At 36.4% G+C, this 144,179-nt stretch overlaps 3 protein-coding genes across 4 annotated transcripts; all 3 read right to left on the reverse strand.

Annotated features, from left to right (window-relative positions):
• Nucleotides 1–14,054: 14,054 nt before the first annotated feature.
• LOC125615031 (myosin-4) lies at nt 14,055–39,270 on the reverse strand. 2 transcript variants are annotated; one of them, XM_048798076.1, is made up of 40 exons: nt 39,249–39,270; nt 38,981–39,029; nt 36,394–36,636; nt 36,142–36,285; nt 35,609–35,765; nt 34,864–34,891; nt 34,652–34,766; nt 34,129–34,221; nt 33,923–33,986; nt 33,684–33,782; nt 33,457–33,560; nt 31,501–31,639; nt 30,532–30,650; nt 30,293–30,442; nt 29,589–29,759; nt 27,517–27,826; nt 26,652–26,725; nt 26,001–26,088; nt 25,802–25,919; nt 25,516–25,639; nt 25,289–25,425; nt 24,906–25,161; nt 23,757–23,999; nt 23,273–23,449; nt 22,919–23,064; nt 22,553–22,643; nt 22,074–22,463; nt 21,450–21,576; nt 20,894–21,012; nt 20,599–20,795; nt 19,301–19,484; nt 19,063–19,228; nt 18,844–18,968; nt 18,269–18,577; nt 17,493–17,696; nt 15,896–16,021; nt 15,640–15,810; nt 15,449–15,553; nt 15,249–15,344; nt 14,055–14,316 (listed from the first exon to the last, which is right to left on the reverse strand). In XM_048798076.1, exons 3-40 carry the CDS (start codon nt 36,595–36,597, stop codon nt 14,164–14,166), a joined length of 5,823 nt encoding a protein of 1,940 aa, XP_048654033.1. In that variant the 5' UTR covers nt 36,598–36,636; nt 38,981–39,029; nt 39,249–39,270; the 3' UTR covers nt 14,055–14,163. The 2 variants fall into 2 exon arrangements, with proteins under 2 accessions (XP_048654033.1, XP_048654035.1); XM_048798078.1 differs by lacking the exons at nt 38,981–39,029; nt 39,249–39,270 and having other exon boundaries at nt 14,164–14,316; nt 26,652–26,723; nt 27,521–27,826; ... (1 more) ...; nt 34,659–34,766; nt 36,394–36,597.
• A 14,552-nt stretch (nt 39,271–53,822) lies between these two features.
• Nucleotides 53,823–76,362, reverse strand: LOC107158043 (myosin-1). Its single transcript, XM_015504487.2, has 38 exons — nt 76,124–76,362; nt 75,872–76,015; nt 75,588–75,744; nt 74,493–74,520; nt 73,606–73,720; nt 73,415–73,507; nt 73,217–73,280; nt 72,453–72,551; nt 72,257–72,360; nt 71,997–72,135; nt 71,665–71,783; nt 71,427–71,576; nt 70,430–70,600; nt 69,674–69,986; nt 69,520–69,587; nt 68,329–68,416; nt 68,125–68,242; nt 67,713–67,836; nt 67,488–67,624; nt 67,134–67,389; nt 65,343–65,585; nt 65,086–65,262; nt 64,115–64,260; nt 63,942–64,032; nt 63,463–63,852; nt 62,576–62,702; nt 61,064–61,182; nt 60,721–60,917; nt 59,299–59,482; nt 58,855–59,020; nt 58,645–58,769; nt 57,901–58,209; nt 57,611–57,814; nt 57,056–57,181; nt 56,797–56,967; nt 56,414–56,518; nt 56,200–56,295; nt 53,823–54,081 (listed from the first exon to the last, which is right to left on the reverse strand). The coding sequence occupies exons 1-38, from the start codon at nt 76,325–76,327 to the stop codon at nt 53,929–53,931; spliced, it is 5,820 nt and encodes a 1,939-aa protein (XP_015359973.1). The 5' UTR covers nt 76,328–76,362; the 3' UTR covers nt 53,823–53,928.
• Nucleotides 76,363–80,577: 4,215 nt separating this feature from the next.
• On the reverse strand, nt 80,578–104,632 carry LOC107158041 (myosin-2). Its single transcript, XM_015504485.2, has 38 exons — nt 104,417–104,632; nt 104,174–104,317; nt 102,560–102,716; nt 101,327–101,354; nt 101,129–101,243; nt 100,938–101,030; nt 100,345–100,408; nt 100,121–100,219; nt 98,986–99,089; nt 98,328–98,466; nt 97,869–97,987; nt 97,630–97,779; nt 96,289–96,459; nt 95,891–96,200; nt 95,202–95,275; nt 94,185–94,272; nt 93,979–94,096; nt 92,743–92,866; nt 92,518–92,654; nt 90,893–91,148; nt 89,067–89,309; nt 88,810–88,986; nt 88,580–88,725; nt 88,406–88,496; nt 87,927–88,316; nt 87,182–87,308; nt 86,384–86,502; nt 86,061–86,257; nt 85,168–85,351; nt 84,925–85,090; nt 84,699–84,823; nt 84,239–84,547; nt 83,849–84,052; nt 83,198–83,323; nt 82,936–83,106; nt 82,749–82,853; nt 82,538–82,633; nt 80,578–80,939 (listed from the first exon to the last, which is right to left on the reverse strand). Exons 1-38 carry the CDS (start codon nt 104,618–104,620, stop codon nt 80,787–80,789), a joined length of 5,823 nt encoding a protein of 1,940 aa, XP_015359971.1. The 5' UTR covers nt 104,621–104,632; the 3' UTR covers nt 80,578–80,786.
• Nucleotides 104,633–144,179: the final 39,547 nt, after the last annotated feature.

Here is a 144,179-nt window from a genome sequence, read left to right on the forward strand (position 1 = left end):
TACTTGAGATTGAACCTAGAGGCACACTTATCATAAGCTACATCTGCAGACTTTTTTATTTTTGAGACAGGGTCTCACTTAGTTTCTCAGGTCAGCCTCCAACTTATGTTCCTCTGCCTCAGCTTTCCAAGTTGCCAGAGTTACTGGTGTACATCACTGTGCCTGGCTTCCATTAATTTGTTTTTAGACACTGTTTATTCAGATTTTCTGTCACACACAAACAATCCCTAACAAGATACAAGACATTTCAGAAAGTTACTGATTTTTCTGTGTCATCTTATATGGTCCCCTTACGAAACTCTTTTGTCACTTGTCGTAATTTATTTGATTCTCTTGAAATTTCAATATATTATATATAGATAATCACAATTTTGTTTTTTTTTCCTTCTAACTTATGTGTTATTTTTTCTTCTTTTATTTATTTGTGGAATTTAGGAAAATGTAGATTAGTATGAACATGTTACTAACATATTAATGTAGTAATATAGTATTACTATAGTACTGATACTGTGGTATTCATTTATCTATTTTATATAAGATAAGACATCCTTACCTGTTTTTGCCCTTTAAAAATTTATTTTATTTTTGAATGACATACTACTTGTGCCGTTTTATAAGGGAAATAATGTGATATTTTGATGTATATAGTGGATTATATGAAATGTTTCATTATGTGTGATATTTTCTGTATACTTTATATCTAGTTTTATGGTAATTTTGCTCATGAAAGTGAGTTAAATAGTACTATTTTTAGGTATATGCTCAGGAGAATAAAAAACATGTTTATACAAAAACTTGTACATGAAGTTCTTAGAAACATTATCATAATAGTCAAAAAGTGGAAAACAATTTTATATTCATTATTTGACAGATAGATAAACAAAATCTGTTTTATACAGTGGAACATTATTCAGCCATAAGAAGGGATGAAATGCTGGTAGATAATATAAAATGGATGAACCCAAAAGATATAATGCTAAGTGGAAGAAGCCAGATACAAAGTGCTCAAATCAAAAGATCCATCTCTCATGTTTCTATGTATATAAAATGTCCCAAATAGGCAAACACATAGAGACAGAAAGTGGACAAGTGATTGCCAGAGGGTGGGGAGTGATGGGGAGTGACTAAAAATGGACATGGAGTTTCTTTTTAGGATGATTTTTAAAGTATTCTGGAATTTCTGTAATAATTGAATAACTTTGTGAATCTACTAAAAATCACTTAATTTTATAATTTAAATAGTGAATTTTATGGCATGTGAATTGCATCTAAGAAGAATACATTGATTTTATCAGTTTTTCTTTATCTTTTGAGGTTATTGGTTTTTATCGCTAACCTGTTATTGTAGTGAAGTGTATGGTAGATTTTTCTCACCTTTGCTATCTTGGAACTCATGAAATAAACCTATTGATATGATAGAAATTCCCAGTTCTTTTCAGTCAACCAATTTTTATTGGGATTTTTCTTCCTGAGTTCATGCATGACAAAGTCAAAGTTTTCTTTTCCTGTGCTATCATTTTTGGGTTTTTATATCAGCATCATGTTAGTCTTGTAAAGGTAAATAAAGTGGTTTCCCATTTAGTATGTTTGGGGTGTGAATTGTCTGTTCCTGAAAGATTTGATAGAGTTTTTTTTGTGAAACTATATTGGCCTGTAAGCTTTTTGAAGCATAAATCTTTTGTTTTAGAGTTTCTACTTCTTTCTTGGCTCATTTGGATAACTTATAACATACTTTCCTGGAAAATTACTCATTTCATGTGAACTTTTAGATGTTTGATGCTTTAGTTGTAGATGCACACAATATCTTTATTTTTATTTATTTACTTTTATGTGGTGCTGAGGATCGAACCTAGGGCCTCACAGGTGCGAGGCAAGCGCTTTATCACTGAGCCCCAGCCCCAGCCCTTGTGCACCTTTTTATAATAACAATTAAAAAAATCCTTGTAGTCATCTTAGTCTTTTTTATTCTTTTTATTGTTTAATTTGTTATTTTAATTTTATTTTATTTTGCACCAGAGGTTGGACCCAGGGGTACTTAACCACTGAGCCACATCCTAGCCCTTTTTTATTTTTTATTTTGAGACAGGGTCCCTAAGTTGCTTAGGGCCTCACTAAGTTGTTGAGGCTGGCTTTGATCTTGCAACCCTCCTACCTCAGCTTCCCATATGTGCCAAAGTGTTGTCTTTTTAATTTACCATTATTGAATAACTTTGTTTTCTAACTTATTATTTTCTGCTTTCAATTTAAATATTTCCTTTATTCTGTTTTATTGGGCTTTCTTTCTTAATAATTAATTCAAATTTTTGATTTTCATTTTAATCCTAGAATTATTTAAATCACATTTGAATTTTAAACTTCCATATGTATAAAATTGGATGTTGGGAGGGATATCTGTTTTAGCTGTTAAAAATCTTTGTAGTAGGTAGGTGGGGGGTCGGGGGGGTACAGTTTATATCCTAGTAAGCCCACTAGGAATGAGGGATTTAGTTCTTGTGTTTGTGTTTGTGTGTGATATTATCTAGGTAAGAACATTATCAGCATCATACAAACCTCTTGTAATCCTTTTTATTATAATTCTGATTTCCCTTCCCTCCAAAGATAATTAGAAATCATAATCATTTCTCTACTTTTCTTTATAATTTTAATATTTAAATATGTATCCCTAAGTAATGTTATTTAGTTTTGCCTGCTTTTGAGCTTCATATGAATACATATTTTTTGTTTAGTATTTTTTTTAGTTGTTGATGGACCTTAATTTTATTCATTTATTTATATGAGATGCTGAGAATCTAACCCAGTGCCTCACACATGAGAGGCAATCACTCTACCACTGAGCCACAACCCCAGTCCTGAATACATCTTTATTTATTCTTTAGTATCTCTCTTCTTCTGACCCAAATTATTGGTGTGAGGATTTTCCCATGAAGTTTCTTGTAACTATATTTTCATTGCTGTACAGTACTATATTATATGACAATATGATCATTTATTAATTCATTCTACTATAGAACAATTTTTAAGTTTTCTTAGTTTGTTTTCTATAGTTTTTTTTTTTTTTTTTTGTACCAGGGATTGAACCCAGGGGCACTTAACCACTGAGCCACACCCTCAGTCCTTTTTCATTTTGTGATAGGGTTTCACTAAATTGATTAGGGTCTCGATAAATTGCTAAGGCTGGCTTTGAACTTGAAATACTCCTGCCTTATCCTCCCACTGGAATTACAGGCATGTGCCACATGCCCAGCTATGGTTTTAAATTTAATTTAATTACATTTATCTTTTACATGATAATTGTCACATGTATGATATTTTGTTTGCAAATTAGTGGAGATTTCTTTCATGGCTTTGTGTATGGGTAAGTTCCTTTTTCTTTTCTTAATATCTTTATTTAGATGGAATTTAGTCATCCAAGGGAGTTGGTGTAGTGGTGCATGCCTGTAAACTCAGCGACTTGGGAGTCCAAAGCAGGAAGATCACAAGTTTAAGACCAGGCTGGCCAATTTAGCAAGACCCTGTCTAAAAATAAAAAATAAAAAAAAAAGACTGGGGTCGGGGAGGCAGGCACGGTGGCACATGCCTGTAATCTCAGTGGCTTGGGAGGCTGAGGCAGGAATGTTGCTAGTTCAAAGCCAGCCTAAGTAAAAGTGAGGTGCTAAGCAACTCAGTGAGACCCTGTCTCTAAAATAGGGCTAGGAATGTGGCTCAATGGTGCAGTGCCCCTGAGTTAAATTCCTGGTACAAAAAAAAAAGACTGGGAATGTAGCTCAGAGATAGAGCATCTGTGATCTAATTGGCTGGTACTGAAATAAACAAACAAATAAAGGGAAAAAGTTATCCATTTCAAGAATACAGTGGAGTTTTAGCACATTTTTAATATAGTTGTATAACCTTCTTCACAACCCAGTTTTAGAACACTTTGATCTACCCAAAAAGTTCCCTTGTGCTTTTTTTTTTTCCAATCAGTTCCCACTTCAACCCCAAACCCCTGATCTTTTTGACTCCATAGTTTTTTGTCTTTTCTGGAAATTTCACATAAATAGAATTCTGCTGATGTGCTGCCTTTTGTGTCTGACTTCTTTACCTTAACATGTTTTTAAGTTTCATCCATGTTGTTGTTGTATGTATCAGTCATTTATCCTTTTCTTCCATTTTTCCTTTCCTCCCTCCTTCTTCCTTCCTTTATTCTTTCTTTTCTGAGTAGTAGTCCACTATGTACAAGTGCCACACTTGAATTCTTTAAATTTTTGATTTATACAAACAGATTTACTAGGTTTGTATAAATCAAAAGATAATTGCTAACCCCATAAAAATCTGTGACCATTATATCTTTCTGGTGAGTCGTATCTTCTAAAAATACAATATGAACTACCCTACTTCTTTTAGTACCATTTTTGCCTTGAATTCTACTTCATCTAATGTCAATGCTATATTTGCTTTTACTTTTGGGTAGCATATATATGAATTATCTTTTCCCCTACCATAGTTTTCAGTCTTTCTGAATTATTTTATTGCATCTAACTTTCTTAAAAATGTTTTTATTGGGCTTGGGTCGTGGCTCAGTGGTAGAGTGCTTGCCTGACATGTGTGAGACACAGGGTTCGATTCTCAGCACCACATATAAATAAATAAAATAAAGGTCCATCAACAACTAAAAAAATTTTTAAAAATGTTTTTATTAGTGCATTATAATCCTACAAAATAGGTTCATGTTAGCACAATCAAGCCTGCATGGAATATAATTTGCTTTGTTTTAGTTCCTAGTACTTCATCTTTCCCTCTCTTCCTCTTTCCCCATATTTCTGTAACTTTTAAAGACCAAGTAGCAATTAAAAAAAAATCTGTTGAGGGGAACAATCATAATTTCTTCTCACCTCATATATTTAGTGTAAGATATGTAAAGCATTTAGCATGTACCTGGCAACATCGATCATATTTACTAAATATTGTCTATTATCCCTGTGCTTAAAATAATGTAAAAGGCAGGGTTTATATCTTGTGAGTGAAGGGATATCATAGCAGTGTTTTAAATAAAGAACTGACCTTAAGATTTGTTTTAAACACAATCATGATAGCAGCATGAAAGATGGATTGGAGGAGTGAAACAGAGATGCAGAACCTCCTTAAGCAGTTGTCATGCTATTTTAGGAAAGAATCAAGGACCAGAACTAAGCCAATAGCTTTTGGAAAAGGAAGGAGAAGAATCAAGAGATACGTTGGAGACTTGACTGCCTTTGCTGTTGGTGAAATGAAAATAACTTTTTGTATTAAGGATCTAGTTAAATTGGTTATACAGTAAGATAATTAGAAATAAATGGAATTTCCTATGATTGCAGCTAATGTTTGTCATGGAAGGGAATTGACTTGGAAGTAACAAACAAGGGATAGAGCTATTTCCCTGGGTGGAGAATTGCAACAGTAGAATTCCTAGTAAAACAGAGCAAATTTTCAGAAATAAAAAGCTTTGCCACATCAAAACACATTTTAAAATATGAAATTTAAACAGTGTAAAATTAGTATGAAGACAGGTAGAATATAACACAGTCCAGAAATGGACTTTGTGTGTATAATAAGGTAATACATTGTAAAGATGGCATTTCATATTATTAGTAAAAGGACAGCAATTCAATGAACTGGGTTGAGACATAACCATTTGAAAGAAAAATTCAATTACTTCTTTGCCTGAAGCCATTGATAAAAGTAAGTTCTAGATGAACTCAAGTTTTATCCATGAAAACAAAACTAAACTATAAAAGTAACTGAAGAATATATGAGAGAGTATGTCTATGTCCTATGGGTAGGAGAGGTCTTTAATATGGCGAAAAGAGCAAATGTTCATAAGATCGAGTACATCAAGATTTAATATTTCTCAATGAGTTAAAAAACACTTCATAAACAAATCAAAAGATAAGTGGAAGGCTGGGAAAAAAACTACTAGCAACATATATCACAAAGAAGTTATATTCAGAAGTAAATCAAAAAAGAGATATGTGCAAATAGAAAAAATAAAAAAGATTTATAAGAATATAAATGGCCATAAACTTGAAAACATATTCAGCCTCAAGAGGTATAAGATCAAATAACAGAGCTAATGCCTTTTGCCCATCAGGTTCACAAAAAGAAAAGTTTTTGTTGATAGCAAATGGCAGTAGTGTGGGGAAATAAATACACTATGAGGAAGTGTGTAAAATTTCCAGGGCAATTTGTTGTAGCTTTGAAATTAAAAATCTCATCATTTCATTTCTCACCCTCTTTCCTACAGAAATACATAAATTAGGAAGGTATGTTCAAGACTGTGAAATTAGCATTCCTTCTAATAGCAAAATTTTGGAAACAGATTAAATGTCCATTCAGTTACTTTGTAGTTTAATTAGATGACCACCTGTTAAGTGATGGTGATCTGATGATGCAGTTAGTGGTTGGAACTTGGCACTCACTTTAATCTGAGATTTGGATCGGTGTAAGGCATTTTCCACTGGTTCTCTTTGAGATGTAATACTGAAACGCTTATTTCAAATAGCATTAAACAATGAAGTAAGGAGTTTTAGTGAGTAGTATATAAGAAAACTAAACTGCAAGGTATATTTGCTAATGCTGAAGTATCGTTATATTCTAACCCTTCTCCATCATACAGATATTTCTTACACAACTCTTGTGTGACAGTTCATTTCTTTTAAGTTTAAAGACTCTTCCGAGGTCTGGCATATATCCCTTGTCCTTGCTCTACTTGCTAGTATCCCCTTACAACTAAGTCCAGGGAAGCATTAAGTTACGATTTCTAATGATCCTTCTGCTCTAAGAGTCACTACCAGAAATTAGCTTGCAATTCCTAAGATTCTCTCTGCCATAAGAGTTCCTCTATTTTCTCTCTCCAGTGAGGAAAAGTACATGAATTACAACCACTTAAGACAGCTTTACTTTTTCTGTTATGAAACTCTGTAATTATCTTTTCTTCAACCAAAGGAAAACAACTTGACTTACATGTGACTCATGCCAAAGATGAATGTTTATTTAGATTCATCTATATTTTTGCATGTATCTGTTATTTATTTCTTTATATTGGTGAATAATATTCCATTATGAGAATATACTACATTTTGTTCATCTATTCTCTTGCTGATGGATATTTTTCTTATTTTTTTGTGGACACACCTTAATATTTTTGGCTAAATAACAAGGAGTGAAATTGTTAGATGAAAAGGTGGCTATATTTAATTTATGAGAAATGACGAAACGTTATTTTCTGAATGGGACCAGTTTATCATTTTTTATGTCATATTTAGTGCTTGTTATGTTCTGTTTAAGAATTTTTACCTAGGATCACAAAGTTTATCTCCCATGTTTTCTTCTTGGAAATTTGTAATTTGAGTATTTATATTCATCTTGGATTAATTATTATATATTACCTGTTATTTTTCCATATAGATATCTAATTGACCCAGCATAATTTTTACAAAAGCTTTTCTTGCCACATTGAATTACATCAGCAAATTAGTAAAAAGTCATTTGACTATATTTATAGTGGATCTATTGTCAAACTCTATATTCCTCTCTATTCTGTTACACTGTATGTATTTTTCTACCCTTATACTAGTACTACACTATCCTATTTACTGTTGGTTTATACTAAGTTTTAAGGTCTATTGAATAATTTCTACATTTTCAAAATTGCTTTGGTTACTTGAGATTTTTTATATTCCCATGTGCATTCTAATAACATCTTCATTTCTACTCCCCCAACCCCATGCCATCAAATCTGATGGGATTTTGAGTGGGGTACATTAAATCCAAAGATCAATTTGTGGAGAACAGACAGATTCACAATATTGAATTTTCCAGTCCAAGAGCAGAGTATATTAGTCTTTGCCTCTTTCTCTCTCTCTCTCTCTCTCTCTTCTTACCTACTTCTCCAACTTTTCTGTCTAATATATCTTCTTCATTTTCTTTCAGCAATGATTTTTAGTTTTTTTCTTAATTTTCTTTCAGCAATAGATTTTTTTATACTTTTTTAAGTTTATTCTTAGACTATCTTAGAAAATTTTGTGGGTTTTTTATGTAAATGGTGTTTATTTTAAAATTTCATTTTCCACTTGCCAATACAAATAGAATTTTAAAAATTTATTGACCTTGCAATTTTAGACATGCTCAATTTGGTTTGTTATAGATTTGTTTAAATGTTTTTATATATATTTTTGTCCTCTGCAAATAAAGATAGTAATACTTATTTTTTTCCATCTTTATACCTTTTATTTTATTTTCTTGACTTATTGCATTAGCTAGGACCTCTAGTGCAGTTAGAAGTGGGGAAAGTGGGCATCCTTGTTTTAGTCCTAATTTTAAGCAGAAAGTGTTTACTAGTTCAGCATTAAGCAGGTATTTTTTGTTTCTGCTTTTTTTGGTATATGACTCTTATTAGGTTGAGAAAATTCTCTTTTATTGATAATTTGCTGAGTTTTTATTTATTTTTTATTATGAGTGTTTGATATTGTAATGTGCTTTACTGCATCTGTTGAGGTGATCATATGATATCTTCTATTCTATGATGAGTTACTTGATTTTTGAATAGTAAATCTACCTTGCATTCCTATGATAAATCCATTTGGTCATGATTTATTATTATTAAATTGTCATCATTGTTGTTTTCATATATTGTTAGATATTTTTGGATTTGATTTGCCAAACTTTGTTAAGATATTTACATTTAATTTTTATATATAGTATATCTCTTAATGTTACAAACCCAAGACTACAGTATTAAACTTATTTTCCTAACTGTGGTCATTTTCTTAGCCCAATACAACTCTGTTCCCATATACCTCTTGTGTGCAAATATATTACACGTTTGACATTACTTATGTTATAGGTCCAATATATATTATGTATGTTATTTTACACAATTGCTTTGAAATAAAGTAAGAAAGAGAAATATGAATTTATGTTAGACTATTTAAATTACATAGTCACCTGTGATTTTTTTGTGGATATAAATTATCTGTTCTTCATTCAGTGTAATATTTTTTTAATATGATAAATGACTCCAATTGAAACCTGAATAATTTTTGCATCATGTACTTGGGCTTCGGATCTTATTTTTGTAACACTGCCCTGGAAAGAGAAAGAGGGTAGTTCTACCTTGTTACTTCCAGGTAGAGGTTAAGTCCAGATTCTCTTCTGCTGAATCTCAAGGGGGGTCTCCTTATTAATACTGGGTGTGGTGATCTTATTACCACTGGGCATCGATAAAAGAGATTACTTTATTTTAGGTGTCTTCTAACAGTGGAAAAGACAAGAGGTGTTGTACTACTCCCAGGTGGGAAAGAGTCAAGGATGCCCATGTTATTTCTACTGGTAGCACTGGTGAGAGCTCGTTACTGACTAGCAGGGGTAAAAATCCATCTTCTACTTGGCCTCCCTTGACACCCTTTTAGTGTGATTTTGAGCACTTCAGTATAGCTTCATAAAGGTGGAAGTATAGTTTTCCAGTCAGCTTTTGTTGGGGCCACATTTTTTTCTGTGTTGTTTGGTTTGCATAGAGCAGTTATTGATTAAAGTTTTCTATATTAGTACGTTGCCCATTTCTTTGACTTCTGCATAGAGATAAAGGATTTTGTATTTTATTTTAATTTTGTCTGTATTCATTAGCATTTCCATATTGTCTGCTGCTTCAGCTTCATGTCTTGGGCATGTAATGCAAAAAGAAAACCGAGGGAACTTACCACCACATTGTTCCTTGGGTCTTGAGGTACCTAGCTGGTCCATCTTCTTCTCTCCATCTTTCAAAGTCTCTTTTGTTAGTTTTATATATAATGTCCAAGGTCTTTATTTGTACCTAATGGGAAGATTAGGTAAAAGCACAACTACTATGTCTTCCTAGAAGTAAAAGACTCCCTACTGATTATTATTATTATTATTATTATTATTATTATTATTATTATTATTTGGTAGTTCTATCAGTTATTGAGAAAGAGATGCCATAATAATCTCTCATTTAAGGTTTATTTTAGGATAATGCATCTAAATTAACCTAGCATGGTACATAGCACAAATTGTTTTTACTAAGCTTTTTCATTCATTGCACAAATACTTTTTTGAACACCAGGCACGCTCTAACATTCCTCAGATACTCAACAGTGAACAAAACAAACTCTGTGCTATTGTAGAACTGATACTTTAGCAGAGGGGGACATATTTTAAAAACTTAATAACCAAGTGGTGATAAGTGCATAGACAGAAATAAAGCAAATCAAGGAGTTAAGAAGTATAATTGGTAGAGCAGGGCAGGGCAAAATAGTTATCTTTTGATACTGGGTAGTCATGGAATACAATAAGGTGCAATTTGACTAGAATCCTCCAGATATTATGGAAGTACTCAAATGGATATCCAGTTGAAGAGCAGAGACTCTTCCCCTGATTTGGTGAAATGATTAGATTGCTGATCTTATTTCTAAGGGACGAATGTCATCACAACCTTTCATGGGTCAAGGTAGGGTGGAAAATCCAGAACACTGTCTAACTTCCTAGAGGAAGAATTAGATGATCTTACTTAAGTCTGGTTCTATCGCTTATTTAGGTATACTGTACATTTTGTATCTCAGTTTCAAAAAGGATTCTGTCCATCTCACATGGTTGTGAGAATCCAGACTGACAAATTGCAAATGAAAGCATTTTTCAAATAAAACAAATGGTGCTGTAGATATAAAATGCTGCATTTATTATCACTGGTACTGACAGTGCTTGGAATCTGCTTGGAATCAAAAACATTTAGGTTATATTTTAGAGATTACTCAGTGCAACCTCTTCATTTGACAGATGAGGAAACTGAGGCTTAGAGTAGTCGTGGCTTAATTTCTAGGTGTTAATGTAGGGCTATACCCTATAGTTTGCAAAATTTTTTGTGAAAGATTTGGCGATTTTATATAAGGGTGTGATTTGCAGAATGTAATCCCTGAACTGTAGTGTAGTTATCACTTGGAAATTTGTTAGAAATGCAAATTCTCTGGGCCCAAGTCAGAACTTCTGAATCAGAAACTCTAGAGATGGGGCCCAGCAGTCTGTGTTTTAAAAAGCCCTCCAGGTGATTCTAATGCATGCTGAATTTGAGAAGCACTGATGGGGAGATTTCACTAATCCCTTGACTCTTTAATACTAACACCAGAAAACTTAATGCCCAGGCTCAGCCTTCAACAAAAATATGAGCAAGTGACCTTTATAGATGCGTTTTCTCTGTTTCCTCCATCCTGTTCCGCCTGAGAGCTACCTTCCCTGCAGGCACATCTCAAGAAACCTGTTTCTTTAGATGCTTTCATTGTTGATTAGCCAATAATCCCAGTTAGGGTATTAGTTGAAATTAGTGCAATTCAATTTATAAAGAAATTAATTAAAGTAAATATACTTCCAAGTCCCAAAAATTCAGTTTGTAATCACAAAAGATTTGGATAGAAGATAGAAGGAGAGTAATGTTTTCAAGTGGGGGTGATGTTGGGATTTTTTTCTTGTTATTTATATCTGATGGATTATTTGAACACTTGCGAATTGAATTACAAGAAAAAGATTGATGCTGGGCGTGATGGTGCACACCTGTAATATCAGGGGCTCAAGAAGCTGAGGAAGTAGGATTGCAAGATTGAGGTCATCATCAGCAATTTAGTGAGGCTTTAAGCAACTTAACAAGACCCTGTCTCAAAATATAAAGAAATAATAATTAAAAAAAAAAAGGATTGGGGATGTGGCTCAGTGGTAAAGTGCCCCTAGGTTCAATCTCTGGTGCAAAAAAAAAAAAAAAAAAAAAAAGTGGCGGGGGGAGGAAGGAAGGCAGGGAGGGATGGATGGATTCATGATATTTCCAAGTATCAGAATGGCAGTAGTCTCAGAATTGGCTTCTAGTAACCATGATCTTTAAATCCTCAGAACATAGAGAAAAAAAGAAACTGATCTTATTATAAGAGATTCTTATGAAGTTTTATTAGTGCCATGATACCTGGTTACCAAAGACACCAGAGCATGGTCATCTCTGCTTAGAGCTTAGTCATCTGTGTGCATACATTTTAAATAATTTTATAAGTAGAGAAAAAGTTCCTTATTTTTAATAACATTTCACAGTCTTCTTCCCAGTCTCAATTTCTTTCCATCATAGTGTTAGGGCTGTGATCAGGTAGAAATTAGACTTAAACTATCTCCATTACTCCTAAATTTTTTCATTCTTCCCCTTGTCTGCATCCTGTTTAGGCTCTCATATCCAGCATTAGTAGGTTAGAAACATTTCTTAATAGTAACTCATATCAATTAAAGAAAAAGCAAAGAATTCTATAAGCCATCTGAGATTGTTGTGCATGGCTTTGTTCTAGTAGATAAGAATATAAGTCTACAAATCCCTAATCTGTTAGGAAGATGAGGAAGAATATTAATCAGAATACCTGTGACACAGTATGCTTATTGTTTTAATCAGGGAACAAAGAATAATTGACCCATATATAATGGAATCCACTCTCAACTCTCTATAAAAGCAATTATTTAAATAGTTAGGAGACAGAATAAAAAAGCAGTTGCTCAGTGCTTCTGAGGTTAATAGGTTAACTCTACAGAGCTTAATTAAAATTTGATAATAAATGCCTACTCTAAGCAGGATATTTCATTAGTCTTTATGGCTTAGGTGAAATATTCCTCATAATTATTTTCTATCCCTCTGACATTCTCTTCTCCTGAAGCAAGCTCCTCATTACTAATTAGGATTTCCACACTGAGGAAGGAGATTTCTCAAAGCAGCCTCCTCATTAGAAAGGGATATCCACCATTGTAAAGTAATAACTTGGTATTCTACTATCTTATTTTTTGTATCTATATAATGAAGCCAAATTTGAAGTTCCAAGAAAATATCAAAAGAAAATCACTCTGGCAAGAGCTCTGATAAAATTTCAGTCATATTCTTTTATGAAAATAAGAAATCGAGTGTCCAAATTACAACTAAAAAAATATTTTTAAAAAATGTCTTAAAAAAGAAGTTGATTTCCTTTCTGGTTCCTCCTTAAAATATGTAATGTACAGAGAAAAGTCAAATTTCTTGATGAGCAGAATTGTCTGTAGAAAGTAGAAAGTCAACAGGAAGATTTATCTAAACTGTTCTGTCCATTTTTCTTGGAGGGGAAAATATTCAGAGGGAAAGAATTTCTCCCTAAAGGAAATAGACTCTGTAATTACAAAGTAACTGGAAGCTTTAAATTGCTCTTAAACTGTTTAGCCTCTTCAGAGTGTTCTTGGCTGTGGAGCCCATTCTTTACATGGTTTTAGAACCCTGCTTTCACTCATTATTATTATTTGCATCACCATTGCCTCTAATTTTAGAATCATCTTTTCTAACAGTCTTCCCAGGCCCTGTCTTTTTGTCCTACTCATATAGTCCTACATACCACTGCCAGAGTTGCATCGCCTCTCCTCATGAAATTTGGATTTGTTTCATGCACGTCCTAACTCCTGAGTATCGCATATGAAGCCACCCTTCACAGTCACATCTGGGCTCATCTACTACACTTTGCTGATGAAGCCTATGCTTAAATGGCTCTGAATTCTCATGTTTGTTTTGTCTTCTTAGAACGACGGTCCTCTTTTCTCTATCATCTATCTACTTATCTTTGAGTAATAAGCTTCTAGTCTCCTGAAGAGCTTTCTGGACTACGCAGGTTAGCAGCTCACTTAATCATTGCCACACTTGGTTTTTATATTTTTATGAGACTGTGTGTGCTGTATCATACTTGTTTGAATTGTTGTCCCCCTCACTGAACTGAGCTCCTCACAGATAGGGATGATCGTCATTTCCTCGGTGCCCATTTTATACCAGACGCATAACTTGATACTCTATAAGATTGGTTGAATGAATTAAGGGTACATGTATCACTCTGGCATACCCTCAGAGTACTTTAAGTCATTGGTCTTCTATTAAAGTTGGGTCACTGCCCATAATAATTTTTTCATCTCTGTGCACAGTAGTATCTCAACAAATGTTGAATAAATGAATTCGTTTTAATAACATTGTAAACCCTATAATTAACAGACAAATGCATGTTTAGATTTGCAAAATTCTCTGCAGATTTTATTTCACTGATATACAGAACAGTGACAAAGAATGTCACATTTTGTGCATTTTCTTTGGTCACCTTTTAGCAGTAGAATGAATTACTCTTCACTTATGACTTTTGTGTGAACTTCCCGGCTTTTCACCCTTAGTTTGTTGACCTGGGACTCTGCAATGTCAGCCCTTTCCTCAGCCTCCTCCAGCTCGTGCTGGATCTTGCGGAATTTGGCAAGGTTGACATTGGATTGTTCCTCCTGTGAATAGAATTGCATTTGAGAGAACAAGAAAGTTTGACATTTGCTGATTGTTACTGCTTTGTTACTAAAAGCAGCTACAGGGTTTGCTTCATTAATGCAAACACAAAAAATTCCGATATTTATGACACACTTATATGAGGACAGGGCATCATGAAAACTTGCCTATATACATAATTGTGCTTACAACCCCCCTCTTCACTGTCTTTCATTTGACTCTCCCTGGCAAAGTAAAATGCTACAATGACAACAGAGATATCAAAATAGTGGGGGGATCCGATTGAATCTTGATTCTGTAAAACAAAATTTTGAAAAATAGGTGTAGTGGTGTGGGTGCAGAGAAATTAAGGAAGATTTCAGAATTAACAAGATAAGACAAATTGAAAAGAAAAAAAAAAATTCCCTAGATGGATTTATCATGACTTTAAATAAGGCTTACAATTCAGATCCTCATTTGCATATGAATGCTGGAATTTGGATAGGAAGGGAAATTTGTTGGTCTCAGAAGAAATGAACCAGAAACTCCAAAGCTGTAGTAATTTGTGTCAAGTTTTTCTCATTTTATCTATTTACTTTTGGTGCTAGGGGTTTAACTCAGGGGTGCTTTTCCATTGTGCTACATCCTCAGATCTTTTTATTTTTATATTTTATTTTATTTTTATTTAGGGTCTTTCTAAATTGCTTAGGATCTCACTAAATTGTTGAAGCTGGTTTTGAACTTGCAGTCCTCCTGCCTAAGCCTCCTGAATTGCTGGGATTACAGACATGCACCACTGCACCCAACTTCATTTTAAATTAATACTTATTTTTCTACCAAATTTTGCATTCCCAATTTTGTGTTCTTTGCCATAAAGAAAGCTCCTCAAGTTCTAGAGACTTTAAGGCACGAGCTACACCCCTAAACCTTTCTCTTTCACTGTGGAGATACTCACAGCCTCTTCAGCTTGTCTCTTGTAAGCTTTAACTTTAGTTTGTAATTTGTCCACCAAGTCCTGCAGCCTGAGAACATTCTTTCGGTCCTCCTCAGTCTGAAAGAGTTAGTAAATAGATAGTGCCATTATTTGAAAACATCTTATTTTTAAAAATTTTTCTTGAAAGCCATAGCTCTGGAAAATATGAAAAGGCCAGTCACCTGGTAGGTGAGTTCTTTCACTCTCCTCTCATGTTTTCGAAGACCCTTGACAGCCTCAACATTGCGCTTCTGTTCGTTTTCAACTTCATTTTCAAGTTCCCTCACCTGGAAGAGAACAAAGGCACTTAACAGTTTGGCTGTAACTAGCTACATGAACAGGTTGGGAATCAAATGAACGTGTGGACACCCACCCTGGCCTCCAATTTCTGGATCTGCTTCTTGCCACCCTTTAGTGCCAGCTGTTCAGCCTCATCCAGGCGGTGTTGCAGGTCCTTCACTGTCTGCTCCATGTTCTTCTTCATCCGCTCCAGGTGGGCGCTGGTGTCCTGCTCCTTCTTTAGCTCCTCAGCCATCATGGCGGCCTGGTTAGTAGTAGAGTCAATTAAGAGCTGAGAGAGTGCAAGGGCATTCAAGTTTGAATGTGACAATGTGTTGTCCTCTGCTTACATCAGTGATGGCCTTCTTGGCCTTCTCTTCTGCATTTCGGGCTTCCTGGACAATGTCCTCCATTTCTCCCTGGATTTGGGAAATGTCTGTCTCCAGCTTCTTTTTGGTGTTGATTAGGCTGGTATTCTGTAGCAAATTAATAAGAGGAAAATCACATTAACTTATATGATACCACTTACATTATTGTTTGAACTAGCATACACAGACATAAGTTGCTAAACATCAGAAATATTCAGAATAAAAAAAATTAGAAGTCTAAATTTTTGCCTTTCCTTCTATCTACCTGTATCTCTGTTCATAAAACTTATCCTGACTTATTCTAGGTAAAATTTTTTTTCTAATACCAAACATATTCAACTGTTATCAGTGGCTGTCTGTAAACATAAAGTTAAACCCTCCAAATTTAATGTGCTATGTAGTATTTACACCACACAGCTGATGAAAAATGAATTATTAATTTTTAGCCATTCATATTGTTAGCTCCATATCACAAGTGCATAAATAGCATCATTATTGGTACAGAAATTGAATCAAGAATCTCTTTTGTTTTTGGAAAATTGATAGTATTTGAAATATCCAATCAATTCAAGGTACTCATAATGAGTAAGAAAAATGTTGCCTATTAACTTGACTTTAAAGTTATTTTTAGAATGCAGTTTTTTTGGGCTGGGGATGTGGCTCAGGCAGTATCGCACTTGCCTGGCATGCGTGCAGCCCAGGTTCGATCCTCAGCTACCACATACAAACAAGGATGTTGTGTCCGCCAAAAACTAAAAAATAAGTATCAAAAAATTCTCTCTCTCTCTCTCTCTTAAAAAAATAGAATGCAGTTTTAACTTTTCTGTAATGACTTTCTACATACTGCAACTTCATAAGTAAATAATATGTTTATTGTAAAAAAGAATAGAACATAAAAATTAGCCAAAAAGAGATGAAAAATAATTATTGTACTCTCACTAAAAAGAGATAACCATTCATAACACTTTTGTTAATCCTCTTGAATATTTTCTGTATATTTTTAACAAAAGAAGATCATGTGTCCATATCACTTTGAAGTTGCTCTTTCACTTATTATATTACGAACCTCTTTCCATTGCAATAAATGTGTGCTATAATTACTACATATTTGTCATTGTGAGGATATACCACCATTTATTTAATAAATCCACTATCAACAACCAATGCTAACTAGGAGGAATGATGACTGCCATGAATTTGAACTCAAGAACTTCTTTTTATATCCCATGAGATTAATTTTATGTGCATATGTAATGCACAAATAATATCTGATAGTTTAGTCTTTACTTTGTGTGCCTATTTGTTTACAGATTAGAGTTGTAAAAGACAAGATGATCACCAACACTGTTCATAGATTGGTACCTGTGTTTAATTATATAAGTTTAAAACTCTGGAATATTTCAAGTCAACATGAATATGCCAATCTATGAAAATTCTTGTAAACCAGCTAGATCTCAGTACTAGAAATTCAGGAATGGATCCATGCCAAGATAATTCCCTATTTCATAAACAAACTTATCCTCTCAAATTGTCTTTAGCTTCGGAAGCATGTCTGCTAAACAATAGTCCTGAACCTCACCTGAGTGTGCAGAAGTTGCACACGCTCACTAGCATCCAGAAGTTCTTGCTCTGCCACTCTCCTGCTCCTCTCAGTCTGCTCCAGGGATGCCCTGAGCTCTTCAATCTCAGCCTGCATCAGGTTAGCTCTGCGCTCAACCATTGCCAGTTGTTCTTTAAGGTCATCTTGCCCTCTGATGGCATCATCCAAATGTAGCTGAGTGTCCTATACAGAAAGAAAAAAAGACTCTTAGTCATGTTCCAATTAAAGTGGATACAAATTTAGGGTCATGAATATACTTGGATCTTAATAACTTAGAGCATTATTAGATAGGAACAATCTACAAGAACCTTTAATGACAAATTCTTGGAAGCCTAAGGTAGCACTCAAAAGACATATTATTTTCAATCCTGAATCATAAAAAGCACCATGGTAAATCTACAAAATTTGGAATCAGAAAAGTAACCTTAAAGATCAGCTAGTCTAATTGTGTTATTTTATATATATGAAATAAGCAAAGTCCAGATAAATGCACTAGCATATGGCTAAACTCTCTCATCACTCTCTCTGTCTCCCTAACCCTCACCACTTTGTCTTCTCTGCAAATAACAAAGCAAACTGTCCTGGGCCTTTCAGACAAAAAGTAGTTTTTTTTTCCCAGTGATGTGACTAGAAAGTTTAATTGATTACCATATCCTTTAGGTGATGTATTACCCATAATCCTCATAAGCTATTAAAATTGGAGTTTTGTAATGGCACCAGATTGTATGACCCCAGGTGTGTTTACCCCAATGTACCTTAAGTATGCCTTGTGTGTTCCTAAGATTCCTTATTGCCTCAGTAGCCTGGCGGTTGGCATGGTTCAGCTGGATTTCCATCTCGTTGAGGTCCCCCTCCATCTTCTTCTTGATCCTCAGTGCATCATTTCTGCTCCGGATCTCAGCGTCCAACGTGCTCTGCATTGACTCCACGACTCTGAGATGGTTTCTCTTTAGCTGATCAATTTCTTCATCTTTTTCAGCAATTTTTCGGTCAATCTCAGATTTCACCTGATTTAACTCAAGTTGAATGCGAAGAATTTTGCCTTCTTCATGCTCCAGAGAGGCCTTAAGAAAAATAACATTTAGGTTAACTAAAGAGCTTTTTTTCTTACCCCACATTATGATGATCTCTCTAAGGAGACATCTAAAAAAACTTTACAAACTTCCATAAATCTTAATTTTGACAATTAGTCTTTTTAATTACCAAGGTATTATTCAGCATTTTTCATTGAATTATATGCATTATCCTCTCAAGACTTGAAACATAATAGATCTCAGTTATATTATTTTTCAATGTATTTATAATACATAGGTGAGCAAATGAAATATACCTCTGCTTCCTCTAGGGCAGCCTGCAATTCACTCTTCTCTTGATCAATTTGTTTCTTTATTTTCTCCAGTTCATGGATATGTTTTCCACCCTCTGCAATCTGCTCAGTCAGGTCAGAAATCTCCTCTGTAGTTTAATAATAAAAGAGAAAAATTCAGTTGAGGAGAAAAACTGAGAAGATCTCTCCCATATTTGAAATAGAATGATTACAATGACTCACGTTGCAAGTTCTTATTTTCCCTCTTTAGTGTTTCAAGTTGATCCAGAGATTCCTCGTAGGCATTCTTCACCTTGAACAGCTCCATACTGAGAGAACGGGACTCCTTCTGGGAGGCCTCAAGTTCAGCCTGAGTTTCCTCATACTTCTGTTTCCATTCTGCCAGAACCTAGAAGTGCATCAATAGTTAGCTTCTGAAAACAAGAATTATGCTGATGTCCCCTTGGGAATGATGAGCCACCTTGTCAAAGTTCCTTTGCTTCTTATCGAGAGCTGCACAGGCAGCATTGGATCTTTCTACATCAATCATGAGGTCTTCCACTTCATTCTGGAGTCGCTGCTTTGTCTTCTCCAGGGAAGCACATTTGGAATTCACAGCCTCCACATGTTTCTCAGCATCCTGGAGACGCTGAGCCAGCTTCTTCCTGAAAAAATGGTCCATGTGAGTAACCAAGAGAAGAATCAAAGTGACCACAAGAAACTATAAATATGTTGACTAGGAAAGCATATTTTCTCCAACATTTTTTACCCCTATGTCCACAAGTTGTTAAGTTTTCTCAAGTAGCTTCTTAGTATCCATTTTATCTCTCCTAGAACTCTTTTATCTCCTGGGTTCGTCATCTCAGTTGCTACACATATTTATTAAGCCATTTTGAGAGACAGAGAGGATATGAATAAGCACTTAAGCTGAGTAAGCAGTGTGAAAAATGTGAGGATAAGGAAGAAATGGTAACATTCATCAAAGAATGTTAGCATTGAATAGAATTTTTAGACAGTTTCTAGTATGGTCCTCTTTACTATACAGATAAGGAAACTGATCCAGAGTGACATGTTCAAAGTAGTGTGATTAATCAGTAATTTTCTGGATTTGATGATGCCAGAAAATAAGTATTCTTCCATTAATACTTTTCTCAAATAGCCTTCAAAGTCATATTTACTGCTCCCTTTACCAGCTCCCCCAATTCATGACCTCTTCTAGTCATATACATTCTTATCTAGAATGCTTTCTCTGAAAGTGTGTGCCAGACCCTCTCATTTGGCTTAATTCTAACTACTGTGAGATAAATGAAATGTAGGAAGGCTTCCTTCACTAAGAGTATGATGATTTTTCCCTTCCATGAGTTTTATTCCACAAACAGTATATGTAATTCATGAATAAGTCCTTCCACACTGGTGGTTATGATAATCTTGTTCTGAACATTCAACACTCTAGCTAAGGAAAATCTGACCATTATTAATTATAATATTCATAATAATTTGCTAGATAATCTGCATTTTTCTTATTTTAAAGGAAATTAAATTTATACAGAGTAAGCTAATAACAACCCATTTTGGTGGAAAGAAATGTAATATGCTCTGTAACAGAAGCCTGAGGGGAGGTGGGGGCATACACCAAGCTATAAGGAGGAGGATGTGGTAGAATCTACCTCCCAATAATAAAATTCTTCACCTAGCTGCATGCCTGAAATATTCTCTTTGATTTTTTTTCACTATTTTTACTTTCATTTCTTTTTGCTGCCCTCACCAAAAAACCCTTACTTGGCCTCCTCCAGCTCCTCTGTGCGCTGGATGGCATCTGTCTCATATTTGGTCCTCCACTGGGAAACCTCACTGTTGGCCTTGGACATAGCCCTTTGAAGCTCAGCTTTGGCTTCCTGCTCCTCCTCATATTGTTCCCGAAGCAGGTCGCAGTCATGGCGGGCTGACTGAAGGGCATGGGCAAGGGCATTCTTGGCCTAGACCGAGCAAAAAAATGTATAGTATATTAAGTTCTATGTGTGTGTCATGTTGTACAGTTCAAGTGATTGAAAAAAAGCAAGTGGAGAATTCTCACCTTCGTTTCCTCTTCTAGCTGCCTCTTTAATTCCTCAATCTGTTGTGTAAATGCTTGCTTGCCTCGGGATAGCTGAGAAACCAAAGCGTCTTTCTCATCTAGCTGTCGTGAAAACTCACCTGTGGAAGACAACATGAGTGATTTGGCTTTGTTGTCGAGGCGAAGAATAATTTAAAGAATGGAATAACACGTGAACCTTTTTATTTCATATGATGAAAACAAACAAACAAAACCTCAAGACTTAATTTTAGTGATATTGAGAAGGTGATTTCTTGATTCCTCTAAGGTGTATGAGCTTTCTTTGACATTTTAGTATGTGGGATTTTTGAGTAATGCTGAGGCAACAAAAATCTCCTGAACCCAGGGAACTTAATTTTTTTCTCCAGTTATAGCTTAGAACCTCCGTGTTTTATCAATTCTTGGTAAAAAGGTGAAGGAGTAAATGGATGAAATAGCAAATGGGTGTCCATCATTCAAAGCATGATTTGTGTTTCAGGGATGGAGGCTTGCTTTCATTTTATATCTCTCCAAGAGCCAAGGATACCCATTTACTGACCTGATTCTGTGTGTAAACGTGCCTTCTGGGCTGACAACTCATTTATTAAGCGTTGCTGCTCCTCTTCCTTCGTTTTCACCTCACTAAGCTGGTCTTCCAGGGTGCGGCACATTTTCTCAAGGTTCCCCTGTGGTGGGAAATAGAAAATAAGACAATACATTTCTACTTAGAAAGCTGGGATTTGAAGATCCAAACTACTGTGGAAAGGGGCTGAATTGTATTTACTTTTCTATTAGAATCTTGTGAGGCAGGGGCTTAGAAGAAACAGTAGGTGAACATAATTTTGGTTAAACAAATGAACATATGATTGTCAAAATTAGATTATTTTCTTTTGGAAAGCATGAACATTATTTATATCCTACATCATGTAGAATATAACTTTTAGATGTCGTTTTTTGTAATTGCATCTTTCTTGATAATAGCTACAAAGTTTAAAGTGATTTCTACAAATAAGATATGAAACTAAAGTGATTCAGTTTAATACTATGATATCTATTAAGAAAAAAACTGAAATTCAGGTAACATCTAATATTTATGCAAATTGGCTACATATACACAGATGTAAAGTCAGCCATTTTGAATTATTGCAAATAAAGATTAAAAAGGTAACAAATTAAGAAAGACCTTGGCTTTGGAGACAGTTTCCATGTTTCCAGCAAGGTCATCGATCTCCATCTTCAGCTCACTCTTCTCTTTCTCCAGCTTCTGCTTGACCCGCTGCAGGTTGTCAATCTGCTCCCCAAGTTCAGCCACACTGTCTGCATGCTTCTTCCGAAGTGCAGCTGCAGTGGCTTCATGCTGCAGGGTGGCCTCCTCCAGGTCCCTGCGCATTTTCTGGAATTCAGCCTCCCGCTTCTTGTTCATCTCAATCTGGGCTGAAGTGGCTCCTCCAGCTTCTTCCAGCCGCTCACTGATCTCCTCCAGTTCCCGAGAGAGGTCAGAGCGCTGCTTCTCTGCTTTGGCCCTGGAAGCCCGCTCTGCCTCAATTTCCTCCTCCAGCTCCTCAATGCGGGCCTGGAAATGGTGAAAAATACAAACTCATTTTCTTGTGTCAGTCATTTATTTTTCTTGTTGAATTAAAGTGATGGAGATCGTGTACTTACCTGTAACTCCTTGATCTTCTTCTGCAGCTGCATACCAAGTGCCTGTTCATCTTCAATCTTGCTTTGCAGATTGCTCATTTCAAACTCTTTTCTAGTAGAAGAGCAGCACATTAGCTTGTAGGCAATTCTCTTACCAATCTTTATTTTTCCATGTATAATTAAACTTCTTTATACCACTAGTGTTGAGGAAGTAGGACAGTTTTACATATCTATAATGTGCCATTTTCATTTAATTAAAAAAAAATCAAAGATGCCATTATTCCTTTTTTTCTACATGCCATGAATTAATGTTTTGGAGACCTTTTAAACATACATTTCATATGCATTGATATACATTGAGCAGGTTAATTGCTGAACTAAACTTACTTTTTGAGTTTCTCATCAAGTTGCTGTTTATCATTTTCTATATCCATTGTGGATTCTTGGGCCAGTTTTAGGTCACCCTCCAATTTTCTCTTGGCTCTTTCTAAGTCCATGCGAAGTTTCTTTTCTTGTTCCAGAGATCCTTCAAGCTAAATTCATAATGGTATTATTAAGTTTGTTAGCACTTAACCCATGCCACTGACCTGATACTCAGGAAAATTTAAAAAGATAAAACGAATATCTTGAGAATTTTATTTACAAACCAGCAGTTAAAGGCTATGGACATCACTGATGGTTGCATGTCATAGTTGTTTATTTTATTCATCTGAAGGGGAAACATTTTATTTTCACACTTACATCATCCACTTGCTGTTCAAGCTTGGTTTTAGCTTTGGTCAGGGTGTTGACTTTGTCCTCCTCTGCCTGCAGGTCATCCAGGGTCTGCTGGTGGGCCTCTTGGAGGGCCTTCTTCTCCTTGGTCAGCTTAGCAATGTTTTCATCCAGGCCTGCCATCTCTTCTGTGAGGTTTTTCACCTATAGATTTGAACAGGTAATAGGAATGCTAATGACAATCTGTTGTCTTGAAAAGGATGGTAGTGTCTTAGGACAATGTTAGCCTGACAAGGAAAATAGAAACCAGAAGCTTAACCTAGGCTTATGTGGCTTAATACAATAGGAGATAAAGGCAAAGGCAAATACGATAGAGGTGGTGAAGACTAAAGAGAAGACATAATTGTGTTTTTCTTTCATACTCAATAATTTTAAAATTAAACTTTCAATTAAAATACATCAGTAACAAGTTAATGCTTGTAAGTACTCTAAAATAGATAACAATTTGTACCTTGTTCTCTGTGGCATGCTTCTCCTTTTCAACCTTGGCTAGTGTCAGCTCAAGGTCATCAATGTCTTTCTTCAGTTCTGAGCATTCATCTTCCAGTTTCCTCTTCTTGGCGGTCAGCTCAGCATTGATCTCTTCCTCATCCTCAGCTCTCTCAGTTAGCTCTTTGATTTTGGCTTCAAGCTGGATTTTGGTTTTAATCAACTGATCACATCTTTCCTCTGCATCAGCCAAGCCATCTGCTTCCTAAAGGAAGAAATTAAACATTTTCATTTGTCTAAGCTGTATCTACAAACACACAACAATTTATTAAAAGGTAGAAACTTCAGTGACTACCAATTTTGTCAACAGATATGCCAATAAAATTGTCAACTTTAAAAAAATTAGTAGACAAAATATTGTTAACATTGTTTTAACCAGTCTACTGGTTAATAGTAACACATTTCTTGCAAATATATGTGTGGAAGGTCAAATCAGGAAAACTATCCCTTTAATTAAAAAAAAAAATCTACAAAAATTGCTATTTTTGAAAAAGTCACTTATTCATTCCAGGATTATTTTTTCACATTTAAGGGCGAGGAGTTAACCCAGTCTTTTTTTTTTTTTTTCTGCCTAGAAGAAACAATGTAACTTATATTTTATGCACAAAAATATTTGCTAAGTAGAGAATGATATAAACTAAGAGATTAAACTCATAAAGAAAGGAACATGTCTAGGGATATTTTAGGACTTTCTTCACTGGTAACCAAATTATGTATAATATGTAGCACATGTGGCTTTGCATCTATTGCTTCTTTCGGTCCGAGTCTTAATATTTTTAAAGGATGAGCAATCATAACAAATGTTTCAATGGAAACCTTTTCATTTTTAAGGAAAAAAATTCTTGTTGGGCATGGTGGTACACTCCTGTCATCCTGGTGGCTTAGGAGGCTGAGGCAGGAGGATATCGAGTTCAAAGCCAGCCTCAGCAAAAGCAAGGCGCTGAGCAACTCAGTGAGACTGTCTCTAAATAAAATACAAAACAGGGCTGGGGATGTGGCTCAATGGTCTAGTGCCCCTGAATTCAATTCCTGGTACTCCCTACCCCAAAATAGAAAACAAACTCTTATACTTAGTCAGATATGGCTGAACTGTGCAATGCATAATACTCACAGATTGAACTTGGAGTTGTAAGTCATTTTTCTCTTGCATCAGAGCTACCATTTTCTCTTCCAGTTCTTTCCGTTTTGCCTCTGACTTTGCCAGCTCCTCCTTAGTCTTCTCAAATTCTTCCTTCATGTTGGCCATCTCCTTCTCTGTCTCTGCACTCTTGAGGAGGGGCTTGATCTTGAAATATAGCTTCATCCATGGCCAGTGCTTGACATTCATGAAAGCACGGACATTGTACTGGATGCAGAAGATGGATTCTCTGTTGAAAAGAAAAAACAGATGAAAATGGAGAAGAATGTGGAAAGTCAGCATCAGCAAAAGCAGTGACTTCACTGAATTCAGTTATAAGGTGTGGAAAAGGAAGAAACTTTTGCTTTGTCCCTCACCTCCTCTCCATCATCTTTCTGAACTCCACCCTCATCAGGTACCCTCTACAGATGGCTTGGGTGCGTGTGATGAGCTCAGCCAGCTTTTCATCTCGCATCTCCTCTAGAGTCCCCAGCAGGCCAGCTTTAAAGAAAACCTTGCCAAGGAAAAGTTAAATATTTGGTTTTCACTCCTGAGAAAGTCCAAAAGTGATGAAATTATGATAGAAATTTGGGTTGGGTGGTACCTTGGTATGACCGAATTTGTACTGGGTGTGATCGATGTCAATAGACCCTAGAAGTTTCTCAGAAGCCTTCTTGCTGTCAATGAACTGACCCTCTGGGATAGCACTTGCATTTAGAACTTTGTATCTGTCAAAATAAAAGCAATATAAAAAGGTGGTTTTTCTTCATTAAAAAAAAACACTCAGTAGGTAGCATTGAAAACATGGATAGATTAAGTTTTGGAGAACAAAATGTCATTTAAAAACCAAACATTTCTTCATGTAACACTTGAGAAGATGAGACACAAACCTCTGTTTGAAGTCTGCATAAATGATTCTGCTTGGGAATCCTTTCCTACAGATGCGGATGCCTTCCAGCACACCATTACACCTCAGCTGGTGCAGGACAAGTTCATGCTCCATGGCACCTAAGAAAGGGTATATTTTCAATATAATAGTCTAAATAGAATTCACATTGGAGTCTTGTTTTGATATCAGAAGTGTCTTACCAGGAGTTTTGGTTTCATTGGGGATGATGCACCGTACAAAGTGGGGGTGAGTGCTCCTGAGATTGGTCATCAGCTTATTTAAATTCTCCTATAAAACCATATGAAAATTTTTAAAGTAATTGTAGATGAATCTATATGAGAGTCCCTGGTCAATGCTCTGTAATTCATTTAACCTCCATTTCACATTCTAATAAGCTGTTTCTAATTAATCATGATCACCAAGAATGATCATCCATATGGAATATACATAGGAAATTCCTGATTATACAAAATCAGTCAGTTTCAGTTTTTCTCAAGCACTGCTGGACAGACAAAATTTATATGGAGACTTTGATCATATGGAGCAGGTGTAATTGAATATAATGGATGCTTTTAGGAGAATGTTTGATTTCATATGAAATTTTTTAATACCAGATCTCTTAGATTTGGGGCTTAGGGAAAATGACTCATTTATTAGAATGTTTGATGTGAAGAGGTACACAATATGTCTTCTTTTTGTTAAATTTTTCCTGAGGTATTTCTCAGATTTTTTTCTTTAGTACACCACTACTTTTTTCATTTTTACCTTAAGATAACTTTTTAGAAGTTCCTGTTATAATAATTTCATTTTTTAATAAAAGTATTACTCTGGAATTCATGCTTATACTGTACCCTGAAAAGAGCTGACACTGTCTGGAAAGAAGAACCCTTCTTCTTGCCACCTTTCTTTCCACCACCGCCACCCTCTGAAAAATAAAATAAAAAATTATTTGCAATAGTCTTTGAAGTACAATCCACAGACATTACATTGCCAAAATCCCCTATGGAATTTAAATTTGCACTTATTCCTTTTATTTCCATGTCTCTCCTCCTTCAATTGTAGACTAAGAAGATACAATCATTGACTCACATTATAGGCACTCAGGGGAAAAAAAGATGTGAGTTAAAAAGTTAGATATGTAAAGGGGGTGGGACTCCCTGACTCTAAATCAGCAATGCCTGTCCAGAAGGAGGTAGCCAGGAGACAGAATAGGAAGGCCTTGTTAATGCACACATTCCCCCAGGACAGGCAAGTTGCCTGTTGGTGAGCCTCTGCTTATCTGCAGGGAAGTCTTATTTTCTATTTGCCTGTGCTTACATGTTGTTACTTGCACATCTGGTCTTGTGGTACTTAAGAGAACAAAACCTTAATTCCCCAAGTGCTAGGACTGACAAAGGATTTCCTTATCTCCAATTTAGCTGGATCCTTAAAGGAACATTACTGTAAAAGTGGTAAAAGTGAGTTGTATAATTCTGAGCAAGTCACTTAACCTATCTGTGTCTCTGTTTTCCCATTGATAAAATGAGGCTGTAGACTAAATGATCCATAGTGCTAATGTGAGTTCTGCAAGTCTTAACTGTGAACTACAGTTATTAAATATTCTTCCTTTCATTAGACCCATATTGGCTAGTATTTTCATGTTAGATTTTCCTATGTGTTCTGAAATGGTGTGTTTCTATTTTGTGACTCTTAGAACATATAATATTGAAAAATTACCTGCTTCAGCACCCTGTCCCCCAGCAAAGAGGAAAGCCAAAGTCTTCAGTCCAGACTTCTGGTACAGCCCGACCACAGTCTCATTCAGGGGGTCCTTGTTCTTGTCCAGCCAGCCAATAATGTTATAGTCCACAGTGCCTGCATAGTGCACCAGCGAGAAGTGGGCCTCGGCCTTGCCCTTGGCAGGCTTGGGCTTCTGGAAGTTGTTGCATTTTCCAAGGTGCTGTTCATAAAGCTTGTTCTTGAAGGAGGTGTCTGTTGCCTTGGGGAACATGCACTCCTCTTCTAGGATGGAGAAGATGCCCATGGGCTAACAATAGAAAAAAAAAAAAAAGGATGTTAATGATGAATCCCCGAGAGAAAGTTGTGTTCCAGAAGTTAATGCAGTTGGTGGAAACATAAAAATATAATGTTTCAAAGACTTGGAATGACATGTTAAATAGGCATGATCCTATTTTAATGATGCTTCTCAATTGCCAAAATGTGTAACAATCATTATGTGTCAAAGGATGTAAGGTAAATATATTTACTAGAAAGAATGAGTTAAAAAAAAATCTTATATGTGCCATTTGGCAAACTTCATGTTAAGTATATAAAATTAAATTCTACAAGTATCATTTAAAAATAATTCTTATTTCATACTGTCTTTTCTACTGGCAGTGGAACTTCCTTTACCCCAAATCTAGACATGACAAATGTATGAAGAGAAAAGATTATGTCGATGACTAAAAATGAACTAATGACTAGAAAAATGCATCTTGTTTTATATCATTAAAATTATGTACTTTAAACTATGTCCTCCACCACAATGGAGTTAAGTAATGGTAATTTGGTTTTGCTTTCTAAGCAGTTTGACGCTTTTCAGTAGTAAATTTGATATGAAAGACTGAAAGTAAATTCACTTTGATGATATCACAAATTCACAAATTATTTCCCAAAAACCATTTTGATGAAGCAGAAACTCAAATACTAGAGAAGAAAATAAGTGCCTTTCTGTACAGTTCTCATGAATAATGGAGATTTTATGTCACTAAATTAACATTTTTTTTAAAACTGTGCAGTTCTAGTCTGCTTTTATGTGCTTCTTTTTTCACATTTCTGTGAATTTTGAACTGAGTATTTGAAGGTTTCCTGGAGAGCAATTTCATTTTTTTTCTTCCTTTACACTGCTTAGGGTAGAGTTCACACATATACTTCATTGGTATCAGTAGGGAGCTAAATGATGAACTCAATTGTTTTGAAAGTGTTTAAAAATTGCTTGATAATTTTTTTTGCTCAATAAGTTTTAATATATCCAAATCTGATATAACTATTGTTATACCCACTTAATAATTTGGAATTCAGAGCTTATTTCTAGGTGAGGTCGTTTAGAAGTCTGGTGTTTATTCAGTAGTCATTTTGAGTAGAGAGTAAATTGATGACTTCAACAGTTGAAGGGCTAATTATCCGACATTTGATATATTTTTTTTTTTGTATTGGGATTGAACCCAAGGACACTTAACCACTGAGTCACATCCCAAGTCCTTTTCTATATTTTATTTAGAGATAGGGTCTCACTGAGTTGCTCAGGGGCTCACCAAGCTGCTGAGGCTTTGACTTTGAACTTGCGATCTTCCTGCCTCAGCCTCCTGAGCAACTGGAATTATAGACATGCACCACTGCACCTGGCTTAAGAAATCTTGATATATCTTGCCTTATTATACATGAGGGATAATATAAGCATAATACACTGTCATGGGTACACCAGTGTTAATTACAGTACTCAGAGGACTAACTGTAATTTTATTCCTTTCTCCTATAATTATAAAATCATGTAGGAATAAAAGTGAAGGAGAAGAAGTTTATAGAGTTTTAAATGTGAACCTGTGTGTATTATTGTCATTTTTCTATAAACTACTGTACTTTATTGATTAATAATGAATCACTTGTCACACATCTCACAACTGTTAAGACTGCACAACTGTGTCATGGGAACAGCATTGCTTGTTCTTTGAGAATTGGGATTGTAATTAAACATAGGTAGGTGGGCAATTTGTTTTTCTTGTTTTGAAGACTTAAAAAGTCATGCCAACCTTCTCGATAAGCTCAATACAGGCAGCCAGGTCCATCCCAAAATCAATGAACTCCCACTCAATGCCTTCCTTCTTGTACTCCTCCTGCTCCAGCACAAACATGTGGTGGTTGAAGAACTGTTGCAGTTTCTCATTGGTGAAGTTGATGCACAGCTGCTCCAAGGTGTTGAACTATAGGAAGGGATAAATATAGGAAATTAGTCATAACTTAAGTATTTGTATCTACAGTGTAGTTACTAATATTTTCTTCTGAATTTAAAGTATTTTGGTCAATTACATTATAAACCTTCATATTATTTTCTTAAAGTATGATATAATTCTTAACAAAGAATTGACTCCTCAGACACTTTCCAAGTGACTGCATGAAATCATGCATACTAGGCAAAATGCTGTTACATGGGGATGCTACTCCCTTTGAATAATTTTAAAAAGTATTTTTATACTCCTCTGATTTGGTCCAGGATAGATTTTGAATATTTTAACCCTTCATGGACTATATTTCAAGACTTCTAGATGTGAAAGAATAGAATTCTTTTTCTAGTCTTACCTATTTACTTAAATTCACATTTCTTCAAAGACTCTTTTCAGCAAGAATTATAGTTTGTACTTTTTGTAAAGTACATTTATAATTTTGAATTCTTTAATAAGATTGGTCAAATTATTAATGATTTGCATTTGGTGATTTTTGTCAATTCACTACTCACATCAAAAATCTCAAAGCCAGCAATGTCCAAGACCCCAATGAAATACTGTCTGGGCTGCTTGGTGTCCAGTTGCTGGTTGATGCGGGTGACCATCCACAAGAACATCTTCTCATAGATAGCTTTGGCCAGAGCACCCACTGCGTTGTATACCTTCAAGAAGAGTTGTGATGTTAGTTTTTTGAACTGAACACAATAATGAATTCTTGAGTCTCCTGTGGTTCAAGTGAAATCATATTTACCTGCTGCACAGTCTGGCCTTTGGTGACATATTCATTGCCAACCTTGACTCTGGGGTAGCAGAGGGCTTTGAGCAGGTCAGCAGAGTTCAGACTCTGGAGATAGGCAGCTTTGTCAGCAACTGCATGAACAAAGTGAAGATGGTGAAACCAAACATGGCTTACACAATTTAAGAAGTGAAGGATGATGATGGTGAAAAAAAAAAAGAATTTTGCTTAGATAGTAATATGTGCAAATGTCGTGAAATCTATTCATTTATTTATATGGTTTCAAAATCATTGCCACTGTTCATGTTCATTTGTTATTTTTGTAAGAATACATTGGAGCTTGAGGAATCAGATAATCTATGTAATATTTAAAATATGGCAAAATTATATCACACATAGAAATAATTTTAAAAACCTAACCTAGTAGTGACAAGGAAATTCAGATCTCAATTTTTCCCCCAGTGCATGTGGGCAAACATTATTCACTAAATAAAACATCTTTTAACCAAGTAGTTTACAAAAAGTCAATGAATCCTCTGATGTATGGATGCGAACACACAATTAGATCAGTTGGGAGGGAAGAGTAGAATTTCATTGGTTTGCACAAAGGGGAGTGAAGGGACAGGAATGAATTGGACATTACTTTCCCATGTTCATACATGAATACACGACCAGTGTAGCTCCACAACAGGTTCAACCACAAGAATGGGAAATTATACTTCGTGTATGTATGATATGTCAAAATACACTCTTTTGTCATGTATATCTAAAAGTAACAAATAAAAAAATTAAAAAACTTTTAAAAAGTCAGTGAAGAATGAATTTTGGACAGAAATTACAAACATCAGACACTGTGTCATTTCCCTTTCCATATAATTTTGCCTCTCATGAGATAGGTCAAAGAAAGTAAAAAACATGGACTCTGTCTCTGCAAAGCTCCTGACATGTGTACTTTCAAATGAAAGCTATCCACAGCAGTGGTACCTTCAGTGCCATCTGGCTCAGCTTGCTCTTCCCTTTGCTTTTGCTTGAATTTCATGTTCCCATAGTGCATCACAGCCCCAGTGAGCTTGTAAATGGCCACCTTTTCATCAGAAGTGAAACCCAGGATGTCCACAGCGCTCTGTTGGAAGAGTTGAATTTACTCACCTTCCAATTATCACTATGCTGGTGTACTCAGGCCACTGAGGGTCTGCCTACATACTTTTTCTTCATTATGCCTTGACTTGTATTTCACTAACACTTTGCCTATACTTCAGAAGGCACTCATTTTCTTAACTCTTTGATCCACATAGCAACACCAACAGGCATGTATCAGTCTTTCTGTTTGAGTTATGTGAACTGTAAGGATGTTGTATGACTTCTCTACACTCACTCAACTAGACTCAGACCCATAACCACTGATGCCAAGACCAGGGCATTCACCATCTATTTCAGCCTGCCCTTGCTGCACAGGCACATGCTTCTTATGGTTTTGGTTCTTGTTTCTCATCTCCAGGCTCCTAAATCTCTTTTGCTTCTTCTTCTCCTATATTTTCCTAAATTAATATGCGATCACTGTCTATCTTCCCATCCTAATGGGCATGGATGATTCAATTAGAAAGAGGATATGAAAACAACAATTGTGCCAAGTATTTCTCCATATGTCTCTCTGATATAAAGTCATAGCTCAACTGATCATGAGATGCTTGGCAGTGAAATTAATCTGGTTGTTCACTATTCATGCAGGGAAGAGACATTTATGAAAAGAAGTTTCTCATTTCAGTGAATTTTTTTTTTCTTATCACATTTGATTACCATGCTAGGCTTTGCAAAGATTTATAAATGTGGGCAGAGATTAGAGAAGGTCGAGGAAAGTATGTTTATGTACCATTCTTATTTTCCAAGACTCTTTCACAGAATTAGTGTCTTCCAGTTCTAACTCAGTAGTATTGCATGTCCATGGGGCACACCGATAACCCAGGTTCAGAGAGGCTAAGTAACTTTCTCATGTCCTTACACGCACGAATAGGGACCATCCAGAAGTCCTAGAATAAGACTGTTACATTTTTTTAACTTCCTAAACTAGTGGGTATTTTTCAACTCCCTATCACTTTTGGACATATGAACATAATAAGTTATAGATAAGGAATAAAGTCTGACATTTATAAGATAAAGGCACACAAGTAGATTTTAAACTTTTTGAAAGAAGGTATTTTCATAAGCAACTGTCAACCTTATTTGGGGGGTGTTGGGATGTTAAAGTTTAAAAATGTTGCAATCAAAAGTTATCCAGAAATTCAAAGGAAAATACAAAATATGTATAAAATTTATATGTAAAGAAAATAAGCCCCAAAGTAATAATCCTTAGAAAAAAGATGTGGAGAAAGAAGGAATTTATAGTTTCAAAAATAAATAGCAAGGCTCAAAGAGTCCCCCAAAGAATATTTTTGAGATAGACAACCCATATTTTTCTAATGCTACATAAGGAAGGCAAGGGACTGTACTGTTAGGCCACAGACATTTATTCAAAACAAAGTTTTGTGTTTACATCTGTGACTAGAAATTCCATGTTTTGTTATTTTAAAACATGAAAATATTGTAGCTCTTCCCCAGATTCTTGGGTAAAGGATCTGGTATAAAATAGAAAAACAACAACAACAACAACAATGTTGTGGTAGAAATATTGACCAAAAATGATAAGAAAGAATTAAAAAAAAACAATTAAGTAAGGGGTATCAAAGAACTAACGTTTATCACAGGCATTTAAAGCTTTTTTAACAAGTGTGGAAGGACATTGAAATATACTGTAATTTTCTTCAAGAGGCAAGAAAGCCTAAAAGATAGTAGTATTGCCTAGTCATAGATTTTCTGCTAATGCTTTTCACCCTAATATAGGAAGGAGAATGATATATACTGGAATATTACTTTGCTTTTTCCTACTTTCTTCCAATTACTTACATCTGTGGCCATCAACTCTTCCTGGTCATCAATACTGGGCACAGTAATTTCACCTTGACTGACAAAGGTGAAGTCATATGGGTTGGTGGTGATCAGCAACATTTCTGAACACAGGGAAAAGAACCATATACAGAAAGAGTTACTTTGGTCATCAAAAACATTTCAAAGGGATGTTATAGACAAGCTGTTATTCTTCTTTGGTAGAAATAAATCAAGATGTGCCTTACCAATAAGCTCTGGTTTCTTATTGGACATAATTTGATAGAATATGTGATAGCTTCTTTCAGCCTTCAGCTGGAAAGTGACTCGGGACTTCTCTAGCAGATCTGGAAAGTCAGATTAAGAAAATTTAAAATAAAGAGCCACAGTGAAAAATTAAGCATTGAAAATTTTACACAACATACATAAAAAGAGTTTCCACACCCACCCCTCAAAGATTCTCAATCAATAGTATTTATTGACTTACATGTTTCAATATCTGCAGAAGCCAGTTTGCCTGTGGCACCAAAATGGATCCTGATAAATTTACCCTTAAGAAGGCAAAGGAGCACTGATTAAAAGGCAGAAACTTTTTGTTAGCCATGGACCAAATAAATGAAAGAAATATCGACACTGCAGGTACAGAATGCCAGTGCCGATTCTCACACGGAAAAGGAAGATCAAAAAACTCACAAAGCGAGAGGAGTTGTCATTCCTCACGGTCTTGGCATTGCCAAAGGCCTCCAGTAGGGGGTTGGCACTGATGATTTGATCTTCAAGGGTCCCCTTAAGAAAGATGAATAAGATGGATAAAGAAATTTAGGAAAGCTGAGATGCAATGTACTAAAATAACTTCCCTTTGACCTCCTTCCCTTTCACCTTGCCCCTTCATAGCATTCTGAAATTTGAGGTAAGGTTTTGTAAAGAGAGTGGAATGGATGACAAATCCAGGAATGAGATGTTCCAATGATGTGGCCTTGATTTCTGTGTCTCTCAGGCCCATCTTTTGCTCCTACTAAATGTTTGTAGGAACTCTTGCCTAATTAAGCTGCTGATTCATTGCTTTGCTCATCTCATTCTCACAAGCCCATTCAAGATTTATTTTCCAAATTCTGGTATCCAATACAGTTTATCACTGTGGTTTTGGAGTACTATGATCACATCTTTAAAAACCTGTTTGTTCTTTCTTTCTTTCTCAGATGATTATCATACCTACCTGCATTTTGCCAGTAGGTGCCTCCTCCTTCTTCTTCTCCCCAGTAACTGCAATTGTTGCAAAGTACTGGATGACACGTTTCGTGTTCACAGTCTTCCCTGCACCAGATTCTCCACTGTCAAGACCAAATAGAAGGAAATCAGAATGTAAGGTGGTAATAACCACTACAAAGATCAGAACTCAACAGAAAGAAAGGCATGATATCTACTTACGTAATCAGGATTGACTGATTCTCACGATCTGTGAAAGAGAAACCAAAGATTGTGTAAAATTAATGAACGAACAAGAAAAAATAACACACTTACCACCTAGATGAACACAGTACCTGTAAACTCCAAGTTGCCTTTTAAAATTTTCCATTGGCAAAATAAGAACTATATAAATGTATGCTTTACTTTTACAAGTCTTTTCAAAATAAGTGGCAAAGATATGTTCATTAATCCATTAACACTCCCATTGCCATAATGTGATAGTTATGGAATGCATTATTTCACCATTTTATTCATCAGAATAATCAGCCAATGTCAGATGAATAACTATTTCATGTGCCATTCAGTCACCTGGTTCATAGTTTAAAATTCTCTTTACATTAATGTCTAATCCACATTTTCTTATAATGCTTGTGATAACTTGTCACTATGAAACTTCAAAGCTTACTTTTTAGAAGAGAGAGTGTATTAGCTATAATTAAAAGGCAGAGCTGATACCTCCATTTGGTTAATTTTGATCTATAATTAGTTTTAGTTAATTTGGATTTCAGTGTAGAAATATAAGCATTTTTTTCTACATTTTTGAAACCAGTGCATATTATTCTAAATCCATTTTTACCACTGTTGTTATTGATATTATCATGTTTGTATTGAATGTTTTATTCTTAAAGTATTGGCCAGATATTTTCTTTGTTAACAGTTCACAAATATTTTCCAATACCTATAGAATTGTGATGGATTCACTCACCAGTCAGCATGAACTGATAGGCGTTGTCAGAGATGGAGAAGATGTGGGGCGGGGCCTCCTGGCGCTTTTTGCCTCTGTAGGCAGCCACCACCTCAGGGTTATACACTGGCAGCCACTTGTAGGGGTTGACAGTGACACAGAATAGGCCTGAGTAGGTCTGTGGGAAAGGATAGGGCTGCTTAGTCAGCAATTACCTCATGATTGTACATTGGAAATACTGCTTAAGGGCTAGGGGAGAGAGACCTAAGAACTGGGTTGGTTCTCAAGAAGCTTAATGGTTTGGGTTCATTTGTTGCTTCTCTCTGTCATTGCTATTGCACAGATTGCTTTAGTTTTCCAACTAATGCAGTTGAGCAGATGGCTTCCCAACACGTACAATTTCAAATCAATCAGAAGTTACACTAACCAAATGAGTGGTCTTAAGAGAATATTGCAATAGAATGGCAAAATCTGAAAATGAAGTCCTCAATTTGAATCAACAAACACATCAAGTATGTGGAGTTGGTGAGAATGATGTCACAGGGGACACTCACGTAGATCATCCAGGCTGCATAACGCTCTTTGAGGTTGTACAGCACAGCAGGCTCGTGCAGGTGGGTCATCATGGCCATGTCCTCGATCTTGTCATATTTGGGAGGGTTCATGGGAAAGACTTGGTCATCTTTCACTGTTACAGTCTACCCAGTAAAACAGGAGAAACCAGATGAGAAAATAATGGTCAGCTAACCTAACCCCAAATAAGGCGTAATTCAAACAGTCTAATCAACTGCAGATATTTTACTCACAGCTCCAGCTTCGGTCTTTGCTGTCACCTTCCCCGCTTCCCTGCTCTGCACTATTGCTTTTACAAAGGACTCCTTAGGGTCCACCACAAAGACTGATGTCTTGGCATCGAAAGGTTTGTTCTGGGCTTCAATGCGCTCCTTTTCAGACTTTCGGAGGTAAGGAGCAGCTTCCCCAAACACGGCCATCTCAGCGTCGGTACTCATGGCTGCAGGTTATCGATGGCAGCTCAGGGCAAGGTGCACCTGGAGGAAAAAACAGAATGAGGTGACTACTGAGGGCCGGAGTGGGAGCTAATTGCACTTTAACATGCTGCATTTCCACACTTGTTTTCTGCCTCTGCCTTTGAGATTACTGCTGTCTACTCTGTCAAGGTGCTGAGATCAACTCATGAAGGTGAAAGCCCTATGTTGGCAGCTTAATTTTTGTGACAATAACATTTTAAGCCTCCCTTCTTTCCTCTGTATGTGAACCTTAGTTGAGAAATATGTAGGGTTGATATTCAACCAGCAGCATTTGTTATGTTCCTGTGTGTTCGGAATCTTTTCTTTTCTACTTGCTCTTTTTCCTTTCCTTTTTTCAACCACTCTTTTTTTTTTCTTTTTAACATTGTGATGATACAGAGAAGTGGTATAAACATCTAAATGAAATTATTTTAAAAGCTCAAAGATTTAGGCATACTTTCCTCCTTCCCCAAATTACTAAACTTGAATGTAAAAGTTAAATTTGGATGTTAAAATGTTCATCTTTTCTTTCAGGACATAAGTCCAGGTTTAAGATACCTACTAAACATAAATATTCTGATGGTTAACTGACAGGTATTAGGTATGTAAAGGGAAAAATAAGTCCAATGAAAGCTAAAAATCCAATAGATGATTTTGTCTTAAATCAAAATTAAGCCTCTTTTATCAGCTTTTATTTTGTGTGAAAGTCAGTAACTTTAAAATGTTCTTGGAGAAAAACAACATCTAAATTTTTACTAAAACTTAACAGTGGTTGTGTATTTTCCATTTGTATTTTTTTTTTAGTTTTTCACTAGATTTTAGCATATCAGTTTCTTTAAATCTAATTCTTATTACTTTAGGTTACATATTTGTCTCTTTCCCTCTCTTTTTTTAAAAAACAAAATAAATCTTTTAGAAATTGATAGCCAGTATACAGTTTCAAGTCAGAATGAACTTAATTTTTTCCCACTAATAAATTATGAGAATATAAAATAAATCACTTTGTTCTGACTAGATTCAAAGAAAGGGACCTCTGTTAAGTGGAAGAGGAGATGGTTTATAGGGAGATGTGCATTGGTTGCCAATGTCAACAATGATAACAACAATAATACCTTCAACATTCTGTAGGCTTTGCAGAAAGAGGCTTAGTCTTCTGTGTCATCAACATTAAACTTCCTCTCGACTTAGAATGTTAGATATGGAATTTGCCACAAACTCTGTCTCAAAATCAATCATTTCTACAAAGTCTCCAGGTGATTCAGTGAAATTTAAATGTGTTTCCAGGGGACAGATACTGGAACATTTAATTTTTTTTCTTCAGAGGAGAAATGTAATTGTATTACATCAAGTGTCTGTGTTTGTTTTTACATTAAATAATTTTGAATTTATAATATAATACCATCCAGAAATTACTGTGGTACAGTCTATCTATGAAACAGAGGGAAGATGTAATCTTTCTATCTCATATCTTAGATCAGTTGTGGTCACAAGCCCCCAAGGAGCCTCATGTTTGTTGTAGGGAATCCTTGAATCCACACAGTTATAACTGCCTTAAATTTAAGCAAGCAATGATTCCACATCAACATGTTTTTAAATTTTTAAATGAATATGGCTATTATATTAAATAGAAACTCATTTAAAATCATTGTTAAATGCATACTAGGTTTTCATCATTATTTATATTCTTAACATAATACTAAAAGTACATGTCTCAACTTGAATATTTGGGAAGATCATTAGATGTTGTCATTCTGTACAGGGATCCTTAATACCACTGATTGGGATCATATAGAGCAAGAATTGGAAGGACCTTAGCAGAATTCAAACTCTTCATTTTACTGATGAGGAAACTAAAGCTCAGAAAGGTGAAGAGTCATTCAGTGTCACAGAGGTGGTAAGTGGCAATGATGAGATATAAGAGCTGTTCTCCTAAACCTGAGTTCATTGTTAATTCCACTGCAATACACCGTGTTGGAAGATATATAAAAGATAACTGGCTTGAGCCCAGGCAACTAGAAAAGCCTGGATTGGCACCTCGAGATTTTGACTGCAAGTTGACACATTTTTTATTTTACCATGTGACCTGTATAATTGGTTAAATGGGAGTAGTAATTCACATTAAATAGTGCATATGATGGATTCATTCTTTCTAAAGTTACAACAAAATGTAAAAGAACAGTTTAATTAAATTTTGTTTGGACTAATGGCCTGAAAAGTCAAAATTTTATGAGAGGTCATTTTCAAGAGCAGCTGCTCTTGTGTCCTATATCCAATTCTAATCTAGGAAGTTAAATGGTAGCTCATTAAGATGTAGCAATATAAAGATCCCTTTGTCCTTTAGAGTGTAATAATAAATTCCTCTTACCTCTTATGTTACCAGATGAAGAAGGTGGCAGGCTCAAAGCAGACAACTACTGTTGAAAGAAAAAACAGAGAATGCAGGATTTTGTTTTGTTTTGTTTTGTTTTGTTTGTTTGTGTTTAATCACAAAACTCAGTAACTATATTGTGCGCAATGTCATCCTTAGAGATATGTAAAGAAAAATTTGGATTGGGAAATAGTAGTCTTTTCCCTTAAATGAAAAATCAATATCAGGAATGTAAAATTAACCATGTTCTTTCACATATACATACCTTTAAGAATTTTGAGGAAGGACAGGACAGAGGCATCTCAGCTCCACTTTTATAGAGGCCGTTCTGCAAACACAGCAGCTACCTCAGCTGTCCTAGTTGGGAACCTACTTGGCAAAACCTTTTTTGGCAATCTGTTTGCACAATATTCACTGACTGTGGCTGTGAATGGATATAATTAGAAATATTTCTTGACACCTATAAATAATTTGACGGAGGATGATCTAGGGTTCTTTTTAGGCATTTGATAGGGGATGGGGATTCAGGGCTTCTGAGACTGTTTCTCCAGCTTGGCTGTTGCATCATTCATCACAGAATTTAAAGCCAGGTCCCCGCTCACTCTCCTGCCTGTAAAATTGGTCCAACAGTATGGCTCGACATGAGGAGTTTAGGACTAATTGATTTGTTAGTGCTTCGAGCCATTAAGGAGTCTTAAATGATTTTGGATCTGACACTATGATTGGAAGCAGTGAGTGATGGATATTAAGAGAGAAAATTCCTAGCCAAGGTCTGGATTTTAGAAAGACTGGTGATAGATTCTTTTAAAGTCTGAAAGTCTACACATGAAGTAGAAAGTGAATTCTTAGATTAGGCAGTGGTGATACACCAGTGAGGGAGGCCTGGGGGATTTAGAATAGATATAAACACTTCTGTACCTTTTCTGGAAGACTTACCATGGATATTTCCAGCTCGTTTGTTTTCACTGAAGGGATAACTGGATGCGGTGTGAAGTTCCATGCGTGTTTCTACTGCATAATGGAGGGAGACCCAAACATGCATTCCTAGGTCATGGGCAAACCCTCTTGACTAAATGTAGCTCTAATGAGGTGGGTACTGCATATTTTTATTTGGTTGGGGGAAGAACATGCTCTCCACAAAACTTCCTGTGGACTGAGAGAATGGGTGGATCATCACATATGCCCACAATACTCATAAATTGGGTTTGATAGTTTTGACAGTCTTGCTGAATATGACAGGAAATCTACATACTCTTAAGTGTGTCCCTGAGGTCTGGCATGATATCATCTGCTAGCTTAAATTACTGATTAATGAGATCACTGATTTTATAGTCTTATTGACTTAGGATTTCTCTTTAACACATTGATAGATTGAATCTTTTATGTTCTTTAAGTTTCTTTTGATACAATATTGTGAAAGAGGTGGTCAGCCTATTTTTTTTTAAATCTTCATGGAAATGACTCACATAAATCTATTGACTTCCCTAAAGAAAATTGTTTAGATTTTTGCTAAGATTTTCATAATTCATTTATTTTTACTTCTTTTGGAACTTGATATATAGTCATAGACATGACTGTTTACTAAATATACTACATTTGTACTGAAAGATGAAAGAGGAATATTTGAATGAGACCAAGACCCAAAGGGTGAATTACAGAAATATAGCTAACAAGGATTCTCTACCTGAAAGTCAGATCTTTGATGAGATGCACATAGACCAATCGTTCAGATCTTAAAAGTCTGAAACAAGACAATGACGTTCTAGTGGCAACTAGTGTGGACCACCAGGAGCTTATCAGAGAACCTTGCAGAGCTTTAGATGAAAGAAGAGAAGTAACACTGAATGAGGAAGGAGACAATTCCCTTATATTTGCTTCTCTTAGGGTTGTCTAAGTAGAAAATACAGGAAATGAGTAATAAGCTTTCTTGTATTTGTGTGGTACTTTATGATTAGATATGAGAGGGAAGAACAACATTCATCGAGATTAGGAGAGTTATTATGAATACTATATTTAAGCAGTCTGTATAAAAGTTTCTCTCTGGCATTTCCCCCCTATTGTCCTCACAAATTAGGAAATACAGGTTTCTGTGATCTTGAACTTCTTTTTCTATCAAAAGTATAAATCTGGTAGAAATATAATATACTTTAATATTACATGATTGTATGAATTGAATGATATTATATATATTTTAGATTACTATAATATGTATGGGATTTTATATATAATCTTATTTTATTCATACACACATTTATGTGTAAATTGCTTAGACAGTATCACCAGGGGGCGCCAAGGTAAGCACTTCTTAATAATTGTGAAAGATCACAATGGAATGCTACTTCTCCCCTTCTCCCAAGGAGTTAAAGTGATAGTAAAAGGCTGAAGTTAGGTGATGGTTGGGAAATATCCAAGGAACAAGATTATTTTGGTTGTTTGTTACTTTTTTATTTATATAATTTTTGTTAAGAAATTAAAATTGGGATGCAGGCAGGAGATATTCATGTTCTAACTTCTATGATGTCCAGCAACACAGAATATCAATAAAACCCCTGACATTCAATGAACCAAACTGCTCTTTTATTTTAAATTTCTCTGAGTTCCAAAGAGTCATCACTATTGAAAAGATATTGTAGATTCATTTTCAAGTCAACTATTTGTTGTGTTCTACGTATCTCTCCTTACATCTTGTGGGGAAGTTATTCACTCATTTGTCTTTTAAAACATATTTATCAACTGTCCACTGTGTGTCAGGTACTGTTGTAGCATAGGGCATACTGGCAAAGTTCATGCCCTCCTGGCAATAATAGTCAATGGGGGTGGACATATATAAATGAATGAATAAGTAAATTTATAGTATATCAGAGAGTATTAAGCACTAAAAGGGAAAAAAAGTAGAGTAAGAGGGAAAGGAAATGAAATTACACTGAGTGGAAGATCTGAGGACTTCTATATTAAGGTGGCAGTTGAGCAGAAGTTTCATAGAAGTGAAGGAGCAAGCCACATGGAAGTCTAGAAGAATATTTAAGATAGAGGGAATAGGAAGTGCAGAGGTCCAGAAATAAGAATACACTCAATATGTTCAACTTGTGACAATATGAGTGAAATTGGATGACATGATGTTAAGTGAAATAAACCAGGAATAGATAGACAAATAATTCATGTTATCATTTTTATAGTGGAATCTAAAAATGTTGAACTCATAGAAGCACAGAATACAATGGTGTTTTCCAAGGGCTGAGAGGTGGGCGTGGAGCTTGAATAAATATTAGTCAAAGGATATGAAATTTCAGTTAAGAGGAATAAGTTCAAGAGATTTATTATACAACATGGCTGCTAGTTAATAACAATGTGTTATATATTTTGAAGTTACCAAAAGAGTAAATTTTAAGTATTCTTACCACAAAAAAAGGTAACATATATGTTAGTTAGCTTGATTTAGCCATTTCAAAATGTATGAATATTTTAAAACATCATGTTGTACCCCATGATCTACTACTAAGCAGTTAGTAGCAAAAGATGAAGTGGAGGACCAGATTAATGTAGGACCTTATGGGATAATGTAGGGACTTGGGCTTTTAATCTGAGTGATGTGGGGAGCCAGTGAAGTTTTAGGAAAGGAGCAATGTAATCTGAAGGTTAAAAAGAACCACTCTGATCTTGGTGTTGAGTGTAGATTGTAGGGAGCAAGGATAGGCCCAGGGTAGGTAGCAGGGTTAGGGAAGGTAGATATTGCAACAGTGCTTATGGAATGTAATGATGGCTTGGACCATGTTTCAGTTACTGTGACATGTAACCACATATCTCAAATATACTGACTAAAAACCATCATTTTATTATGTACCTGGATTCTGTGAGTTAGGAATTTGGAATCTGAATAAAACAAAAACCACAGCAATCCTGGTTCTGGAATATCTGAGGATCCTGAAAACCCAAAACCTAGGAGTGATTAAACAGCTAGCAGCAAATACTTTGTCCCTTAAGAAAGGTCAGAGAAAAAAAAATTGTTGAGAAGGGAAGCCAATAAATGAAGTGGTATCTGGAGGCAGATAAGGAATCAAGATGGTAGAGACCAGACATATTGTTGAAAGAAGAGTGAGACAAGGTGTGTTATTATTAATGACAAGGATCCTATAGTTAGATTTAATTGAAGACATGAGATAGGGAGGGCAAATTGTGGAAGACAAGGCAAAAGGGATGGAATTCAGAGGCCAAATGGAAGAATTGGACTGTAATGAGGGCAGGGACATTTTGTGTTTTAGAAAAGAAGACTGAGAGCGAAGGCAAGACTCAGGATAGTAGGCAGATTTGATGGAAAGAGGATGCATGAGTCCCTATTTGCTTGCTTCTGTTTTCTCCTTGAAGTATGGGGTAAGATCATTGATGGAGTGGATGTAGTGTATACACAGAGAGAAGATGTAAAGCGTTCATTTTGCAGAGAAAGATGTGTCCCACACCTGTCCAAAATACTGAGTCAAAATCATGAAGTTATAGTGAAATCAGTTTGGCAAAGTTGTGTTTTTCTCAATCAATTTTAATTGCTTAGGTATGGGCACAGAAAAGGGGAATAGTTGGGTTTTAACAGAGGTACAATTTTGTTAGCCAAATGCAATATAACTAAGACAAAGTGATAATTATATATTGGACCATGAAGTTTTAAGGAGGTGAGAATAAAGAGAATGGGCATATAAGAAAAATGAGGAAATCCTGGAGGTCAATCGATAGAAGTTCTTGATGTTGTCAAAGAACCACAATTTAGGAAATTTTGAGTCTGCAAGCTGTAAGAAGAGGAAGTATTGGATAGAGAATGATTAACATAAATGCCACTCCGTTGTGGTGTGTAATTCCTACATTCTGTTGTATTTGATTTGCTATTTTGTTAAGGATTTAAAAAATCTGTGTTCATGAGAGATATTGATATGTAGTTTTCTTTTCTCTTGTAATGTCTTTTACTTGGGTTTTGGTATAGGGTCATGCTCATAGAATGAGTTAGAAAATGTTCTCTCTGCTTCCGTTTTCTTGAAGATATCTTGAAGAATCCGTATAATTTCTTTATTAAATGTTTGGAAGAATTTACCAGTGAAATATTGTGAGCCTGATTTTTTATTAGAAAATGATTAATCATTTTTTAATTCCTTTAATAGATATAGGCCTATTCAATGAGACTCTGAAGAACGAAATAGAGTGGTTGAACTAATGTATCTTTAATCTAGAAAAGAAATCTGGAAAATTGCTGCTGTCTCTGTTGACAGCTGACATCTCCTACAGTATTGAAACTAGAAGTAGGAGAATACATGATCTTCCCAATGGCAGGATATCAAAAAGAGGTGACTATAAAGACATAAGAGGCAGCTGTGATGGAAAATAAATATTTTTCATTTTTAATCTACAAATTCTTTGTGGGTACTTTGTATTTCTATAAATTTGCTGTTTAAACATAGCCTCTTGATTTTGAAGGCACTGAAACTAAAAGATAGGAAAAATAAAAATTTTCTTAAATATATGTTGTGGTTGTGGAAAATTCAGAGGAAAAATTTGAATAAATACAGCTGTTTTTCTTTAAGCAAGTAAAACAAACATTGGCCTAGAATCTGGACTTGCCTTGAGTAACAGGAGAGGTCAGACAGGATGCAGTAATCAAAGAGGAGAAGTAAGGTGGGCTGCAATAACTGAAGGTAAAACATGAGACAGTATGGAATAATTGACAGGAGAGAAAAGAGCATTTCACTTGAGTGAAACAGAGAAATCAAGATGCAGTGATTGAGGATGAATGATAAGAAAAGATGTGAGAGAGAGAGGGGCAGGGGAGGGGGAGAGGAGGAGACAATGTAAAAAACAAGAAGAAGAGGTAACACAGGATGAGCTAAATGAACATGAGAGGCAGGACAGGATGGGATAACTGAACTACAGAGATAAAAGAGGATATGATGAATGAGCAGGCAAGATACGACAGGATAAAAATGAATGAGAGAGATAAGGTGAAATGGAATAAATGTAGGGAAATATAAGACAGAATAGAAAACTGAACATGGGAGATAAGACTGGATACAATAAATAAAACTGAGAGATAAGATAATAATGCAATATCAGAACTGTAAAGTTAAGACAGGAAGCAGTTACTGAATGGAAGAGATAATCAGGATGGAGTAATTAAACCAGAAAGATAAGACAGGAGAAAATATCAGGTAATTGTTCTAGAAAGGTTTTTCTTTCTATAGGGAAGAATAAACAAGATCCCAAACCTGTATTCATGTAGTTTACACTTTAATGAGGGAAAAAATGATTTATTGTAGTTATGGTAAGTGATAGGTGAAGAGAACAGATCACAGGGAAACCTGAGCTATTCTGAAGGGTCTAGGAATATGTTTAGATGTATAGTATACAGTTGTAAGGTAGAGTTAATTAAGGATTAAGAAGTGTCCATTTGACTTAACAGCAAAGAAATCAGTGAGGATCATAATGAAATCCATTTAAGGGGAGTGGAAGGAACAAAAACCGGATTATAGTGAGATGAAGAGTTGGGGGGGGATGAGGAAAATATACATACTGTCTATATACTTCATACTTATTGGAGTATGTAGTTACTGAAAATTATACTTCTTAAAGAAGTGTAATTTAAAATGAGGTATGGAGGAAGAACAGGCCTTAGCTAATCAAAATATGGAGGTAAGAGGTGAAGCAGAGATCTTGAGGCTGAGGGACTATCACATGCTATGTCTCTGATTCATATAACTGAAAGGAGGCCAAGTGCAGCTCAAACAAAATAGAGGAAAGAGGAGAGTTTCACAAGGTGAAGCTTATAGAGTGAGCAAGGGTCATCTTTGGAATTTTGGCTAGAGAATGTTTTTAGTTTTTTCTGGCTGTAGCTAAGAATGTCTTAGGTGTGGGATGGAAGCATAGGTATGTGAGAGACCAGACAATGATGGTAGTTTGGATGAGAAAGATAGCAGAAAAAATAAGAGAGAAGTTGGTGGTTTTGAAAGATGTTTAGGAGTAGTAAGAAAGGAACTTAATGATGGACTGGATATGGGGGAATAAAGAATATGTAGATGACAAGGCAGATTCTAGATTTTTGGCTTGAGCAACTGAGTGGATAGTGTTGCCATCCACTATGATAGGAAACAGGATCAGAATATACATAGATTTTGAGAAAAGTAGGGGAAGTCACCAATTGAAAATGAACTGATAAAGGAGAAAGAAAAGAATGGAGAGTCAGGGAAGGGCAGAGTTCTGGAAATCAAGAAAAAAAAAAAACATTTCCAAAAAGAAAGATGGTCAGATTATAATATGCAGGGGGAAGTTAATTAAAGATCAAGAAATGTCCATTTTATTTAGCAACAAAGAAATCAGAGGATCATAGTGAGATCCATTTAAGGGGAGTAGAGGGAGAAAAAACAGATTATAGTGAGAGAAGAGTTGGGTGATGAGGAAATGGAGACAGTATGTGTATATGTTTATATATAGTTATAAAGGAAAGTCAAGAAAAAGATAATAGCTGGAGAAAATAAGATCAAGGGAGAGTTTAATAAAGGATCTAGTTAGGATGGGAGAGATCAGAAATGTAAATGAAAGAGAAAGATACTCCATTGTATGACTTTCCAAGAAGGTTGGAAGGGATGAGATTTAATGCCAAGCAGAAGAGGTGGCCCTAAAATAGAGATAGTTGCCTCCTCACTGGAAAGAAGTTTGCTTGGTAAAAATGTGAGGCCATTTCCATTTGAGTACTTATATCTTTCTCTTAAATTTTAACAAAGTTAATTTACAAATAAAAAATTGCATATATTCAAAGTATACAGCATGATTATCTGCTATATATACATATCATTCTCTAATGATTAACACAATCAGGTTAACACATTTATCACCACATATATGGCACACTAGATTTATTTATCTCGTAAGTGAAAGTTTATATCCTTTGACTAACATCTCCTCATTTCTTCCAAATCTCAGCTCCTGGCAACCACCATTATGCTCTCTGCTTCTATGAGTTGGACTTTTTTAGATTCCACGTTAAGTGAAATCACGTGATATTTGTCTTTATGGGTCTGTCTTGTTTTACTTAGAATAATGTCCTCTATGTTTAACCATGTTGTTACAAATAATAGGATCTCCTTTTTAATAATATTCAATTGGGTGTGTTCACACTTTCTTTATTAACTTATTCTTTAATGGACATGGGTTATTTTAATATCTTGTCCATTGTGAGTTATTCTGCAGTAAACATGGGGGTGCAAATATATGTTCAAGATACTGATTTTATTTCTTTTGGATATATACCCTGAAGTGATATTACTGAATTGTGTAGTAGTAGTGTTTTTAATTTTTTGAGGAATCTCAATATTGTTTTCAATAATGAGTATACCAATTTATATTCCTACCAACTGTGTACAAGGATTCCCTTTTCTTCACATCCTTGTAAACACGTGTTTCTTCTTGTCTTTTTTATAATAACCATCTTAACATTCATGAAGTGATCTCTCATTGTGATTTAATTTGCGTTTTCTGAATAATAATGGTGTTGAGCACTATTTTATATACCTGGTGGCCATTTCTATGTATGCACTGTGGAATGATCAAATCAAACTAGTTAGCACATTCATTAATTACCTCAAGTTTTTGTCATTTCTTTGTGGTGAAAAAATTCCTTTCTTTTAGCTGTTTTGAAACATGTAACAAATTGTTATTAACTGTAGTCACCATTTTCCTATCTAAATGAAATGTTGTACCTTTTGTCAAAGGTCTCCCTTTTCTCTGTCTACTCCACCTCTCACCAGCCTTTGGTAACTACCACTCTACTCTCTGCTTCTATGAGTTCTATTTTTTTTTTATTTCACACATAAATTACATATGGTGTTTTTTTCTCTGTGCCTGACTTATTTCATTTAACACAATATCCTCCAGGTTCCTCTATGTTGTCACAAATGTGTCTGTTCAGATTTTCTATTTTTTTTTTTTCATGATTAAGTCTTGGGAAGTTGTATATGTTTAGGAAATTACCTGTTTCTCCTGGATTATTCAGTTTGTGTATAATTGCTCATAGAAGTCCTTTTTTTATTTCTGTGATATCCTTCATTTATAATTTTAAGTATTTGAGTCCTTTTATTCTTTGGTTAATCCAGCTAAAGATTTGTCAGTGTTGTTTATATTTTCCAAAAATAAAAGCTCTTAGTTTTGTCAATCTATTCTATTGTCTTTCTAGCTCTTTCATTTATTTTTCTCTAATCTTTATTATTTCCTTATTTATTATGACTTTGGGCTAACTCATTGAGGTGTAGCATATATGAAATCATTTATTTTTTCTAATTATAAATATTTGTTGCTATAAATTGCCCTTTTAGAACTGCTTTTACTGCATCCCATGTTTTTTATGTTATGTTTTCATTATCATTTCATTATCAAGACACTCTTTAAAATTTTCTTCTTGGACACATTGGTTATTCTGGAATGTGTTGTTTAATATTCCACATATTTGTGAATTTTTCAAAATTCCCTAGTATTTATTTCTAGTTTCTTACCATTTGGGTTGGAAATGAAACAGTAAGTTTATACTGCCATATGCTTTCATTCTGTTATTTAGAGTCCTTTAATTTCAACCTGAAGAATTCTCTTTAGCACTTCCTGTATGGTAGCTAGCTTGTATAGTGATTAACTCTCTGAGCTTTTGTAGGTCTGGAAATGCCTTTCTCTCTTCTTCATTTCTGAAGGATGTCATTGCTGGTTTCTATTGTGAGATCCAGTATTAGCCTTATGTATGTTCCCTTGTGTGTCAAATGACGTTTGTCTTGCTTCTTTCACAGTCATTGCCTTATCTTTAACTTTTGGCAATCTGCTTATAATATATTTTGAAGTATTACTCTTTGGTCTAATATTTCTTGGGATCCTTCAAGAATTTGGATGTCCATATGCTTTCCAGGATTTGAAAAAAATTCAGCCATTATTTCTTTTTTTTTTTATTGGTTGCTCAAAACATTACAATGATCTTGACATATCATATATCATACATTTGATTCACATGGGGTATGAATTCTTATTTTTACCACGTGTACAGATTGTAGGATCACATTGGTTATACAGCCACGTTTATACATACTGCCATACTAGTGTCTGTTGTATTCTGCTGCCTTTCCTATCCCCTTCCTATCCCCCCTCCCCTCCCCTCCCATCATCTCTCTCTACCCCATCTACTGTAACTCATTTCTATCTCTCTCTTTTTTTCCCCCTTTTCCCTCACATCCTCTTATATGTAATTTTGTATAACGATGAGGGTCTCCTTCCATCTTCCGTGCAGCCATCATTTCTTTAAATAAGCTTTTGGTTCCACTTTCTCTCTACTTCTAGCATTCTCATAATTCATGTGTTTGTATGCTTGGTGGTCTTCCATAGTATCTATGTCATCTTCGTTCTTTTTTCTTTTCACTCCTCAGTAAATAATTTTAAATGACAAACCTTTGAGTTCACTAATTCTTTTGTATGATTGAGTTTGCTGTTGAAGTTCTCCCATGAATTTTTCAATTCTGTCACTGTACTGTTCATCTCCAGTGTTTCTATTTTGTTCTTTTTCATGGTTTCTACTTTTTTTGTTGACTTCTCGTTTTGTTTATATATTATTTTCCTAATTTTGTGTAGTCATTTATCTCTGTTTTCCTGCATCTCATTGAATTCCTATAAAAATTACTTTGAATTCTTTTTCAGACAATTCATTCATCTGTATTTGGGGAAGGGGGTCATTACTGAAGCTTTATTAGTTTCTTTTTGTGGTTATATTATTCTTTGTTATCTTTGTACCTTCACATTGGTATCTATGCATATTAAGGGGCAAATACATCTTCCAGTCTTTTTTTTTTTTTTTTTTTTAAAGAGAGAGTGGGAGAGGAGAGAGAGAGAGAGAATTTTTTTAATATTTATTTTTTAGTTCTCGGAGGACACAACATCTTTGTTTGTATGTGGTGCTGAGGATCGAACCCGGGCAGCACGCATGCCAGGCGAGCGCACTACCGCTTGAGCCACATCCCCAGCCCACATCTTCCAGTCTTTGTAGATGCACTTCAGCAAGTAAAAACCTTCACCTGTTGGGCCTCCCAAGTTCATGGGGTTACCTCTGGGTTTGTGGTTGAGTGGGGTTGGAACTGATAACAAGACTGCATTAAGGTCTGCAGTGGGATCTGTGGTTGGAGAGTCTGTTATGAGGGTTTCAAGCAGCATGGGTCTATCTAGTCCCTGGATAGACTGATTGCCTCTGGGATCCTTGGTAAGCCAGGCTAGTACTGGGATGAAGGTCTACTGCAGGGTTCACAAATAATGGGCCTGTTACCAGGTATGTGGACAAATATGGCTTTCTTTGAGTTCTTGTAAGTACTCCTGCTGGGTCACTGTGAGGTTCCCTGAACATTCAGTGCTGGCTCTGGATAGTGGTTAAGAAGGGCTAGAACTGAGTTACAGGCTACTTTGGATTCTACAACAGAGCTTGAGGTCTTCAGACATCTATAGATGAGTCACTGGATAGGCAGGACAACTCTTAGACTACAGCTGAGAGCTAATGAAGCCAAATTGCAGTTCTATTTAAGGATCCATGAGATTGGTGAGTCTATCCCTCCTGAGTCCTTTGGCAGATGGTTCTGGTAGCAGTGTCACAGCCACATGGGACCATATACCAGTTCACAAGTCTGCAGCTGGGACCATGATCAGTGAGTCTGCTTCCTGAATGTGAGTCTGGCTTCTCAAAACCCCCTCCCAAGTCTTGGGTTAACCAGGGTTTCACATTCTCCTACCTGAGTCCCACAGCTCTCAGAAAGACACTTTTATCCATAGATGGCTGCAGAATTATTATTGCTGTGGGGAGATAAGACTGGGGGACTTTCTATTCCACCAACTTGCTGATCTGTTTTTCTTTTAGGCAGGATGTGAGATCATTTGCTGAGACCAAAAGGGGAATAAGTTTTAAAGAGAGTGGAGAAAAATTAAAATAGAAATAAAAAGAGTGACTAAGATACTTGATTATATAACTTTATCCCTGAGAAACCAGTAGGTTTAATAAGTGGGAATAAATGGGAACCAATAATTGTACAATTTCCACTTAGGTGAGACAAGAGGGTAGAGAGTGACAAAGAAATTTAAGGATTTATCAAGAAAGTGGCCATAAAGCTAGGCTATGAATTTTTGCTTAATTGGAAAGAAAAAGAAAATAAGGGTTGATAAATATAGAAGAAGCAAGAGAGTCCAATTCTGTTGGAGGTGCCAGCGGAGTTGAAGAAGTTTTATGTTGGGAGTAGTCCAAAAAGAAAGCTAGAAAATCAGGACAGAGATATTTATTTTTGTGACTTTGGAGGTTGGGCAGTTTTGAGGATATTTTATAGAGAACTATTGAGGGTGAGATAGAGTAGAAGAGAAGGTGATGGAGGTGGGAGTCAGTGCATTGGATGAATCATGCATGTGGACATTGAAATCTCCTAGGAATGTGCTAAGCGTTGGGTGGAGAGGGGAGGCAGGTGCTAAAATCTTTAATGAATAAAAATTCAGTAGATAGCAAAAATAATTATGTGGAAGAGCTAACTAGCATAAACCTCAAAGAAGGAAGATCTTTCTACCAGAGGATAAGCAGTAGTGGGATTGAGAGAGAGGTTATTTCTGATAAGAACTGAGGAGTTCTTAAAACATGAGAGGATAATGGTCACTCCTAAGAGGTAAGCATTGTAATCAGGGGAGGCAGATTTCAATTTAAACCAAGGGCTTGGGTAGGTGTTCTCAGGGACACAGGGATCTTGTGTTTTCCACGAAGGTCAATAATAAGAGAAGATACAGCTAAGAATTGCTACCATAATCAGGTCCTTCTCTTCCTGCCTCTTTACCTAACATTTGTCCATTTATATATCCATTGTACTCATTAAGTCAACAACTAAATGAAATGGCAATGTGGAATTGTAATTTTTAGGTAGAAACCTTTGGTAGAAAATAGGATATTAAAAACTGTCAAAAAATTGATTTGTAAATTATTTTAAAATCTAGCTCAAGATATAGCATTCCAGGGCTAGGGATATAGCTCAGTTGGTAGAGTGGTTGCCTTGCATGCACGAGGACCTGGGTTCAATCCCCAGCATCATGAAAAAAAAAAGATATAGCATTATAATAATTAGTTGACTTCAGTGATTAACAGAAATGATATGAAGCACATAACAACCAGAGGGGAATTTTCCATAGGAGAGGAGGTCTGAATAGTTTAACCTACTGGATGGTAATATAAAAAATATTTAATTATATATGGTTCCTTTCAATAGGTTATTATTCTCACAAGACCTTTGTTATATTTCTAATAGGTATCATACCTGTAATTTTTATATTATCTATTAAAGTTGACAAAAATAGAAGGCCTGTGCTAACCATAGCACATATAAACCTGTAGTAGTTACAATAATGATGATAATAATTGTCATTGAACTCTAGAAAAGCACAATATCAAACTCTAAATATAATGAGAGTATGGGACTGAATTTCAAAAATACATGCTTTATATATTACATTTATATGTTAATTAACCTGTTGCTATCAAAACTACTAGGAAAAAACTTATAAAATATAGAAATTTCTAAAGAGAACAATTAATATTAGGAACATTCATTCTTATTCCCTCTTTACTATTCTAACATGATAACTAGGGAGAAGATGCAATAAAACAATTGAACATCTGTAGTTAACAAAACCCCTCAAGTCTAGTGTATTTAAAGAGAACCAGTAAATATTCAGAGCATGGTCCCTCTCCAGGAATCCTAATTTTAGCTTAATAATTCATGTAGTTATAGTGAGGACTTTTAAATATTTTAACAGTACTTAATACTGTCATGGTGATAATTACTGGGCTTGGCATAACCACTCTCTATCATGTTTTACTTAAGCACTTTTCCATAAACTTTAAGCAAAATATTTTTTTTCTTTTCTTGGTGTATAAAAAAATAATTGACTAAAATTTCAGCTCATGCCAGTCAGAATGGCAGCTATCAAGAATACAAACAACAATAAGTGTTGGCAAGGATGTCTGGGGAAAGGCACACTCATACATTGCTGGTGGGACTGCAAATTGGTGCAACCACTCTGGAAAGCAGTATCGAGATTCCTTAGAAAATCTGGAATGGAACTACCATTTGACCCAGCTATCCTACTCCTAGTCTATACCCAAAGGACTTAAAAACCAGCATATTATAGTAATGCAGCCACATCAATGTTTATAGCAGGTCATTTCATAATTTCTAAACTGGAGGCAACCTAGATGCCCTTCAATAGATGAATGGATAAAGAAAACTGTCATATATATATACACACACACACACATACACAAATGGAATATTACTCTGCATTAAAAGAGAATAAATATGGCATCTGCAGGTAAATGGATGAAGTTGGAGAATATCATGCTAAGCTAAGGAAGCCAATCCCCCAAAAAACCACAGGCCAAATGTTCTCTCTGATAAGTGGATACTGCTCCATAATAGGGGGTGGAGCATGGGAAAAAAATGGAGGAAATTTGATTGGGCAAAGTGGAGGAAGGGGAGGGGAGGGGGTATGGAAGCAGGAAAGATGGTAGGATGAGATGGACATTATTACCCTAGGCATATGTATGACTGCACATGTGGTGTAACGCTACATTGCGTACAATCAGAGAAAGGAAAATTTGTGCTGCACTTGTGTATAATGCATCAAAATGCATTCTACTGTTATACATACCTAATTAGAATAAATAAATAAATTTTAAAAAATAGGTCACAAAAAAAGATAATTGACAGGAAGTAAAAAGAGAGAGAGAGAGAGAGAGAGAGAGAGAGAGAGAGAGAGAGAGAGACTGACTCACAAGTTCTTGGCAGATAAATTTTTTATCTCCAAAAGTAATAAGTACAAAACAGAGTGACAAAGATTTTCACATTTTGTGCCTCTTTGGTCACTTTCACCATTTGGATGAATTACTCTTCACTTATGATTTTTGTGTGAACTTCCCGGCTCTTCACCCGTAGTTTGTTGACCTGGGACTCAGCAATGTCAGCCCGTTCCTCGGCCTCCTCCAGCTCGTGCTGGATCTTGCGATATTTCGAAAGGTTGACATTGGATTGTTCCTCCTGTGAATGGGAATGCATTTATGAGGAAGAAATGTTCAAATTTCTAGATTTTTAGGTCAATGTGATTTGAACTTCTTTTTACTTAAAAGTGATTCACTAGTAAAATTTTTAAAGAAATCTAGAGAAATGCTTTTTATTTTTTTTGTTGTATTAGTTACTTTTATGCTCCTAAACTCAGATAATATGGAAAGGCAAATGATATTTTTTCTCTGAACTTTAAGAAAAGCTAAACATGTTAGAACTATAACTAAATATGCCAGGTTTTCAATCTTTTTCTTTCTTTCTTTTTCCCCAGGATCTTGAGAATGGAACACCAAACCTTTTAAAAAGATTTAATAGATTGCACGAAGGCAATCTATTTTAAACCAAAATACTAGTCTTGAATATAAATTGTTGCCACTTAATTAGGTTTACAAATTAAACAAGTATATAATTTCCTAAAAAAGTCTGAGTGGTCTCTGATTATGCTTAAGTATATAGCAGAGAATTTGAGAAGACCACTTCTAGTTTATTCTCCATAATTCATTGTTTTTCTAAAAGTCTCTTTAAGAATCCTCCCCAGATGTGACATTCAGATTTGGAACATTCATAAAACTTAGAATCACTAAATAGCATACCTTAAAAAAAAAAAACCACAACACCTCAATCATCCTTTTACAGATGAGGAAAGAGGAACTAAAAATTAAGCAATTTGTCCAAGGTATGAGTGTGAATGTGCACACGTGGGTCTTTCTTTATTCTCTCTCCCTTCCTGTCTCCCCACCACACACACTTCCCCACCCTCTCTCTTCTCTCAGACATTAGAGGCCAGGGAAAAAAATAAAAACAATCAACAACCAGAAGAACTCATTTGTGATATATAGATATGTATATTTGTATTTAGGAAATTGGCATTATTTAATTATTATTTTAGATTAATTATGGGATGGGAAAATGAGAGAAGGTGGAGCCCCAAGAATCTACTGGTTTGAACATAACTGAGACCTCTGAGCTCCAGACTCTTACATTCAACTCTATAGTTGGCATGACTTGAATATATAATGGCATTTCACATTTAATGTATCTAAAACAGAATTCATGTTTCCTTCTTGCCCTGCAAATCTGGTTTTCCCTAGTTCCTCATTTTGGCCATTGTTAACGCTATCCACCTGGTTACTTATACTGTAAACTTGATGAGTTCCCTCGATTGCCCTTCTTTCACCATCACAAGTGCAACATGTTACCATATCTTGTGTTGTGTTTCCTCCAGAACATATTTTGAATCTTTCTACTTCTTTCTTTCTGCTCTATTACTATATTATCCAAGCCACAAAACCACCTGGAAAACCTCCTGATATGTCTCCCTGTGCCCACTGATGTTACTCAAGGATATATGGCATTCTCCACATATTCTTCAAAAAAATATAAATCAAGTCATGACTGACCCAGGTGAAAACCAGTACCCCACTGTACTTAGAATAAAATCCAGATGTCTTGCTATGGTCTGGAAGACACTGTGATCTGCCTTCTGCCTAGTTCTCCAGCCCCCTCTAAGGCTGCTCTCTCCCTTATCTTTCTGCTTCTTGAATCAAACTCTTTTACATTCAAAAGAGTTTGATGTGTGGTGGTGCACACCTGTAATCCCAGCGGCTTGAGGCAGGAGGATTGCGAGTTCAAAGCCAGCCTCAGCAAAAGTGAGGCACTAAGCAACTCAGTTAGACCCTGTCTCTAAATAAAATATAAAATAGGGCTGGGGATGTGACTCAGTGGCTGAGTGCTCCTGAGTTCAATCCCTGGTACAAAAAAAAAAAAAAAAGTTTTGCATTTGCTCTTTCCCCTTCCTAGAAATGTTCTGTGCGTATGTGTATGGGTCCTTGCATATACTTGGAATAGAACTTGGGGCCTCCCATGTGTCAAGCCCACACTCCACCACTGAGTTACATATTCCATAGAACATTTTCTCTGACTTGTCAAATGTTTGGTTTCATCTCATTGTCAGGCCTTCACTCAATCATTTTTCTTTGATTTTTTTTCCCTCATTTTACTCATCCTTTATTTTATCCTTTGACTAAATCAGCCTGGTAACATCTGAGAACTAGAGGCTGCCCAGTCACTCTTGCCCAGGGCTTCTAAACTCACCGCTTCCTCAGCTTGTCTCTTGTACGCTTTCACCTTTGCTTGTAGTTTGTCTACAAGGTCCTGGAGTCTGAGAACATTCTTGCGGTCTTCCTCAGTCTGAAATAATATTTTAAGGAGTGAATTTCTTGAAAGTATCAATATCATCACCTTTTGTTGTACACAGTTTTTAATCTATTGTAGTTGGGTAAGAACCGAGATAGGCCATTTTCCTTACTTGGTAAGTGAGTTCCTTCACTCTTCTCTCATGTTTGCGCAGGCCCTTGACAGCCTCAACATTGCGTTTCTGTTCATTTTCAACTTCTCCTTCAAGTTCACGTACCTGAAAGAAAGTGGACATTAAAAAAAAAAAGAAAAGAAAAACTTACTATCATCCATATACTCAATGAATTTCTACTTCTTCAAATGATCCACATATTTCTTTTATCACCTTCATATGCAGATTTTGATGTCCTCATCCAACTGCCCCATTATGAGCTCTCAGACTGTAGGGAATAGCTCTCCTTTATCTTAGGATGCCCTCATCATCTAGCAATACTAGTTATTCAGAGTTATAAGCTGGTTGGGAATGTGATAGGAATACATGTTGAAAAGACCTACCCTGGCTTCAAGTTTCTGAATCTGCTTCTTGCCACCCTTCAGTGCCAGTTGCTCAGCCTCATCCAGCCGGTGCTGCAGGTCCTTCACTGTCTGTTCCAGATTCTTCTTCATCCGCTCCAGATGGGCGCTGGTGTCCTGCTCCTTCTTCAGCTCCTCAGCCATCATGGCGGCCTGGTTAGTAGTAAAACAGAATCAGTTAATAGCTGAGAGAGCACAGTGGGATTCAAGTTTACCCACCAATGTGTTGTCCTCTGCTCACATCAGTGATGGCCTTCTTGGCCTTCTCTTCTGCATTGCGGGCTTCCTGGACAATGTCCTCCATCTCTCCCTGGATTTGGGAAATGTCTGTCTCCAGTTTCTTCTTGGTGTTGATCAGGCTAGTGTTCTGGTTAAAATATCAAATTTAGAAATATTAAGTACATGAGAGCAAAATTAGCATGTCCAATGCTCTAATGAACTCTTAGTTAACTAGTATCCTTTGTTGTTCCATAAAGGATCTGATATATTTTTAAAAGATAATTTTTAAATATATTTTTAAAAGATAATTCTGTATGTCTTAGTTCAGATTAGCAAAAATATTGTTATGCAAAAATATTGAAAGTTTTAAACTTAATTCTCCATAACACATTATGAATGAATTTCTAAGTAGCACTAAGATCTGAGCAAGAATTTCATCTTCATTCCTTTATTTTTTGTTTGGTGGTGCTGGGGATGGAATCAAGGGCCTTATGCATGCTAGACAAGTGCTCTACCACTGGGCTATACCCTAAGCCCCTCCTTTGTACTTTATTTACCATTCTAGTATTATAATCACCTGGGTGTGGAGGAGCTGGACACGCTCACTGGCATCCAGGAGCTCCTGTTCTGCGATTTTCCTGCTCCTCTCGGTCTGCTCCAGTGTGGCCCGCAGCTCCTCAATCTCAGCCTGAAGCAGGTTGGCTCTGCGCTCAACCATGGCCAGCTGTTCCTTCAGGTCCTCCTGGCCCCGGAGAGCATCATCCAGGTGCAGCTGGGTATCCTGTGCAATGAGAGATCATTGAGATATCATGTTCTCAGGCTGCAGTCATTCCAATTGTCCTAGGACCATCTTTTGAAGCCATTTACCTTGAGTATGCCTTGAGTGTTCCTATAGTTCCTCAGGGCCTCAGCAGCCATGCGGTTGGCATGGTTCAGCTGGATTTCCATTTCATTGAGGTCTCCCTCCATCTTCTTCTTGATCCTGATGGCATCATTCCTGCTCCTGATCTCAGCATCCAGTGTGCTCTGCATTGACTCCACGACTCTAATGTGGTTTCTCTTCAGCTGGTCAATTTCCTCATCCTTCTCAGCAATTTTCCTGTCAATTTCAGACTTGACTTGGTTCAGTTCAAGCTGGATGCGCAGGATCTTTCCCTCTTCATGTTCAAGAGATGCCTTAAAGTCCGCAAAAAGTAACATTAGCAGGGGTATAGAAGTGTGTAATATTCTAGAAATAGGAATTAGTTTCCTATATTTGTGCTGCCATGATACATCTTTATTCCATTGTTCAAGAAATGTCTACAAATGTGTTATTGTTTTGTATGCCTCTATCTCCACAGCTAGATCATGCCCTTGAGTGCAGGACCATTACTTAACTTACTTATCTTTGTTTTCTCATTCTCTAGCACAGTTCTTAATGTATAGTTATTTTATTCTTATACATATTTAATTCTTCATCTTCATCTTTATAGTACACAGAGTAAAAATCATTTTTCATTTCTCATGATTCAATAATCCTTGCATTCACTAGACCTTAATTCCTCTTGTAATTGTTTTAGAGTGTAAAAGAAATGAATTAACTCCTTTTAGAGCGTAAAATAAAATGTCTACCTCTGCCTCCTCTAAAGCAGCCTGAAGTTCAGTCTTTTCTTGCTCAATTTGCTTCTTTATTTTTTCCAGTTCATGGATACGTTTCCCTCCTTCTGCAATCTGTTCAGTGAGATCAGAAATCTCCTCTGTTGGTGAACAAATAGAGAATTTCGTTGAGAGGGGAAACATTCTTTCAAATCTTTTATTAAAGAACAGGTAAAATATGCTCACGTTGCAAATTCTTATTTTCCCGCTTCAAGGTTTCAAGTTGGTCTAAGGATTCCTCATAAGCATTCTTAATCTTGAACAGTTCTGTGCTGAGGGAACGGGACTCCTTTTGAGAAGCTTCCAGTTCAGCATGAGTTTCTTCATACTTCTGTTTCCATTCTGCCAGGATCTAAAGGGCAAGAAATGGTCCAGAAACTTAGGGAGAAAGTTTGATGGAATGAAAGCCATCTATTCTGGCAGCTCCCAGCCAGAGTTGAAGTGATCTGGGACTGAAAACTAATTGTGACCGAGAAGAATAGGAAGCACAGGAACATCTCCTTCACACCCACCTACCAGAGAAGCAAGCTACTGAGAACAACCCTCAGGTGGTTTGAATGAGGCACACGGAAGGTCACAGGCTCTGGTTAATCATGTGTTGAATATGGAAGCAGAGATGGGATAGAATACCTTATCGAAGTTCCTTTGCTTCTTGTCCAGGGCTGCACAGGCAGCATTTGTTCTCTCCACATCAATCATGAGGTCCTCCACCTCATTCTGCAGCCGCTGCTTTGTCTTCTCCAGGGAAGCACATTTGGCATTCACAGCTTCCACGTGTTCCTCAGCATCCTGCAGACGCTGAGCCAGCTTCTTCCTAAACAGTGAAATACAAATGATAGAAGTGAATCACTATTGATAGTGATTCACTACCAACAGATTTGGGTGTTTCAAGTGGGGACAAGTGAGCAACTCCCATGGGCAGACCTCTTTAACACTTCACTTCTCAGGCTTGGTTTGTGCTTCCACTTCTATATTAACCCATTGCTACTACCCTACAACAAATACTGAAAACTTTCAAATTTCAATTTTGTTGGACACAGAGTTTGCCATTAAGGCTATCCATGACAAGTCTGAGGCATCTTCAAGGTAGCTGGTTTATTCTTCCTTTGTAGAATATTCACATCTACCTTGAATTAATGTTATTCATGCCTGCCTCTACTTAATTTTAATCCCAAGCAGGTGGAGTCTGTATCATACCAATCTTTGTATTCTTGTGAGCTGTCATATATATTAAGGACTCAAGTGTTGGGTATATTGAATTCAAATGAAATACACTCGATTTTGTATGTTTAATTATATCCCTTATTTTTTACTGGCTTTTTATTAATCCACTAATTAAAAGAAGCTTTCCCAACTCAATATATATTTTGCTTTGAAAACTCATCTCAGAATCTCTCCTAAGCATTTACCAAAACATTCATTCCAGAAGAAAAAATGACTCAATGTCATCTTAAACTTTTGTCAAATCTGTTGGTCCTTTCTTGTCCATATTCTTCTTACTACAATTTAGTTTTTAATTATTTTGAATATTTACTCCTTTTTAAATACTATATTTTCTTTCTTATTATAGAATTTTCTTATACATTTTGGTCTTTAACAACATATCTCTACTTTTCCCCTACAAAAAATAAATGTACATATAATCACATTTTTACATCTAAAAAGAAAGAACTGAGCTTTAAAGTTTTACACCCATTACCCTGGACCAATTATTCCATTAGTGGTTGAGAGGGAAGAGAATTGGCAGAATGCAAGTAACTTGTATTCAATTAGTCCCTGTGTAGGTGAAATGAGGTCCAAAGTTCCCCCTTTAAAAATGAATTATTCAGCTTCCTCTTGTCTTTTATCCTTTTCTCTTCCAAATCGCTACTGTCATTTCTTTCCCTATCCAAGGGCGCTTGTATTTCTTGCTTAGGGTTGTATTTATGTTTTTTCCCCTACTTTTTTAGTTTTGGTGGGAGGGAGCAGGGATCCTCTTTGCCCATTTAGAACTCATAACAGATGTACTTTGTTAACAGAAGTATTTCCATTTTAATTAAATCTAGAACATACTTGGCCTCCTCCAGCTCCTCTGTGCGCTGGATGGCATCAGTCTCATATTTAGTCCTCCACTGAGCAACCTCACTGTTGGCCTTGGACATGGCCCTCTGCAGCTCAGCCTTGGCTTCCTGCTCCTCTTCATACTGTTCCCGAAGCAGGTCACAGTCATGACGGGAGGACTGGAGAGCGTGAGCCAGGGCACTCTTTGCCTGAGAATATACAGATTGGCAACCTAATTTTATATCTTTAAAGTAGTGTTTATTCCCCAAGCTCCTATAGATCACCAGTAGAAAAATTGTGAAAGTAAGTTAAAAACAACCAAAAAACAACTATACTGATGACAAGTAGGATTTACCTTTACTTCCTCTTCAAGCTGCCTTTTCAGTTCCTCAATCTGCTGTGTGAATGCTTGTTTGCCCCTTGAGAGTTGAGAAACTAATGAGTCCTTTTCATCCAGCTGACGTGAATATTCACCTGTGAACACCAAGATCCAGAAAACTCAACCTGACTTACATGCTGGAGAGACTGAATACAAAAAACACCAATATCTGCTTCAACCCTGATGAGCAAATCTATGGAAAAATAAGAAGTATGGAGACCTTCAAAGTATATTACATGCTTATGAACAACCCCAAAGATTTCAGATGACATTTAAGATTATATGATCACAGTAGAAAGTGATGAAGAAACCTGTGAAAAGAAATGTAAATCAAACCAAGGAAACATTCAGTGCTTTTTACCTGAGGCAGTGGTGTTGGTTTTCTGACCACTGAACGTTTATTGAAACAAACAAACAAAAATTATTCTATGAAATGTAGGAGGCTCTAAACAATTGATTCTATAAGTAGAAGTGATTCTCAAAAGAAAAGTTTGGAAGCATTTTTATATTAATAAATGATTAGTGGTCCTCCTAAGCCCAGGATGAGTTAGTTCTGAATAACTAATCAGTTCCTAAATGAAATGGCATTTAAATTTGTCTTCAATTCTTTAAGTGCTGTAATTCAGAATATACACTAGATTATGTTAGAAGAGGAGGAAAACCTTCAGCACCATTTTTTTTAACCTAGTTACTTGGAAAACATCTCATTTGACTTTAATAAGAATCACAAGTTTTATTTCTTTCATAGTATTGACTTACTAATAAGCAATTAATTATTACTAGGAATAAACATGTATAAGAATGAAAAAAACACAAGGAGCTTTTTGACTCTTTGAGAATATAGTTTTTATTTTCAGGAAATGTACTTCCTGCCTTTATAACTAAAAACTTTACTTTGAATCTTGTTATAAAAAACATTTAAGACGGGCATGATAGTCCCCGCAGCTTGGGAGGCTGAGGCAGGAGGATCACAAGTTCAATGCCAGCCTTAGCAAAAGTGAGGCGATAAGCAACTCAGTGAGACCCTGTCTCTAAATAAAATACAAAATAGGACTGAGGATGTGGCTCATCGGCTCATCGGAAAACAAACAAGTAGTTTGTGAAAGCATTTTGAAAAGGTGATATTTGATATTTGGTATTTGATAACTTTTTGATATTTGGTATTTGGTATTTTGGTATTTGATATTTGGTATTTGATAACTTTTTGATATTTGGTATTTGATAACTTTTTGATATTTGGTATTTGATATTTGGTATTTGATAACTTTTTGATTAAAACCAAATCTGCTTTAAAATGTTCCCGAACCAAAGGACCTGAAATGATTGAACCATCAATTGATTCATCAATCTATGAAAGAAAGCAGCTACATGCCAGTGGTCAATAATTTGTTCATGTTAGTAAATACCTCCAGGAGCAGTAATATATGATCTAGAGTAACATAGCCAGGGTAAATCTGCATTCTAGATAAGCAACAGTAAATGGCCCACCTGATTCTGTTTGCAAGCGTGCCCTCTGTGCCGTCAGCTCATTGATCAGCCTCTGTTGCTCCTCTTCCTTAGTCTTGAGCTCACTGACTTGATCTTCTAATGTACGGCACATCTTTTCAAGGTTTCCCTGCATTCAAAAAGTAGTAGAAGGCATCTCAAGCAAGTATTTGCCCCCAAGAAAATTTCAGTAATCTGAAACTTACGTAGCTGCAATAATCATTTACTTTGAGAATAAACTATTGTTATAAACAAATAAAACAACAAGGACCTTAGATGGAGGAGATGGAGGAGAAGGAGGAGGAGGAGGAGGAGGAGGGGAAACATTGCTTTGAGAATTTAACATCTTGAGTTGGGGTTGTGGCTCACTGGTAGAGCACTTGCCTAGCACATGTGAGGCACAGGGTTGGATCCTTAGTACCACATAAAAATAAATAAAATAAAGGTATTATGTCCATCTACAACCAAAAAAGTATTTAAAAATTTTAAAAAAGAATTTAACATCTTTAGTAAATTGTATTCACTGATATGAGATTAATAACAACAAAGTCAGCTCATGAGATGTTTGTGAATAGCAAATTATATTGTGTCTAAGGGGAAAATAAAAGCTCAGTAATCAATATGAAGGGTTTTAAAAATCTCAAGTTGGATGTATTTTTTTTTTATTTGAAATAGGCTAAGTTTTCAGCCTCCATATTATTTGGGTATGTCTACTGTTGAGTAAAGAGTGAGCAAGCTGGGGTTAATTCCCTACTCCAAGTGCCCCAGCTTGTATTACTCGAGTCTCTTCTTGCCAGTTATTGAAAGTTTCACACCCAAGTCTCTTCTTGCCAATTATTGAAAGTTTCTGTCCTACAAAAACCTCCTTGAGACTTAAATCATAATTATACCTTGGATTTGGAGATTGTCTCCATGTTACTAGCAAGGTCATCAATCTCCATCTTCATCTCACTCTTTTCTTTCTCTAGCTTCTGCTTGACCCGCTGCAGGTTGTCAATCTGCTCCCCAAGTTCAGCCACACTGTCTGCATGCTTCTTCCTCAGGGTGGCAGCTGTGGCTTCATGTTGCAGGGTGGCCTCCTCCAGGTCCCTGCGCATTTTCTGGAATTCAGCCTCCCGCTTCTTGTTCATCTCAATCTGGGCTGAAGTGGCTCCTCCAGCTTCTTCCAGCCGCTCACTGATCTCCTCCAGTTCCCGAGAGAGGTCAGAGCGCTGCTTCTCTGCTTTGGCCCTGGAAGCCCGCTCTGCCTCAATTTCCTCCTCCAGCTCCTCAATGCGAGCCTGGAAATGGTGGAAAATACAAACTCAGTTTCTTGTGCCAGTCATTTATTTTTCTTGTTGAATTAAAGTGATGGAGATCATGTACTTACCTGTAACTCCTTGATCTTCTTCTGCAGCTGCATACCAAGTGCCTGTTCATCTTCAATCTTGCTTTGCAGATTGCTCATTTCAAACTCTTTCCTATTAGAAGAACACTTTATGTCAATCACAGAAATACTAATAGTAATTTCAGCTCCTGAAACTTTTGTCACTTGCTTCTTACTTTTTAAGCTTTTCATCTAGTTGTTGCTTGTCGTTTTCTATATCCATTGTGGATTCTTGGGCCAATTTTAGGTCTCCCTCCAGTTTTCTCTTTGCCCTTTCTAGGTCCATCCGGATTTTCTTTTCTTGTTCCAAAGAGCCTTCAAGCTAAAAGTTAGTAATATATGAATATAGTTCCTAGAATACATCACTTTTGTCTCAGGTTGAACTTTTAAATATTAATTCATATCTTATCAGCAAATTATTTTGGTTGTTATATGAATTAGGAAAATTATCCCATCAATTCCATGCTTGTTGATATTTACCTAGTCCAAGGATTCAGCATTTAAAAGGTGAAATGTGCTGAACTATACAACAGACTACTAGTGAGACATCATGTCTTCTGTATCTCTCTCCCCATTCGAATCCCTTGTAATCAATACCTCACCACATGGGATGGAGACCATGACAATATATTTCAAACAGTGATTCTTGTTAATGTTTCCCTTACTCATACCTTTTCAATTGGTTCTTTATTAGATATCAGATCACACTTAAAGCCAAATTTATCTTCCAAATTCTTTATTTAGAGTTCCCTTTGTTCTTAATAGTCTAAACTTTAATGACCATTATTTCTTCTTTACTGTGTTCCCTGCTTAGAATACAATCCTGTTCCTTATCCTCCCATAGTCATTAGCCTTTAAATCTTAGCCAAATATCTGTTTTTGTTTGTACAGATTTTCTTGATGAACATACTAACCTTTCTTCCCCTTAACTCTTTTTAACCATATTATATGTTACTCATAGCTAAGTATCGTTACTGACTTTGTAAAATTACTTGTGTGTATATCTTGGCCCTTGCAGTGAGGATTATGTTCTATACTTCTTATTCATAGGAAGCACTTGGTGAGTACTCATTGAATCATAAGAATGAAAATTCATGTGTGCTTAGTTATAAAATGAAAAATTATTTTTACATGCTGCTAGGCTTACATCATCCACTTGCTGTTCAAGCTTAATTTTAGCTTTGGTCAGGGTGTTGACTTTGTCCTCCTCTGCCTGCAGGTCATCCAGGGTCTGCTGGTGGGCCTCTTGGAGGGCCTTCTTCTCCTTGGTCAGCTTAGCAATGGTTTCATCCAGGCCTGCCATCTCTTCTGTGAGGTTTTTCACCTATAGGGGTTAAGAAAGAGGTGACCTCTGCTACTGACTGAGAAGAACCTGGATACAGTACAACAGAGTATGTTTCATACCTTGTTCTCTGTGGCATGCTTCTCCTTTTCAACCTTGGCCAGTGTCAACTCAAGGTCATCAATGTCTTTCTTCAGTTCTGAGCATTCATCTTCCAGTTTCCTCTTCTTGGCAGTCAGCTCAGCGTTGATCTCTTCCTCATCCTCAGCTCTCTCGGTCACCTCTTTGATCTTGGCCTCAAGCTGGATTTTGGTTTTGATCAGCTGGTCACATCTTTCCTCTGCATCAGCCAAGCTATCTGCTTCCTATGGAGAGACAATAGACACTTTTAGATTTGGGTTTCTTAGATAAACCCAAATAAGCAAATTATGTTTTAAGGCATTGCATTGTTTTTTAGCTTTTCACCATTAAGAAAACACTAATTGGCCATTAATTATTAATTGGAGATTAAAAAGAAATTTAAATCATGGTTCCTGATTAAATTTTGATACTGTTATATTTGCTATGACATATGTTTAATGTGGGGCATATAATTTCAGATCAGTTTTCTTTGTTTAATGTTTATTTTAAGAAACTTTAGAATATGAAGAACCAGTAAACAAAAGGCTTGAGTATTTAGGAAGTAGCTGAGAGGAAAGGGTGATAACAGAAAAGTGACTTAAAGAGAAGATTTGTCCTCCAGTGACAGAATAGTTTGGAATTAAAGAGAACACATGGAAGAACGAAGGAGAAGGGGACATGTTAAAAGGTGATATTTGGTAAGTAATAGGTGTGCTGCTCAAGAGAAAAAAGAAGAGTTTAAAAATAAAATCTGTGACATCATGGAAAATATTTCTTGCTCAAAGTTGTATCCCTAGTATTTTTAATACATAAAATATTTACTGAATTGGTATTTGATGGAGTATTGTTGAAAAGAGGTCATACTGTACCCAAAGAAGAAGAGAATACATGAATCACACTTACATATTCCCTTTAATTATCTCTTGATTCTTGAAAGTATGATGACCCTCTTCTCAATTTAGAAAATTCTAGTTTATTCAAAGTGCAAGAAAATTATAGACCAACCTAGTTGTTTTGTAATTCATCTTTCTTTCAATTTTTAAACTATGTGTAGAAAATCTATAGACCCAAGGGCCCAATAGATTCCTCTTCTGAATTCAGAGAACTGGGGTGTAAACTTTAATGTTTCTCTTATTGATTTTGATGCCAGTTTGGGGCCTAATAGTAGATTAGACAATGGCCCTTCATCAAATATTTTTCCTCAAGCCTCTGAATATTTATTGGGTCTTTAGAAAGAGACTATCAGCTCTGTGTCTCATGCTTTGTATAAAAATTGACATTATCTCTAGAAAGCCTTGCCATTATCCTTGATACACTCCTACTCTTTCAGGCAGTAAAAAGTTTCTAAAAATAAAACTGAGCAGAAAGTTTGTAGGGGACAGGAGATATAAAAGCTCAGAACACTGTTTTCAAGTTCATGTGTTTTCATTACAAATTCTCTTCATTGACTATATTGGTCAATTTTTCTGTTTTTATTTGCATTTTTTTCAGTAGGGAAAATTTTAGGTAGCCAAGATTTTATTTCCTATCCAGGATTCTTCCAGGAAGGACAACTAGAGGAAAGGAAAGATTTTTTTTGTTTGTTTATTTTTGCTTCCTGAACAACAAGGAATCCTACCACATTGATTTTTAGCAATGTTGTACATGAAATCTTATAGAACATTCAAAGAAATTGTGAGTTAGAAAAGACTGATAACAAGTCACTCTGCTATGTGGAATCTAGATCTTTCCTTAGTGATCACTGAACTGAAATTTTAGCATGATATTGGGGGAAAATGAGTTCTGATACTCACAGATTGAACCTGGAGTTGCAGGTCGTTTTTCTCTTGCATCAGAGCAACCATTTTTTCTTCTAGTTCTTTTCTTTTGGCCTCAGCCTTTGCGAGGCTTTCTTTAGTTTTTTCAAATTCTTCTTTCATGTTGGCCATCTCCTTCTCTGTCTCTGCACTCTTGAGAAGGGGCTTGATCTTGAAATATAGCTTCATCCAGGGCCAGTGCTTGACATTCATGAAAGCACGGACATTGTACTGGATACAGAAGATAGACTCTCTATGATAGGAAAAGAAATGTTCAAAATTAGATTATAACATGAATCAGAATTTAAAATGCTAGGATGATAGGTTAGGTAACATTATTTTTGCTAATACCGTCTCTCCACCATCTTCTGGTATTCCACTCTTGCCAAGAACCCTCTGCACATGGCCTGGGTGCGGGTAATCAGTTGGGCCAGCTTGTCATCTCGCATCTCCTCTAGGAGCCCCAGAAGACCAGCTTTGAAAAAGACCTGTGTGGGGGCAGTGTTCCAGATTAGAAATGTTGCATAAAATTCAAAAGAACAGGAATAGTATCAGATTGGATTTAGAGAATGTTACCTTAGTGTGACCAAATTTATACTGGGTGTGGTCAATGTCAATGGACCCAAGGAGCTTCTCAGAAGCCTTCTTGCTATCAATGAATTGTCCTTCAGGGATAGCACTTGCATTCAATACCTTGTATCTGTTTAATCCAAATAAATAAATAATATCAAATATATGATAGCTGTTGTCACCAACAAGAAATCTTCCTAGCAAAGGAACAACATAGCCATTGGGTGGTCTAACTTAAACAAGAAATCGTATCTACTTTTATATCTATTCTCTGTATATTCAAAGGATTTTATACTTTTTATATGTCCATAAATAGTCTTAGTTTTTCTCTTCTATTCAATTTTAATAGAAGGCAAAAAGGATTCTTCATTGAAAAATTAAAGAAATTTCTTAAATTATTCACATGAAAACATCTGACCTCTGTTTGAAGTCTGCATAGACGATTCTGCTTGGGAATCCTTTCCTACAGATGCGGATGCCTTCCAGCACACCATTACACCTCAGCTGGTGCAAGACAAGTTCATGCTCCATGGCACCTAAAAGAAAGAATGCATGTGCCATATCTCATGGACTACAGCAAACATGTTGGAGCTTGTCTGGATAGATATTGGAAATCTCTTACCAGGAGTTTTGGTTTCATTGGGGATGATGCACCTTACAAAGTGGGGGTGAGTACTCCTCAGATTGGTCATCAGCTTATTTAAATTCTCCTGTAGAGTCATGAATATTTGATTTTAAAATGCAGTGTTTTGTACCTTTATATATATAGACATAATGATCCCATTCTTGGCATTGGTTCAGTTCTAATGAATAGTGTTTAGAGTTTTCAAAAGAGTTATCTCTGGAATTTCCACTTCCCAACATGTGATCTGATTTGGTATTTTTGTACATTATATATGTTACCTATTAGCTTTTGAAGTGGTTGTTCAATGCTGTTGAATTTTCTAGCTTATGCTGTAAATTTAGTATGACATTTTAAACATATGGAAATATACTCCACCTAGTCTTCTGCCTAGATATATGGTCTGGTTTTAATAATAATTCATTGTCTTCCTCCAGCTCTCCCATTTCTCTCTTTACCCAGCTTTCAGTTTTGTCTACCTCTCTATCACATGTTTATTCCTTTATCATATATTATGTTGTAGATACAGAGTTGTGTCCCCCTATTGGTTCTGTAGAAAGTAGCCTTTTTAATATCTCATTCTGGGAATTGACAGAAAACCAAAGGCCATGTTACCCAGGGTAAAAAGTTTTCCATTCTATAGAAATCCTCCAGTTGGAATAACAGAGCTTCAGTTATTTGGGATGGAATTGCCAAAAGAAGAGTAAAGTTTCCCTAAAGAGCCATTTCTTATCATGTCTGTTTTATTTTATTTCTTTCTTTTGACTCACCCTCCAGTTCCCACCACTATTCATCTGTCTTTGGCTTTCAAAATCTATTCATTTCAGTGCTATCCTAATATAAGCTTAAGTACCTGAATCACTTGGAGGCTCCCAGAGGCTCAAGCAAGTCTCATGCTACACTAAATCCTATTCCCTTGGGGACCTTCCCAAACCCCAAAGTTGAATTTTGCCACCTGATATTTTTGTCATTCGCTTGCATCACTTCTTGGCTCTCCTTTCTTATTTATTGAGGCTTCTCTTCCAAACTATCCAGATGCTCCCTAAAACTCAGTTCTACCACTGTTGACTGACCAGCTTCCCTGAGTCATACTCAGTTCTAAAATTCTTGCAAGATTTATATCCCTTTCTCCACACAGAAGAGTAAAATTTAATGTCCTATATTCAGTTAGAGAGAAAATGAAGTTTTTACCCTGAAGAGAGCAGACACGGTCTGGAAAGAAGAACCCTTCTTCTTGCCAGCTTTCTTTCCACCAGCCTCTGTGGGGCAAAGAAAGCACAAGCAATCATAATACACATTTTCTTTGCTTATGTTTTATGTAAAAGATTGACTTATTGAAAATTACCTGCTTCAGCAGCAGCTGCAGCTCCAGAAAAGAGATAAGCTAGAGTTTTCATTGAAGACTTCAGATACAACCCAACCACGGTCTCATTCAGGGGGTCCTTGTTCTTGTCCAGCCAGCCAGCAATGTTGTAGTCCACAGTACCAGCATAATGGATCAGGGAGAAGTGAGCCTCAGCCTTGCCTTTGACCACCTTAGGCTTCTGGAAGTTGGCAGACTTTCCAAGATGCTGCTCATACAGCTTGTTCTTAAAGGAGGTGTCTGTTGCCTTGGGGAACATGCACTCCTCTTCTAGGATGGAGAAGATGCCCATGGGCTGGGAGAATGAAAAGAAACAAATGCCGCATGAATTCTGTGTGCTTAGAGAAACAACATGGGACATTAATAATCCATTTGACTAATTCATTCTTTAATTCCACAGAGTTAATGAACTCTTATCTCTTTGGTCAGATGTCACTAATTTAACAAATATTTATTGAGTGTCTATGAAGAATAAGGTGTTATATCAGGTTTTGGAACATGACAGAATAAGAGAGATGAGGGCTGTGCTTTGGGGGAGTTTATGTCTTTATGCCAAGGGCCTTAGAACAATATTTGTCCAAGCATGACTTGAAAATTAGCTTTATCAGAATCCAATAAAAATATTTTATCATGGTACAAATAAAAATATTTTATCATAGAACATACCAAGTTTTTATGAGTTTCTTTTACACACTGTACAGTGGTATAATCTGTGGTCTGAAAAAAAAGCAAACGAACCTTCTCGATGAGCTCAATGCAGGCAGCCAGGTCCATCCCAAAGTCAATGAACTCCCACTCGATGCCTTCCTTCTTGTACTCCTCCTGCTCCAGCACGAACATGTGGTGGTTGAAGAACTGTTGCAGTTTCTCGTTGGTGAAGTTGATGCACAGCTGCTCCAGGCTGTTGAACTAAGTAAGTGGAAAAAACAAATTAAAGTTAAATTTATAACAAAAGTTTTATCTTTGAAAGGGGCTTTCTCAGTTGAGTAGGCTGACTTCCCTCTTAGGGTGATAGGTTTTGTCCTCCTGTGGTAAGCCCTGACTGAAATTTCATCCAGTTTCTATCAGTCCACATATAGAAAAAGTTTAGAAATGTGTCCTCTAGATGAGATAGTACCTTAGAAAATACTGATGTCAGGTAGAGGACAAAGAGTAGCCTTATTTCCTATGCTATGTAGTATTCTTTCCTAGGCAGACAAATTTGAATTTATTTACGATGCCATTTCCATTCTCTATACCTTGGTATTTAAACATCACTTCCCTTAATTAGTCAGATAGGAATCTTAAAGTCTTTCTTTGAATTTTTTCATTGTGTTTCTACCATCTCTTTGATGCCATCTTTGCCTTCACCATCTTCTCAATCACAATCATCTTAAACACTATGTGCTTGGGACTGTCTAGTAGCTTTAAATTCAGAAATCATGTTACTGGCAAAAAGATCTCAGAAATGAATGTATTATCTGAAATGCAAGATGCTTTACCTATGGGTCTTCACTGAAATTGCTCAGTGATCAATTAAATACCATTCCCCTTATCACATAGTTAGGAATTGCAGAGTTGGAGTTTAAATTTAGTTCTGTATTATTTCAAAGTTTTTGCTCTTTTATGATCTTTTGAACCTTTTTCATGTGTGAATTAAGTTTATAGTGCAGATATTTTTTATAGATCTTTTCCATGTATGACTACAGCAACAAAATTTGTAAACTTTTCTGCTACAAACTTTCTGCTAACTCACATCAAAGATTTCAAAGCCAGCGATGTCCAAGACCCCAATGAAGTACTGCCTGGGCTGCTTGGTGTCCAACTGCTGGTTGATGCGGGTGACCATCCATAAGAACATCTTCTCATAGACAGCTTTAGCGAGAGCACCCACTGCATTGTACACCTTCACAAACAGTAATGTTTGTTAATATTATCAAAAACATGTCACGGAGGCCTGGGATGGGTGTGATTCATTGAGATCATGCACTTACCTGTTGCACAGTCTGGCCTTTGGTGACATATTCATTGCCGACCTTGACCCTGGGGTAGCAGAGGGCTTTGAGCAGGTCAGCAGAGTTCAGACTCTGGAGATAGGCTGCCTTGTCAGCAACTGCAGAAACATAATTCAGGTACCAAATATGACCTACTCTTGGGCCCCACAATTCATAGGGAGAGAGTAGTGAGTATATTGTATTATAAAAGGTCTGTGTGAGGGTAAATTTGTATATGTTCATCCAAAGATCATCTGTAAAGGAGACAAGTTTGGATTCAGCTTTTTGCCCTATATTCTTTCATTAAACTCAGATGGAGGTTGGTTTGGTACCTTCAGTGCCATCTGGCTCAGCTTGTTCCTCACGCTGCTTTTGCTTGAATTTCATGTTCCCATAATGCATGACAGCCCCTGTGAGCTTATAGATGGATACTCTTTCCTCAGAAGTGAAACCCAGAATGTCAATGGCACTCTACCAGGAGAGATGAAAGGATAAAAGTTAGAAAGACACTAACTTATTTAGGAGAATTTTATTCTTAACCACACCTACAGTGGGCTATTATTGTCATTCTTATACATAATGTGTAACTTACATCTGTGGCCATCAACTCTTCTTGATCATCTATGCTGGGCACTGTGATCTCCCCCTGACTGACGAAGGCATAGTCATATGGGTTGGTAGTGATCAGGAGCATTTCTGAGCACACAGAATTGAGGATATAAGTTTTATTTTAGATAATATTAGTACAACAATTAACTTCTAGGCTATATATTTAAGTTTTTTCTTACCAATTAGATCTGGCTTCTTATTAGACATGATTTGATAAAAAATATGGTAGCTTCTTTCTGCCTTTAGCTGAAAAGTAACTCTGGACTTTTCTAGAAGATCTGCAATGGATAATAAACATTGAATTTGGGGAAAATTAAAAAGTGCTCAGGAGTGATTTTTAGAGCTTGAGGTCATCAGTTAAATCTTATTGGCCCCTTAAGATTTCAGCTGAGTGTTCCCATGAGGTACCACATACAATGTCTCTACAAATACCACTGCAGTTTCTCCTATCATCTCCAGAAAGGCAGTGATACATACTTGGCAGAAGACATCATTCACTTCTCATACAGAAGAACCTTGACATTTGGAATGAACTGAGTCTCAAGACTGCTCCTTCCCCAAGGTCTCTTGTCATTCTGTGCCAGAGGGGCTACTAAGAGCAGTAGTAATCAAGGCTCAGATGAGGAAAAAATAACCTGTCTTCCACCCATAGGCAATTCGTTTACCCTTAATGTTACTTTTTTTCCTGGCAAAATCTGAAAATAGTTTGATAACAGGATACTTTAGACAATCCCATTAGTTCCCAATGATTTCAACAGAATCATTAGCTCATGCCTGGAGTGGGTAAAGTACATGTGGGCTCAAGATAAGACTGGCACTAATCACAGGCATGTTTGGCAGAAGACTAGGGTTTTATAGGCTTTACTCTCAGCAGGAGCTGCAGTGTTCTTCCAAATCATCATTTATCATTCTTGAATTCTGTTTAGAAGGTCCTGTTACTCACATGTTTCAATATCAGCAGAAGCCAGTTTCCCTGTAGTGCCAAAGTGGATCCTGATGAATTTACCCTTGTAAGTTAAAAAAAGATGATGTTATATACTAAACTTGGAGGTAGACAAGAGAAATGTGTTTGAAATAAATTAAATATGCTTCCTCTGGTATCTAAAGACAGAGAATACCCTTCTATGACCAAAAGACTTACAAAGCGAGAGGAGTTGTCATTCCTCACGGTCTTGGCATTGCCAAAGGCCTCCAGTAGGGGGTTGGCACTGATGATTTGATCTTCCAGAGTCCCCTGCAAAGGAGAGAGCAGTTCTTGCATCTGGGGCTCAAGAATTTCATACCTGAGAGCCCTAACAGAGCCTGGATTCTGACCATGGCAGCCAGACCCACCTGCATTTTTCCAGAGGTTGCCTCCTCCTTCTTCTTCTCCCCAGTAACTGCAATTGTTGCAAAGTACTGGATGACACGCTTGGTGTTCACAGTCTTCCCTGCACCAGATTCTCCACTGTCCACAAGGACCAACATACATGAGAAAATATGCATTGTGACAAATGAAATAATTTCTACCATTAGCATTTACTACCTTATGCATCTAGATGTTTTTATATGTTTCTGTCAGAGAATCTTCTAGATATTTTTGCAGCCTACAAATAGCTCATATTATTTCTCTTGCTTTGCACTGACAAATAGAGAAATCCATTCATTATTCATTTTAACACATATTGCTTGAGTGCTTAAAAATGTTCCTTATTCATTTCTAGGTGTTTAGATCTGGTTATGAGGGATACACAAAGCAGCCACTCAACAACTACATAGTAAATAAAACATTAAGTAAAAAACTGTATGGAATGTGCATGTGTTCTTCAGCTTCCTTAGACTACAGATGAAGTGAAAGTTATATCTTTGAAGAGACAGATTTTCCCTAAGTAGGACTTGCAAATGTGTCACTGGTATATTTCCAAACAACTCTTCCTCCCATAAGGCTGTGGGCTCTTCTCTGCCCTGTATTAGGATCTAGTCAAGATCATAGAAGGTAATTTATATATCCAACTTCCAGGGAAGTCCTGTGGGATTTTCAGGACTAAACTAGCAAATGAGATAATTTGGAACATTTTTATTTTACATTTGGACTCAGTCTACATCCTACAATAAAGCTAAACTGATATCTAGTTTCTTACTGATCCTGCCATTGCTTTAGTATGAGGGTATTCACTATTTTTTTGTCATTTTTCTAGTGAGAAAAAAATACCAATAAGTCTCAGAATAGGAATACGTACGTGATTAAGATAGACTGATTTTCCCGATCTAAAAGAAAAATAGCAATCAGCATATGTATTAGTTACATAAATAAAATTTTCTATAGGGAAACATGGCATGTGAGTATATAAGTGTCATATTTTCAATGGTATTTCCAAAATGTTATTGTCATGTTATACATGATATTACTCTTAAGCCAATTAAGTTGGGAAAGAGAAACATAAAATGTTGTCATATCTTAGATTCTTTAAGTCAATACAAGAAGTATATCCTGTTGATTTAATATTAAGAGCCCCATAACCCAAAGCCAGACACTACCAGAGTTGCCATCTGTAGATTTCAATGGCCTGCTGTCTATTGATTAATGCATCATACTGAAAAATTCATTTTATATTATGGGTTTGAACTATGATCTGACAGGCTGAAATAGCATTCTTCAAGCCAGTGTTGAGATTTAGTTTCTAAATGGGTCAATTGGCCTCACAAAGAAAAACTTTTTTTTTCCCCTTATGGCACAGATTAGAACCTTAATATGATTGGCCTTCCCAAAAGTGTACCATTGTGTTAAAGAAAGATCAGGTGAGAAGGGGTGTCTCAATCAAAAAGAAATCTTTTTATGAGGGAATAGAACAACTTCTGTGTGTATGCATGTGACCCCAAAACATCATCTTCATTCAAGGAGAGGCTATCACCCCTGAGATATACTCTGATGGCTTTTAAAAGATAATTAATACTTCTAAAAGTATATAATTGATAATCAACAATAAAAAAGGGAATAAAAGGATTTAAAATGTATTTTGCTTTTCTATTCAGACAGGATATGATTCAGATATTACTTAGACTTGCTCTTGTTATTTAAATATATAAAATCTGTTAGTTTCTAAGCAAGAAGCCTATAAACAAATGAAACAGGGATGAAGCATTAGCAAGTTCTGGTAAATTCATGGGAATAGATAGTTGAGATTTAGTCCCAGTGTTGATAGCATATACCTCTCTGGGCTTTGGTCACCTCTTCTTAACAACCAGAGGATTGGGTTGGATTATTTCTAAATGTCTTCTTAACACTAACATTTTGTGATAAAATAATTTACATGAAAACCAATCGAGCCACTCACCAGTCAGCATGAACTGATAGGCATTGTCAGAGATAGAGAAGATGTGGGGCGGGGCCTCCTGGCGCTTTTTGCCTCGGTAGGCTGTTACCACCTCTGCATTATACACTGGCAACCACTTGTAGGGGTTGACAGTGACACAGAATAGGCCTGAGTAGGTCTGCACCAAAAAAGTAAAGAAAATACATATTTTAAAGAAGTATAATTATTTGTCAAGAACTTTAATCATTTATTCTTTAAAAAAATATATATTAGCTCCCTATAAGTAGAAGGCCATAAGAACTCACGTAGATCATCCAGGCTGCATAACGCTCTTTGAGGTTGTACAGCACAGCAGGCTCGTGCAGGTGGGTCATCATGGCCATGTCCTCGATCTTGTCATATTTGGGAGGGTTCATGGGAAAGACTTGGTCATCTTTCACTGTTACAGTCTACCCAGTAAAACAGGAGAAACCAGATGAGAAAATAATGGTCAGCTAACCTAACCCCAAATAAGGCGTAGTTCAAACAGTCTAATCAACTGCAGATGTTTTACTCACAGCTCCAGCTTCGGTCTTTGCTGTCACCTTCCCCCCTTCCCTGCTCTGCACTACTGCTTTTACAAAGGACTCCTTAGGGTCCGCCACAAAGACTGATGTCTTGGCATCGAAAGGTTTGTTCTGGGCTTCAATGCGCTCCTTTTCAGACTTTCGGAGGTAAGGAGCAGCCTCCCCAAAAATGGCCATCTCAGAGTCGGAACTCATGGCTGCAGGTTATTGATGGCAGCCCAATTAAGGACCCTGCCTCCTGGCAAAGGAAGAAAGGAAATTATAGAAATTCATAAACTAGACCATTAGATTCATCACATTTTAAAAGAGTTTTTTTGTTTGTTTTAAATTCACTGACCGTGGGGTGCTTAGCACTGCATTGGGTATCACCACCTCCCTGGCTTGGTTGTAGGTGGAATATCAGTCTCCTTGTTCTGCGCCAGTGCTGACAGCTACTCAATCATGCATTTGGAAAGAGACGGTTGTTTCTGGCTCACCTACTGGGAGATCTATCCTGACTGCTGTCTGTGTTTCATTTGTTATATATTGATATTTATAAGCTGCCTATCACTGGTTTATGCAGAACCCAAAGCCAAGATGACAGCAGGATGCTGTGGGGTCTTTCAGGCATGATTTTTATTTTCCCTATTGGATTATAAGCAATTTGCAGGCAGGGAGCATTCTTCTCTTTATACATCCTTTGTACCTCTAAAAATACATGCTGGATGCAGAGAAGGGCTCAGGGCTGGCTTTCTGAGGTAAAAGAATGAGAAGTATATGTTGCAAAATTTTAGGAACTATTTTGTACATAGTAAAAATGTTATTATTATAAAGTTGGGAGTTACAAAGATTAATATATAAGAAAGTGGAATTGTGAAGAGCTATGCTTCACATTGTTCTGTTGGGGAAAAAAATTATTATACATCAATTTATCTTGTCCCCTTAATTCTGACAAACCCAGCTTCTTCATCAGTCTTTAGTATTTTCTCAGATTTATTATAAAATATATTACACATGTTTTCTTACCTTATTACTAATATTCTCGTAAAAATTTTACAAACGTTTCCCTTTCAAATTCATCTTTTGCTGCTTTAACTAACATTAATAAATACTGTCCTTGATCATCATATATATTTTGTAATAACAAAGATACCTTTTCCAGGAAAGCTCACTTGAATAAACTATTTCACATTTTTTTCATTCAAATTATAATGACTCAGCTAACACATTAAAATGATTTTTCTTGCTGAAAACCATTTTAATACTATATTTTTTAAAATTTCCATTTTACACATTGTGAAACAACATGGAGTTAAGCAGCTTTTCCAAGGCAAGGATTTAGACCATTCTGTGCATCCATTTAGATATTATCTCAGTTTTTATATCATATAGTTCTGAGTAAAAACTGTAGCATGGAAAGTTCACATTTTCCCTATAAATGAATACCCCTCTGAAGTATTGCATTGCATGTTATAATCATTTAAAAGACAAACTACAATGCTAGAAATAGAAAAAAAAACTCTACATGAAACTCTCAAAGACTGAAAAAACATTTTCATATATTGCAAAGGATCTGAGTTAATTAGAAATGATTTATAAAGTCCCCCTTAGAGTTTTTCAAAAGAAGCATGATCAGTCGTGAAACTGAAACACTTTCATTTTTTAGCACCCACTCCATGCCCCATCCAAACCATTGCAGAAAATCTTTTGCACTCTGTGAGGAATGGGGGGGGGGGCTCTTACCTTTAGATATGCAACCTTGAACTGGGTCAGAACTGTAAGAAAAAGAATAAAATTCTTCTGATTAAATTCTAATAATTACTAATAATATTATTATAATTCTTAATTTGGAACCAGGAAGTTACTGGGAAGACTACAACATCTAATTAAAATTGCTGTGGGGTAGGTTGATGCTTCACTGGCAAGGCTGCCAGGGACAGTGGGAACCAGGATGTGTGGCATGTATGCAAGCAGCCAGCATCCCTTCACGTCCTCCAGACACAGCTCTGTCCTCACACACTCTTACCTTGAAGCTTTATGAGGAAAGACATGTCAACTCATTCCAAGAGTACTTTTATAGGCTCAAATATGGAAAACATGTAACCTCCTCCTCTTTCTTAAAACATATTTGGCAAAACATGTTTTTGGCAAAGAAGGTCTCCAAGCCTAATTCCCCTCATATTAAAGATGTCTGGATATAATTAGAAATATTTCCTCTCACATTGGGTTAAGTATATGAACCAATCTCCTATAAATAATTTGAGTTGTTAGCAATCTGAAAGTGATCTGCCCTTGGAATAATGTAAGGTGTTGTTTCAAAGACAGCCAAGTTCTGGAATGCCTGGACTTTGTTGCCTACTGCTCTTCTATTTCACTGAGCAGCCTGAGTAAAGTCTTTTCAACTGCCTTATAATTGTAATATTAGACCAGGGAGGAAAGTTTCTGCTCTTTAGCAGAATATCAGAAGGAGTTTGCTGGTTCCTCCCAAGAAGACTTTTTTTTTTTTGCAATGCATTGTGCTTTTCCAATTATGTCTCAGAACTTATTTTAAAACTTGCTTCACAAGGAGCAGCCAAAGATAGACAGCTTCTTTTGTTTCCTCCAGTCATTCACCTTTTATTCATCGTGAAATCATTCCATTCCCACTTCAGACTTGTTCCAAAATTGAACTGCCTTACTGAGCAGAAATGTCCTGTTTTTCTCATATTTAAAAATGCAAATTGTTTGTTAAATCCTTTTTCCTCTATGAAACTGAACATAGGAAAAATATTTAAAATGAAGCATTTCTCCCTGTAAATATGAGTGTGTATAAATTCTTTTCCATCAGATACCTAAAATATATATTTAACATTTTGCTTGAAAATAATATCTTGACATTGCTTTCTATTTTAACTTTTGATTTTAAAACATGTTTGTTTTATTGTCTCTGTGACTTTGCATCTCTGTCAACATTGTTTGACTGGTCCTGAGACCCACTGTATCCCGTTTGCACCCATATCTGTACTATTGTCCTTATACTAAAATTGTTGTAATGGAAGTAGGTGGATTGCCTTGTGAAAAAGATTTCTGGAGATGCTGGTAGTAATCCTCATTTTATTTTATTATTTTAAGATACCATCTAGTCATTTTACTAATAAAGCAATTGAAATTCAAAAAATAGAAGAAACTTTCCACAAATCACACAGCAGTCCAGACCCCAGTCATCTGACTTGCAGTCCCAAACACTTCCTGGTGAAATTCTTCTATCTGGAGTCAATTAAAGCCATCAGGAAGAGTCTTGCAAAGGATGTGGGTCCAAGAGGGGCTTTTGTAGTCAACTGTTAACTCGCTTTGTTACTACAGGTACATCATTTTGTTTTCTTAAATGTCTGTTTCTTTATTAGGCATCTGTAAAATGTAGGTAATAATTCTCAGGAAGAGAGAACATTTTAATAATGCTCTCAGTAGGATTTGATGGGAATTTTAGACAGACTTTTGTTCTACTTTAGAAAAACTATTCAGTAAATGGAAAGCAAGACTTTATTTATTTATTTATTTATTTATTTTTTTGGGTAATTACTGCCAAGTTAAGAGGCACTTCAGCATTCACAGGTGATATAGGAACAAAGTGAAAAAGGGACGGATACAGTAAGAAGAGCAATCCCACACCCTTCCTAAATCTGGTGTTACAGCATGAATCCAACTTACCTGTTAAATTGCCTCCACGGGTCTAATTTAAATCATTCTCACATGGTGCCATTGAAGCCAAGATATTCTTGCTTTCTATTTTTACAGGAAGTTAGCATTTAGCTTTTCTTTCATACTGTCCAGGAAGTTTATATTTTTGGCTTATGTATCTCAGCTGTATCTAGTTTAAAAATCTTAATCTTCCAAGAATTTTTCTCTCAGTAATTTAGATAGCTACCATGTCTACTTTTTGTACCAAATTCATGTTCATCACTATGTGTGTATACATTTTATTGATATTCTTGTTGTTGATTTTGATTCTTTACATGATTATCTAGGAGGCCATGAAGTCTGGAAATATTATAATATATAAAGTAATAATCTCTATGGCTCCAGTCTTGATTGCTACCCTGTGTCTTTCGTAGGGAGAAAGGTCACATCTCATTCATCATATCAAACCGTACCCACACTATGTGCACAGCATATTAGTATTAATATTGGAAATCTTCATGTACCAACTAATTAATACTTTTCATTTGTGTTCTTTATCAGTTATTAAGCAAGGAGAATTAATGATGTGGTTCAGTCTGAATTGCCCATGTGAAAATACAGCTAGTGCCATTCTTTGCGTAGACCTGAAAAATTAGAGGAAGCAGGAACTTTCTAGGATTTTACTATACCCCAAATATCAGGAAAGGTTAGAAAGAAAAATTATATCCAGATTTCTGTTCACCAGAACTGGCTTCTCTGATAAGTGACAGCTTCATAGTTTTCAAGTATTATCATAGTGGCAGGTTAAATGTGATTGCTCAAGAGGCTTGAGATTATTTAAACTTTCACATCATTTTAGGAGAGAAAACAAACAAAGCCTAAGGATATGGTTTGCAAAATATTCTGTACTTTTTATTTCCTTCACAATAGGGTAGAATAGACAAAATTACAGAGGAAAATGACCAAAGACTTCACATTTTGTGCCTCTCTTCAGTCATTCCATTGCATCCGGACTTGATCACTCTTCACTTATAATTTTTGTATGAACTTCCCGACTCTTTACCCGCAATTTGTTGACCTGAGACTCTGCAATGTCAGCCCTTTCCTCTGCTTCCTCCAATTCATGCTGGATCTTGCGGAATTTAGATAGATTTGTGTTGGATTGTTCCTCCTGAGAATAAAAATGGAATTGTAAGAAGCCCTAGACTAAAGACTTAAGGGATGAAAGGATTTGGCATCTATAGATAAGCAGAATCTTACCATCTCCTAGATTTTGCTTATCATTGAAATTAATATTGTGATTTAACTGGGGCTTGGTGCCTCATAAATAATCACATCCTTAATTTTTAAACCAAAGCATATTAAAAGATGTGTACCACAAATAGAACAATAAAAAATGTTAAGATCAGAGGAGAAGGAAAGAATATTAAAGTCAAAGTTGTTAATACTTGATGTTAGATGATGACTGTTCCCTAAAATTAAGTATTCTTTATCATATTAAGGATGAATTTAATAATAGTTTTTAAAATTGAAATAAATGATGTATTTTACTATGAATGTTTTGGCACAATACATTCACTTTTTTCTTCCTGCTTTGGATGTAAAAATTGTACTGACAGACTCCCTAATATAAAGTAATCCTTACATTGTAGGAACTAAGCCTATTTAAATACCAATAGAAATTTTCTTTAATAAAGTAAGGGTCTTACAACTTAGTAATTTACCCATGCTACAACTACACTCATGAATAAAATGGCCTGTATTTTCTTCCCCCTGTTCTCTCTTGGACAGGTTCTGGTATGAGGGTTATGCAGGCTTCTTAACATGAATTAGAAAGCTCTCTGTCTTTTCCCATGATCTTGAACAGCTTACATAGCTGGGGGATTATTTGTCCCTTGAAATTTTGAAAGACCTGTCCAGTCCTGGGTCCATTTTCAGAAGTAATTCTGAAATAACTTATCCAGCCAAATTGGTAATGTATATTCTCCTAGAAAAATCATAAATTTCCTCAGGATTTCAATTTTTTTGGTAGGTTTACATAGTAATTACACCAAAATTTTTTTATGTCCATGGTTTATTTCTTTTCTTATTTATAATGTTGTGAGTTTATATTTTCTCTCACTTTCCCCTTGATTAAACTACTCAAAAGTATATCAATTCCCCAAAGTTATTAGATATAACTAAAATAGTCAAATTAGAAAATATTACACTCTAGTTAATCAATTTATCAATTTCTACCTTTTTTAATAGTGCTTCTTATTTCCATTGTTTTGTTATTCATAATTTCTGGATTACACTGTCCACTTATTAATTTATTTTTATTTTTGACTCATAATGAAAGCACATACAATGAAGTAACTTTCAGTCAATAGCTTTGACTTCATTATGTAGGTTTGTAAAAGTAGCATCTTCCTTGTAGTTTTATTTATAATTAATTATTCAGTAATTATGATTTTTATTTTAAATTTATCCAAAGAAATATAAAGGAAAGTTTCTTCTTTAGCATTTAAATATAGGGATTTTTGTTTATATTTTCTCATCACTTGGCAATTTTAGCAGACAATGACCAGAGATTATGGCCTGTGTTATTTCTGCTTTTAAATTTTTGTTTCTTTGTTAAGTGAAAGTTAACTTTTAAAACCAAGCTTTTGATATTACAAATGATAAGAAATAAAACTACAAAAATGAACAGGATAATGAATGTAAATACCTATTAGCTTTTCTTAACCCAAGGACTTCATTCTTCCCTTCTACTTTAAAGATACTTACAGCCTCTTCTGCTTGTCTCTTGTAAGATTTCACTTTTGCCTGAAGTTTATCTACCAAATCCTGAAGCCTGAGAATATTTTTCCGATCTTCTTCCGTCTGAAAGATCATAAAAACCATAGGACCTTATTTCTAAAGCGCTATTGTATCATTGTATATGAGCATTTCACATTGATTTGGAAGAATGCTTAGGTGATAAAAGTTAATGCTGTACCTGGTAAGTGAGTTCCTTCACTCGCCTCTCATGTTTGCGCAGACCTTTGACAGCTTCAACATTACGCTTTTGCTCGCTCTCAACCTCCCCTTCCAGCTCACGCACCTGCAAATAGGTAGGCTCTTAGAAAGAACTTTAATCAAATCAGGCACTGGAAGCAGAAGGAAATAGATATTGGGAGACCCACCCTGGCCTCCAGCTTCTGGATCTGCTTCTTGCCACCCTTCAATGCCAGCTGCTCAGCCTCATCCAGACGGAGCTGCAGGTCCTTCACTGTCTGCTCCATGTTCTTCTTCATCCGCTCCAGGTGGGCGCTGGTGTCCTGCTCCTTCTTCAGCTCCTCAGCCATCATGGCAGCCTGGTTAGCAAATAAACCAAAAAAATCAAGAAAATTATTTCTGTAGGCAGTCGTACTGCTAAATTAATGGAGAACTATGCCTGCTACTCACATCAGTTATTGCCTTCTTGGCCTTCTCTTCTGCATTGCGGGCTTCCTGGATGATGTCCTCCATCTCTCCTTGCATTTGGGAAATATCTGTTTCCAGCTTCTTCTTGGTGTTGATCAGGCTAGTGTTCTATTTTAAAATAACATATACATCTTATTATGCTATTAAAGTACCATTTTTTGAAAAAAAATTAGGTTAAAAACTACAAGAAATGCTTTCAGTATTAAGGAATCTTGTTATGTAGTGCAAATAAATAAAATAGAAATGTTATAGAATATTGAACATCTTCAAGAACATACTTCATAAGCAGACAAAATAGCTGTATAATATTAAAATTATCATTTGCCAGTGACACCATTCACAGGGATAAAATAATAATGTTCACAAGATTCAATTTCTGCACAATAAAATGTCAATATTAATAAGAAGAGTCAGTAAAACTTAAAAAATAATAGACAATGAGTTAGCCTTAGATTATTATAGGAAGTGAGTCAATAATATTTGTTTAACATAAAATAGTGGAAGTTTTCTCAATAATACAGTAAAAAAACTGATGAAAGTATAAAACCTGGCCGTCACATAAAAAATTCAGGCCTGTATATTCTGGGCATGTAAACATCAACCAACAGGGGAGTTCTTTGTTCTAAATCCCACCTGGGTGTGGAGGAGCTGGACACGCTCACTGGCATCCAGGAGCTCCTGTTCTGCGATTTTCCTGCTCCTCTCGGTCTGCTCCAGTGTGGCCCGCAGCTCCTCAATCTCAGCCTGAAGCAGGTTGGCTCTGCGCTCAACCATGGCCAGCTGTTCCTTCAGGTCCTCCTGGCCCCGGAGAGCATCATCCAGGTGCAGCTGGGTATCCTGTGCAATGAGAGATCATTGAGATATCATGTTCTCAGGCTGCAGTCATTCCAATTGTCCTGGAATCATCTTTTTGTTTTTTGGCAGCGCTGGGGATTGAACCCAGGGTCTGTGCATGCAAGACAAGCACTCTACCAACTGAGCTATATCCCCAGCCCCCCGGGTCCATCTTTTGAAGCCATTTACCTTGAGTATGCCTTGAGTGTTCCTATAGTTCCTCAGGGCCTCAGCAGCCATGCGGTTGGCATGGTTCAGCTGGATTTCCATTTCATTGAGGTCTCCCTCCATCTTCTTCTTGATCCTGATGGCATCATTCCTGCTCCTGATCTCAGCATCCAGTGTGCTCTGCATTGACTCCACGATTCTAATGTGGTTTCTCTTCAGCTGGTCAATTTCCTCATCCTTCTCAGCAATTTTCCTGTCAATTTCAGACTTGACTTGGTTCAGTTCAAGCTGGATGCGCAGGATTTTCCCCTCTTCATGTTCAAGAGATGCCTTAAAGACCGCAAAAGATGACATTAGCAAGAAGCATTTTGAAGTTTTTCTGCAAGGCATTAATTTTATTCTGTCTATCTTTTTACAACCTACAAAGATGTATTTAATTTTTTCTGATTTGTTTGTGTATAAGATACAATTCAATCTGTACCTCAGCTTCTTCTAAAGCAGCCTGAAGTTCACACTTCTCTTGTTCTACTTGTTTCTTTATTTTCTCCAGTTCATGGATACGTTTTCCTCCCTCTGCAATCTGCTCCGTGAGGTCAGAAATCTCCTCTGTTGTTTGGGTAAAAGACAGGTAAGGACTTGGTCAAACACATGCATGAGAGAGAGATTCCTCCAAGTCATGAATATTATTGAAAGTGAAAGGGACTCACGCTGCAAGTTTTTGTTCTCTCGCTTCAGGGTTTCTAGCTGATCCAAGGATTCCTCATAGGCATTCTTCATCTTGAACAGCTCAGTACCAAGGGAGCGGGCCTCCTTCTGGGATGCTTCCAGCTCAGCATGTGTTTCCTCATATTTTTGCTTCCATTCAGCCAGGATCTGAAAAATCCAGAGTGGTTACCTGCTGTATAGGGCAGAAAAAAGTGACAGAGAGCAGTGAATGCTACAGACATCACCTTATCAAAGTTCCTTTGCTTCTTGTCTAGGGCTGCACAGGCAGCATTGGTCCTCTCCACATCAAGCATGAGGTCCTCAACCTCATTCTGCAGCCTCTGCTTTGTCTTCTCCAAGGATGCACATTTGGCATTCACAGCTTCCACGTGTTCCTCAGCAGCCTGTAACCTCTGAGCCAGCTTCTTCCTGAAAAATTATATAAAATTTTAGGGAGAAATAAACATAATAACAATCACGAATTGTTAGCATACTGAAGCATATTGGAAACTTCACACTAACGTGATCTATTAGTTCAATCAACAAACATCAGCAAGCTTTTTTTATAAACCAGTCATTGAGACAACAATGAATAAGACAAAAATGTTCCCTGCCATAAAGCTTACAAACTAGTGGGAGAGATAAACAATAAGCAAGTCAGAAAAATCCATGACCACACTTTCAGATATAAGTATGACAAAGAGAAGTAAAGTAGGGTACTGACAAAGAGAAGTAAAGTAGGGTACATTATGGGCAACTACTTCAGGTATTCAGGAAAGGCCTCCCTTGGGAGATAACATCTGAGTCAAGTCACAACATCTGAAAGAAGTCACAATGAGCTAGAGGGAGACCAGTATGGAAAGTATTCTAAACAGAGGGAACTGCACAAAACCCTAAAGCAGCGATGAGCTTGGTGTGCTTGGCATATGGCTTAAGCTCTGTAATTAGTAATCATTTGCCATTTTTGATTTCTTAACTGGATTTTAGTCTTGTGCAGTAGGGACTACTGTTTGCTCCATTCATGAATCATTCTCAGGACTTGGTAGTGACTGGCAAATAGAAACTAGTTAATTAAGCATTGTCAAACTAATTCACTGTGCCAAGTTTTCAGCACATTCTTTCAGTGCTGTGCACATACTTAGCCTCCTCCAGCTCCTCTGTGCGCTGGATGGCATCGGTCTCATACTTGGTCCTCCACTGGGCAACCTCACTGTTGGCCTTGGACAGCGCCCTCTGCAGCTCCGCCTTGGATTCTTGCTCCTCCTCATACTGCTCCCGCAGCAGGTCACAGTCATGGCGGGAGGACTGCAGGGCGTGGGCCAGGGCATTCTTGGCCTGTGGAGATAGTTATGCCTTCATTTTATTGGATGTTTAATTGTTTAATTTTTAAGTTTCAATTCAAAACCGTCTAAAAGTTGGTATAACTGTATCTGTTTATGGTCAACTCAGAATAATTGTTACCTTTACTTCTTCTTCAAGCTGCCTCTTTAATTCCTCAATCTGTTGAGTAAATGCTTGTTTTCCCCTTGATAACTGAGACACCAGAGCTTCTTTTTCATCAAGCTGGCGTGAAAATTCACCTAGACAAAGAAATAGCACATTGTTTTTTAAATGAAGAAAATATTCTGCAAACCCATGTTAAAAATAAATTTTATCCTTATCCCCCCAAAATGAATACTCAGATTATTGAATTCTATATTGGCATCTTCATAGTCAACGCTAAATTTGGGTATTTATGGTGGAACTTCCATATCAATCCATATGAATAAATATAGCTCAAATTTTTTGTCCTCTCCATAACTAATTATTTTAGCCTTTTATATGTTGCAAAACCTTTTGAAGGCTGTCAAAAAGGGAGATAAAATGTCCAATTCTACATAGTTCCACTTCCATAGACTTTTGAGAGATAGGCCTATCCATTGCCCTAGTCGTTAATTTAATGTTGATACAAATTTTTTTAAAAAAATGTGTCTTGACAAAGAAGTCCTGAACCCATGCTGGAATGACCTCTATTCCAACATCCCCTTTGTGAAAAATAAATATTCAAGGCCTTTCTGGAGCAGAGCTTAGTTTAGTTATATGAAAATATTTATTCCAGAGTTGTCCCCAAATGACCTTGCATTTAGATGAAGAGTCTGAGCCTTTCAATGAATCACACATGATCTCAGTTGCTTTTATTAGACTGCCACCAAATCATTTGTTCTTAACCATATCATCATCACCACCACTCTTAGGCACCAAACAAGAGGGGAGGTTTACCAGATTCAGTCTGCAGGCGTCCCCTCTGGGTTGTCAGGTCATTGATGAGCCGCTGCTGCTCTTCTTCTTTGGATTTCAGTTCACTCACTTGGTCCTCTAGAGTGCGGCACATTTTCTCTAGGTTTCCCTACAGGATAAAAAGCGAAAGAAGGAAGTGGAGACCCTTCAAGATAGTGATCTTTGCAGCAGCTAAGAATTCTCCCCAAATGAAATATCTAATAATTGTTTTGATTCATAAGTCAAATTATCTAATATGCACTGTGATATAGAAGAATTTAATTATTTTTATTTTACAAAAGCTAGTCATGAAGCTATGTGCAGTATTAATATAAAAGTTAAATAGTAGGTTTCAATTTTAAGATTCCACAAGAATTATATGGTACATACTCTAAAGGCATATTAAAAACTACTGCATTGCCTTTGTATACACTGAAACCTTGCTATTGGATAATCGAAAACATGGGAGAGTTGTACTCTCAAGTTGGGGGACTGAAGAACACGAATGACCTATTTTCCAAAGCTAGCACTGTTATTATAAATGGGGTGATACTCTGCTGTGCTTTGGTTTTCTGTTTATTTATATGTTAAATGAAAATAATTAAAAAGGCTTTATTTATTTTATGCTTACCTTCTTGGATAACTGCAAATAATAAATGACTTAATGTGTATAATGTGTCCTTTTTGAACTATGATGTGTCCATATGGGTTAGTGTCATTAATGTCAGTTTTCCCATATCTGTTGTACCTTAGCTTTAGAGATGGTCTCTACATTACTAGCAAGGTCATCAATCTCCATCTTCATCTCACTCTTCTCTTTCTCCAGCTTCTGCTTGACCCGCTGCAGGTTGTCAATCTGTTCCCCAAGTTCAGCCACACTGTCTGCATGCTTCTTCCTCAGGGTGGCAGCTGTGGCTTCATGTTGCAGGGTGGCCTCCTCCAGGTCCCTGCGCATTTTCTGGAATTCAGCCTCCCGCTTCTTGTTCATCTCAATCTGGGCTGAAGTGGCTCCTCCAGCTTCTTCCAGCCGCTCACTGATCTCCTCCAGTTCCCGAGAGAGGTCAGAGCGCTGCTTCTCTGCTTTGGCCCTGGAAGCCCGCTCTGCCTCAATTTCCTCCTCCAGCTCCTCAATGCGAGCCTGGAAATGGTGGAAAATACAAACTCAGTTTCTTGTGCCAGTCATTTATTTTTCTTGTTGAATTAAAGTGATGGAGATCATGTACTTACCTGTAACTCCTTGATCTTCTTCTGCAATTGAATACCAAGTGCCTGTTCATCTTCAATCTTGCTTTGCAGATTGCTCATTTCAAACTCTTTCCTTTTGGAAAAGCAGCAAATGGCAATAATTTAGTTCATACCCAGCAGTGGAAGCAAATTCCTGAGCTATTCTTTCATACTTACTTTTTGAGCTTTTCATCAAGTTGCTGTTTCTCATTTTCAATGTCCATTATAGACTCTTGGGCCAACTTCAAGTCACCTTCAAGTTTCCTCTTAGCCCTTTCTAGGTCCATACGAAGTTTCTTTTCTTGCTCCAAGGACCCTTCAAGCTAAATATAAATTATGTTGAGTAGGAACTAGGAATTCCCAGTTTCCTTTAGAAGAAATAATTTCCTTGATAATGCTGGACTTACATCATCCACTTGCTGTTCAAGCTTAATTTTAGCTTTGGTCAGGGTGTTGACTTTGTCCTCCTCTGCCTGCAGGTCATCCAGGGTCTGCTGGTGGGCCTCTTGGAGGGCCTTCTTCTCCTTGGTCAGCTTAGCAATGGTTTCATCCAGGCCTGCCATCTCTTCTGTGAGGTTTTTCACCTATAGGGGTTAAGAAAGAGGTGACCTCTGCTACTGACTGAGAAGAACCTGGATACAGTACAACAGAGTATGTTTCATACCTTGTTCTCTGTGGCATGCTTCTCCTTTTCAACCTTGGCCAGTGTCAACTCAAGGTCATCAATGTCTTTCTTCAGTTCTGAGCATTCATCTTCCAGTTTCCTCTTCTTGGCAGTCAGCTCAGCGTTGATCTCTTCCTCATCCTCAGCTCTCTCGGTCACCTCTTTGATCTTGGCCTCAAGCTGGATTTTGGTTTTGATCAGCTGGTCACATCTTTCCTCTGCATCAGCCAACCCTTCAGCTTCCTTGAAATTACAATTGAGAAGAAAGAATAAAATACTTTACACTGATAAAAGTATAAATGTTTACAGTTTTTTTTCTTGGATTTCCTGTATTCACTTGTTTATGTCTTCACAGATTTTGTTTCATGACCACTTACTAAAGAGCAGTACATTTTCATATGTAGAAAAACCAAAAAGTATTGGTAGTTGACCTGTTCCTTTAGAAGAGTGTATTCCACAATAGATTAGAAAACCTCTCTCTCAAAGGCTACCGTTAATGTAGAAAGCAATTAATGACATCAGAGAACAAAGAAGTTGGGCCAAGTTTGGCTTAATAAAAGAATTGGTATTTGAGTTAAGTCTTGAGAGATGGATAGTATTTGGGTTTGCAGAAATCAAGTTATTAGGAAGAAAATCATGGTGGGGGATGGGGAAGCATTCCTGCCAGAAAATTTCCACCTGCAACTGCTATTGAAATACATTTCTTTGTAGTACTGAAAGATGACCCTGGTTATGATGCTTTAAATTCAAGTTGAGGCAAAAAGTAATCAAAAAATTCCTGGCAACCCACTGTTTCCAATTAATGGGAACAGAGCAGGCAGAAAATGAGAGAAACATGAAATTTATATTCACCAGTGATCCTCCATATCAACTTTTGAATACACAGAAGAATATATTCTCTGTATAGATATGTAGTGAATGTAGTGGTGTAGAACAGATTCTGAGTAAATCTTTGGGGAGAACAGAAAAAAATTTGGAATAGATTTGAAGGGGGTAGAGGCAATAAAGAAAAAAAAATGCAAGGGGAGGCTCTTTTTTCCTACTGTAATCTTGAAGGAGTTATTATACTGCCCAAACTTGACAGCAGAGACTAACCTTACCAGAAAAAAAATATATGATTTTGTGATGAGTAAATTATACCAGACCAATTCAATTCTTTCTAAATGAAAAACAGTCCTATAAATTACATTTCCAAGTTGATGGAAGCAGTTCTAAAATGATTGGCCCAAGAGCGAGCAGTGAGTAGCTTGGACAGAATAGGAGAGAACTGTAAGTAGGCAGAGCAATTTAGATACTGATGAAGCAATCTAGGTGTGGATGTAATAGGGTACTGACTATGGCGATAGATTGTAAAGAGTGGATAAGAATTTTTTATATCAATAATTAACAATAATTCAATAAAATTTGGTGTTGAATGCTGCCATTTTCCAGCTGTCAATATTGTAATTTAAGACTCATGGACATTAAAAAAGTGTTCAAGGAAGCTTCAGGAAAAAAAATCTCCCTCTGTGATGTCCTCCCCTTAATATTTTATCTGGGATTACTTCATGTTAAAATCACTTTCAAGGACTTTCTTCAAAAGGAAAAGACATAAATCCTGGAGTTTAATAAAATTGTAGAATGAAAGATGATGCACATTTCTACCTAATTGTTGTGGTGCTGTATGGAAGGGATTCAACAGGCAATGAAGGGATACATGGAGGGCTTCAACTTTCTCTCTCCAATGCTTGTCTGCTCTGCTGACTATCCAGCCCATTGCCCATAATGGTCAGAGTTCTAGCACCTGCATTCTGATTAGCAATACCCAACATGCTACCCCAACTTACAGACTGAACTTGGAGCTGCAAGTCATTTTTTTCTTTTAGCAGTGACACCATCTTTTCTTCTAATTCCTTCCTTTTTGCCTCTGACTTGGCAAGTTCATCTTTGGTTTTCTGGAATTCTTCCTTCATGGTGGCCATCTCCTTCTCAGTTTCTGCACTCTTTAGCAGAGGTTTGATCTTAAAGAACAGTTTCATCCAGGGCCAGTGCTTGACATTCATGAAGGATCGTATGTTGTATTGGATACAGAAGATGGACTCCCTAAAATTCAATGGCTGCAAATTAGGTATTGTGTGGATGATGAAATGAGATGAAATTTAGGCAGCAAGAGTTGGAGGTTCTGTCCCCACTCTAATCCTCACCTTCTTTGAAATGCACAGATTAAGCAAGTGATATTTTGGGGGTGATAGTTGAGGATTTGCCATTCCTCTACTCATTCCTCTACCTCATTGCTTCTCAAACTTCGGAATGAATAAAAATGACCTGACGGGATTGATAAAACACTGATTCCTGAACTCCACCTCCAAAGAGTCAGATTCAGAGGATTTGGGGTGGGACCTGAAATTGTGCACTTTTAACAGGTTAACAAGGGATGGTGATAATGCAAATCAAGGACTACACTTTGAGAAGTACTGCTGTGCCTCAGTGCCTCTCAAACATTCTTACTAAAATACCATAAGGGAAGCAGGAGGTGAACACGACCTTTAAAGATTGTGGGGTATCTGATTAAAGATGCTAGAATTTATTTGACAATCTCTAGTATTATATTTTAATGTGGTGTGAATTTTGCATTAACTCTATAATATCACATTTGCTTTAATTTAGGTTATTTGAATAAATTATTTACCCTCATATATAGACAATTATTTACATATGTGTGTGTGTGTGTGTGTGTATTTAGGACCCAAATTTATTATTTTTAGTAAAATAGAATGCCACAGAAGTTTAAGCATAATTTCAAATAGTAAAAATAAAATTTGTTTTATGTAAATTGTTTATATATTTACACATATGTGTGGATATACATAGAATGGCAACGTAAAATGCATATATCACTATAGGTCCTGGTCATGTATATCCTGCAGCCTGAGAAGCCTAGCACTATAGTCTTTGAATTCTGTCCCTTCAACAAATTAGATCACCAGGAAGCCATATCCCTTGATGACATTGTATTAATTTACTACAACAAGTCTTTCATAGACAAATGCCCTTAATATTTTAAATCATGATAGTTCAATAATAGAAATGATCAGATGGAGGAAGGATAATACAGGATTATATCCTGTATAAAACCATTCTTGAAAATGCTATACATTTCAATGTCCTCTCTTTAATCATCTGCCTAATAAATCATATTAGAACCAAGTGCTACAGTAAAAAATTGTCTCTGCTTTCTCACTGATGTATTTTCTCTTGTTAGATGAAAACTATGAACACTTCATGCTTCTCAGTTTTTTACCCAAACACTCAGAATATATTTCATGGTGATGATCCTTTAAGTTTTCCTTCATTTCTCTATGGGACTCTTACCATTCCTTCAGTGTCCTCAGCACAGTTGAGTCTTAACTGTAAGTCACCTCAAGGGTGTTTTTGAGGATGAAAGACATGAATAAACAGTACATTTTCATACCGTCTCTCCACCATCTTCTGGTACTCCACTCTTGCCAAGAACCCTCTGCACATGGCCTGGGTGCGGGTAATCAGTTGGGCCAGCTTGTCATCTCGCATCTCCTCTAGGAGCCCCAGAAGACCAGCTTTGAAAAAGACCTGTGTGGGGGCAGTGTTCCAGATTAGAAATGTTGCATAAAATTCAAAAGAACAGGAATAGTATCAGATTGGATTTAGAGAATGTTACCTTAGTGTGACCAAATTTATACTGGGTGTGGTCAATGTCAATGGACGCAAGGAGCTTCTCAGAAGCCTTCTTGCTGTCGATATACTGTCCTTCAGGGATAGCACTTGCGTTTAGTACCTTATATCTGTAAAGCAAATGCAGTTTAAAAAAATAAAATAATGCTTGGTTTACTAATAAAACAAATAATATCTAAATATTAAATGATTTATTTAAAAATAAAAGTTCTTAAAAATATTATTCTTTGTTCAAAGAGGGATGACATTGCTTACATGGATGGTCAACCTATTGGCTATCAAGTTGTACTCCATTTTACCATCTCTTAAAGAGTTGCAATTTTCTTTTCTGCCTCATCAGACCCTGTTCTCAGAAAAGAACTTTATAATCTTGTTCACATTAAGCTATAGATGACCTATAAAATATAATGTTATCCCTGCTTGATGAATTTGCTATTTAAAATCCTGAGTCCAAGAGTGCTTTTTATTGAAAAATCTGGTAGAAGATACTTCAGGTATGGAGAACTGCCCTAAACACTTAAAATCAAACTTAGGGGTGCATCGAGTCTTGAGCACTGAAGCTCTCTGTCCAACTCCACCAGGCCTAGACTTAGGAGAGACCTGCTCCCTGCAGTTGCCACCCAAGCTTATTCTTGGATTTACAAGACAGGCTTATCTAGGAAGGAGAAAAAGGATCTAAGGAATTGTGACATGTCCCCTCTGTTTCTGCAAAACACTTGGAAGCTTATGTATGAGAGAAAAATGAAGATAGATACAATTAAAGGAAGCAACAGAACAGGAATTATTTGAAGTTGTACATGCATGGGAGAGTTACCAACTCAGCCACTTATTAAATGTCTGGCTTTGGGCAAATAACTTATCTCTCTAAACCTCAGGTTATTCATCTATAAAATGAAGTCATGTTAGTGCCTACCTATACTATATTTTTATAATGATTAAATTAGATAATCCAAACATACTAAGTATTCAAAAAGATAGTTCTCAAAACTAAATTGAAATTAATGCACACACATCTGTAAACTAGTTGGGAGCTTGGTAAATTCAATGAAAATTCTACACAGTGGTTAAAATATAATATACCTATTAAATACCTTAAAGGTATTTTTGAGGTGTACACGTTTTTCTTTTTTGGCTAATTAAAATTTTTTCACTAAATTGTTCTGCTTGTACTAAATTTATTTGTATAAAACTTCAAGATATGCCATAATTAGGACAGTCTGACCTCTGCTTGAAATCTGCATAAAGGATTCTGCTTGGGAATCCTTTCCTACAGATGCGGATGCCTTCCAGCACACCATTACACCTCAGCTGGTGCAGGACAAGTTCATGCTCCATGGCACCTAAAAAATACATATATATTTCACTGCAGAGTTCTGAATAAGGGGGTGTGGCAATCATGTCTTCTTCTTTCATTCTAGAACTTCTTACCTGGAGTTTTAGTTTCATTGGGAATGATACACCTTACAAAATGAGGGTGGGTGCTCCTGAGGTTGGTCATCAGTTTGTTCAAATTCTCCTGTAAAACCAGGAAAAATCCTGTCATCTCAGACTGTGGACATGGTAATGAACAGTTGGCAGTGTTTATAAAGCCAGTCTTTATGGCTGGGTTAAATGACCTGAATGGACTGTTTTCATTTAAAGGAATAACTCAAATGTTTCTCCTGAGATTAGTTTCTTCCTCAGTACATTTTTCTGAATTTAGGTTGGCAGGAGTTACTCACAGCAACCAAATGTGCTTCTTTTCAGTTTATACCAGCACTGTCCTTCTTTCTACCTACATTCTTGGCCACCCACAGACACTTACAAGGCCACTGCTACCCATACTAGATGATCACACTCTCTTCTACTAAACTCTATAGTTCTTCAAAACAAAAATGCAAGCCTGCACACAATTGAACTTTTTCTCATAAATATAGCTCCCTCTTTCCAGCTCTGTAAAATTTTAGGACATAAGATTATCTATAAGTAAGCTTATCTACCAGTTATAATTGAGAATTAATTTAAGAGCAAGGACACCATGTGAGCTTTGTTGTAGGTTATCTGCTAGATGTCATTAGTCTTGCCAATGTCTGTTAGTCTCTCTGTGTACATGTCATTGTTCCTTGTCAGACTCACTAGATTATGAATATAGAGCATTAAGTTTTATGAAATTTCCTATCACATATTCTTCACTATTTGACTTAGCATGAAAGGTGAGATAACCATTTCTGAGTAATTTAAATCCTTTCTCTCCAAATTTAAATCAATAGAAGTCATTAGCTAATGTCAGTTCTTTCCTAATGTCTCTTGAAAAGAAGATCTTATGTTTCTGAAAACGAATTTATGGGCTAGGGGTTTAGCTCAGTGTCTAGCACATGCAAGGCCCTGCATTCATTCCCTAGTACCAGAAAAAAAATTCCCAAAGTAACTGGGAAATGTAATTTCCCAGAACAATTTCTTCCTTACCCTGAAAAGGGCAGACACAGTCTGGAAAGAGGAGCCCTTCTTCTTGCCACCTTTCTTGGCAGCTCCACTTGCCTCTGGAGAAAAAGAAGTATCATTTCAATGTGGTTCTGAATCAACAGGGCTATCCTTGCCAATTTGCAGATGTCTGTGCTTTTCTGTGTTCATCAAATGGAGCATTTCCTCACTCTCTTGGTGCCTCTGTTTGAATTGTATTTTTAACTAAGTTTGCATCCACTTTTCTGTGATTCATTCTTCATTGGGAAATAATGTGAAGGCCATTCCCTTTATCATATAGAAATGGACACCCCGATATTTGGACATTTAGGATATACTAACTTCAGAAATCATCAATAAAGCAAGTATAGAGAGGCAGAAGTTGGTAACTACATTATCTTAAATATCTCCAGATATTCAGTGTAGTGGAAGAAGCAGAAGCAATCATAGAAGCTGAGGCTTTTCATTGGTTGAGAGTATGATAGTTCCTCCTCTCTCACTCTTTGCAAGTAGGACCCCTATTTGTAGTGACTCGAGCCACACATGTATAATTATAGACCAGCCTGCCTACTCAATGCTTAGGGGAATAATGGGTTTGGCCAGCAAACATTCTGCCAGGACTATGAGTTTTCCAGCCTCAATCTAACATCACATTTTGTAATATCTACAGAAAATGTTAGACTTTTGGGCATTACCTGCTTCAGCAGTTTGAGCCCCAGAGAAGAGGAAAGCTAGAGTTTTCAATGAAGACTTCTGGTACAGTCCAACCACAGTCTCATTCAGGGGGTCCTTGTTCTTGTCCAGCCAGCCAGTGATGTTGTAGTCCACAGTACCAGCATAATGGATCAGGGAGAAGTGAGCCTCAGCCTTGCCTTTGACCACCTTAGGCTTCTGGAAGTTGGCAGACTTTCCAAGATGCTGCTCATACAGCTTGTTCTTGAAGGAGGTGTCTGTTGCCTTGGGAAACATGCACTCTTCTTCCAGGATGGAGAAGATGCCCATAGGCTGAATTTAAGACGAGGTAAAAGGCATGTGGGTAAATGTGAAAAGCAGATACATGGGCAGTAGAGACCAAGTAGACAGAGGAGGTTACCTTCTCAATGAGCTCAATGCAGGCAGCCAGGTCCATCCCAAAGTCAATGAAGGTCCACTCGATGCCTTCCTTCTTGTACTCCTCCTGCTCCAGCACGAACATGTGGTGGTTGAAGAACTGTTGCAGTTTCTCATTGGTGAAGTTGATGCACAGCTGCTCCAGGCTGTTGAACTAAATAAATAGATGTGTTTACTTCTCTCTTAAAAAATTGAGCATTTAAAAAAATACAGTATTTTTAAATTTAAAACTTTTTGTCCAATAGCCTTTAGATGACAGATGTGAAAATCACTGGACCAAAGAGATTACTTTGAAATAAAAAGTAAAATGTATGGAAGGTTTGAAGATGTGTGGAATCTACTATTTCTCCTACTACCATTTTATAGAAAATCCTATTAGTATTATTTTCCCCTGCATTTGCTAAAGTTTACTCAGGTGTTTTATTGAGTTCCTACTTAATCATCCCATATTTATTCCCATTATCTTCTACATCTTTTAGAGGGCTCCTAGTTTTCAGTGGACTTATGAGCCAACTTGCAACCCCTGAGAAATTATCTAGGAGTCTACATTATGAGGAATTCACTTTGGTCAGCACTTCAAGTGAGCAATAATTACCACTTCTATTCTTTAATATGAAATGAAAAAAAATCATAATACCAAAAATCACGTGCAGTATGAGAACATACACTTATATTTTAAAACTCCACCAAAATGTTAACATTAACATTAACTAGATATAAAGTCCAATTATGTGGAATATTTTCCCTTGATTTTTTTATATTTTATGTAATGTCCAAATCTTACTTTAATAATTAGGAAGAAGATAAACTTCTTAAAAACTATAAGCAGGAAAAATGTATCTCATGATCAAATATGAACTTTTATTTCATGATATCACATTAATGAGCATTAAAAGCTAATTTCATTTATGAATACTGAATCTAAATTATAAAATTTTTCTCAGCTTTTATTATCTGTTTAAGTATTTCCAAATGATTCCTCCACTATATTTTCAGAGCATACTTAATCACAAGGTTTACTTTGATATTTTCACATTAGCTTCATTTTGTTTTGTGGGATTTTTAGAATCCTCCTCCCTCCACAACACCAGATTAATTCATAACTCCCTTTGGATCACTTAGCAATTCAGGTCGTCATTAAGCATTTTGTTTCTCATAGAAGTGGAATTGCCACTACAATAAATGATTTGTAGCTGCCAAATAAATCTAAGTCTTAATATAACTGACAGTTGTAAGAAAAGGTCATGATATTCATAAAATCTTTCTTGTTACTATTCCCATGTCCTACTATAAAAATCTCTTCACCAGCCAGCTACATACTCACATCAAAAATCTCAAAGCCAGCAATGTCCAAGACCCCAATGAAGTACTGTCTGGGTTGCTTGGTGTCCAGTTGCTGGTTGATGCGGGCGACCATCCACAGGAACATTTTCTCATACACTGCTTTGGCCAGAGCACCCACTGCGTTGGTCACCTTGAAAGACAAAGACAGAGCTCTCAAAGTTATGTAAGGGCTATAAAAATGTTCTTTGTCCTGGTGATGAATTTGAATTATGTACCTACCTGCTCTACAGTCTGGCCTTTGGTAACATACTCATTGCCGACCTTGACCCTGGGGTAGCAGAGGGCTTTGAGCAGATCAGCAGAATTCAGACCCTGGAGATAGGCTGCCTTGTCAGCAACTAAAAGGAAAACAAGGTAGAACAATTTTATTATGGCCCAAAGATACCCACTTCCTTAAATTTTTTAAGCTACGTGTGTTTTGTACAGTTTTTTATGTATCACTTTTTGAAATTTCTTGTCCATTTTTTCATTAAGTTAAAGACGTTGGTAATGGGTAGTTTGCCCTAAAGAAATTTGGAAATGATAGAAACTATCTAATGCCCATGTTTCACACAATATATTATTTTGGTATAAATTAACACTCAATTCTTAAAAGTGAATTTGTCTTCTCTAGGAAAACTCACAGGAAACAGGTTAAAAATGTGAGTCAAACAAATATGACATCAACTCGGCTGATACCTTCAGTGCCATCTGGCTCAGCTTGCTCTTCACGCTGCTTTTGCTTGAATTTCATGTTCCCATAATGCATCACGCCCCCCGTGAGCTTATAAATAGATACCTTTTCTTCATTAGTGAAGCCCAAAATATCAATAGCACTCTGTCAAATAATCAATAATGTAACTGTTAGGTTATAGTCCACACACTTGCTATTTATAGTTCACATTCCCACTCCTGACTTATTGGTCAAACTGAAACTACCAGTATGAATAGGGGGCAAGAAATTCCTTAGATTGGGCATAAAAGGTTTGGTCAACCAAAAACCAGCACAGAGCAATCTAATTTTAGGTGTGTATCATCTGAGGGTTCAAAAAGTAAACTTAGGGAACAAGGATAGTAAATTTAAGGCCCTTGTTATTTTGAGAGGTGGTTTGGTCCATAGAAAATAGATATAAAAATAGTTAAATTGCTTAAATCCCAAAATAATAAATTTTTAGACTATTAAGGTAAATTAAAATGTTGTAGAGGCAGATCTTAACATTTTCATAGACTCCAGGAGGCATGCATATGCTCCTAACACTTCAGTCTTTGCTATTTCCATGGGATACTAAATATTTATCTAAATGGACCATTGCTCTGACCCAATGTAGTAATTCCAGTTTTTGTGTGTTCTACTTACATCTGTGGCCATCAGCTCTTCCTGGTCATCAATGCTGGCTACACTGATTTCCCCTTGACTGACAAATGGGTAATCATATGGGTTTGTGGTAATCAGAAGCATTTCTAAATACATAGAAAAGAGCAAAGATAAGCATAATAATCTTCTTCATCAAAGCAAGAGATTTCTAGACAAATTCTAAGATCACTTTATGATGCTTGGTTAAAAGATGCTTGATGGGCAGTGAAGGGACTCTTAAAGGATATTTAACACCATCTCAAATCCCTTAAAGTTGTTGTCAGGGTATCTCCTATCATTCCCTATTTTTAAACACCATTATAATCCAAAAATCATTACATATGAAAAAAGTTGTATCTATAAGTAGTAATAACAGTGTTGACTATTTACAGTTTAATTTTGAAAACAACCTAAATATCATTAAAAGGTATGATATGATTAAGTAAATTATGCTTATTTCTAGAGTGGAACACTATGCAACCATTAAAAGTAATAATGTGAATCTATATTTATTGACATAGAGAAAACCATGATAGGTTCAGCAAAAAATTACAAAAGGGAATGTAACTATTATTTCAGTTATGTAAGTTGTATGTGTGTATCCATGTTATGATTTATGTATTGAAAATGACTAGAATAATATTTTAGTACTATAGTGATAGAAATTGGAAGTGTTATTTCAGTTTTCCTTTTTCTTTCTTATGAGTTCTTTTAGTGAGCACATACACATTTTAACAAAGTTACAAGCTGTTTATGCCATGCTGAGAATCCAACCCAGGTCCTTGCATATAGTAGGGAAGCATTCTACCATGGAGTTATACCCTTAGCCTGCAAAGTTCTTTTAAAAATTAAATAACAAGTTGGGTGGAGTGGCACATGCTTTTTATCCAGCTAGCTACTCAGGATACTGAGGCAAAAGAACCACAAATCTGAGGCCAGCCTGGGTAAATTGGTGAGATCCTATCTCAAAATAAAAACATAAAAAGGGCTGGGGATGTAGCTCAGTGGCAGAATGTTCTGGGTTCAATCCTAGTATCACAAAAATTAAAATAAAGTATGTATAAATTCAACAAAATTCAGACATAAATTCAGAGGTAATATTATAGGAATTTTGAAAAGGAAATATGATATTTCTTACCAATTAGTTCTGGTTTCTTGTTTGATGTGATCTGATAAAAAATATGGTAACTTCTTTCAGCCTTAAGCTGAAAGGTAACTCTAGACTTCTCTAACAGATCTAGAAGAAAACAAACAATACACGGGTAAAGTATAAAAATTCCTGTGATTTACAAATTTGATTTTTGGTTAATTTTATAGCTCATGAGGAACAGAAATTATTTTTGAGGATATTTGAGCACTTACATGTTTCAATATCAGCTGAAGCCAGTTTTCCTGTAGTGCCAAAGTGGATTCTGATGAATTTACCCTTGAAAGGAAAACTAATATTATTCCCTTATTTTTCAATAATATCAAATCTTTGCAAACTCCAAAACACTTGAGATGGTAAGGCTTTAATACTAAATCAATTTAGAGACGATTTGTGTCTAGAACTAAAAAAACAAACAAACAAACAAAAAAAAACCCTCCTATTTTGTAAATGAAAGAATTTTCTTTTATTTTAAAATTTGTACATTTGATACATATGCTAGGTGATACGTTAGTTTGATTTCATACTGTATAAATATATTAAAACATCATTGTCTGCCTCATAAAGGTAATCAATTATCATCAATTGAAAATAAATGAAAAATTTAATTGTGAATAATAATATAATGACAGATAAGAATGAACTCAGAAAAGGGCACATATCTTTTAAGACAGGATTTTTGATCCATGTTCAGAAGAAAAAAGTCAGTGTAATATAATGTTAATAAAAGATTCAAAGAATGTATTCACAAGCATCCCATCAATTTTGACCTGTGAACAGAGCCAATCATAGCGTCCAAGAGACTTACAAAGCGAGAGGAGTTGTCATTCCTCACGGTCTTGGCATTGCCAAAGGCCTCCAGTAGGGGGTTGGCACTGATGATTTGATCTTCCAGAGTCCCCTGCAAAGGAGAGCGCAGTCCTCACATCTGAGGCTTAGGAATTTCTTACCTGAGAACCCTAACAGAGCCTGGATTCTGATCCTGACAATCAGACCCACCTGCATTTTGCCAGAGGTTGCCTCCTCCTTCTTCTTCTCCCCAGTAACTGCAATTGTTGCAAAGTACTGGATGACACGTTTCGTGTTCACAGTCTTCCCTGCACCAGATTCTCCACTGTCAAATCACAACAAAATCAAATGAGGTCCCAAAGCTAGCAGCTATCACATTCATGAAAAGAAAGCATAAAATCTACTTACGTGATCAGGATTGACTGATTCTCCCGGTCTACAAAAGAGAAAATGTGGACATTTAGTACTGTTTTCTTATACATTTGTAAATGACAAAATAAAATGGAATTAACTTAATATTTTTAAGCCTGGGTTTTGCAATCCTTTGGGCTTTGTGGGTACTGGGTCTACCATCTTTCTAGTACCTCTCTTTTCTACTCTCTCCCCTGCTTTTGCACACATGCACCCATTTAAAATTAACACTGCCACTTTTATCTGTCTTATGTTCAAGTCTTTCAAGAAATATTTCATTTGAGGAGAAGATTCTGGGATGAAAGAAAATGTTTGAAAGCCAGAGTATAATTGATAATCACATGGCTCTATTTTCCTGAAACGTCAGACTTTCTTTTTAATACTCTACCATTAAATAAATAACAAAAGCGGACTTGACATTATGATTTGAGTATTGATGACAACTTTAGTTAGTTACATATTTTTTGTGGATGAAAGAAGTAATGAAAAATGGATGTTGGAGATATTTTTAGCATGTGGAAAAGTAAGAAAAATAGTAAAAGGAGGTTGCTGTGAAAGTACTCATGGGTTTAGTCATATTTTTCAGGGGAGGATAAAAGTTTGTTTCGATGTTTTATTCTAACAAGGAATTCTTCAAGCTCTTTCCAGAGGAGTGCTGGTACTTACAATAAGTCTATCTGAGACAATATTGTAAAAAACAGATTAACATAACTGTCTTAATACCTTATATACTTTAAAATTTTAGGACTGTTCAAATTGGCACCGGGGAAAGAGAAATAGCATTTGTAGCATGTTTAATTTATGTTCATTGGTCACAATTTATATTATTGAGAATAAAACCCTAGAGGCAAGGTTTACTCTCCTGTTTTTTGGCTTAGGATAAGTGGAGATCCAAAGTTTGTATGTGTGATTCTGTGTCTGAATGTGCATGTGTGTACATGTACACAGATATGTTTGTATTTTTGTTCAAATTTATTTGAATTTCTGAGTCATTCAAAAGTAAATTATTTAATCATGGACAACCTTTACTGAAGTTTAAACATTTAAGAAATCATTAGCCATTATATAATATCTCATAAATATACCTGTATCACCTCGAGGGGATAGTTTTGAAGTATGTTGAAATTGGTTTGGTTATAGAATCTCTCTCTCTCCCTCTCTCCCCCACCCTCTCCTCTATGGTTCTGCTCTAGAAATACTATGTACACACAAAACATCTGACCAACTCACCAGTCAGCATGAACTGATAGGCGTTGTCAGAGATGGAGAAGATGTGGGGTGGGGCCTCCTGGCGCTTTTTGCCTCTGTAGGCAGCCACCACCTCAGGGTTATACACTGGCAGCCACTTGTAGGGGTTGACAGTGACACAGAAGAGTCCTGAGTAGGTCTTTGCAAGGAAAGAAAGAATTACTACCCAAAGGCCTTTTCTGTTATTTGCTCAGTTCCATATTAATTGGGTTTTAACAAAAAGGAGGAATTAAAGTGAATGTTCTACATTTCTTTAAGGCATCAACATGAAAACTAGTTGGTGGATTCAGCAATGTGATAGCAACATCCTTGAGGGAAGGGACCATAATTCAGAATTCTTATTTCTCCCCTCAGAAATTGTCACAGTGCTTTTTTACATGGCAGGAACTGTAAAAACATGTTTGTCTATTTGCTTGTTTTTAAATGTGTTCTATGAGACATTTGTACTCTTTTAAAGAAAGTCATATACTTCCTTTGCAGAATTAAGATAATTCAAATTTATAACAACATAAATTTAGATATTAGCTAAATGTTTAACAATGAGGAAGTGATTAGGTGAACTGTAGTAAATCTTAAGGCAACATAAAACATGTTTTTGTTTTTTATTTTTTTAACCTTTAAAAAGGTAAACGTGACAGTATATAACAACACTGGGAATATATTTTTCAAACTATTTTAAATTATAAAGAAACAAGAAAAAATGATGTAAATATATTATGATTACAACCGAGGAATTTTAAAACATTTGACAACTAGTCCAGAACAGAACAACCAGTTAAAACAGAGTTGACCATAAACACCAGATACGCCTGTATAGGTGTCGCCCAGCTAAATATCAGCACTGGTTAAAAAAAGTATGAATGTAACAGAATATATTGAATTTAAAATATTTATTGGAAAGTGAATTATGTTCCAGGTCCCTGCCAGACAGTAGAAATAAAACATAAATGAGATTGTGTCCCTTGAGGAATTCCCAGTCAACGCAGGAGACAGTGATATAATGAATGATGCAGGAAAAACATGGCCAATATGATTGCAGGGACCGAAACAATGGGACACACCACCAGACTCTGCCTGGGGAAGTTGGAAAGGTTTCACAGAAGAGGTGGCATTCCAAATAGAAGGAACCAGAACACATAGATGCAAATTACTGTTATTTGGGCAGAGTGAAAATGAGTGAAATTTGTCCCTAAAAATCATTTTTAAGTGATAAAATATAAGTTTATATTTTCCCTCCTTGGAATGATTCTGCAACTGGAATGTGGAGAGGGGGGTGGGGAAGATGTAGGCAGATAGTTGAGATATAATCAGTAACCGCTCAAATATTTAATTATAGATCTGTGGTCAATCTAGTCAACAAAGATAATGTCCTTCCTTGGCTTTGAATGAAAAGATGTGCTGGTGTTTGCATTGTGCCTTACTAAAGTGTAATATTCATTATATAGTTCATTATAATAGTATAAACACTTAATTAGTTATGCTAATAGTGAAAATGAAAATATGTCACTACTTGGGACTCTTTATACTGCAGTGGAGGCCATGGGCTGATAAGGTACGCAGTGATGGTAATAAGGACCCCTGGTAGGGGACACTCACATAGATCATCCAGGCTGCGTAACGCTCTTTGAGGTTATACAGCACAGCAGGCTCATGCAGGTGGGTCATCATGGCCATGTCCTCTATCTTGTCGTATTTGGGAGGGTTCATGGGAAAAACCTGATCTTCCTTCACTGTCAGAGTCTAGTAAATAAGAAGGATAACCATTAACATCAATGGAGTGACCAAACCCTCCCTCCCCAAATTCAATGAAATATGGCAGGCTCCTGGGTCTCTACTCACCGCCCCTGCCTCAGTTTTTACTGTCACTTTCCCAGCTTCTCGGCTCTGAATTGTTCCTTTGACAAAGGATTCCTTGGGCTCTGCCACAAACACTGAGGTCTTGGCATCAAAGGGCCTGTTCTGGGCCTCAATGCGCTCCTTTTCAGACTTTCGGAGGAAAGGAGCAGCCTCCCCAAAAACAGCCATTTCTGAGTCTGAACTCATGGCTGCTGATCTCAGAGGTCCTAAAGGGATAAAACATTTCACACTGTAGACTCTGAAGGGCTCTTATACCAGTAGATATTCATATTGGTTGTATTCCACGGGCCCACTTGGAATTTCCACTAGGCAGTTCTACTGTACACCAGCGAGTTATTGAAACAAACGTAATCACCAAAACTGAAATGCATCAAAGATCTCTATGCATGCAATACTGTATTTAGAGCTTAACATCCATTATCTTCTTTCATACTCCAAGGCTCACATTCCAATCAAGAAACTGGGTTATTGTCTCAAAACTGCTGCTAAGTTGCTTGTGTCCTTGGATAAGTCACTTGATCTCATTGTCTTTAGGGATTATAATATCTCTTTCTTAATTCACAGCCCATGAGATATCATGATGATACTTTGAAAAAACAAGTTACTACTGAACAAGTAGTAATTTGAAATAGCTTAGGCTACCATTGACATATAAAATGTTAATTTACTATAATGTCACTAAAAATGCCACGTCTAACCATACAAAGAAAACTTTATTTTTTTCCTTTAGATGTATAGATAAACTTGCTCAAAGTGGATTTGGGGGGATTATAGTTTTATTTACCTTTGTTTTCCATTTTAGTGGAGTCTTAATAGAGTCACTCTAACAAAATTTCCTTGCATAGCAAATCCAGTCAATCAGTTTAACCCAGTTAAACTAGTTAATGATAAAACCAAAAGCACTGCTCTCCTTGCTGTTATGAATTTCCTTCTAAAGAATGCAGGCCTTGGTTGCTTTAGACTGTGCTGTCTGCAGGTTGCCAGTGGCATCAGTAGAATGCTTGGTTTGGCAAAGAATGCCACTACAGTCATTGCATGATCAAATTACTTGAAATCATTTTAATCTGCTATTCCAGTCTCTCTCTTTAGAAATGCAGAGTGTAGTAATGGGGCCGCTTAATGCCTTTATTACTGAAAACTAAAATTCTACAGTTTTTTTTTTTCATTTTATATAGCACTCAGCATTGCACAGAGTAACTTTTTATAAGGGCTTTAAAGAAGTTTAAAGGAGCATCTTCCTGAATACTTTTTTTCTTATTTCTTGGGCATCATGATTACTGAATGAATGCTAGTAGCAGGATACATTTTAATCAAATCTGAGCATTTTAGCAAGGGAATTTGAGTGCTGTGTTCTTCTTCTTCAGAGGTAAAATAATCTTCTATTATAAATGATTCTCTAGCTCAAATGTCACCTCACCAGTACCTGAGTCATAAACAAGAGTTTGAAAGCCCTCCTTCTCTCTCCCTCTCCATCCCTTTACTGTTGCTGGAAGGTATTTACTGAGGTAAGCATTTCCTCAAAAGGTTGCTAAGTGACACAAACCCATCCAAGAGCCTTTTGCATTCACCTCTAAGAAATGGTTAGTCCAAATCTTACCTTATTAGCAAGTGAGAAGATGTAACCGAAAGTAAGGCAGTTCTGTAAAATAAAAAGGAAAAGCACTTAGTTAATCAAAGAGGGATGGGGGTCCTATTTGAATTGCTTGCTATTATAAGCAGAAAGCAACAGAATTCATAAGTGTAAAAGGCCAAGTAGCAAGGCAGCAGCACCAGAACCAGCAGCCGAAGCTCAGGCGATGTGGTCAGTGTCCCCAGTGTCCCTCTTGAAAGTCCTGCTCCCACTTACCTTGGAGCTTTTTAAAGCAGGACGAGTCAGCTTCATTCCGAGGGCTCTTTTATATGGATAGTTATGGAAACAATGCAGCTGCCTCTTCTTTCTTAAGTCAAAAGGAATTGTTTGGCAAAAACCCTCTTGGCAATCTGGCGTCCCTGCATAATTCTCATTCATATTAAGAATGGTTGGATATAATTAGAAATATTTTTCTTATTGAGTATGTGGATAAATCTCCTATGGATAATTTGAGAAGATGATCTGAAAGGAAGATTCAGGCTCGTGGATAACAGTATTGGCTGGGCAGCCAGGTTACCTGGCTTCTCTCATAACCGATTTTTGGCCTTACTGGGCATACCATTCAGCATTGCCTTGCATCACTTTTGCATATCTCACATGTTAAATAATACAAATAAAATACACATATTTATTTTAATTATACGAGGCTTACTTTTTCACTTGTTAATCTTTTTTTTTCCAACAGCTCAAAATTAAGCTATGTGCCTTCCACAATTTAAAAAGAGAAAGTCCTCTTTTTTTTTTCCCACAGTATTATTATAGTTCTGGGAATTTCCTGGCTCTTGTGAAAAAGCAGGGTTTTGTTTTTGTTTTTGTTTTTTATTACAACAGCTTTTGTCTATTGCCTCCATGCAGCACATCATTTCCTCTCATCTTCCTCATTGGATTGCCTGCAATAGGAAAGGTTGAATATTTTCTAGTAATAAAAGGTGATTTTTTTAGAATACTTCCCAGTATTTTTATGTCATTGCACACAAAGAAAATAATGCAAATATTAATATAGCATGCTAGAGGAACATGGAACAGAGATTTGGCTGTATATATAGATGACTTGGTGAGTTGTTTTTTTTCTTTTACATTTTCTTACTTTTCTTTGTGTAACACAAAATAGCAAATATATACACAGCATTAAGGAAAATGTTAAATACAGAATGTATCTTAAACTTCCAAGTAATATCTTTTTGAAACTTTTAGGGAGAAACCGGAACTAGATTCCACAATTAAACTTGTTTATATCTGGTTTTATACTTGAAATATGACACATATTTCCAGATCCAAATATTTTTAATAATATAGTATCTGTATTTTTGATAATCACTGATAATTATCCTGGCAATCTTTGCCCAAGAAGCTGCTAAAGACGTAAAAGGACATTTTTTATAATTTGAAATTATATTTCAAAAATTTGCTGGCTCTTCTGTTTCCTTCACTGACAAAATATAATATTGTTTTTTTTAGGGTAATAAGAATAGAATTTTAACCCATTTATTTGAACACTTTTATACCAAATATTTCAAAAGAGGATGAAGGTCTAATCTTCAAAAAATCCATGTGCTAAAAAGAGTCTAGTTGCTAAGTTGGTCAGAGGGCACATCAGTCACAGATATGCGGAAGTGCTTGAAATATTCAAAGTCCAAGATTTGAAGCTATCACTCAGAGCTGCCTTCACTGGGACATACTATTCAGCCGTCCAGCACCTTTCCTCTGGCTGGCTGCACTCCGGGCTTCATGCCCAGCCCCAGGCATCCTGGAACATCACCTTCCTAGCAACTCCAGGGGTCTCTTGGCTACAGAAAGCAGCACCACACTCAGCTGGCTGCTGAAGTCCTTCTTGGTTCCACTTAGCACATGCCAAATGCCACCATTGTGCTTGCCTCCTTTGATGATTAGAAGATAAACTGTCAAGGGCAGTTTGGTACATAGGCCAAACTACACTTGGAGGAATCCCCTGTTCAACCTTCTCATACCTGGAGATAAGGCTCTGCCCCGAATCCAGCCCTATCCAGTCATTCTGAGATTAAAGGGATCATCATTTTGTGGCACATCTGTAACTATTTTTTGATGTGAACTCTGGTGCTATTTCCCCACAAAATAGTCCTTTTTAGAACCCAGTCTGATATTTTTTTTATATTCTCTTGATTCATGCCTGCTCCCTGCAAGAATTTTCCTTATGCTTTATTAAATATTCCTATTTTATGTTGTTTATGAAATTATATTCATTTTTAAATCCTCTCTTGGTTATATATTCTGTTTCTTCAGTTTATAAACTACTTTAGGGAATACTGTAGTCTAGAGGATGAAATAGTTCATTGTATTATTTTCAAATGTAAAGAAGAAAAGGTGAAGTCTCATTTCTAGTGGTTGAGAGACACACCTTAATTTTTCCTTATGCCAGTTGGCTCATGACTTGTGACTGGTAAATGTTTTCCAAGAACTGGGGATCAAGGACTACATCAGTCAGAATAATGTACTTTCCCATTCTGCAAACAGGTCAAAGATATGCTTTCACTTTTTCTTGATTTTACTAATATTTTTACCACTATTCTAATGAGTCAGGGACTTACACTTTCCATTGCTCGCTCCTAGGATATCTGTCACATTTAAGACTGGTGATAATTCAGAAATAGAGAAAATTCAAGAGTTAATCTTAGTCTATGGAAGAAGATTCAAAGGAAATAGCAGCAACTGACCTGTGTACTTCAGGAGGGTTATAATATGAGAAATCAAGAAAGCACTAATAAAAAGGCTCAAGTCATCTTCAAAACAAAATGATAACAAGTTTGAAAAACTATTGTGTGCAAATAAATCCTTTTCAGGGAAGGAGCCATATTTAATACATTTCTTTGATCCTCATTAACACCTTGGATGGTGCTACCATATTGTTAGCACCCCCAAATTCTAGTTTACAAGTTCCAAAATGCTTCAGATTTCTTTATCTTTGTTCGCAACGATGAAACTGGATTTAACTTTTGACTACACATAAGCTGGATATCCTTGGAAATTTATAATCTTTCCCAAGATACAGTTTCCTGCTGTATAAAATAAGAAAATGCTACCTCTTAGGAGTTATTGAGAAATAAATAATAAAAGTACTTAGAAGTTTATCACAACACCTGGCATATATTTCTTATTCACTTGATATTAACAATTGTGGGATTACTATGGCCCCCATATTTCGTTAGTTCTTATTCTGAACTCTGTTTTGCAACGAAACTATTTTCCTTTCTGATCCCTACAATGTGACATGTTTGTTCACTGACCATTTCGATGACTTAATAAAAATTTATGGAATATTATGCTATATAGTTGGCTTCAGATAAGCTTTCCACTGACATTATGTAATAGCTTTCTATAATTGTCTTATGTACATTAAATCCACTTCAGATCTTACCCAGACATTTTCCCACATTTTTTGGTGCATTATAGTTGTGCATAATGGTGGATTTGTTGTTACATATTGATACATGAGCACAATATAACAATATAATTTGGCCAGTGTCACTTTCCAGCACTTCCCTTCTCTCTCCCAGACATTTTTGTATTTGGGGTTATTCTACCTGGTAGAAGAAAGTTAGTTTGACCCAGAAAGAAACACAAACTTGTTTCAGCTGTTACTTGAATATATTCTGTGAAGAAATTAGTACTTGATTTTAGGGAGTTTGTGGTGGAAATGGAAAAGAAAGGGTGATGGAAAATTGATTAACTGGTGATCTCTGAAGAAGGGAACTGAATGCTTGATTACAAGGTGGAAGAGAAGCTGACATTTCTTTTATATATATAAAACTTATACATAAAATTTTTTATTATATTAGAATACTTAGTTATATATAAGCAATTATTATATATATAATTTCTTATCTGTAGCTGGACACAATGACTTTATTTTGTTTGTTTATTTTCATGTGATGCTTAAGATTAAACCCAGTGCCCCACACATGCAAGGCAAGCGCCCCACTACTGAGCCACAACCCCAGTCCCAGGCTGACATTTCTTACTATACCTTTTTGTACTTTTTGTGCTAGGTGCATATATTATTACTTTAAAAAATAAAAGGTAATGAATCATCAAAACATGGACACTTCTACAAATTGAAAGAATAGAACAGATGGGACTGAAAGAAATGTAACCATACAATTAAAGAGATGTGAGATTAAGCCCTAGAGGATTCAGGACTCAAGATGTGAGTTTTCCAGTGGCCATTTTTCTGTCTTCCATTAACTAGACCCTAGCTCCATTGTCAGTCCACATGTGGTCTGATATTGTTTTCTAGGAAATATGATGGTTTTCTGATTCAAATTGTGTCCCTTTGCATCAGCAATCCACACATATAAAATACCACCAATAGAAATCTATGCTTCCAATTGTCCAGTCATAGAATTTTTTAAGGATTTGACTTATAAAGAAAAAAAAAGGTAGCAAGAGGACTATGTAAATATTCAAAATTTAAAGAGATATTATGGGGATCATTAAAAAACCATTTATAATTTGGTTTTATAATATATGACATGACTTTGTAATAGTTCCAGATTTAGTTTTCAAAGAATACATTATTTAGTCCTAATTTGAAATAGGTATGGAAGAGGGAAAGTTTGTATCCATGAGCACTCATGAATAAAATTGTACAGAAAATTGCTAGAAGTGCTCTATTCAAATCCTACAAAAATCCAAAGGCTTGCATGTAAATCATCCTGTGAAATGTTTAGGAGAAAGGAAAATGGACCTTACGTAGGATATCACACTCAGCAGTTCGCCAGCACAAAACACATAATCTGGATGTAATTAAGGAAGGTTAGAACTCTGTGAAAAAAAAAACACAAACTAATTGTGGAAAAGAAAAGCTAATTCCCCTTAAGACTAAACCAATGTTTGTTAGTTTTTTCCTTACTATAAAAGTAATATAGGTATATAGATATTCTAGAAGTTTGGGGGGGAAAACAACAAAAGAGTGAAAGTAAGGATAAGAAGTTGGGGGTTTTTTTGGTTTTTTTTTTTCTTTGTGTGTGTGTGTGTGTGTGTGTGTGTGTGTGTGTGATTGTGTGTTTCCAGTGCTGGGAATCTAACCCAGGGCTTCATGTATGCTAGGTAGATACTTTACCACCAAGCTACATTCCAGTATGATCAAGTTATTTCTTAATAGTAAATATAGGAAAAAATGCATTCACTTCTGCAGATCTAGGTATTCACTTACTGGCTTATATTAGGTTAATTTGATTATGCAATTAAGAGATAGAATCAGTATGTGTATGGTTTATATTATCCTCATGCCTATCAAATAGTAGGCATTAATACATGTTGGTTGAATGGCCAAAACATAAATGAACATTATTTTGATAATGCCAGTATTTACATAGCATTTTATAGACTGTAAATATCTTCTAGGAATCACTTTTTCTTTCAACAGCTCTGAGATATGGATAGAACAGATGAATTCTCACTTTTTCCTTGACAAAAACCATGATCCAGAAGAGTATCAAATGGCATGCCTAATCAGAGTGGAACTCAAAGATTTCCTGCTCTACTCTCCATTGCTTTTAATGCCTATTTGATGTAACTTGGACTAGTGTTTATTTCATAATTGCTCTAACTCCTTTAGGTTGACTATTACATTATAAATTAGCAATCTTACAATATTGTGGGGAAGGTAAGATAATAAGTATACCAATAGTCATTCTGGAATGCAGAAGATTTTAAATGTCAAGTTTTAAAGGAGATGGGATGGAATAGCCACTCCCCACCAGCCTTTTGCTACCCCATTTGCTCAGTATTTTCAAAATCAGTACATTGTGACAATATATACAGATTTCCTTAATGAAGAGATAGCATCTGTTGAAGGATCAATCTAGGGTGGCCCATGAAGGAATGGGTAGGATTTGATAGATGGAGATTCAGGAAAAAAGAAGGCCTAGGTGCAAGAATGGAAGCAGAAAGAACAGAGGTGAAAGGAAGAAAAGTATGTTTAAGGAAAAGGAAGCAGTCTTGTCTGACTCAGAGTCTAACAAAAGTAAAAGGGAGAAGTCCAAGGACAGATTAGGCTGAGATGTGTCAGAAGCTATTGCTATGACTAACTCATTAAGAACAAATGTCTATCCCAGAGTGACACAAGGCTGACCAGAGCACCTGCTTTTTGCCTTTGTCCTCAGACCACTGACTACTATGCCCCCACCTGTTCTTTACTTTTCCCTTGGTGCTGCACTCTCAGGTTGGTTTTACATCCTCTAGATGTGCACTAGGCACAAAGGCCTCCCCTTATTGGACTTTTCTTCTGCCCTTATTCACTTCCTCTCTCAACCACACTTGATTGTTCTGTCAGGGCAACTACCCCTTTACCCTCTTCCTTAACCAATATCCTTCCTTCCACTGATGCTTCTGAAAACAGAAATAACCATAACTTCTATCCATTTTCTATATGACTCTGCCAGTCCCACTCACAGAAGGTGACCACAAAGGGCCTTGAATGCTAGACACAGAGTTTGACTTAAATAGCATATTTAATCCTAAAGTAGCACTGCCATAAATTTAGAATGGTATACCATTGAGCTCTGAAATAATTTAATGGTTTAAAATAAAACCTAATATTTATTTGAGAAATTTGTTATTGACTGATGAGATTTTTTTTAATTTTTAATTATTTCTTTTAGTTATACATGACAATAGATTTTATTTTAATGTAATTATAAAAGCATGGAATATATCTTGTTTTAATTCAGACCCCATTCCCTCTCCCTACCACCCATTCCCCTCTCTTTATCGATCTTTCTGCCATTTACCTGCAATTATTATTGTTCAATTAATTTTTGTGGATATACACAATGTTGAGATTCACTGTGGTATACTCACATATGTACATAGGAAAGTTTGTCAGATTCATTCTGCTGTCTTTCCTTGTCCCAACTCCCTCCCTTCCCTTCATTCCCCTTTGCCTGCTCCACGGAACCTCTGTTCTTCCCCCATCCTTATTGTGGGTTAGCTTCCACATAGCAAACACTCGACCTTTGATTTTGGGGGGATTAGTTTATTTTACTTAGCATGATAGTCTTCATATTCATCCATCCATTACCCAGCAAATATCACAAAATCATTCCTATTTGTGGCTGAATAATAATCACTGGTGCATATATACCACATTTTCTTTATCCATTCATCTGTTGGAGCACACCAAGCTTAGACACATAGCTTAGCTATTGTGAACTGTGCTGCTATAAATATTGATGGGACTACATCACTGTTATGATGAAATTTTTAAAGTCAGTTTTGAGGACTGGAAAAAGTTTTTAAGTAACCCAATTTTTTATCTCAGTTGCAAGAATAAAACTCAATTAAAATAATTTTTATTTTATCCTGCCAAGATCATATCCCCCAAGACAAGGAATAAAACCAAATCTATATGCCCCCCTCCCCAAAAAAAAGAAAAGAAAAAAGGAGTGTGAGTTGGGGGTGGGGACTTTTGCTCTTTCTGTGACCTGGACATTTTAAGGAGACTCACATATGGATCATCTTTCTCAAAACTGCTTCTTTTTCTTTGTGGCTTTGGCTTGTCTCGAGTCAGGCAACTGGTCCAGTGGAGTGGAGCTGATGAAAACAAGGCTGCACTCCAAGGCACAGGAGTATTTTTAGGTCTTATGGAAGTTTTTTTTTTTTTTTCCCCTGAAGGAAAGGATGGCAATGTCATCCACAGCACTATTCCTCAGCAAAAGCTGAGATTGGATATGTACTGGAAGACAGCCAAAGGCTGAGCTTCAAAAAGCCAAAAGCTAAGTCCCAGTCACTCTTCTGAACCATCTTAAAAACTTGGCAACAGGTTTCAAGGATTTTTCTAATTCCTTTTCCCTTTTATAAACCATCAATGAACATAGGCAATCTTGCTTTGTTTTGATTTTTCTGTGGGAGGCTCAAGCCCTATGTTCTTTGAGCAAAAAGAAAATAAATAATCATTGAAACCCCCAAAGACATAGCATATCCTCGAGGGAAAATATTAGTTAATCAATCCTGAAATTTTTTTCAAAGCAGAAATTATGTGAAAAACTAATGGATTGAAAATCAAATGCCTGGATGTGTATGTGTGGGTGCCACGTGTGTCTATGTATGCTACCATATTTTGAATCTGAAATGTTCCCCTCGACATGGTGCTACTGGGACGTGGTGGAACCTTTAAGAGTTAATGTTACTGGGAGATCTTTCAGTCACTGGAGGCTTGCCCTCTAAAGGAACAGTGAGACTTTGCCCCTTCCTCTTTTCTTCCTTCACTCCCCTGTCATGAAGTGAATGTGCTTGACGTGCGGCCTCACCACAGGCCCCCAAATGATAAGGAGAACAGATCATGGGGCTGAAATGTGCAAAACTGAGCCAAAGCAAACCTTTTCTCATAATCAGGTGATTATCTCAAGTATGTGTTACAGTAATGAAAAGCTGAATAATACTTGCAAGTGCTTCACAAAAAGTGCCTTGTGCAGTTAGGAGAAGGACAGGAATGGCAGAACTACCTGTATTTCTTGAATGACTCAGATTCATTATGGGGTAACTGCATGTTTAGATAGCTCCTCTCCACTAAGGTCTTACTAAAGTAATTGATCTAAGTTGGCACTTAGAAAAATAAATTAAGTTAGGTGAAATAAGAGAATTAGACTTCAGGGAACTGTCTTCAATTGAATACTGTGATGTTGATTGAGTTACTCGGGACCTATAAGCAAAAGTTTGCCATCAAAAAGACTTTGTCCATGGATAAAGATTATAAAACCCAGCCAACTCTCTCTCTCTGATGTCTTATTGATTCTTTTTCTCTGGAGAACCCTAACTAATTTATTGACAGGATCACAGATACTGCTAGTACTTGAGTTTGTTGCCCACACTGTATTAGAAAGAAAGAAACTCTATGCTAATCTTCCCTGGTAACTTTCTTTTTTCCTACAACGTGTCCAAAGACTGCTCACTTTCTAAAACTCCACAGCTTTCTGGTCTCCACTAAACTACCTCAATGTAACTTCCTTGGAAGGAGGCTCTGGAGTTGTGCTTATTTTGTAATTTTCTGCTTCACCTGCAACCAGCACAGTGATTGGCACATGGTGCTTCAGTGGCCTTCAGCCCTAGACGCACATCAGAATCACCTGCAGGCACTTGAGTTTTGTGTCCTCGTCCAGCAGTTCTCCAAGTGTGGTCCCCAGACCACCAGCATCAGCATCACTTGTGAATTTGTTAGAAATGCAAATTATTGTTGGGGATATGGCTCAGTGGTACAGCTCTTGCCTTGCATGCATGAGGCCCTTCTTTAATTCAGTACTGCCAAAAAAAGAAAAGAAAAGAAACGGGGGGTGGGGGGAAGTGCAAATTATCCAGTCCCATCCCCAACCTACTGAATCAGAAACTCCAGGCATAAGACCTAGCAATCTGTGATTTTGATATGCACTAAAGATTGAGAATCACGCCCCTAAGAATTATGATTCACATAACACAGGGTAGAATTCAGAGAACTGAGAATTCATGGTAAACTCCATGAAGTCAAATGTAGGTCCAGTTTAGCTCACCATTGTGTCTCCATCCTGCCTCAGTGCCTGACCCATGGTCTGGATCCCTAAAAATAAGTACAATAAAAAAAAAAGAAATGTAACTTTTGAGGCCCACATATTGAGTAATGTGCAACTATATTTTTCAGTGTCTGATGATTTCTAGGAAAGAACTTCAAAGAGTCCTTTGGAAGATAAATACTACCTTCAAAGGTCCCATTTACTCCAAAGCATCAATTATTTAACAAATGATGCACTTGTGGCTCATTGAATGACTGAATCCAGCTAGAGATTTGTCTTTTGAAATAGTTTTGAAAAACAAGACAGAAGTTTAGATTTTAAAAACACAAATATCTTCACCAAATTATACTAAAAAAAAAATTTCCCCTGTAGGGACAGCTTCCCATGTAGAGTACTCCAGGGTTTTCCAAACATTCTTACTACAATGAAGATGGTCTGCACTCTTTCACCCTACAGAATAAAAAAGGAAAATCCTGCATCCCACCTTTAAATCGAGGTAAAATAAACTAAAGCTACAAATGCCTGTAATTTCCAAAAGACCATGATTTATATTCAAATGAGCAGTATACTTTGCTCTTTACATAGTGTGTCACTGATACGTTGATCCTCTTACGTGAAAATCATTTAAGACAAAACAGAGAATACAAAAGGTATTCCTATTTTCAGAAAGCTCAAAACCTAGAAGAGAAATGAGAACACATCAATGTTTATAGCAGCACAATTCACAATAGCTAAAATGTGGAACCAACCTAGATGTCCCTCAGTAGATGAATGGATAAAAAAAATGTGGCATGTATACACAATGGAATATTACTCAGCAATAAAAAGAGAATAAAATCATGGCATTTGCAGGTAAATGGATGCAGTTAGAGAAGATAATGCTAAGTGAAGTTAGCCAATCTCAAAAAAACAAATGCCGAGTGTTTTCCTTGATAATAAGGAGGCTGATTCATAGTGGGGTAGGGAGAGGGAGCATGGGAAGAACAGATGAACTCTAGATAGGGCAGAGGAGTGAGAGGGGAAGGGAGGGGCATGGGGTAATTAATGATAGTGGAATGTGATTATCATTATTATCCAAAGTACAGGTATGAAGACACAAATTGGTGTGAGTATACTATGTATACAACCAGAGATATGAGAAATTGAGCTCTATATACGTAATAAGAATTGTAATGCATTCCGCTGTTATATATAAATTAAAAAAAAGAGAACAAGCAAGTCAAATAACTAGAATTCCTGCTCACCCTCCTTAGTGCTCTACAGAGCCCTTGTCCAATATATCTTTTATTTGTCTGTATTCTTGTCTGTAAATTTATTGTCTGCCCTTCTTTCTAGGACCAAAGTCTAAGAGATCTGGTTTGCTACCATTTTTGATGAGTATCGAGGTTATTTCCTAGAGCATGATGGACACAATAAATATTTCTTAGAATGCTGATGAAGAAAACACAAAGTTAAACATGTGAATTACTACTTTTCAAAAATTAGATTCCACACTTAGGTGTTCATTTTCATGTTTTCTGAGGAAGAGTCGCGCTCTGGATTCACATGGATCTTAAAGGTTCTAGTTTTACTGTTGAAATTTATTATCCTGTAGCTCTGACCACATTACTTAACTTTTGACAACCTCTGTCACTTCCTCCACTGTAACAGTGTGACCACTGAAGGACACAATGGAGATAAAACACTTGGCACAGTGCATTAAGTGTGTTAGCTGTTATGAAATCAGAACATTTTAAGCCTCATCATCTCTAATTCATCACTAGCAAAAAATAATCATTGACTATGGAAATAAAGGTCTCCATTTGGCAGTTCAAAAGAAGTCTTGAAGAAATAAGAGCCTGTTGATTGAGGTGCTTTGAAAAGATATCAAAGATGTCTTCAGGCACGTTTGAGAAGATCAGATGTCCTCAGCTAGCCCTCACATCTTGCAGGAAGACAGAAACAGATTAGCACATTTTACATAAAATTTAAGGAATATCAACAAATACTCTGCATTCTCACCTGATGTTTAATATCTCCATGTCTCTTTGTTAAGACAAGCAAATCAACTTCCTGCAATATTGAAAAATGTGTTTTAATAGTTCCCAAAACTGTTGACTTTTAACCTTGAAGCTATAAATATTTTTTATGAAAAAAGTATGCATGTTAAATGTGAACACTTTTAAATATTGTTGTTCTTGTTATTATTTGTAAAAAGCTGTGTTAGCCTCCAGTCAGAATGGCAATTATAAAGAACACATATAACAATAAATGTTGGCGAGGATGTGGGGAGAAATATTCTCACATTGTTGGTGGTACTGCAAATCAGTGCAACCACTATGGAAAGCAGTATGGAGACTTCTCAAAAAATTTAGAATGGAACTACCGTTTATCCTGCTCCTTGGTCTATACACAAAGGACTTAAAAGCAGAATACTACAGTGATGTAGGCACATCAATGTTTATAGCAGCTCAATTCATAATAGCTAAGCTATGGAACCAACATAGGCATCCTTCAACAGATGAATAGATAAGGAAAACGTGGTATACATACACAATGGAATATTACTCAGCCATAAAGAAGAATGAAATATTGGCATTTGCTGGTAAATGGATGGAACTGGAGAATATCAGGCTAAGTGAAATAAGCCAATCCCAAAATATCAAAAGCTGAATATTCTCTCTTATATGTGGATGCTAATCCAAAACAAGGGAGGAAGGGGAGGCAAAGAGTAGAAATCCATTGGATTAGACAAAGGGGAATAAGGCAAGGGAGGGAGGAGGGGAATAGGAAAGACAGTAGAATTAGTCAGACATAACTTTCCTAGCCTTGTATTTGAATACACCAGCAGGGTAACTCCACATTATGCACAACTACAAGAATGGGATTCTAAATAGAATAAGTTATACTCTATGTATGTATAATTTGCCAAAATACATTTCACTGTCATGTATAACTAAAAAGAATAAATTTTTAAAGAGCTATGTTAGCTGACCTAAAATGGTAAACTATGTTTGTCATAAGAAGATAATTTTACCCCGCAACCTTTTGATAATTAACTCACTGTGACATGCAAATATAAGTCCAATTTGCTCAATCAATATTAAAGAACTTTTAAAGTCAGGAGAACAGCTAAAGGGATTTCTTCCTTATAGCAATGTTTTGTTTTTGGATTCTGAGAGCAATATGTTTTACAATTAAAATTTAAAGCATCGAAACACTTTAAGACACTGGCAGAATTTGACTTACCGTGACAGCATTGTTGTTTATTCTGTTGAAGTAATTTTTAATTCTTATTATTTAATCATCAGTAAACTACGACAAGAGGAATTTATGTGTAGGTATAAATATATGGGATATAGTCATATAATCACGAAATGATTATTTTTATAACCATGTCTTTCTTTCCATTGCTTTGATGAGATGGTCCTTTCTTTTTATATTTCTGAAGAAGCTGCAAAGTTTTCTCTTGTGTTCTATGAGGAGTCCCTCCTTAAGGCGAGATGGCTGGATAATCCTGAGACCAGGTATGGGAACTCTAGTCAAATCTTGACTCTCTAAGCTTCTATTGTCATGTATGTAAGGTCAGGATAATAATAATACTTGTCATGCTTTACAGATCAAATGCAAAGTTGCATATAGGGGATTTTTGCAAATAAAAACATATTCTCTCTCTCATGTACCTGTCTATCATCTGTCTATTTTTCTGTGTTACTACTGATTTTTTTATCGGCTTACTTTTATAAATCCCATGGAAAATGGTTATTGAGTGATCTCAGTGACCCAGTCTTACCTATTTACTCGCTAAACCTCAGTAACACTGATTCTAACTTGGCAAGTCATCATATATAAAATCACAAGGAACTTTCTTTTCATACTTTATCACTGCCTTTCTTTTCAATTTCTTTCTTTCTTTCTTTTTTTTTTTTGCTTTGCTTTTTCTTATCAAAATACAAATCAGTAAATACACACTAACCCTGGCGCTTAGTTAGAAGAGTGCCCTTATTCCTGGACAACTATTTCATACTAGGGAACTGGGGCCTTGGATGGCAAAGGAACAGCTCTGGCCTGAAAAAAAGCCCTACTAGCCAAGAAGGATCTGGCATGACCTAGCTCTAAATGTCCTTTCCCTTAGGAGACTCATAGACTTGAGAGAGCCCTTCTCCCATTTCCCAAGACTTCTTTTTCAGCTCTCTTTCCTAGTGCTGTTTATGTGGTAGTGAAGTTTATTAGTTGGACTCTTTATTAAAAAATAATATGTAACTCTATACATTGATAAACTTAAGTATGTAAGTCAATGGAGATATAAAGAGAATGTTCTCCTTCCTTTCTCCTTCATTCCACTGTTAGCAGTTAGAGCCTAGCCCTTCAGATCTACCGTTTTAATAGGCACATACAAAAAATTTTTATACACATATTTTATTAGCTCATTTTAGTTATACATAATATTTAGGGTTCATTTTAACATAATTATACAAGGATGGAATATAATTTGCTCTAATTCTATCTGCATAATAAAAAATTATTCTGTACATTTTTTTCTATGTTTAAAAATATTTCCATGTCACAGCATATATTGATGTACCTGTTCAATACTATGAATATTATTTAACCTCTGATGGTCATACCTTTCTCTCTCTCCTCTTCTCTCTCTCTCTCCCTCCCCACCCCTCCCCCAGTTGTTTTTGTTGGCACTAGGGATTGAAACCAGGGGTGCACTGAGCTACATAACCAGTACTTTTTATTTTTGAGACAGGGTCTTGTGGAGTTGCTGAGGATCTTGCTAAGTTGTTGAGGTTGGACTTGAACTTGTGATTCTCCTGCCTCTGCCTCCTGAGTTGCTAGAATTATGGGCATGCTCCATGACACTATTCTCTTTACTATTACAAACAATGCTTCTGCAAACATTCTTGTATATACCCATGTACACACACACTCCTGAAAAGTACTTTTGCAATCTTGTTTTATATGATTTTTAATGCAATTGAAATTTATTTTTATAAATATGATAATCAAATCAAACTTTTAAAAGACAGATAAATTAGTTCCCAGTTATTTATTAAATGTGGTTATGGCTTGATATCTAAGGGGGTTTGGATTCGGGACCCCCACTGGATATCAAAATTGGTGGATTATCAAGTTTCTTATATAAAATGTTGTAGAGTTTGAATATAACCTTTGAACATCTCACTCTATACCTTAAATCATCTCCAGATTACTTATAATACCTAATACAACACAAATGCTATATAAATAGTTGTTCTGTATTGTATCAGGAATAATGTTGAAAAAATGTCTCTATATGTTTGTTACAGATACAATTCATTAACAAATATTTTCCATTTGTGATTAGTTGAATCCACAGATGCAGAACCCAGGGATATGGAGGGCTGATATAGTCCATCTTTTCCTATTTGATCTAAAATATTAACTTTATCACATTAACTTGCATGTATACATGCTTCCAGTTCTTCCAATGATTTTTTTGTCTGTCTACAGAACTGTTTGTACTAAAGCCATGCTCCAGTTAGTAGAGTCTTAAAGAATGTTTTTAATCTGGTAGAACAGGTCTCTGAACGCAGAATTTTTTTAATTCCCTTGTTTAAGTGGTTTTTTGGTTGTTGTTCTTGTTATTACACATTTTTTTTTCTTCTGACTGAATGTTAGTATTACCTTGTTAAGTTCCATTAAAAAAAAAATATGCTGGAAACTTTAAACAATTACCATGTAGTAAAATTGACCTTTTTTGGGGGGAGGGGGGGGCGGAGGGAATGCATAGTTCTATGAGTTTGAGCACATGTGTAGAAGATCTGTGTAAGTACCACCACAAATCAGGACACAGAACAGTCTCATCATCCCTCATCAAACTAGCAAAGAAAAAACACTCTCTTGTGCTACCACCTCTTTATTGTCACACCTTTCTCAACCCTAACCTGTCTATTCTCTGTCACTATAGTTTTGTCTTCTTGGGAGTGATATTTATATATGGATTCATACCATAAATACTGTTTTGAGACTTTTTTCACCCAGTATAATGCCCTTGAGATTTTATTCCAGTTTTTGATTATATCAGTAATGTGTTCCTTTTTATTGTTGACTAGTATTCCATTGTGTAAACCTACCACAGCTCACCTCTTCCCTGTTAAAGGGCATTTGGATTGTTTGCAGTTTGGGGCTAGAGTTGCCCTAAACATTCACATGCAATTCTTTTGTGTGAACATAAGATTTAATTTTTCTTCAGTAAATACCAAGGAGTGGGAATTGCTGGGTTGAAGGATACATGTAGGATCAGCTTTGTAAGAGCTGCCAAACATTGCCAGAATGGCTATACCATTTTGAATTCCTACCAAAAGCATATGGGAATTTCAGCTCCTCCATCTCCATGGCATTAAACGTTTTTGCATGTGCTTATTTCTTGTACTTATATTCTCTATGGTGAAGTTTCTGTTGAAATCATTCACCTATTTATAAAAGGCATTGCTTGTTTTCCTACCATTGGGTTTTGAGGGTTCTATTCTGGACACAAGTCCTTTGTTAGCGTGGATATCTTCATGGGAGCATGATCTAAGCAGTCACATGGGTCCTACTTTTAAAATGACCCCATGCTTCATTTAATTTTCAGCTGTTGCAGTTTCAGAATTCTTAATAATTTTTCAACAAGGGGTCCTGTACTTTCATTTTGTACTGGGCTCCATTAATTGGTAATGAGTCCTTTTTGTTGGCTATATGATTTGCAAATATTTTTTCCTGATAATAGCTTCTTTTTATTCTCTTAACAATGTCTTTCCCACAACAAAGTTTTATATTTTGGTGAAGTCTAATTTATTAATTTTCTCTTTGATGGATTGTGATTATGAATCCAGGAACTCTTTGAAACATGAAGAGTTTCTCTTCTGTTATCTTGTAAATGTGTTGTAGTAAATTTATTTCACATTAAGATATATGATCCATTTTGAGTTAATTTTTATATAGTTTATGAGATTTAAGTTTTTACATAGGAATTTGATTTGCAATATATTTAACTTATAGATTAATTTAAGAAGAACTGACATCTTTACAATGCAGTATCTTTATATCTGGAAACATTATGATGGTTTTTTCATTTATTTAAATCTTCTTTCATGTCCTATAAAGTTTTATAGTTTTATTCATATATATCTCACACTTTTATTACTTTATTTATGGGTATTATGTAGTTTTGTTGCTATTGAATGAGGTTTGTTTTCCATTGTAGTTACTAATTCACTCTAGTTGAAAAATTAATGTTGGAAAGGAAGAATTGAAGATGAAGAATTGAAATTGAAAAGAAAGCTGCTGTTTTTCTAAGCCTTGATCTAGTGTCACAACTACATATTGACAGCATCATTAATTGTTTGCTTTGAGCAGTTTCCCAAAGAGACAACTTCTTCTTCACTTCCTGTCATTCCCTTCAGTGAACTAGGGATTGGGAGTGGATTGGGGGTTGGGTTTGTGAGGTCTACTGAAATGACACCTCTGGCCAGCACTGAGGGTCAGGAACTGGATCCAATTGCTGTAAAGTACTTAGTGCTTTTTTTTTTGGTACTGGGAATTGAACTCAGGGGTACTCGATTACTGAGCCACATCCCCAGCCCTATTTTATATTCTATTTAGAGACAGGGTCTCACTGAGTTACTGAATGCCTCGCTATTGCTGAGGCTGGCTTTGAACTCCCTGTCTCAGCCTCCTGAGCCCCTAGGATTACAGGCTATTGTTCTCAGTTGTGGGTTTTAAGAGCTAATTGCATCAAACAATAAACACGTTTTATCAGTTCATATTTATTTGGCTGCAAGTACCAGACTACTTAGCTGACATTTGCTTTCCAGAATGTTTTATTTTTCTCACATAACAAGAACACTTGGAAGTGAGCCATTGCTGGTGTTGGTTCAGTTTTCAAAAATGCCATCAGGAATCAGGAATCCACTCTTCCTTTAATTCAGACTAATTTTCAGAAAAAAAAAAACTTTTTATTTTAAATTCACAGGAAAGTTATGAGGACTGGACAAAAAGTGTTTATATACCTTTCATCTAGTTTCCTCTCACTTTGGTACATTTGTCAAAAGTAAAAAATTTGTATTGGTACATTAAATTTTTAATGGGAATTTCATCAGTTTTTCCACTAATGCTTTTGTTCAATTCCAGAATCCAGTTCAGGATAATACATTATCTTTCGTTTTCATGTCCCCTTGGGCATCTGTTGGCTCTGACAGTTTTTCAACTCTTTGTTTTTCATGCGTGTGGCATTTTTTGAAGAGTACTAGTCAGGTATTTGTAGAAAGTCTCTCATCTGGGGCTGGTCTGATGAGACCTCATAATTAAAATGAGCTTGTGTATTGGGGGAAGAGGGGATAATGTAGAAGTGGAGTGCCCTTCTCGTTGTATTGTCTCGAGGGGTACGTAATTTCAACATGACTTGTCACTATTGATGGTAATGAAAGGCGAGTGACTCACTCCAGACGGAAATTCAACCAAGAGATTTTATTGGGGGGATTCCCGAAGGGGAAGAAAAGGAGAGGAAGAGAGCAGCAGCCTGAGCCTGCAAGCTTCAGCTTAAGAAGCGTTGCTTAGGTGACTTGGCGGATGCTGATTGGCAGGGTGACTCAGGAACGGGCGAGTGAACACTTTGTTCCGCGGGGATTGGTCAAGAAAACTTTTGACTTTGGCGCCCTTTGGCTTGGCGCCCATCAGAGAGGAGGGGGAGGGGTAAGGGATTATGTGATATTCTTCTCCAGTGATGGAAACTTAACTTCAGTGGGGAGTAACCTAATGGGGGAAATAAAAACAAAAGGTAAGGCCTCCCACACATCCAACAGGTAACCTTGTGATAGTTAAATGATAATGTTAAACTTGATCACTGAAGCAATATCTGCCAGCTGTTTTTATTATACAGAATTTGAAATATACACAAAAGTAGAGAGAATGGTCTAGTTTACCCTTATCTGTATGCGGCATCAATGATGAATGGTCTTATTTCATTTATATTTCCATCTACTTTCCAGCCCTTACTGGGCCATTTGGAAGCAAATTCTAGACATCACATTTAACCAATGACTATTTCTACATGAATCACTAGAAGATAAGGACTCCTAAGAAAATAGCCATATGTTCATTAACACTCATTAAAAATTTGACCACAGCTTCAAAGCTATTCATATTCTTCTGTTCTCCTCCTTGACAGTGTGGTTTTTCATACTTGCTGTTTAACAGTTGCAGGAGAGTGTCTCTGGATTTAACCACCACGTCTAAGTTCAAGGTAAGACACAAGGAGGCAAAGTAGCAAGAAATCAGAAGCTTTCCTAGATCCCTCCTCCCCTCACCTGTACCAGCAGATTCTAATATGTTTCACTTGGCAGGACTGTTTCCTATGGCTACCGCAAATATCAGTGGAAGCTGTAAAGCTAACATCTGGCCTTCCAACCTCCTAAATTGAGGATAATGTGGAATAAAGAGATTCGGAAAAGATACTAAGTGAGTCAACATAGAGTCCCTTTCACACTAATCTGGGGGAAGATAAAGACTTCACTTGACATTTCTATCCATTCTTTGAAACTTGTCAGTAGGACTAAGAGAACAGAGTGGGACTGGCAGCAAGAGTAATTGAACTGCAGAGTCATGACTGATCTCATGTTTCTCCTGTCTTTGGTTTAGTGAGGCCTTAAGGTCGGGACCTGGCTAAGCCTATTAGTGCAAGCTGAGTCCCAGCTGTAGAAACATTGGGCTGGAGCCAGACAACCATGTTATTTTTTTTTTCAATGACTCAAAAGTGCAGTTGTAAAACAATGTCATTTTATAGCACATAAAACTAGAGCAACCAGACATGGTGGCGCATGCCTGTAATCCTGGCAGCTCAGGAGGCTGAGGCAGGAGAATTTGGAATTCAAAGCCAGTCTCAGCAACTTAGTGTGGCCCTAAGCAACTCACCAAGGCCCTGTCTCTAAATAAAATATAAAAATGGACTGGGGATGTGGCTCAGTGGTTAAGCGTCCCTGGGTTCAATCCCTGGTACCAAAGGGGGAAAAAAAAAAAACTAGAGCAAACCTAGATTCCCCAATAGGCCAAGTATGTGCTTCAAGCATATAGTAGTAACTCTATAAGAAATATTTAGTTTCAATGACTATATATATATATATATATATATATATATATATATATATAATTTATTTATATGCAGTGCTAAGAATTGAACCCAATGCTAGGGTTGAACCCACATGCTAGGCAAGTGCCAATTGAACCCACATGCTAGGCAAGTGCACTACCACTGAGTTACAATGCCAACCCTTTTAACAAGGATTTTGAAAAATAAAAAATTTTAGAAAGAAACTACCAGTTTTCAATGAATCTAATGTTCTGTTATTGAGCATACTTCACAGAAAGAAAAAAATTCTAATTAAACTATTACATTGATCTTAAGTCATATCTTAACTTCAGAAATGTTAAAATGCAGGGAAAATGTGTCTTAATATTGATGAAATATGGTATTTCAATTGTATTATATAATTAAGTTTTGGATTTTATATCACAATCTTTTTTAAAAATTATTTTTATTGAATTATAATCAGATCAATGAAATTCCATCTATGTATACTCCTGAGTAACCACCACCCAGATTAAGATATAAAGTATTTCCCCATCTCAGAGAGTTTCCTTGTGTCCCTTCCCATTCAACTCCTGCCCACAAAGCTGATTGCTTTCTGAATTTTTCATCATAAATTAGCTTTGTTTGTTCTGGACTTTATGTGAATACAATTCATTCAGTCTGACCTCTTTTCTGACCTCTTTTATGTCTAGCTTCTTTAATTCAATATAATGTTTTTAAATTTAATCATGTTGTGGCATAAGTCAGTACTTTAATCTTTTTTTTTTTTTTTTTGTATCAGAGATTGAACCCAGGGGTGCTTAACCACTGAGCCACATCTCCAGGCCTATTTTTACTTTTTATTTTGACACAGGGTCTTACTAAGTTGCTTATCATGTGGCTAAATTGCTGTAGCTGGCTTGGAACCTATGATCCTCCTGCCATAGCCTCCTGAGACACTGGGATTACAGACATGTGCCACCACACCTGGCTTCATTTAAGCTTTTATAGTAATTTTTAAAAATGATTTTGAGAAAAACAAAAATCCTGTCACAGTTGGACAACTTTGGACAAATTTGGACAACATTTGGACTCTTACTTGGGGGAGGAAAGACTGATTTCAAGTTTTCCTATTTATCTTATGTTTATCAAACTACAATTGTAGTTACTTAGACAGTGCTGAGGGTGAAACCCAGGACCTTATGCATGTGAGACAAGTGCTTTACCACTGAACTTCATCCTCAGCCCCAAGACTACTACTTATAGCTTTTTTCTCACTTGCAGATCTCAGCTATAAGTATACATATCTGCTCTATTAAGATTCCCTACAGAAAAAGAAAAAACTATGTATACATATGTATTTTAGTATTATTTCTATGAAACAATAAATTGTCATAGTAGCAAAATGGGGCATATACAAATACACACAGGAGCTGGTGGAGTGATTTGTTTATTTTAAGGACTGGCTCACACTATTATGGGGGCAAGCAAATCCAATAACAGCAGAGCAGCACCAGCAGTCTGGAGACTCAGGGAAGCATTGATGCTGTAGTCTTGGATCCTAAGGCACTTCTTTGGGGAACCTCAATTTTTCTCTTAAGACCTCGAATCATTTGATGAGGCCTGCCCATTATGGAGAGCTTTCTGCTTTCTTGAAGTCTACTGATTTAATGTTCAACTCATCTAAAAAATACTGATAACAGCAATGTTGAGACTAGCATTTGATCAAAGGCTGAGTGCTGTGGTCCATCCAAGTAACATGTAATATTAAATCAATCCACCTAGGAACGCTCAGAAGAGATTTTTTATGTATAATTATGTTGATTCATACCACTGGGGACTCATCCTTCAATATTGTCAAAATTATTGATTTGTTGAGTTTATTTACTTGGAGAATTCGTGGATATTTGCTAAAGAAGCTTTTAACAACTTTTTTACAATAGCCTTAAAAGCCTATTTTTTAAATAGGCTTTCAAGGCTATTGTATTTGAATAATCCTCATGTCTTCTTTTGGAGCATGCCACTCAAAAAATGGGTTTTCCTATAAAGGAAATTTCACAGTAATTTTCCTCTTGTTTATCTTTGGCAATCAAAATAAATGAAATCAAGGGCTAGGGAGGCATTGACTCACTTCACTTCCCTTTGAAATCTTGGCTTTATATTTAGATGAGAAACAATAGAGGAATCTAAAGCTTCATATCAGTTTATGGGCATATTCTTTGACAGGAAAAAAAATCAACAAATAACATGACGATAAAGATTTAATATAAAATAGACCAATAGCAAGAAAAATGGCATTCTGAGTTTTGATCTCAAGCAATAAGCCCTTTCTCTGTGTTCTAGGAATGAGAATGACATATTTCAAATCCAAGTTAATTCTTTCCTTTTGTCTAAATTGTTCATGATCAAATGGTCCTTTAATATGTCAAGAAAATAGTCCTTTCCTTCCCTGATCTTCTATTTTTCAAAACAGTGGGACAATTTATTCTTACTAGTGATTAATCTGATAATATAAACTCTTACATGTACAGACCCCAAATTTAGAGCTTCTTATAAAGATCAGATATTCAAAGGGAATGTAATTCATCAATGATCCCATTTGGAAAAGGATATTTAAAAGCTTAAGCAGCTCTAATTAGGTAAGTAGAATGATCATGGGCGAAATGATCATTAGATTAGAATAAAGAGTTTCTATAAGAGTAGAACAATTTAAGAGGAGCTAAGGACAGATTAATGCATGAGAATTGAGTGGCTTGTGCTAATGGTCAAAAGAACTTCAAAGCACACATTTCAAATCAGTCAATGCTGAATGATGGAGAAGGTGTGGGAGAAAAGGGAGTTGGGGCCTCTTTCACAAACACTAAAGCATTTTTCCTTTAATAGAGAATGATCTAAAGTGTTGCCCAGGTAAATGGGAACCTGTTGAATTCAATTAGATCTTAAGCGCCCAAGAGAACTCTTTGGTCTTGGCTTAGTATGCCACAGACACCACTGAAGTCTACAAAGAAAGAGAAATGTGAAGAATGCAGAAAGCTGGAGAAATGCATATGGAGATCTAGTAGATTGAAATGGAAGAGAACAAGTTGGAGATTAGAGACAAGTGAGACTCCTGATTCTCTGTGAGAGCAGGGCTGAGGAGATGAAAAGAACCTTAAATAGTCTGAAAGAGTAGGGGACTCAGGAAGAGAAGCATGATAGACTAGATGCCATCTTTGAGTTCACGTAGTCCAACCTGTTACCTGATACAATCCTCCTAAATTTAACAAGCACATTTTGAAGTGATTCCTTATACTGATAGATCTGAATGTCCACCGGTTCTCTATTCATCCTTTTTGAAAAGCAGCATTCTCTGAACTATCAGATTTATTAGATTGCCTCTCTTTGTGTTTGCCCTTTCCAGAATGTTCCTCCAGCATCATCTTTCTGCCATGGGCAGCCATCCCCATCTAAAACTTGGAGCTATGAACCCCAGTCATGCCAACAGCCCTTCTCTGGTGGTGCTCTGGAGAAGATGGGATAAAAACAGCTCCTCCTTCATCAATCCTTGGCCACCCATTTTCCCCAACCTTCTCAAAACCAGCATACTGACCATGATCTCTGCAAACGTCTTGATTGAACAGTTAGAAAATAAAATTAAAATGTTATCAAATGAAAAGCTAATAATAGCTAACCTTCTTTGAGTACTTATCATATGCTTGCCAGGGTACTAAGACACTCAGATACATCAGTACAAGGAAACATTTCAAGCAATCCACAAATGTAAAGGGAGAAACAATGGAAAGAAGATGTTTGTTTGTTTGTTTAAATACAGTATATGTATTTAAGACAGTGGGGAGGGGTCTGAGATTAATTGGGGTCTAAAAATCCAGTTGAGACATCCTGGGGAGAAGGAGAAGGGAAGAGATTTAGACAGACAGTGGGTGTGTGGCTCTGCAAGTAGGCTGTGGCAGCTGGCTCTAACATCTCAAATTTGAACTGCCTGAAGGATGGATGGGCACAGGTGTTTACCTCAAGGCAGAGTCTCTTGGGGATTGCTGTAGTCACAGAGCGAGTTTCTGCAAGGTCTAACCACATTTCTACCTCACAAACTACTTGAAAGCTAAACCCATCTCTTATGATTACTAAAAGGATTTTGTCATTGCCTGGGCTCAGATATGTACCCACAAATAAAAATGCACATAACTGGGTCCCTGAACTTCCCTTTCTTGGTTTCAAGCAGCAAGCATTATAGTTTAACCAGATAGACTATTTATCCAGAGATGCCCATATCTTCTGTATCTTTTTAATGAGTATAGGATATTTATTTTTTTTTAAAAAAAAAAAAGCTCTTTAATGAAATATGATATAAATACAAAAAAAGGCAACATCACAAGAATAATAACTTGAATTTTCACCAGCTGAATACACCCAGGTAATCAGCATCGAGGTTAAAAACTAGAACATCACTGGTGGCACCACTGCCTTCTATATGTTTAAGCTTAATCCAGTTTCTGGATGACACCATCAATGAAATGCAGTCATCCTTTGAAATAATATGATGGTAATTTTAGAGTAAGCTCTTAACTTGGCTATGCGTTTCACTAGTGGCAGTCTCTGATTTCAGAAACGCTTTGCTCCTAAAAACCACATCTTTAAGCAAAAATTTGAATTGCCCATCATGATAATTTTCATCTTTGATATATCAGCAGAATCTGTTAAATGAACTGGTAAATTGGTGAGAGGTAGAGGATGTGGATGTTTATTAAGCAGCAATGGGTGAGCAGAGAAGCAGAATATTAGGTAGCAAAAAAGTGGGATCTGAATCTTAGTAATATAATTCAGGAAACTAAGTGCATACTCAGAATGATGTTTATGTGTAAATAAATTTTCAAAATGTTTTACTTTGTAAAGATGATTATTATGGAAGAAACTAGTCTTCTTTTTGCCTTATTTTATGCTAGCAATATTGTCAGTGCTTCTATATTTTTATAGTACATTGATAATATTTGTTGTATTATTCTAAATTTTTCCTTCTATTTATATATCTATGCAGATTCAATATCTATATCTATCTGTATATAATTCATTATATATATGTGTGTGTGTATATATATATATATATATATATATATATATATATATATGCTTATGTAAATGGACTTTGAGTTGAGAATGGGACATGTGAGTATGGAGCTGGTACAAGTTTTTTAAAACACCGGTGTAGCTGTGGTTTTATAGTCCCCCACACCTGGAGTAAGGAAAAAAAAAAGCAGTTGAAGATTGGAATAGGAGGGTACAGAGTAGGGAAGGGGATGTTGTAGAGAAAGGATTGAAGACTGAAAGGTCATGGGAGTTGGTTCTGCTGAAGTCGTCTGTCAAACCAGGGGGCCAGACGGCAAGGCTGAAGTAGAGGGGCATGTCTCCTGTGTCCTGGTTCTTCTGCCTGTACCTAACCTCTGCTAGACTGAAGACTAGTAGAGTACTTACCATTGGCTTGCCTACTTCTAAGGCAGGGGTGACTAAGCATTTTCCTGTTCCCTTTCCTCCAACCATACATTGATCCTGGGGCTGGGCCATGTGTATTTATAAGTGTATAACCTCAACTCAATACATATGGATTTGTCAGATATATAGCAAATATTGACATTTGTTTGTCTGAATATCATCAGTAGCCAAAGATCTGGTGAATGTCAACTTCTAAAAAAATTTGTTAGTCATCTGTTATCATTTAGATGTGAGGCATTCCCTAAAAGCTCTTGTGTGAGACAATGCAAGAAGGTTTAGAGATGAAATGATTGGGTTATGAGAGCTTTAAATAGATCAATGAATTAATCCCCAGATAGGGATTATCTGAGTAATCACTGTAGGCAGGGTGGGTTGTGGCTTGAGGAGATGGATCTCTGTGGGTATGCTTTTGGGGTTTATATTTTGTTGTAGAGAAAGGAGCTCTCTCACTACTTCCTGGTGCCATGGCCCCGAGCTGCTTTCCTCTGCCACACATTTCTGCCATGGTGCTCTGCCTCACTTTAAGCCCCAGGAATGGAGTTGATTGTCTATAGACTAAGACCTCTGAAACTGTGAGCCCCCAAATCAACTTTTCCTCCTCTAATTGTTCTTGTCAGGTCTCTTGGTCACAGTAGTGAAAAAGCTGACTAAACAACATCTAACATAAAATCTACCCTTCAAATATACAATATGGTATAATTAACTCTTAGCATGATGTTATAGAGTAGATCTCTGGAACTTACTCATTTTGCATAACTGGAACTTTCTACCCATTTAATAGCAACTCCTCATTTCTCCATCCCTTCATCCCCTAGTGAAGCCAGATTTAAAGTTAGGTAGTCAGTGTAGTTAGATAAATCGGGTCTAATGCCAAGTGAAATCTAAAATGGAGGCCATGCTGGCAATGATTCCGGGAAACACAGGACAACTCATGGAATGTTAATGAAGTCCCGAAAAGGCCCTAGGCCAAAGTCCACCTCAAAGAAATGTTAATGAACAGCCCCCAGCAAAAAGGTGCTGACTCAGAAGTCCTTCCTGACCAGATTACTTCTTTGGCCCACCTGTGTCCCGCCCCTCGGGCCTTCCCACCTACATTCCATCACTGAAAGAACTATAAAAAGGGGAGACAACATCCCTTCCATGGATTCCACCTCTTGGGTCCCCTTCTTCCTCTGGGAGAAGTCTTTTCTGCTGTCCTTTAATAAACTTCTAATTTCTACTCTGACCTTGCCTCGGCGTGCTTCTTTGGTGTTATTCTTCAACATTGGGGAAGCAAGAACTCGTCACCGGTCAACATCGGTAACACTAGCATCCACAATTCTACTCCCTAATTCTATAAATCTAATTTGGATTCTATATAGAAGTGAGATCATGCAGTATTTGTCCCTTTGTGGCTGGTTTATTTTATTTAGTATAATGTTCTCAAGGTTCATTCATATTGTCACATATGATAGAATTATCTTCTTTTTTAAGGCTGAATAATATTCCACTGTATGTGCATACCACATTTTCTTTTTCTTTTTTAAATACTTTTTTTTTTAGTTGTAGATGAACACAGTACCTTTATTTTATTTATTTTTTATGCTAAGGATTGAACCCAGTGCCTTACACATGACATACAAGCACTGTACCACTGGGCCATGACCCCAGCCCCCACATTTTCTTTATCCATTAATTTGCAAAGATTGTTTGTGAATAAACACAGAAATATAAATATCTCTTTATAGTCTTGATTTCAATTATTTTGGATAAATACTCAGAAATGGGGTTGCTATATGTGATGGTAGTTCTGTTTTTAATTTTTCTGAGGAAACTCCATACTGTTTTCCAGGTGGCTGCACCATTTGTAAATAAGTAATTATCTCATTGTGATATGGGTCATCATGGACACAATTTTCATTTCCTAAGAAATACCTCTTCCAATAGCAGTAATAGCCTAAGCTTTTAACTTTTGATAGGAAAATAACCTGAATATAAGAAAGAAATTTGAATACTAGCAGGATCTTGCTTTTTTATTCTTAAAAAATGATTTTTTGTATTAACACTGGTTTAAAATCTAGCATTTTTCCCCCTTCCAAATGTGATTTAATTTTAAATTTATTACTTTTTCTTGCAGTGCTAGGGATTGAACCCAGGGCCTTTACATGCTAGGGAAGAACCCTACCACTGAGCTATATCCCAGCCCCAGATTAGTTAGTTATCTTTTGCCTTGATGTAAATTTTCATTCAGGGCAATTGAAATGTAATTGATGGTCTTTGCCACTTTGCCACTTTGTCAGAAAGGACAACTGGAAATTCAGCATTTCAAGGGGAAAATATCTGAGTCCACAGCAATAGTGGGATTGTTCCAGCAGTCTGTAAAAGAGAAACACAAAGATGTGAAAGCTCCAAATTGTAGGTTATTGACGTGGGAAGGTCAAGAAACATTACAAATGTGCTTCTGTTAGTGGAAAAGTGTGAGGGTGTCTGGTGATTGGAGACCAAGTAAATTATGGAGGGAGGAGTTAAGGCAGCAGGCTAGAGAAATTAGAGGGTGGAGACCAGTGGGCAGAGAAGACAGAGCAGATTTTTGGAAGGAGGACACTGGTGGTAGTCCTGCAAGACCTGAAGAGTGGAGAGGAAAACAGGAAGGAAGTGGAGAGAGTAAAAGCAGATGGGAGATGGTGCCTGGAATATGAGAGAAGAGACCTTAGGACACTGTATAGGGATGGGAGGAGAGCTGAGACCAAGGACAGCATGGCAGATATAGAAGGGGGACAGGAACAGTGAAATTAATTTAAATAAATCTGTGAGCATTCTACCTGCCTCTAGAACTTTGGCCATCAAATAGCTCCCATGGGAAACTAGCATGTCTAGAAGGGTAATTGGATACAGAGCTTCATCTGTCAGTTTACTGAGCCTCGGAAAAGGCAAGAGCTTGATTTCCTGACTTGTGAATAAACAATTATTCAGCTAAGCAAAACTAAGGTATTTTGTCTTATCCACTTAAGTCTAAGTCAGAGAACTGAAGGAATGGCCCTGCATCAAACCAAAGTGAGTCCATTTGTTTGATTAGCTTACAGATATTTTCATTTGTCAAGCATCCCAAAAATAATACCTGAGAATATTAGTATTGTATATTTGATATCAACTAATAATAATTAGACAATTTATTTTACATTTACTTAATAGAAATAAACATGTCTTGTGCAGAAATTTCTTCTTTATTAATTAGTTCATCAAAATATAAGGGTCTTAGGGCTGGGATTGTGGCACAGTGGTAGAGTGCTTGCCTAGCATGTGTGAGGTACTGGGTTGGATCCTCAGCACCACATAAAAATAAATAAATGAAATAAAGGTCCATCAACAACTTAGCAAAAATATAAGGGTCTTAGCCAAGGACTTAAGATATCCCTACTGAAATGTTGCCTTTGCAATGTTACCTTCCTGAAAGAATGAAATAGGTTCATATGAAGGAGAAATACTTAATTTTAAGAAATGAAAGATATCCGCTTTAATGAAAGAAAAATGTCCTTATTTCTCTTGGGGGCTTTACTGTGTCTCTTCTCTTTACTGAGACATGTCCTGAGCAGAGTGCTAAGTAGAGTGTTACCCTTGGGAGGCTCAAAATCAGCCTGGTGAAAGATGACTGATGTTGAAAGACAAACCACCCTCATATGGAACTTGTAAATTTGAGCTGGGGACACATTTGTCACATAGCGACCTTGAAGTAAACAGAGTAGCTCCCCCCACCACCAGAACTAGGATTTTCATTTGCCAGTGGGGTTGGATTAGAAGATCTTCCTGGTCTAGTGTGTCTCTAGCCCTCTGTGGCCCATGCCCCTGCCTCTGCCTTTTAAAAGTGCCTTGGCAAGGGATTCTCAGATAGGTCACATCTTTTAAGAGGGCAACTAGGGAGTATCTAAAATGCCCCAAATCACTTAAAATGCACAAACCATTTGGGCAAGCAGTTCTACTTCTAGAAATTTAACTTGCACACTTAGTTGCACAGGTGCACCGTCATGCACACACAAGATTCAGGGTATCAGTGTTTGTAATAGGGAAAAAACACTATCTACTCATCATTATGAAAATTGATTCAAAGATTGATTCTAATCAATATATTGATTCTAATCAATATTTTAAAATACGAGATCTACATGTGTTCTTATCTTCATAAGGGCAAATATTTTTCTTTCTCCCACTTTCTGCATTTAAAAAAGTACATAGGCACATATAGGTGCTAATAACTTTTTTAAGTGAATAAAGGAATAACAAACGAGTGTCTCTCAAATGAGTTTGAAGATACCTATTATAAATTTCCCAAAAGATACCCTGTATTTCCCAAGGCCTTTTCATAATTGGATCTTTGGTCTTTTCCATCTGCAATTGAAGGAGGTATGAATATTTAATACTCCCCTGACCTTGAAGAGTAGATGGTTTCGGTTAGTGGCAATAAGGCCTAATCCCAAATCCTGCTATCACCCCCTGGGGACACAGAGGTGGAGGCTGGGAAAGGGCCATTGAAAAGGCACCTGCAAACAGATTCACAGTTAAAGCATTCCACAAAAACTATGCTCAAGGCTACAGGCAGCTTTGACTAGGCTTGAAAAGTGAATATGTGGGAAATTACCAGTTGTTTCATTTAAAAACATTTTACTTGATTTCTTGTTAGTTTTAACATAAACTCTTTAGCTCAGCAAAGTTCACTCCTTGAAGAAGATGAAATCATTCCAAAGAATATATGTTTGCAGTGATCATGATGGAATTTTACTTTTTCATATCAGGGAGTGTGAAAATACTTGGTGAAAAGAGTAATTTAAAAATGTTCTTTCCCAAAATTAATAAAGTAAGAGATTTCAAAGTCCTCACATTAACTAATTGTTACCTGTATTTTGATAGATTGGAAGACACAATTTCATTTCACTTTGCTAGTTTATTTCTTTGCCTTTATGTATATTTTTATTTTCCATTCTGTACATTTAAATAAAGCACCTGGGGGAAGGTGTTATCCTCTTATAGAATTTTGAAATTTATAGCCTCACACAAGTCCTTTATAGAGGAACATATAATGCCTAATAAATATATCCACACCTGTTGGTTAAAGATACACACGCAGAAAATAAAACTGTTGCTCACTTTCCTTTGCATGTTCCTGAGAGCATTTAAGGATTTGTTTCAAAAGAACTGCTGAAAATATGGAAACTTGACATCATCATAAAACTTGCTGAGATGCTGGGTGCTGTATTTCCAAGAACACTCCCTCAGCACCCTAGATAAGCTAAGTCTTGGCAGTTCCTCTTACCAGTGAAATACGTATAACTCTACTATGCTCCAACTTACAAACTTATGAGAGTATACTTCTGACTGATAGATATAAGGCTGTGGGATCATGGTATTGATGGCCCTACAGACTTCTAATTTGGGGGAACAGGTTTGAAAGAGATTAGCCATGTCATTGCTTATCTTCAGTTGATTCTGCTTCCATCTCTCCTGTTTTGTTTGTGTAAGAGTGAAAGGAATAGGATTTGTTCAAGAAGAAAAGAGACAGAGCCCCCACAGAGTGAGAGGGGACTGGATAGGGGTTGCCCTCTCTGTGTTCTTAACAGACTAAAGGGAGAATGTTTAGAAATGTATTGGAGATTTGGACTTCCTCATGTGAATGAAGCTCAAATCTCCTTGTGTCATTTAGATTGTTCTGTAGCAATTAGTTTTTGTTGGTGGTGGTGATTTTTTTTTTTTTTTTTTTTTTTTTTTTTTTGCTGTCTTCTGGATCGGGNTTTTTTTTTTTTTTTTTTGCTTTCTAAGGCTTTCATATCTCATATATTTTATTTTTATTCTTTCAAAGTTTTAGATTTACAGAGAAACTAGTAATACAGCAAGTTCCCATATACCCTGCACCTGGTTTCCCTAATTACTAACATCTTAAATTAATATAGTTTATTTATTACAATGAAAAAACTATTTTGGCCCACTATTATTAATAAAAAGTTCACAGTTTATTTATATTTCCTTAGTTTTGGCCTAATACATTTTCTGGTTCAGCCATCTAGGATATGATGTTATATTTGTTGTCATGTGACCTTAGGTTTCTCTTGCTTTTGATGACCTCATTTTGATGACCGCAATTGTTTTTGTATTTTACAAGATAACTCCTCTATTTTCTGATATTTTTCTCATGCCTAATGTTACAGGCTTTGGGTACAAAGATCTCAGAGGTGAAGTGCCATTGTCATTACATCACATGCCATCCTCATGACTTATGATGGGTTCATGATGACTGGGATCCCCTGGTTGAGGTGGGATTTGTCAGGTTGTCCAACAATGCTACTCTTCTTTCACCCTTTCCATATTGAATTTTTAGAAGGAGGTCACATGGTCAACCCATCTTAAAAGAGTGAAAATTTATACTCTCATTCCTCGAGGGCAGAGTACCTACATGTCATTTGGAATTCTTATACATGGGAAATTGGCCTCTTCTCCACTGTTTATTCATTTATTCACTTATTTATTTGTATTAGTACAAAGTCATGGATATTTATTTTATTCTTTGGGTTGTAATCCAATACTACCTTGCTTATTTTGTTACTCAAAATAAGCATTTGAGCTTTTTTGCTCAAAATTTTCCAATACCAGGAGCTCTTCCAATTGGCTACCGTGCCCCTTTTACAACAGTCTCCCATTGTTGTATATTAGGGTTGTTTATTTTTTTGTTTTATTCCTTTACTTTCTGGCATTTCAAGGTGTTCCAGGCTCATCTCATATAGTTATTTTCTCAATCCTTAATTCAGCTACTCTCTAAGGAACCCTGGTTCTCTTTATTGAATAATGGTTTTAGAAACCAATGTCTGGGCACTAGATGTGCTCATTGCTACTGGGTTGCCACAGAGGAAGTAAATGTATGTGTGTAGGCTAATGTGATTTTTTTTTAAGTTGCATACATTAAGGTTCACTTTTTGTGCTATATGCTCTGTGTGTTTTGAAAAATAAATAATGTCATTTATTTACCATTAGAGTATCATACAAAAGTAGTCTTACTGGATTAAAAATACCCCTTATTTCGCTTGTTCACCCTATCCTCTCTTAAAAGCCCCTGGAAACCACTGACTATTTTCACTATCTCTATAATTTTCCCTTTTCAGAATGTCATATAATTGGAATCATTCAGTATGTAGCCTTTTCCAACTTTTTCTCACAATATGCATTTAATTTTCATGTCTTTTCATATTATTTATTTTTATTGCTCAATAATATTCCATCATATGGATGTACCATTTTGTTTACCCATTCAATTATTGAGAGACATCTTGACTGCTTCTGCTTTTGGTGATTTCATAAAACTAAACATCCATGTATAGGTTTCTGTGTAGACATAAGTCTTCATTCCTTTTTGATGTGAAACTTACATTATGTGAATGTTTTTAATGATGGGGATGGAGTGATGATGGGAAGGAGAAATCATTTTCCAGTGGTTTACAGACTTTTAGCTTTTACCAAACTTCTTCAAATGACCATATTATTTACATTTATTCTATTCTTCTACACTCCCCTTAGTTTTAACACCAAGCAGCTATAGTAAAGCAGTCAGCTTATGGCCAGGAATAGGTAGTTTTCAATAATATCTATTTGAGTATGAGTACCTCAAGCATGACTAACAAAGAAATCCACAATGTGGTCTTTTTCTAGCTACCTGAGCAAAATCTACCTGCTGCAAGGAACATCAAATGAGAAATTCTTCAGTGGAATTTCAACCTATTTATTCTGGATTTCCTGTTTAAATGATGGAGGTCTACGTCCTGCCTACATTTTTATCCCACCTTTGTTGGTCTTTTCCTTGTCCCCAGTTCCATGGATAGTGCTTTTATCATGCCAACCTTGGATTTCCCTCTAATAACAGACTTCTGGTATGATTGAGGCAGGAGAATAGAAATCTTTAACATTAGTTGAATTGTGGTGTTTGCCTAATGCTGTCTATTGGAGAGGTGAGACCTAGGGCCACCAGGTCTATCTGAGGGCATTTTCTATGCTCAGAGGAAAGAACCAATTGCAACAAAATGCTAAGAATTCAAGAAGAGAGAATCATCATATAGGAATCCAAGGATAAGCACTGGGGAGTATCAGTTGCTTTTATAAACTCATTACCTCTTTCTTTTCTAATAGTCTTGCTGTTTGTTATAGGAAGTGATCGTTATGGTGGTGGAGAAGCATATAATGGAGATTAGCTTGTGTACTACTGAACTAGTTTTTTAGCTATAAGAGCCTCTGTCAAAGTTACTTCCTTCAATGTGTACCTGAAGCACTTGTTGCTAGTCTCAGGATGTCAGCAGATGTCATATTGTAAGAAAAGCCCCCCAGAGTCTCTGTACCAGACTTGTTTATATAATCCCTGGCTGCCTGAGACCCCACAAGAAGCTACATCTATTACTGAAAGGCTAAAATTCTTGCAATTCTACCTTGAAAGCCCCCATTCCAAATCTCTACCAGAGTGTGATTTGTATTCTATAACTATAAGCATATAATTTGCTAAATCACTTTATTTTTAAATACACACACAGTATTCAAAATTACTTTTGTAAAGACATGCAATGAGGTATGTGTTTGGCACATATCGTCATCCTTGTTCTATAGGAATTTGAAACTGGATTTGCTTATAGATTAAATAAGATATTAATCTAAAAGCATAATATCAGTCTACAACTTTCTAATGATATCACCTTTGACTTTGAAATAATTCTTTGATTCATTTTGAAATAGAGCCAATTGCCCAGGCTGGCCTAGAACTTGCAATGCTTCTGCCTCAGGCTCCCAAGTGACAGGAATTATAGGAGTGTGCCATAATGCCCAGCCAGAGCTGTGGTCCTTTAGAATGAATAGGAACCTCCTATATTTCACATCAAGGCCTACAGGGGATGCCTGACTTTCCACAGTGACCCAGCAGCAGGATTGATTCCTGCTTCTACCAGGGCCTGATCCAGTGAGCTTTTCCTTATTTGGCAATAAATTGTTATTTTTGTTTTAAAAAGCAAAAGCTTTTATTTAAGTCCTTTAGTTTCTGATAAAGAAGCCATCAAAAACTAAAGGACATTTAAAAATAATGTCATATAACAGCCAGAAAAGCATTGTATGTGTAAAAAGCAAAATTTTAATATTCATTTTTAAAACGGACCATCTTTCAAGTCAAAATAGATGTCTAACAATGATCTACAATGATGCCCTATTCCTTTGCAGCTGATAAAAATGTTTCTCTTTTCTATCCTTAAAAAGGGCAAAGACCCCCAAATTTGTCTTTCATTGTATAATGAAGTAAGTGAAGGAATAGAGGTAATTTCTAAATACTAGATATTATGACTCCGTGGCTTTTAAATAGCGACAGATTCTATCAAAGAGCTACTTAGAATTCCCTAAGGCCTGGTGGTACTCAAAGGTGGTCCACAGGCCAGCAACATGAACATGACTTGGGAGCTTATTGGAAAGGCAGCATCTTTGACTCTGCCTCAGCCTGCGTTTTTAGAATCTTCATTTAACAAGATTCCCCAGTGATTCCTATCCCCATAACACATTTTTCCTACTCTGATGTCCTAAATCCATATTTAAGGCAGAGAAAATTATTTGAAAAATTTGAGACTCTCATAAGAAAATAATAATAGCAGAGAAGGGTTTTATCTCCTAACATACTACTTCATAGACACATAATTAATGCATCCCTAAAGTGAATAGTCAGTCTCTTTACCCTTATCTCCCCTGACCCCTTACCACCATTCTACTTGATACTTACAGCTATCCTGAGGCAAATACTTGTGTACAAACCAATCTTACCTCTTACCTTTTTCAGGGCTGGAGGGGGGATCAATAGCCTATGAAAGCTGCAGATTACATCAAATGAGCTCATGCTAACTTCATCCAGTGTCTTCATTAATGACAGCTTTGAAGACACAGATATAAAATAGGAAAATATATTGAGTCAGCCATGCAAGCCTGAAAAATGAGATGCTATTTAGTGTAGCAGAACGCAGGAATCTCTAAAATTAATTCCTATGTATGGATTTTTGGTTGTCATTCATATGTCAAACACTGAACTGTAACTCATGAGTCCTAAGGATAATGACCTGTCAACAGAATGACTAGAGGTAACAATACATTTCAATATATTTTAAATATACTCTGAACAAGATGCTAAAGTAAACAAAGTTACTTTGATCTCCCTATTCCAGGCACGTCCTGGGCACCCTTGGCAGGCTAATTTTGTTGTTGTTGTTCTTTTGAGATATACATGACAATAGGATGTGTTTTGATGTATTATACATCCATCAAGTATAACGCCCCCTTCTTGTGGTTATATATGATGTGGTATATAACTATACTGGTCGTGTATTCATATGAGAACATAAGAAAGTTATGTCTGATTCAGTCTATTGTCTTTCCTGTTCCCATTGCCCCTTGTTGTCACAGTAAATCTGTGTCTTGTAGGATGTTTAATAATGTCCTGGCCTTCCTTCCTAGTGGCAACCCCCTCCCTAATATATTGCAACCACAAATATCTCCAGACATTGTCAGATGTCCCATGAGGAGGGGAATTGCCCCTGCTTGAGAATCACTGCCCTATGCTACAGTAAATAATCATAAAAAAGAAAATGTCTATTCCTTGGTGCCTCTGCTGAGACCATGGTCACGTGTACTAGGCATGGGGCTTCTACACAGAGGCTGAAAATAATCTGGAATGTTGAAGTTTGAAGATAACTTCACTTAGTACATGAATTTGATTTCTGATCCATCAGTGTTCGGGGATGTTTGATTCCGCCTCTGACACGCACTTGTAACTCAGATAGTAATTTCTTACAGAAGATCATAGGAACTGCTGTTGCCTTAAAAACTTGGAGCTCCTAGGAGATAGGATCATTGGGATACATGGAGTGTCCAATCCTCGAGAGCAAAATGGTAACTCTAGTGCTTTACAAGTACAATGACCCTTGATATCATCCTCCCTGATCATATCCCTAGGCTCTAATGGCCCTTGTAGAGAGAGTCAGCAGCAAATTCCTTATTCCCAGCTATGTTTCAGCAAGTCCTCCAGTTAGGGGGTGAACTATAGGAAGAAACAGTGATAGATTAAAACTTGATCATTATCTTAAAATCCTTCCCAGCTCCGAGATTCTACTTTAGGTCCAAATGTCCTCTCATATCACCTTTTGACTTTTGAAATAGTTGTATTTCATTTTGAAACAGGGTCTCTGCTAAACTGCCCAGGCTGGCTTAGAATTTTCAGGCCCCTGGAATTCATTTAAGCACCAGTTCAAAGAGTTTCTTCTGCCATCTTCACGCTGGTCCATGCTTCAACCTTTTTCTGAGCTATAGGTATGTCTAAACTTTAAAATTTCTTCTTAGAAGTTAGTTGGATCACTTCTTGTTCTTTTGTTCCACCATAGACCCCTTCAATCTTCTGAGTTCATTTGTTTTATTTGCCTGCCATTTCTCCTCTCTACCTGCTATCTGCCTGAGATCTGTTTGGTTTTAATTTGTCAAACTGATCATCCATGACGTGCACACTTTCCCAAGCTACTTAAGTGGAAGAAGATATCATCTCCATCACTACTCCTTCCCTCCCTTTCTGATAGTACAGCCAGCTTTCTGATGGTCTGACTGTGAGCACCAATGTCACTGTTCCCCTTTCCAAAATTCTGTGCCTCTTGGCTGGAGTGTGCTTCTTTCCACAGCTCTTCATGCTCATTGCATTTATTCATATTCATCTTTTCTTAATCATGGCCTTAATCATATTCATCAAAGTGGGAAAATTATATCTTCTAATGTTTGGTGTTTATATCCTCATTATTTGTGGATTTCATATTTGCAAATTCACCTACTTATCTGTAACCCTCAAATCAAAGCTCACACACTTCTGTTGTTATTCAAAGACATGTTTAGGGCAGAGAAAACGTTGGTTTGGCAAACTCACATGTTCTAAACTGAGGTCAAACAAGGTGACACTGACCTTCTTATTTCAGCTCTCAAATTGTGAACAAGTATCCTTTTTGTGTCTATTTAATGCTACTTTTGGAAGAATTTTTGTGTTTTTTGCTGGTCATTCTTTTCTATTTGAAATGATTCCCATGGGCAGAGTCAAGTGCTGTCTGATGTCCATTAAGTGCCAGAAGCCTGTACCTTATGGAGAAAATACATGTGTCATTCAGGCATGTTGACCATGAGTTCAATGTTGATGAATCTAGAATGTATATTAAAGAAAGTGTCTACAAATAGAAACATGCATAAAACAAGGTTATGTATTGGTCAGTTGGTGAAAATGTTGTGACCAGAGGCTCACAGGAATGAAATCCAGCATTTCCAGTAGGATCAATGGTTCAGTATTCACTAATTCATTGTTTACTTGACTTTATAGAACTTAACTATAGCAAATAATAAGAAATAACTGTATTTATGTAAGAGAGCCCCTTGAAAGATACAAACAAAGCTGGTAACACCAGTTTCTCCAAAGAGCAAAACCAGGTGTCCTGGGAGTAGAAACAGGAAGGGATTCTTTACTACAGTGTCTTTTGTGGTTTTGTGCTGTATAACTGTATCCATCAAAAAATCAAATATAAATTTGAAAACAAATGCAAATAATAAAATGAAAAAAATTAATCACATTTCTCTTCATTCTTAGGACAACGAACCAACTCCTACCAAAAATCCAATCTATCAGAGGACACCTGTATGTCTTTGTTGGTCTGCCCTGCCCTGCCCTGCCCTGCCCAAGCCCTACTCTTGCTTATCTTCAGTGCTGCTTCTCACTATGCCATAAGGAAACATGTCAGGTTCTCCATCTGGTCTACCCATTGCTCCTGCAGAGTACTCAGCACTTCAGATACATTGTTGTTTCTTATTTCCTTTTGCTCTCCAGAACCATCTCTCTCCTGTCTACCTAGCAACATTCTGCTTTTCCTTCAAAATCTTCAAAGGTTTTCCTGACTAAGACACTCAAAGAGATTTTTCTCTTTTGCTTGTTGGATCTCCTTAGAGTTTTCTATCACCTACAGTCTTAATCACCTGAATTTATTAGTTGCCTTTAAG

The sequence above is a fragment of the Marmota marmota genome, unplaced genomic scaffold, assembly GCF_001458135.2.
Source record: "Marmota marmota marmota unplaced genomic scaffold, marMar, whole genome shotgun sequence".
NCBI lineage: Eukaryota > Metazoa > Chordata > Mammalia > Rodentia > Sciuridae > Marmota > Marmota marmota.

Excerpts from the sequence above, each read along its gene's own strand:
- LOC107158041 (XM_015504485.2), bottom strand. The coding sequence starts at position 104,620 with ATGAGTTCAGACTCAGAAATGGCTGTTTTTGGGGAGGCTGCTCCTTTC. Across the intron at positions 101,355-102,559 it reads CTATCAGTTCATGCTGACTG|ACCGGGAGAATCAGTCAATC; the intron begins GTGAGTTGGTCA and ends TCTCTTTTGTAG. Across the intron at positions 96,201-96,288 it reads GCATTGAGCTCATTGAGAAG|CCTATGGGCATCTTCTCCAT; the intron begins GTAACCTCCTCT and ends TCTTAAATTCAG.
- LOC107158043 (XM_015504487.2), bottom strand. The coding sequence starts at position 76,327 with ATGAGTTCCGACTCTGAGATGGCCATTTTTGGGGAGGCTGCTCCTTAC. Across the intron at positions 71,577-71,664 it reads AAGGCCAGACTGTGCAACAG|GTGTACAATGCAGTGGGTGC; the intron begins GTAAGTGCATGA and ends CTGTTTGTGAAG. Across the intron at positions 64,261-65,085 it reads TTGAACAGCAAGTGGATGAT|CTTGAAGGCTCTTTGGAACA; the intron begins GTAAGCCTAGCA and ends ACTAACTTTTAG.
- LOC125615031 (XM_048798076.1), bottom strand. The coding sequence starts at position 36,597 with ATGAGTACCGACGCTGAGATGGCCGTGTTTGGGGAAGCTGCTCCTTAC. Across the intron at positions 30,651-31,500 it reads TGAGCCAGATGGCACTGAAG|TTGCTGACAAAGCTGCCTAT; the intron begins GTACCACTGCTG and ends TTGTTCATGCAG. Across the intron at positions 15,811-15,895 it reads CCAAGAAGGCCATCACTGAT|GCCGCCATGATGGCTGAGGA; the intron begins GTAAGCAGAGGA and ends ACTACTAACCAG.